Source organism: Sorex fumeus, unplaced genomic scaffold (genome assembly GCF_029834395.1).
Source record: "Sorex fumeus unplaced genomic scaffold, SorFum_2.1 ptg000051l, whole genome shotgun sequence".
Classification (NCBI taxonomy): domain Eukaryota; kingdom Metazoa; phylum Chordata; class Mammalia; order Eulipotyphla; family Soricidae; genus Sorex; species Sorex fumeus.
The window spans coordinates 15,754,642-15,876,537 of NW_026606108.1; the positions used below are offsets into that span (position 1 = coordinate 15,754,642).

At 43.5% G+C, this 121,896-nt stretch overlaps 2 protein-coding genes and 1 non-coding gene across 3 annotated transcripts; all 3 read left to right on the forward strand.

The window, feature by feature from the left end:
- Nucleotides 1–24,422: 24,422 nt before the first annotated feature.
- LVRN (laeverin) lies at nt 24,423–89,248 on the forward strand. Its single transcript, XM_056124713.1, has 21 exons — nt 24,423–25,111; nt 39,326–39,468; nt 40,457–40,596; nt 44,967–45,093; nt 56,262–56,416; nt 59,078–59,191; nt 60,329–60,472; nt 61,001–61,066; nt 61,156–61,221; nt 61,956–62,094; nt 63,070–63,103; nt 63,750–63,826; nt 65,287–65,426; nt 67,996–68,051; nt 73,263–73,416; nt 75,153–75,247; nt 77,133–77,240; nt 77,918–78,085; nt 78,476–78,613; nt 83,014–83,089; nt 89,108–89,248. The coding sequence occupies exons 1-21, from the start codon at nt 24,423–24,425 to the stop codon at nt 89,246–89,248; spliced, it is 2,970 nt and encodes a 989-aa protein (XP_055980688.1).
- LOC130033224 (small nucleolar RNA U3) lies at nt 64,899–65,105 on the forward strand. Its single transcript, XR_008793932.1, has one exon. It is a non-coding gene; the product is annotated as a small nucleolar RNA U3 (small nucleolar RNA).
- ARL14EPL (ADP ribosylation factor like GTPase 14 effector protein like) lies at nt 89,179–121,679 on the forward strand. The gene is made up of 4 exons (XM_056124714.1): nt 89,179–89,288; nt 112,039–112,144; nt 113,986–114,125; nt 121,457–121,679. Exons 1-4 carry the CDS (start codon nt 89,284–89,286, stop codon nt 121,677–121,679), a joined length of 474 nt encoding a protein of 157 aa, XP_055980689.1. The 5' UTR covers nt 89,179–89,283.
- Nucleotides 121,680–121,896: the final 217 nt, after the last annotated feature.

The following is a 121,896-nucleotide window of genomic DNA, read 5'->3' on the forward strand; positions in this document are numbered from 1 at the left end:
GCAAACGCCCCTACCTGCTGTACTATCACTCTAGCCCCAACAGGAATGTTTTTCAGTCTGGTTGTTGTAGTTCGGATCTCCTGCTTGCAGTAATATACTGCATACATACCTATACCATACATCTGCTCTACCAGTATGCTCCAGGGGCCTCGCCACTTTACCTCCAATTTCTTTTTTATGTTCTTTGGCAGTGTCGGGAACTAATGTTTATCTCCAACTTTCTTTTTTCTTTTTTTTTTTTTGGCTTTTTGGGTCACACCCGGTGATGCTCAGGGGTTACTCCTGGCTCTGCACTCAGGAATCACTCCTGGCGGTGCTCAGGGGACCATATGGGATGCTGGGACTCGAACCCGGGTTGCCCGTGTACAAGGCAAATGCCCTACCTGCTGTGCTATCACTCCAGCCCCCTCTATTTTTTCATAAGTGTGTGTGGTGGGGGTGTTGAATGGTGTAGTATTTTTATTTTTCTCACTAAAAATGAGAATAATAAGAATTTTCTAACCTGCTTAGCTGTTATTTGCTTTCTTATTTTTTTAGAGCAGCCCCAGGCTTTAAGAGGGTATTTAGGATATGTGCACTCTCTTATCACATGTTTTACCTTAGTAGATAAAAGACATGGAAGCTATGGAAGCAGAAAGTCTCTTTTATTGTTATATTTTTGGTTTTGAGGCCACATCCATCTGTGCTCAGGGCTGATTCCTGGCTCTGTGCTCAAGGATTGTTCCTGGCAGACTTGGAGGATCACATAGGGTACCAGGGATTGAACTCAGGTTAGATGCATGCAAGTCACGCACCTCTGGCTGTATACTGTCTCTCCAGCACTGTCTCCTGTGCTTTGTAAGAACTCTGTCAGCATCCTTTACCTTCTCCCAAAGTAAAGCAGCCGAGGCATGTCAAGTAGTGTGCCCATTGAACATGCTTTTTAGTTCTTCCTATAAGAATCTGGACCTTTCAGTGCCTGTTGCACCAGTGATCCCTGTCTTCACAGGAGTGGTGGCACCCGAAGCCGTGTCTGTGTGAGAAAGTCCCAGCACCCAGTCCTGGTACAATAAGGCAGCTTTGGTGGTGAGTGCTCAGAACGAGTACATAGGCCCCAGCTCCAAATACCATATTTTTTAATGTGGATACTAAAGTATCAGAGTTGCTCAGGAAGATTCCATTATGGGCAGATGGTGTAATAAGCACGGGTTTAACACTTTCACATGTCAGATGTTTTCTTCACTTCCCAGAGGAGAATATCAGTGACATGATATCCTGCTTAAAAATTAAGATGATTTGGGGCCAGAACAGTAGGTATAATGAGGCACTTGCCTTGCATGAAGCTGAGTTGGGTTCAATCCCCAGCATCTCATGTAGTCTCCTGAGCGCTTCCACGCACAATTCCTGAGTCCAGAGCCAGGAGTAACCCCTGAGGTGTGACCCCCTCGAAAAATTTAGGTTATTTAAAAATCAAATGTAAATAATGTCCTAGTATTTGTCAAAGTAGGAAGAAGTGGTTGCTACTGGGTTTTCCTCTTTTGTTCTTTCTTTAAAAAACACTTCACACATACACACACACACACACAAACACACACACACACACACACACACACACACCATGAGGGGCTTGCTTCTTTGGCTTTCTTTAATGATGTAGAAGGAGGAGGAGAAAGAAAAGGAGAAGGAGAAATGCTTACCATGGATATTTCATTTACTACTTTTCTAGTAGGAATAGTCAAGTAACTGGCAATTGAACATAATAGCCTGATTGACTAAGTGTCTGGAAAGCAGTCTTTTTTTCCCCCTTTTTGCCACACATGGTAGTGCTCAGGGCTTACTCCTGACTCTGTGCTCAGTGGTCATCCTTGGTGAACAGGGACGGGCTGGAGGGCAACATATGCAGAGCTGGGGAAAAGATTAACATAAAATAGATCTAAGAATATAAAAATTATCTAAATTTTAGTCAAATTTAAATAACACTTAAAATCTACTGAACATCTTAACTGTAGAAACAAAGAATATAGAAAAATAAGACAGATAAAATTAATGAGATAAATATTAAACTAAGAAAAGACAATAAAGTAAACTATAATTTTCCACAAAAACTTCAGAAATGAGTTAGACACACTTTTTTTCTAGTTCCTTTAATGGCAAGAAATTCATTTTTCCATAATAATGTTTTACTCTACTAATAATGTAGAAGGTCCTCTTGCATTTACCCAAAGGGAAATGTTATTTTTTATTTATTAATTTAGGGTGCACACCCAATGTTGCTCAGGCTTCCACCCCTGGCTCAGTGCTCAGGAGTGACACCTGGAGATGCTCAGGGGACCAGATATGATGCCAAGATGCAAACTACTGTCACAGCTGCAGCCACATGTGAATTAAGTATTTTAATTCCAGAACAATGAGAAGAAAGAAGGAACTATATTGTGAAATTAGACCTTCAACTCAAGCCATCCATCGACATATGACTTATAGATGGCTTTAGGTGAGATCGCACACTGTCAAAGCTTTTTGCAACTTCCCCTTTCTCTTTTCCGCCTACGTCCCCTGGCCAACAAGTACACCCTCTCTGGGTTTAAGAAAGCAAAGGCTCTCATAACCATGTTACCTAGAGTGCAGTAAAAGAAACAAAAGCTTAAACAGACTGAAAAGTATGACAGTCCCTCTACTGTTGCAGAGAAATCTCTTACTGTCTGTTCTAAAGATAAGTAGGGACCCAAGTTATCCATGTACTTCCAGAATGGGTTGAAATTCTTTCGCAAACATTAGTTTGACATGAAATTGTTGTAACCTATAGGAGGTAAAATTTTACTAAGAGGTTAAGAGAACAAGGATCAGGGGCCAGCCTTGTATGTGGCCTGCCCTGTTTCAATTCCTGATACCACATGGTCCTCCACATCACCACATGCAGCTGTTGTAGAGGTCACCAGGGAATGCAGGGGTGGCCCTGGAAATCCCTGGTACCACAGGTTCCAAGAAGTGCTCATGTGCTTGCACTGGACCCCCAGCCTGTTTAGCCAGAAATCACAAGACGATCCCCCAGGTCTTATGAGCACCTGAGCACCCGTTCGGAGCAAACACCCTCCGTGTCCTGTTATACTATCAGTTTGCCCCAAATTCTTAAATGCCTTCCCACATTCCCAACTCAGTATTTGGGGTCTTCCATTGTGAGTAAATGCTTTCATTTGTTTTCTAATATTTTAAATTACCTCCCTCCAACTCCCCCCTCCCCACATACACACAAAGAGGCAGGGGCCAGAGATGAGTAAATGTATGGTTACTAGAGGACCATGTCCTACATCATGTCCTCCCTAATCTGGAAGGAACCAGATTAGGGAGGACATGATGTAGGGTGTATTTAACGGTTTCCTATTCAAAGAGGCTGTGGGAGTTTCTTAGCCATAAGACTAAACCATATAGTCCCTTTTCAGCTTGTTTACAAATTGCTTTTGTATTTATTTCAGTATAATGGCATTATCCAAGTACAGTAAGATATATTAGTTACTATACAGATTCCTTCCCTTTTTGCTAGGATATAGTTCAATGCCAGAGTTGTTAAGGATTAACATTTTCCATTGATCCATGTCTAAAATAAAAAACAGTGGTATAAGAACTGGGTACATGATAGAGAAGGAACTGAAATCCCAACAGAGACAGAAGAGATGCTACTCTTGACAAGTAAACTGAGAAAAGCAGCAGAAGAGGACTAATAATGGAATAATTATGGACTGAATGTACCCTAACTGCTACAAAATCTCAGGACATGGGACCTGACTATCATTATTTTGGAAAGGGGTGATTCTACTGTGCAACTAGGGTCAAATTAGCTGCTTTAATCTAGCACATCAGACAGATGGTCTGCAGACTGCTTAGAGTTTAAGTCTCTGTTAATTCCAGTTCAGGTATAACATATTAAATATGGTTTCTTATGAGGTCAGTGCATTAATAACAATAAATTGGACCTGATTCAATATTCTATTTTGTGTAACATTCTTAGAATCCATTCCTTTATAAACCTCCTAGAGTTTTGTCAGTCCAAAATGGAATGACCCTAACTGTGTAGGCTCTCATCCTGTGTAGGTTCTCTTTCTTGAGCTTTTATTTTTACCTGCATATATATTTATTAACAAGTGATACAGGCTATAAATTGGGCTGGAGCAATAGCACAGCAGGTAGGGAGTTTGCGTTGCACATGGCTGACCCAGGTTCGATTTCTCTGTCCCTCTCGGAGAGCCAAGCAAGCTACCGAGAGTATCCCACCCTCATTGCAGAGCCTGGCAAGCTCCCCGTGGCATATTTGATATGTCAAAAAAAGTAACAACAAATCTCATAATGGAGACATTACTGGTGCCCACTAGAGCAAATAGAAGAACAACGGGAGGTCAGTGCTACAGGCTATAAATTATTATTACCATGCTAATATATTTGAATGCAAAAAGAATTTTTTATTCATTTAAATTTTTTTATTTTATAAAGTAATTCACAACATTTTATTACATTTAATATTTAAACGGACTAGAGCGATAGCACAGCGGGTAGGGCGTTCGCCTTACAAGCGGCCAACATGGCCGACCCGAGTTCGATTCCTCCGCCCCTCTCGGAGAGCCTGGCAAGCTACTGAGAGTATTTGATATGCCAGACACAGTAACAACAAAGTCTCCGATGGAGACGTTACTGGGCCCGCTCGAGCAAATCGACGATCAACGGGAGGGCCTTTACCTTTTAATATTTAAACACCATTCCACCACCATACACCTTCCCACCACTATATTTATTTCAGGTGTTTCCATCCCATACCCCAATCCCTGCTCCAAAGCAGAACTGAAATAATATAATATTTCCCTCTAAGGTTGTTTGCCTCCTACTTTGAAACCCATAAAAAGTGGTGTGGTACTCTTGGAGTACGGGTAAGGTGTGTCATATGAAGTATCTTTGCAGCTGTGCTGGCCAGGAAAAGGTTCACTCATGGGTAAGGCTTGGCCCGAGCCTGTGGAGAACAGCCATGAGCATGACAGTGGTTGAGTTCTGGAGTATTTTGGCTGCCTGGGCTGGGTCCCTTGGGGTGGGGGGTAGGGGGTCTCACCTGCCCCCTCTCTGGAGCGTCCTGAGTGGAACAGCCTGTCGTGGGGTCTGGCAGCATGGTTATGGCAAGCATGATGTTTTGCTCCCTTCTGGAAGAGCAAGACATGCGATCTGGATGGTGGCTGATGATGAGATTTTCTGGTGCCAACCAGAGGTAGCTTATGGGCGTGACTGCTGAGTTGACGAAGAGGCTGGGTGGGGGCTGGGTGGAGGGTGTCCGGGAAGGGGGATCTCTGTTCCTGGTCCCATTGAGTCCAGAGTTCTCAGTCACAAAGTCCTGCACACTTGAGTTTTCTGGGGGTTAACTTGTGGGTAAGGCTCAGCCGAGTGTGTGGAGTGACTGTGAGCAGGGTGGTAGTTGAGTTTTCAGCTGCCTTGGGGGTGGGGGAGGGGAGTCTCGAGCTTTTTTGACGTGGTTATTTTTGGAACTCATTATTAGTCCAAAGGCATTGAAAGAGACTGGGTAGGACCTGAGAATAAGTATTCCTATTTAAGGAAAGTGGTCCTGATTGGTCTGAAAAGACTTCTAGAAGGGCAAGTTGCTTCCTGAGACAGAATAGAAGATGATTTCAATTGGTAAATAAGGTTCTTGCTTTATACATGTCTATCCACATAGTGCCATCCTGGGTCCCAGCATCCTACCTCTCTAATAGATCCCTTCTCCTTAGCAATATGGACCAAGTGGAACTGCATATTCCGCTGACAATATAACTCTGGTTCTAAATCAAACTGAATTGGCCTTGCAACTGATGAAATAATGGACTGCTTTAAGGTAACCATAAAGGTGTTTCTGAATGTCTACTTAGACCTTAAGGTTGGAGTATAGGAGTCAGAGAGATAATAGCGAGGTTAAGGCACTTGCCTTGTGTATAGTTGACTGGTTCAGTCCCCCAACCACTGCAAAGAATGATCCCTGAGTGCAACCAGGTTACCCCTGCCACCCTCCAGTAGGATGACATTGCTTTGTCCTTCCTCCACAAGGAGTTTATGTTTATCTGGTTATACCCATCACAGTGCTCCTGAGGCATTTCTATTCCATTGTGTTTATCTGTAAACATTCTTCCCTATGCTCTCCTCCCCAACCAGTTAATCAGTTTTCCCCTAATCAGACTCTGTTAACTTGTATGGTTAGATTCCTCAGAAATCTATGATTTTATATGTATGAGTGAAATATTGCCTTTCTCCTCTCCTTATGCCTTATGAACAGTTTACTTTAAAGCAATGCCCTTTTTGTATGGATACAGGAAGACCATTAGCATTATGCTTTGTAATTTAAGATTTAATTGGCTTTGAATATTATTCACTCCCGGTCATCTGCTTTCTCGACTTAAGCCTCAGTTGCCCTTAGTTTCTAACACCCCAAAAGCAGGGTCCCGACAAGGGACTGAATGGACCCAGTGCAAGCGATGAGCTACCCTGGCATTGAAATGGGCCAGGCCAAAGTGCCACGATTCTTAACTATAAGAGTTTGATCAGAGACAAATGCTGTCATGATCCAAAAGTAACGACGAGACTAGGATCCTGCTAGGGGTGGGAAAGACTATCTGGCCTGAGCACTGTAGTCTGAGATCGAGGTGGCCCTAGGGGAACAATTCTATAAGTTTAAGATATTTCTTACTGTATCCATACAAAATGATTTCTATTATATATGCTTATATGCTTGTCAGACAAGGAGAGGAGAAACACACCCATGGGATTCTGCTCTAGGGTGCGTCGTCCTGCTGAGAGAGGATCTGTCCTAGGAGCGGCTTTCCCTGAGGGAAAGAATTCTACCCCTATTGATTGTGACCATTGATTGTGACCGCACCTATGTGTATTGGTTGCCTCAATTCCTCATCCAGAGAGATATAATGAGATTGTAGAATGGGCAAAAAGAGGCAGAGGCAGAGAAGAGAGACTGGTGTGAATGGAGAGAGGATTGGAATAAACTACGACTAAGACCAACAAGCCTGGCCCTCATTTCCTTCCTTTGCCTTCCCATCGCCATCGACCTCCCCACGGTTGGGAAAGAATGGTGAAACTACCAAACACAACAGCGGGAGAGATAGAATCGCCGCTGTGTGCTGTGCCCCTTTTTTGAGTTTACACACCCTCCCACACACACATACTCAAAAAATAGGTAGGAGTTTACAGTCACAATTTATCCTTCCCTTGTTTTACTTTCTCCAGATCAGTCAGAAGAACCTGTAACAAACCACAGTACACCTTTGTCACCACAATAAGCTAAATCCTATAACCAAGTTTGTCTCCTACTGCCATGTTTTCTACCTGTGTTCATCTTTGGTCCCCAGTGTTGGGAATTTTCATAAGCACTGTCCCTACAAGGAGGATATTTTTTGCTCTTCAATTATGTGACTTGCTTAATTTCATCTATAGTCATATTTTGAGAATTCCTTCTTTGGGCTAGTTCCTGAGAAAATTATCAGAAAGCAGATGGCATAACACATGGGTTGGTCTGGAAGAGTGATTTGTTCAATAAAGGGGCTTTGCCTAACAGTATGGGTGGGATTAAAGGAATCAATAAGGAATTATTAGACATCAAGGATGAGGAGACAATGAGAAACTATCCTCACACTTAGATGGCTCCTGGACAGAGCTGATACAGAAGAGAGACAATCCACAGGGGCTATGACCAGGGATAAGGTCAACCCTAGCCTGAATTGTACTGCAGGTATAGGAGGAGCTGAGAAGAAATTTCTCGACCTCTCTCTCTCTTTGTGCCTTTTGATCTGATGGTGCTTTCCATTGGTCAAATCCAACTGGAGTGAGAGGTCAGTCTTCCAGAGCAGAGAACTGGGCAACAGTCAACTTGGATGATGGAGAAATAGGGGGAGTTAGTCTCAGAGAGTAATCTCTATACCAAAAAGTTGCTACGAAGCAGAGTATATGTTTGTGAGATTATGAGATCTTCATTTGTTGTATCCTTTGCTACCTGTGAGTTCATCTTTGACAACTGATGGGATGCTCCCAAGGGATGGAGACTTAAAACATCATATTTTTCCTGATCTTATTTTGATATCATCAGTTCATGGGGAAGCTTCTTAGGGAGGTGGTGATCACAGCATCAAAGGTTCAACTCTAAGTTTGGTTTCATTCTCTACCTGAACTCCAGACCTTTTCCTCCTTTGCTTTTGTAGAGTGCTCCTTACCCACACAAATGCTGAGGTCTCCCTCGAGGCTGACTGTCATCTGGCCTCTGTGTGGACTTGAGAGGGCAGTGCTCAGTGAAATTGCACCTCTTCAAGGCATAGGACAATGTAGAGGATCACATTAGAGAGCATATGGAGAATGGAAAATGTCTTTGGCAGGACTGAACTCCATTTTTGAGTAATTTTTTATTTGCTTTCCTCCGACCCATAAGCTGTGTAACAAATGCTAGCCACTTTCTGTGCACCCTTAGATAAAAAGAATGTTTGACATTACACACTTTCTCTGAGGCTTAGCTTTATGGGAGCTTTATGGAAGCTTCCTCTATTGCAAGTATTTTATTTAAATCCTGAGCCAAAAATGACTGCACTAAACTATTTCTCTTTTTTTCCCCCTCAGGGTAACAAAAAATGCTAATTGTCTTCCAATGTCCGTTCATTCTTTCCTCTTTTAGTAACCGAAATCCCCCTACAGAATTTTAGAGCTGAGTCTAGTTTTCCATAGGACTAGATGTGGTTGTATGATTTCCTTACCATTGGAATATGAACAACAACGACATGTGCAGCACATCTGCTGCAGTTTCCTAAAAGAAAACACTTGCCTTCACTTTCCCTCTTTTCCCTTTATGAAGCCAGGTTGCAGATGTGGTCCTAGTGAGCCAGTGCTGAGTACTTGCAATGGGGACCATGCTCACAGGAGATGGGCGGGGTCATGGAACACTTACCTCTGTGTGATTGTGTGTGTGATTGTGTGTGTGTGTGTTTGTGTGTGTGTGTGTGTGTGTGTGTAAACCCCAAAAACACAAGTTCTGGGACTGGGGAGATGGATCAGAGGGCTGAATGTACTCTTTGCTTACAGGAGCCCCAGTTTGTTCGATCTCTGGTACCACAGAGCACCGCTGGAAGTGGCCCCGGAGCACCATGCCAAGAACAGCTCCCCTACCCCCACTTCAGTGTCACTGAGTAGGGCCCTGAAACAAAAATAAAAACAAGAAATGTCTATAGTTATTTTTTTTTGAGCTACTGCTATTTCGTTAGAGCAGCTTAACCTGACCCTAAATAAACACACCAGGACTCACTGGGAATTATAGATGACGACAACATTTTGTGAAAATTTATCTGAGAAGTTTTCCTAAATCCCAATTTTTTCATCTGAATAAATAGGAAACCAAACAAAATATTTCACTGAATATCTGTTTGGGGGGTGGGGTGTTGGGGGAACTCAACAGTGCCATGGGTCACCAGGGCCACACCTGGCAGTTCTTGGGAGATTGTACAGAGCAAAGAGTTTGTAGAATGCCAACAACAAAACTCATGGCTCTGTGCATGTTGGGTGTGTGTTCCAATTCTTTGAGCCAGCTCCTAAATTTCAAATTTGTTTTGTGTAATTAAGTGGAGAGCTGAAAAAAAGAAGTGAGCAGATATTTTAATATATATGTTTTTGAATTGTATTGTGTAGGGTTGTATTTTCTCCTTCATGTTTTTTTCCCTTCATATTTTATGACATTTTTTGTGCTTATGGCTCCCACATGAAATTGAGTGCAAGATACTACAGAGAAGAAAGCCCTCATGACTTCATCTTCCTCCTCTTTCCAGTTTGTTCCCAATTATTTCACGCAAACTGCCAAATTCAGGCAACTGTATTCTCTAATTTAGGAAAGAGGATTAATTTACACACAGTTGATCTTCATTTTATACATATTAACTAACTTCTGTAAGTGACGAAAATAGGATAGGCAGGATGACAAAGTATGAGAAATGAAACCGTGATGCCTACTCATTTGAACCTCAACTTTCATTCCAGCAACTTTTTTAAATGTAGAATTTTTATTTAAAGAGCTGTGTTTTTAAGTTATTAATAGTTAAGTCTTAGACATATCATGCTTCAGCACCAATCCCACTACCAGTGTCAACTTCCATCTACCAATATTCCCAGGTTCCCTCCTGACTTCCTAGTCTACCATCTGACAGGTACATTTTGGTGGTTTGTTGTTTGGATCTCATGTTTTAAGGTTGTTTGAATGTATAGCTATGACATATACACACACATCATATTACCAGTGTACCCTGGATCCCTGACCCCTGCTCCCCCTTTTCTTTCTTTTCTTATTTTTTCCCACCATTTATTTATTTATTTATTCATTCATTCATTTATTCCTTTACCTGTCCTCCTCCCGCACTATGATTTGGGGTTAAGATGTAGGAATCCCCTTTTTACTACATTACATTCCCTCATCCAATTATTCTAGATGCTACAGCTAAGTGAGATTATCCTATGTTTGTTCTTCTTCTTCTGCCTTATTTCATTCAACATCATATTTTCCCACTATATCCTAGTTGCATTGCAGCAGATTGCATGGTTTCTTCATTCCTTGTAGCTACATAGTATTCCATTGTGTATCACATCTTTATATTCCATCTGTCATTGGATTCCAGCAACTTTTCCTAAACATATTCTACTGTGAGAGCACTATTCTCAGTACTTCCTTCACAGGCGAGTCTTGGTTATTGTAACATAAGTCACCAGTATATAGAAGGAAAAATAAGAGCTTGCACGGGTTTTATGTAAGTATGTACATAATCTAAATCTCATCTCAGGACAGTTTCTGAGATGTCCTCTCCCCGCCCTACTTTCAGTCAGCCTCAAAAAAGGAGAAATATAGAAATCCATTTCTATATCCAAATATAGAAATATAAAAATATCCACCCAAACTGGGAGAAACAGTCAACTCGATAGAGTTTGGAAGTGATTTTATTTAGTGCCCGTTCTGTGTCATCAGACCTGGGTAAATCTGCCATTCTGAAAGTATGTAGTATATAATCGCCCTGCTCTTCTTCCCATCTACCTCTAGATGAGAACCAGGAGCACTTCTCCAACAGGATGCTGATAGGTGTCACTCACATGAGAAGGGTAGCTTCTGGTGCAGCTCTGTGCTGCTTCATACTTCTCTTCTTCCTTTCCCCACTCTTACTATGTCCAGTAAATAATTCTAGCTTTTATGAGGTAGAAGGTACCCTGCTTGATGTGGTGTGCCCCAGGAGTCTTTACCCTGCAAACAAAGCACTTTAACTAGGGCCTGAAGTTGAGAGGCAACTGAGCATCAGCATTTCCTTAACATCCATCTATTTGGCTTCAAGGAGCTGGACCTTGGGGCTAGTGGTAGCAGGAGTAGAGGGAGGATGCTTCCTTTCAGCCTCGTGGAACTGTAGTAGCTGATAGAATTGTGTTGGTGGTGGGTATAGTGGGATTCATAGAATCAGTTATCATGGAGTTTGTCTCCTACTTTTTTATATTGCATCTCACTCCTCTCACCATCCTCAACAATGTAGGATTCTTGATTTCACTCTTCTTGATCAGGTCTTCCTAAATAACATCCTGTCCATATTCCAATACTGACTAGACGTTTCCTTTTGTAAAACTCTACTGAGAGGAAATGCTTGATAGTTCCAAGAACTATTGAGAAAAATGACTTAAGATCAAAATAGAGAACACATATAATAGATAAATGACTAAAACTTCAACCTGAAAATTAGGAATGTTTCTGACAAAAGACCAAGAACAACTGGAACAGAAGAAACTAATTGAAAACATAAGTCTCTAAAACTTAACTGTAAATTTTTTTTAAAAAAAAACTGATTACAAATCTTGAAAGAGCTCATGATGTTCTAATAAAAAAATCAATCAAAGAGGTCTGCTCTTAAACAAATTCTAGCCACAATTTTTGAATTAGTGAGATAAAGAAAAATTCTTTGTGTATCCTGACAGAAAAGTAACAGAATTTTAAACAGAACTTTTACTAGTTTGTCTGAGCCTTACAAGAAGCAGACTCCAAGATGGGATTAGATGTGGAAAGGATTGATTGGAGGAAATGGCTTGGAAGGAAAGGGCAGGACGCCAGAGGGTGGGAGAACTTTTAAACTGTGGTGCTCTGCCGACCTCAGTGCAGGTGGGAGCACGGAGAGAAGAATCCAGATGGTGGGGCTGTGTAAGAAATTTTCTGGCTCAGTGACAGGAAACTCTTCAGCCAGCGCTGCCCCAGTTATGTCCTTCCTGTCCCTTCAGCATCACAGCAACACCAAGTCCTTCATCTGCTAAGAGCAGCACAGCAGCCTCCTGTGAACACAATGGAGAAGACTCTGCTGCCTGTGCTCTAAGGCTATGCCTTCTGGCAGCGGGTCTGTACGTGCACATGACCACACGAGCCCCCCAACCCTCTGGACAGCAGGTAACTCTGGTGAACTCCATGTTAGTTGTCAATGATATTCAGTTTATAAATGTCAGTGTGAACACGATTTAGTAAAAGACAGTAGAAGTTTTTATGTGCCTCTTCATAACATCCACCATTTTTCTTCTTTCTCATAAGACACTTCCTACCCATTTTCCATAATTACCACACTATGTTTGATGGAGTTCAGACAGTAGGTAGCAAATCGGAAAGAAATATATATAATATAATATATATAATATACTTTATATACCTTATATATAAGAAATATATATAAGAAATATATATAAGAAATATATATATATATATATATACACCTCTCAGAGTATATATATATACCTCTCAGAGAGCCGGGCAAGCTACCGAGAGTATCCCGCATGGGCAGAGCCTGGCAAGCTTCCCATGGCGTATTTGATATGCCAAAATCAGTAACTATAACAGGCCTCATTCCCCTGACCCTGAAAGAGCCTCCAATAGTTGGGAAAGACGAGTAAGGAGAGGCTGCTAAAAATCTCAGGGCTGGGACAAATAGAGACATTACTGGCGCCTGCTTGAATAAATTGATGAACAACGGGATGACAGTGACAGCGACAGATTATTTCACTAAGTTTGCTTTTAAGGTCCACCCATGCTGTAGTGTAGACCAAAACTTCAAAGCTTTTTTATGGTTAAGTAATATACCTTAGTATGAATATACCACGGTTTATGGTTTTTTAGTTTGTTTTTATGGGGTGGGGGAGAGTGTGTACACGGTGCACAGTCAGAATTTACTCCTGGCTCTGTGCTCAGGGATCAGTCCTGGTGGGACTTGGGGGATCATATGTGGTACCAAGGATCAGACCTGGGGCATGCAAGGCAGGGGCCTTACCCATTGTACTGTTGCTCCAGCTCCCAGTTTGCTTTTATCTGTTGATGAATATTTTGGTTTGTGTTCATCTTCTGGTTATTGTGAATAGTATTGCTCTGAACATCAGCATAAAACCCAGATCCCGGACGAGAACAGTGCAGTCTTTTGCCCCCGCGCCTGGGTGTCCCTCGTCGGGACCCCTTGGAGGGAAGCGGGTTGAGCTTTCCTCCCCGCCCCGACCGGGGCTCCGGCAGCCGAAGACCTCCAGGACCAGCCACCACCATGCTGAGACCACTCTCCGCACACATGAAGGTACTGGCAGAGGGACAAAGCCACGCGGGTTCCGGGGCCGAGACCTCCAAGCCTACTCAGATTGGAGTCAAGCATCTTCCATCCAGATCCTCCAAATTCCAGCAGGTGGGGGTCACACCCACCACCTGGCCCCCTGGCGCCGTGTAATCCCATCAGCGGCCAAGACTCAGAGACTATAAAATCCAGATCCCGGAACCGCGCGGCCGCATTTGCGGCCGTGCAACATCTTATCAGAACTTTTTTTTATGACATCTTATTATCTCATTCCTACTTTGGACAAACTTGCAGGCTATCGAATGTAGCCTGCCCACAGGGCAGAGTCTGGCAAACTCCCCGTGGCGTACCAAATATGCCAAATACCAGTAACAATTATGGGTCTCATTCTCCTAAAGAGCCGTGAATATAATCTCAGGGCTAGGATGAAAGAGACGTTACTGGGGCCTGCTCGAGGCAATCGACGATTAACAGGATGATGAAATGAAAAAATGAAAAATGAACATCAGCATACAGATCTCTTTTTGATTTCCTGAATATCCACTTCTTACTCTGTGTGTGTGTGTGTGTGTGTGTGTGTGTGTGTGTGTGTGTGTCTGTTTTGGGGAGGCCACACCAAGCAGTGCTTGGGGGTTGCTCCAGGGACCATAGTACAAGGAATCAAACCTGTGCCTCTCATGTGTAAAGCATGTGCCCAGCCCCGAATTCACTTATTTTAGATAAATATTTGAAGTGGAATTAAAAGTTTCATGTTTTGATTCAGCCGAAGAGAAGAACAACATGGAGGGCGGGATCCACAGATCCCGAAGGAAAAAAAAAAAACAGGTTCCAAAAAGAGCCGAGATCATCGGGAAGCCCCAGATGGGGTAGGTACCGCATCCCGCCTCCCCCAGATGGAACCCCGGTGACCAGAAGCCTCTACAACCACAGCTCGAGTATGTGGGAACTAGGACTTTTCCTCAAAACCTCTCTATATACAAAGTGATCCATGGGAAGTAAATGACCCAACGTTTCTCTCTGAAAATCATAGTTAAGTTTGGAGCACGGCCACAGCCCCAGAAACACAAGGACTTAATGCATAACCCAGCAGCTTGGAGCAGAAAAGTGAACGGGCTATGCGTTAATCCAGGCCATCATGACTGTCCGGAGGGGAAAGGGTGTTGCCCCATTCGCCCTCTCCTCTCTGGAAAGAAAGATGGCGGCCACATGGGAGCCTTGTGGACAGCAGGTATGAGCCGGGGGTGTGGGGGCAACTAAAACCTCATGGGAAGGGGGGCGTTCCGGTCCGTCCTTCACGCCCTACCGAGGTCACCAGTTGCCCCCCACTAGCGGCTCTCCAGCACGGCCACGGCCCCAGAAGCACAAGGACTTAATGCAGAACCCGGAAGCTTGGAGCAGAAAAGTGAACGGACCATGCGTTAATCCAGGCCATCAAGTCTGCCGGAGGAGAAAGGGTGTTGCCCCATTCGCCCTCTCTTCTCTGGAAAGAAGGATGGCGGCTGCATGGGAGCCTTGTGGACAGCAGGTATGAGCCGGGGGTGTGGGGGCGACTAAAACCTCATGGGAAGGGGGGCGTTCCGGTCCGTCCTTCACGCCCTACCGAGGTCACCAGTTGCCCCCCGCGAGCGGCTCTCCAGCACGGCCACGGCCCCAGAAGCACAAGGACTTAATGCAGAACCCGACAGCTTGGAGCAGAAAAGTGAACGGACTATGCGTTAATCCAGGCCATCAGGTCTGTCCGGAGGGGAAAGGGTGTTGCCCCAGTCGCCTTTTCCTCTCTGGAAAGAAAGATGGCGGCCACATGGGAGCCTTGTGGACAGCAGGTATGAGCCGGGGGACTGGGGGCGTTTCGGTCCGCCCCTCATGCCCTACTGAGGCCACCAGTTGCCCCCCACGAGCGGCTCTCCAGCACGGCCACGACTCCAGAGCACAGAAACCAATTTCTTAACTATCTGACTTTCAGTAGAAATACTTCCAGGGTCAATAAGTAAAATAGCAGAAATCCAAAACCAACAAATAATTCTTGAACCCAGCTGTAGAAAGCAAATCACTTCACAATGCTTTGTCAGCATGTCTGATTCGGGGGGGGGGGGGGTAAACTCTAAATAATAGTGGTGAATCTTTTATTGAAACAATGAATCTAATCAAAGCAGATAGAGTGTTAACTAGAATTCATCTGCCCCACAGGGACTGGGAGGGGTGGGGGGTGGGGTTTTATTGGGGTTCTTCATGGTAAAAAATAAGTTTTGGTAAAGGGAAATGTGCTTGATATTTGCATGACTGAGACCTAAACCTGAAAGCTTTGTAACCTTTCCCATGGTGATTCAATAAATAAATAATTAAATTTTAAAAAAAAGTTTCATGTTTAATCTTCTGAAAAGCTGCCAAACTGTTCTCTACAACTGCCTCATCACTAGCAATGCTTGTATGCATGTGACTCAGTATATCCTTATCAACACTTAATAACATTTGTTAGTTGCCTTTTTTATGCCAGTCACACTCAGGGCCTGGCTCTATCCATAGGGGTCACTCTTGGCAGTGCCTGGGGTCAGCTGAGGGATCATATGTGGTGCCAGGAAATGAACTGCAATTGGCCACAAACCAGGCAAGCACCTGAACCTTTGCCCTATATTTCTGGCTCCAATACTTGTTAGTTCTTTGTGGGGTTTTTTTTTTGGGGGGGGGGGGGAGTGTTGAGGATCCAAACCCATGATCGCAAACATAGGAGCACACATTCTACCACTTTGCTTGTTTTGGTTACTGTAGTTAACTTATTAGGTGCAAATGGTAACTCATGTTGGTTTTTTTCTAATGTATTTTTTCCATTAAGGTATTTCCTTAATGACTAATGATGTAAGGAATCTTTTTGTGTAGTCATTGGTCATTTGTGTATCTTTGGACAAATGTTTATTCAAGTTATTTCTTGTTTTTGAATTTTGTTGTTTATTCTTTTGTGTAAGGTAAAGGTAAAGGTAAAGGCCCTCCCGTTGATCGTCGATTTGCTCGAGCGGGCCCAGTAACGTCTCCATTGGAGACTTTGTTGTTACTGTGTCTGGCATATCGAATACTCTCGGTAGCTTGCCGGGCTCTCCAAGAGGGGCGGAGGAATCGAACTTGGGTTGGCCATGTTGGCTGCGTGCAAGGCAAACGCCCTACCGCTATGCTATAGCTCCGTGATGTATTCTTTTGTGTGTGTTGTTGAATTGCCTGGTGTGTTGGTGTGTCTTGTTACATTTCTGCATTATTCCCTATTCAGATAAAATGAAATATTCTGTCGTTCCATGATATCTTGTTGCTTTATTACAGCATCCTTTAGTGTATAAGAGTTTTTTTCAATGTTTATATATTTTATTTTCATAAAAGTAGTTCACAATAGGTCATTCCAGATAATATTCCAACATCAATCCCACCACTGAGCACCTTCCCTCCACAAAAGAGGGAAGTGTGTGAAGGTTGTCGTATTTCATTCTGGAAGCCATTTTAATAAAAGCGAATACAAGCAAGTATGTTAAAACCAAACAAATGTGTACAGTTCTTAATGTTTAAAAAAATTTATTGAGAATCTATGGTTTATAATACTATTAATAATGATTCCAACACCACACCCATTACCAGTGTACCCATCCCACTCCCTCAAGAACCCTGACACCTCTCAAATCCTTCCACCTTCAACTCAATTGTGTAGATTATTATGTTGTCTTTGTTGCTACCTTTCTATGTATATTTAAGTCCCACATATGAGAGATCATTCTTGTAGGATGACATTGCTTTGTACTTCCTCCACAAGGAGCTTAGGTTTATTTGGTTACACCCATTACAGTGCTCCTGAGGCACTTCCATTCCATTGTGTTTATCTGTAAACATTCTTCCCTATGCTCTCCTCCCCAACCAGTTAATCAGCTTTCCCCCTAATCAGACTCTGTTAATTTGTAAGGTTAGATTCCTCAGAAATCCATGATTTTATATGTATGAGTGAAATATTGCCTTTCTCCTCTCCTTATGCCTTATGAACAGTTTACTTTAAAGCAAAGCCCTTTTTGTATAGATACAGGAAGACCGTTAACATTATGTTTTGTAACTTAGGATTTGATTGGCTTTGAATATTATTCACTCCCGAGCATCTGCTTTCTTGACTTAAGCCTCAGTTGCCCTTAGTTCCTAACACCCCAAAAGCAGGGTCCCGACGCGGGACTGAATGGACCCAGGGCAAGTGGTGAGCTACCCTGGCATTGAAATGGGCCAGGCCAAAGTGCCACGATTCTTAACTATAAGAGTTTGATCAGAGACAAATGCTGTCATGATCCAAAAGTAACGACGAGACTAGGATCCTGCTAGGGGTGGGAAAGACTATCTGGCCTGAGCACTGTAGTCTGAGATTGAGATGGCCCTAGAAGAGCAATTCTATAAGTTTAAGGTATTTCTTACTGTATCCATACAAAATGATTTATATTATATATGCTTATATGCTTGTCAGACAAGGAGAGGAGAAACACACCCATGGGATTCTGCTCCAGGGTGGGTCGCCCTGCTGAGAGAGGATCTGTCCTAGGAGCAGCTTTCCCTGAGGGAAAGAATTCTACCCCTATTGATTGTGACCACACCTATGTGTAATCATTACCCCAATCCCTCATGCTTTGGGATTTAACTAGACTGTAAGAGTGGGCTGAGGATCAGAAGATCAGAAGGAAGAGAAAGAGGGATCAGAATCCAGACTCCAGAGAAGGAGGATGAAGGGGGATGGAGAAGGAGAATGAAGTAGCATGGGGGAGGAAGAAGCAGAGGCAGAGGCAGAGAAGAGAGACTGGTGTGGATGGAGAGAGTATTGGAATAAACTGTGACTAAGACTAACCAGTCTGGCCCTCATTCCTTCCTTTGCCTGCCCATCTCCATCGACCTCCCCGGGGTGGGGAAAGAAGGGTGAGACCACTGAACGCGGGTGGCGGGAGAGATAGAGCCACCGCCACTGTGTGCCATGCCCCCTTTTTGAGTTCACACACATTCTGATCTGTCCCTTGCTTTCTGACTTAATATTGTTTATAAAGTCCAACACCAGTGGTGCCGAAAGGGCCCATGGCCTCTCCTGGTGATGTTCCATTCTTGTCTTAGAGTATAATGGTTCAGTACTCAGGCCACTGGTACCACCAGGGCCATACCTAGCAGTGTTTGGGGAGACCACATGATGTCAGGGATAGCATTCAGGGTGTTGCAAACATTGGCATGTGCTCTATCCTTTGAGCTATCGCCTTGTCTCCAAAGTTCTTAATTTTGAAGGCCAACATTTTCATTTGTTGCTTGTATTTTTAATGCCATATCCCCAAAGTTATTGCAAAGTGCAATGTCATAAAAATCTCTGAAGTTTTTTTTCCAAGATTTTCAGTTTTAGTTCTATTTCTGACAGTTTCATTTTTGGTTTATTTTTAAGATAAGGATTCAGTACTATTATTTGGCACATAATATGCAGCTCAGAGACTTTTATGAACTCAATAATTAAAGTCTGCCTTTATTGTGGTGCCCACTGGTCTCTGCTCATGTAGCTTAGTGGTCAGCTAATGACCAGATAGAGAATTCCTTAAATAACTGCAACTAGTAAGTCTTTCAGATTTTGCGGAGGTGCTGTGCTTGTGTGATTCCTTCAGCAGCTGGTCAGGATACTGACAATTGGAGCCATTCAAGGTCTACAATGGCTAGCAAATCAAGGCTCTCTCAGGAACTTACTCTTTCAGCCCTTCTCCAACATTTTGATGTTAAGCAGTTGCTTCCGGTTGTTTTCTACCATTTCCCCTGGGGAAAAACCATTTGTAGGGGATGACCTGTTACGCAGATCAAATACATAAAGACTTGACACTCCACTTCCAGGGATACTTTAGCCATGGCTTTTCTCTCTGAGAACGCAACTTTAAAGGGACTTTAATGCTTTAATGATCTTCCCAGTGGCTAGAATACCAGGGTATTGATTTTCTTTTTTTTTTGGCTGTTAATTTTGGATCACGTTAGCTGTACTCAGGACTACTCCTGACTCTATGCTCCAGTATCACTCCTGGAGAGCTTGGGGGACCATATGGGATTCCAGGAATTGAACCCAGGTTTGCTGCATGCAAGGCAAATGCCTTACCCACAGGGCCTTGGCTATTGATTTTTAAGACTACTTCTGAGCTGAAAAGTGGAAAATGAGAAGAAAATTAAAATGCCATAAAGCTTAATATTTATTTGGTTTTTGTTTGAGATCTGGCCATTTTTAAAATCAAATATTCTGTGGGTTACTAGAAAGTTTTTGTTACTAAATTCTGAAATACTTATTCTTTTTCATTCGTTTTTATCTCAGGACCATATCCTTAGTGCTCAGAGACTGTTCCTAGCTTCATACACAGAGGTTGCTCCTAGTAGTGCTTGGGGGACCACGTGGGCTGGGTGTTGAACCCAGAGCCTCGTATATGCAAGTGCTCTACTATAGCCACATCGCTGGCCTCTGTTTTTTTTAACACATATCATGGTGTTCACATTGCCTTCCTGGAGGAAAGGAGTTTCAATGCTATCCCACTTTACTTCTTGATATCTGGTTGTTGTCTTGGTCAACTTATGTTGCACTGATAAAGGGCTTAAATTCTCTCTGAAGACCTGTAGGACTAGATGCTTTCCTGATGAGTTTGCAGCTGGACTTGTGTGCCTTGTAAATCTGACTTAACATTTAAAAGGTCCCTCTAAGAGTTTTTCCCAGGAGTTTTTTTGTAAACAAGATTCATCTCACAGATCTTGGGGTATAAGCTGGTGATATTGCATAGTCTGTTTATTGCTACTACAGGCCCTTGGGAGTTTACACATCTCTCTGACCACCAAAATGTACCTGGATCCTTTTTCTCTTGCTGCACTTTGTCCTTTGCCTTAAAGTAGAGGTCTTTGTGAAGATGCTTTATGGAGTCTGGAAAATCTTTCCAAAAACTAAACTTGCAGATCTAAGCTGCTACAGAATAAAATACAAAGGATACTATAGACCAGTATGGAAAGACATGCAGTTATGTCATCTGTAAGTGGAATTTGTTTTACCGCTTTCTTGAACTATTTATGTACATATGTATGTTTATCTAATAGCTCGTATAGTTACATGAAAATATAAAGTACATATTGTATAGTTAGTACACTATTTTTATGTAAGTAAAGCAAAAAATACTAGGTATATCATTGAATTTACCAGATTTGTATAGGATACACAGAAAAACTACCATTGTTAACTATGAAAATGGTATAAACGAGAGCCTTCACATCCTTCAACAGATATATTTTCATATTGTTTTATTTTTAAAGGTTATGAATAGGTTACCCATTCTCAAATTATAATATCAAAGTAAATAAATGAGAAGAGGGCCTGGAGAGAGAGTTCAAAGAGCTGGAATGCATGCTTTACCTATGGAAGCCTAAGCTTTGATCCCTGTCAACAGATGGTCCCCCCCATGCTGGGAGTGACTCCCACCTCCACTCATTTATATATGGGACCCCTCACCCTCAGAAAGTATTGCACTGTCACTGTAGCACTGACATCCCATTGTTCATCGATTTGCTTGAGCGGGCCCAGTAACTTCTCCGCTGTGAGACTTGTTGTTACTGTGTTTGGCATATCGAGTGCATCACAGGAAGCTTGCCAGGCTCTGCTGTGCGGGCGAGATACTCTTGGTAGCTTGCCGGGCTCTCCGAGAGGGGTGGAGGAATCGAACTCGGGTCAGTCATGTTGGCTGCGTGCAAGGCAAACGCCCTACCTGCTGTGCTATTGCTCCAGCCCACCCTCAGAAAAGTAAATAAACACCCTCAGAAAAGTAAATAAAAATTAAGCCACAGGCCCAAATTTTAAGTACTGATAAATGAAGGTGGAAAGATAATGAAAATACCAGAGTGAACATAAACAGAGGAAAACAGCACTGCAAAATACAAAGGTGAAGTCTTATATAATACATGGGTAGTGGGGTTGGGTTGATAGCATAGTGGGAAGGTCATTTGCTGGTTCTTGGCTCCCTGGTATTGCACGTGATCCTGCAAGCACCATCACTAGTGATCCCTGGGCACAGTGAGCCCCGAGCACTGCTAAGTATGGTCCAAAATAACAAAAACCCAATGATGTGGGGAGCATATAAAAGGCTTGGATTATTGCTATAGCTAAGGATTTCTAAACAACAATATTAAAGTACATAATAGGACTGTTCTTTGTTTAGTTTTTGTTTTTTTGCTTTGGAGAGATTTTTTTTTTTTTTTGGCCATACCTGTTGGTGCTTGGGCTGGAGCGCACTCAGCTAACCCGGGTTTGATTCCTCCGCCCATCTTGGAGAGCCCAGCAAGCTACCAAAAGTATCTCGCCCACCCAGCAAAGCCTGGCAAGCTACCTGTGACATATTCGATATGCCCAAAAGAGTAACAAGTCTCACAAGTTGTTGTGAAATGTTAGTGGTGCCCGCTCGAGCGAATCAGTGAACAATGGGAGGACAGTGACAGTGACCTGGTGGTGCCCAGGGTTTACTCCTGGCTCTATATTCAGGTACCACTCCTCTCAGGGATCTGGGGGCCATATGGAGTGCCAGGGATTAAACCAGGGGTTGCTGTGTGTAAGGCAAGTGCCTTACCTGCTATCAATTGCTCTGATGCCAGAGAGGATGGTTCTTTGTTGAAGGGTCTGTGGTGTCTAGTACCCTGGAGACCAGAAGCATCCTGACCCCAAAACAGTGACAACTAAAAACTTCTCCAAACAATACTAAATGGCCAGAAAATCATAACTTGAGAATCATAACTTTTAGCTGATTTGAGTTGTAAGAATTTTCTGAGCGGCTCTTTTTGGGTTGTTTATTTTTGGTTTAGGAACCGTTACACAGCAGTGTTCAGTGTTAAGTTCTGGCTCTGCACTCATGGATCACACCTGGAACTTGGAGGGATCTTAGGGGGTGCTGGAATCAAAGCTGAGTCAACCACGTTGACGGCAAGCAAGTGCCTAATCCACTAGGCTATTCTGCTGGTCTGAGCAGCTCATTAAAAAAAAAATGTTTTAAAATTTTTCTAGTGAATAGTTTCCTGGCAACTGATTATGCTCCAGAATTACTCTCCACTGACATGTGAAATACACCAGATAAGAGTATTTTTCAGGTTTTTGTTAAACTCTATACATGGCTCAGTCAGTCATGCAACTTCTTTTGAGTGACATTAATAATGACACTATCAGACATATGTTCCCTTTCATTAAGACATTTAAACTGATGTTAGACAGTTTAAACTGGAATCAAATACTCATGTCCCTGTATACACTGTTCAGGAGAAATTCTTTATCAAATCAAGGAGAGGGACACCTCTTAATATGCGTTGTAAGAAATGTTGCCCGCTTTAAAAACAAAACAAAAAAAGTTTTCCCTTGGGAGTCTGGAATCCCTTAAAAATTCAAGAAATTGTCGGGGTGGAAGTAAGGACAACAATCAGTCAACTGAGCATCAGTGTCAATCCTGTCTGCCAAAACCCAACCCAGAGTCCCCTGCTCACTCAGCAACTGCAATTCCAGCTGGGATGAGCTTCTCACTCAGCTCTACCCTATGTTCTGAGAGTCCTGCATGTGGTGATGATTAGTTTTAAATACGATTCTGTTTCCGAAATCAACTCAAACCTAGAAAATCAGAAAACCGGCCCACAGACGACAGCAGGAGCATCTGTGCCAGCTTGGAGTCTGGTTCCGGGGGCTGTTTTTTGAGTGTGTTTACGCTGGAGGCGCGCAGGATGATCCCGTCCCCAGGGGGGTTGCCCCGCTGTCTCCTCCCCTTTTAATTCTATTGGAAGGGAGGCAGTTCAAAGCGGGAAGATTGTTTTATAGCTATGATGGGGAAGTCTCTTCTTGCGAGGGAGGAGGGGCGGACCACAAAATCGAAGGGATCTAAAAACAGAATCCATCTGTATAATGTCCCACCGCTGCCCCTGAGTAGTCGCAACTCTTCCCCAATTCACCCAAGCCGGTGCTGTGGAGACTCGGCTCCCAGGGACCCGCGGGGCAACAGGACCGCACGGCCAGGGGAGACTGCCGCCTGCCCGACGGTTTCCAGGTGGAAAAGCTGTTCTTGGGGGAACCCCTGACCCTCTTGAATGACTTGGGAAGCAAGACTTACCCTTTCCCCGGGCAGGGAGCGACAGCAGCGCTCAAGAGATCCAGCAGTGAGAACCCAGTTCCCGCCGCTGAAACCGCTATTTCCCGCGCGCCGGGTCCCTCCTGCAGGAAGCAACCCCACCCCACTCTCAAGCGATCCCGCAGGGCAAGCCGAACTGCCAGGCTTTCATGCTCCCCCCACTCCAACTCCCTTCCGCCTCCAGCCCCACTTCCCAAGCTCCCCCAAGGCCCTGTGTCCATCCTTGCACTCACTGCTGACCACCACCCAGCTCCTCCTGGAAGGCGCTCAGCAGGTGCGTTGCGAACAGCTTTCTGCTGCAGCCAAGGGGCCAGGAGCGCTCTGAGGCCCACCCTCTCCGACTACACCAGAGAACACGCGGGTTGCACAGCCAAACTCCCAGGATTGCAAGGGTCCAGGAAGGCTAGGGCTAGGTCTCTTTCCCAACCCGACGGGGCGCGCGTTTGCGGGTCCGCCTCTTCCCGCGGGGGGGCGGGGGCGAGGACGGGGGGTGGGTGGGCTGGGGCCTGGCTCTGATTAGCTGCGAGGGGGAAGCCCTGGTCCCAACCACTGACTCCCAGGCTCCCGAGAAGGAATATAAGAGAAGGGCGTGAGGGGGTGGCCCATCCCTTAGCATTCGGACCTGGGTCTCCAGAGCTGCCGCTGCAGCTGCCGTCGGGCGGTGCTGGCCTCTCTCGCTCCGAGACTCCCCGCTATGGGTCCCCCTGCCCGCTCTGGCTTCTACGTGAGCCGCTCGGCCACCCTGCTCCTGGCCGTGCTGGCATCCGCGCTGGTGCTGGCGCTGGCCGTGCTCGCCTCCCTCTACGGGCACTGCGCGCGCGTCCAGCCGTGCGACCCGCACGCCGCGTCCCCGGCGCCCCCCGCGCGCCAACAGCAGGAGGAGCCGCCGTCGACCGTGCCGATCTCCACGACGGCTGAGCCCGAGGACGGCCAGGTCCCTCGCACCTCGCGACCCCCGGGGCCCTGGGACCAGATGCGCTTGCCCCCCTGGCTGGTGCCGCTGCATTACGAGCTGGAGCTGTGGCCGCAGCTGCTGCCCGACGACCTGTCGGAGGCGGCGCTGCGCTTCACCGGCCGCGTGAACATCACCGTCCGCTGCACCGAGGCCACGGCGCGGCTGCTGTTGCACAGCTTCTCCCTGGACTGCCAGGACGCCGAGGTGCGGGGTCCGCTGTCCCCCGGCAAGCGGGAAAGCGCCGGCGGCCGCGTGCAGGTGACCGAGTCATGGTTCGCGCCCGACATGCAGTACCTAGTGCTGGAGCTCGGCGAGGCCCTGCAGCCGGGGCGCCTCTACCGGGTGCACCTCAGCTTCTCGGGCGCAGTGAACGTCGACGCTCGGGAGGGACTCTTCCTCAACGTCTATACGGACCAGGGCGAGCGCAGGTAAGGGCGCAGGGCTCGTTTCCCGATCCTGTGCGTCTCGGTGAGGGGCCCAACGCTCCCCACCGCGCTTCCATCCAGCTCCCAACTACGTTTTCTTCCAGAGGCTGAAAGCGAGCGCCTGCGCCCTCCAGGACTGCCGGCGTCTCCTCTGGCCGTTTTTGGCCGCACTACTGCTTAGAATCCAGTTTATTTACCTTGTCCCCCCCTTTTAAAGTCGCTGCTACTTCCAGAACTTTTTTTTCGTATGGTGTCTGAAAGCCCCTTTCCCCTTCGAGCCCAGAGTGACAAGCTTCACGCATCCTCAGCGCACCTTGTGCTAGAAGCTCGCCAGTCCGGCCAGTCACCGCTGGGAGATGGCTTGCTCGTCCCACCCGCGATCCCGGGGATCCGATTAAGTTTGGGGACAGAAGCAAAAGGGGAAAGGTGCTTGTGGGGGTCAGGCTGGTCCTTCTCGTGCTCCGCTCCCGCGTCTGTCGCTTTTTCCTGGGCATCTCCTAACTGCTGCCTTTACCGTAGGCCCATGCTTTGGCTTTTTTTTTTCCCACCTAAAAACTATTTTAAAAAAAATTTTTTTTTATCATGCTTTTCAATTTTTGCTGAGGTTCTCCAGAAGTTCAGAATCTGCTCCCACCATCGGCCCGCCTGGCGTCTGGTGTAGCCGAGGATCCGCCGCACACCCTACCCGGGGGCGGGGTGTGGGGGGAGGCGCGCTTTGAAGAGCTCTGCTCTGTGTCAGCTCGCTTTAGGGTTTCCTCCCCTGGGGGCCCGGGAAATAAGGAAAGCGATGACAAGTCACCTCCCCTCTGCGCTTGCAGGCTCACCGAGCATACATGTGTTCCCTTTACCCTCGTTTGAGATAATGTTTCCCAGACGGTATGTTCCCGGCTCCAAAGTGGCCCATTTCCATGCTCTGCGACCACGGTACTGACCTCAGGAGAGCGCTGCGGAAATGGTTTGTGGGGCAGACCCTAAAGCGGCCTCCCCGACCCCACCCCCAAACTGCCCCTCCCCCTTCACTCCCGCACTGGTGGAGAGATTGCGGTTTACACAACTGCATCTACTTTACTCTTTATTATTAAAGAAAATGTTCTCAGATGTTCTCAGAGGGGGAAGAAACCCACTAAATTACCCTCTAAATCTCTCCTGCACTACTTTCAAAAACGTCAGGGGGTTTAAAGCGAGCTTAATAAACTGCCCTTGCGGATGTGTAATCTCTAGCTTTTGTTTTTAAGGAAAGCATGCGTGGGGTTTTTCCCCCCCCCCTTTTCAAAAATGAGTCAATGCTTGAAAAATAGTTTTGAGAAGTTTCTCATTAGGCTGAGTCCTGGACTTGTGAGCACTTGGAAACGTTTTGAAATGTTTTTGTTGAGGGTACAAGACTTGTCTGATGCTCACACAGATTGAGGAGGGGTTTATTGTCAGTCAGTAAATCTTGGGGTTTCTCCCATCTTTTCCTGTCTCACTGGGTCGAGGACCCAGAAAAACTGCCCTCCAAACACGGGAAAGAAACTCTTATTGGTTCCTCTATTTTGCTGCCAAATCTAGTGGTAACTGGAAACTGTATTTTGAGAACATTAAGATTCCAACAAGTAGCACTCTTTAGAAAGCCCTGCAGAGGTTCAGGTGGGAATCTGGAGGGTGACTGAGAGGGAACCTGAGCTCTGACTGGAGCCTCTTCACCTGAGTCTGTGCTTGTAGTGGAAGACACACAATTAGCCCCAACTTTCAGAGTGAAATTTAAAGGGGAAGAAAACATACTCCTTGCAGTGTAGCTGCCTGAGTTTCTCAGAGTTTCCTTCCCATTTGAATCACCTGGAGAGCTTTTAGAATTCCTGGTGCCTTTGGGGGGGATTTGAGAGTGCGGGGGAGGGTTGGGCTACACCCAGCCTTTGGGCTGCAGGTAATATTGGGAGTGTTGAGGACTGTGCCCTGTTACCCCGATTACAAGGCAAAGAGCTCACCCCTGAGCTCTCTTCTGCCCCCTGACATTTTTCTAATAGCCTACATAATGTTGGGGGCCAGACCACAACCAGGACCGTTATTTTAGAACCATCTTGGGGAGGGCCAGAGTTAGAGGAGAGTTGGTAGAGCAATTGCCCTGCATTCTGTCCACCCAGGTTCTATCTTTGGTACTATATAGGGTTCCCCAAGCCTACCAGGAGTGATCTCTGAGCACAGAGACAGGAGTAAGACCAGAGCACACTGCCAGGTGTGGTCCATAACAAACAAACCAAAGAACCATCTTGGGAAGCAAAGGGAGGGCCAGTTCCAGGCCTCAGGGTTTCTAAGTCTGTTCAGTGAGCCTAGTGGGAAGGTGAGTCTGAGAACCACAGGTAGCTACTAGTGTCAGCGAGGATTTCATTGGGAGGTGAAGCCTGTTGTTATCACACGGTGGGACTTGTCTTGCTCCTGGGAGGTAAGGGTGTGGGGAGATTTCCAGAAGGGAAGACACATCTCACTGACTTCTCATTTTTGGCTAGATGACTAATTCCAGAAGCAGTGTTTAGAAACAGGGTGACCTCGTGTTTTCCTCTTTTTTTGGTGACCATTTCCCCTCCAGCCCCCATCTGAACAGGTAACTTTGAAAATAACTTTATTCAGTATTAGGGGAACAGTGAAAGAAAACCCTCACAAGAACTACAAAGAACATCATGATTCCATACTTCTAAGGTGCTCACTCCCTGGGTTGCTGTGGATGTTGTTCATGGCTCCTGGTCCTTTCCCCCATCACAGGCATCCATCACGTTTCTACTGTAAAGGAGCCGTTTGCTGGGTGTGTGGGACACGGGCATCTGCATGTTGGTGTGTAGAGTGCTTCATGTGGAGTTCTGTGTAGAAAGTGAGAGCTAGATCTAAATGGCCACGTCCCTCCGAGCAGTATTACCAGAACTTCTTTTCTGCACAGAGGGTGGTAGAGCAGGGTAGTGGTGATCCCAAGCAGTCCTTTGGGAGCCCAAGGGACACATGGTGAAATTTGCCCAACCAGGTTTCAGTGCTCTGATACTGCAGTGGTAAGGGAACCTACAGTATCACATCTGGCCGTGCTGGCTGGGGAGCATGTGATGCCAGCATTGGAACTCTATTTCATTGCATGCAGAGCACTAACCACTGAGCCATCTCCCTGGCCCTTTCCCAAACTTCTTTCACTGATACCACTATTTCAAGTTTGCCAGGTTTACTTACTTCTGGGTATGTTATCTGCTTAACAAGTCACTTTATTTAAACAGAAGTATTAGGCAACTGTATAACATTATCACAAAAGGGAAACTACTTGGCAATTTATAGGAAGTAATAGTATGGTTATAGAATAAAAGTCGAATAATACTATCTTTTCTATCAGTTTTTGCCTGATAAAGATTAAACACGAGGGCTAGTCTCTTGGTTAAAAAGGGGGAAAAAAGAATTTAGTTATTTAAGTTGAATAACACTAAAACCAAAATGTTCTTTTGATCTAATCTAATTGAGTCACAAAGTTGAAAAAGGACACACTATATATTGTCAGTTATACAGAGATATGCCAAATATATTCCTTTTCCTCCTAGTCACTGCACTAGAAAAGTGACTCACAAACTTTACTGCAGGACTGGAGAGATAGTACAGCAGGTAGAACACTTACCTTGCTTGTGGCTGAACTGGGTTTGGTTTCCATATGGGAATATGGTCCTCTAAGCCTGACAGAAGTGATCCCAGAGTTAGGAGTAAACTCTGAGCGCTACTAAAGCCCAAAAACGAAAAGAAAGGAAATGACCATCTCTTTCAAAGTGACTGCCATTTGCCGTTTCCACCAGCCATGGATGAGAGTCCCACTGATCCGCAGCCCCATTAGGACTTGGTGTTATCCATGTTTCAGATTTCAGATGTTCTAATATCCATGGAATAAAATCTTGTTTCGGTTAGCATTTCTCAGATGACATAAGATGTGGAACATTTTTTTCATGTTTATGTACCGGCAAGGCTACATTTCCCCTATCTATCATCAGTAAGAATATGGGATCTAAAGGCTTAGTTAAAAGACCATTCACTTTATACATCTGAATTCTGTCCAGAACTAGATTATTTCTGATTTTGATAATCTCCTCCAGGAAAAATAGATATTCCGTATCATGCAAAAAGCTGGAGTTTATAAGATTCTAAATTATTTCTAATTTCAAAACAATTATTATCAAGAACTCCATTTTAAAAAAATGCACCACAAAGCTATCTTTTATACCAGTGGCTTCTAACTTTTGGAATCCATCTTGGGGAACCCTGCCAAAGTTCAGTTCTCAACTTCTCCAGGTTTGCTTAGTCATCTGATAGTAGCTGGAACTCGAAAGTTTAAAAAAAAAAATCTGTTTCTTTTCTTTCCCTAGGCTACAGAATTCTTAACAAATTGTCTTTGGGCCTTTTTAAGACAAGGCTAGGCCTTTTCTAGAATATCTCCTAAGGAGGGTTCCATTAGTTATCCTAGTTCTGAGAAGTAGCCTTGAGGCTTGACATCCATAGCATTAATCCCAGTGAATAAAATGAAGTCCTTGGAATATCTTTCCCTAGGGTGATAATAGTGCATGAGAAATTTCTTTTGATATCCTCCTTTTTATTTATCATTGCTGGACCTATGTAATATATAATGGGGATGAGAAACAAGGGTCCTATCTCCATGAAAAACTATTTAAAAACGCTCAAAGTCTTAGGGCCACCTTCGTTTCTCTTTTGGTGAAAGGTCTTAGAATGGGATCTTTTTTTAAGTTAACCATGAAGAAACTACCTTTCTTTCACTGAAAGAGTTTGAAGATCAGATCTGCCTTAGAAGTGATGTGGACCAATGGGCACTGCCACTTAGCCTCATCCATTTTCTAGAAGAATCTGTGCAGAAATTGGTGTCATTTCTTCCCTAGATGTTTGGTTATACATCACCCATGAGGGAGTTGGAGCAATAGTACAGCGGGTAGGGTGTTTGCCTTGCATGTGGGCTTAATCCTAGCACCCCAAATAGTCTCTTGAGCCCATCAGAATTGATCCCTGATCCGTAGAGCGAGGGGTCAGCCCTGAGTGCCAGCAGGTATGGGTCCAAAACAAAACCAACAGCAATAAAATCACCATGTAGTTATCTGGGTCTGGAATTTCTTTGTGGGAAGGTTTTTAAATACAAATGAAAAAGTTCTTAAATTTGCATCTCTAAGGATGGGGTTCCACAGCATTTCTTCTGCTTCTGATAGTCCATATTCCATATTTTTGATCATTCTGCCTGGAGAGTGACCTCCATTACTGGACTTTATTTCCCTTTTTGTTTTCCTCCTCCTCCTCCTCCTCCTCCTTTTTTTTTTTTTTTGGTTTATTTTGGGCGGACCATACCAGGTGATGCTCAGGGATCACTCCCGGTGGTGCTTGGGACCATATGTGGTGGCAGCTACATGCAAGCCAAGTGCCTTAACTGCTGTGTCTCTCTAGTCTGTTTATGTTTTCTGTCTTTTGTGTTTGTTTTAAAAGATGAGTGCAAAGACACCCGTTTAAGAACTTTTTTTCTTCACTGATACTGGCACTTAGTATTCTAAAACTTCCATTAACTACTGCTTTAGTAGTGTGCTACCAATGATGATACACTGAATTTGATTTTCATTTAAAATACTTTATAATTTCCCTTTTGATATCCTTGACTCATATTTTATTGCTTAACATTTTAAGTATCACTGCTGCATTTTCTTATATTACCTTAATGAATGCTGGCATTGGGAGGAGGCTGGTGGGCACCTGAGTTATTTGGGGATCCTGATGATTATCTGATCACCCAGAGCCTCTCTCTGAGTCACTTGGAGTGACTTGAGTGGTGCTTTTGCTCTAGTGCCAGACTTCTTAAACTTTTCCTTACCCTTGTGATCTCTTTTCATTGAAAAAATTTTATGCAACCCTGGGGTATATAGGTATACAGAAAAATCATTTACTGATCATAAACCATACAGACATTTATTTTTGAAAAAGGTTTCTAAAAGTTACAGTTTAAGCTGCCACACTTGATCCACATGAGTGCCTGATTGAGACATTAGTTTCTGCTCTCTGTTGGAAAATACTCTGTCCTGGAGATTTCTATACTCTGGCATGTGGAAAATTTTTTAAAATTAAATTGTATTTACAATAATAGTTTGAGTAACATGGTTATAATAATGAAAACATTTTTGTTTTGATGGACATGGCATGTGGAGAATTTGAACAGCTCCCCAGAGTTGATGAACCTGGGAATGGGTCAGCTTTCTCCTTCCATCGCAGTTCAGACAGATTTTCTTTGTCTGAGCTCACAAAGTACAGATTCATACTTGAGCAAAGGCTCAAGAGAGACTCTGTGTGGCTTTCTGGACATCTCTCTGCGTAATTGCCTCTTCCCCAGGTACTGCAGCTGACTGGCCCCTGAGCCCCAGACTCGGTCTCCTCCACTCAGCAAGACCCCTGAAGAACCCTTTCCATAACCCCCTCCCCATACCCCGTGCTTTTAGAAATGGTCCCCAGGTGGAAAGACAGGGTGATGGTAGAGTTCATCTTGCTTCTCCTGGGAATCACAGTTCTGTGCTCCGAGCCTTCCCCCGAACAGCTGTTTATGTTCTGTCAGGATTTGGGGTTGTTTTCAACAGAAGGCTAACTCTAGCCCCTAGTAGTAAACAGAAGTCTCATCAGCTTTAGATGTGGCAATCCTTGTCATTATAAAGTCAATCCTCACTCCTCCTTGCTGTATTTATCATCCCATGTTTTCTTCTAGTATTTGTTTTTTGGTCGTCGTGATTATACCAGGCACTTTAAAGTATAGTATAGGGAAGGAATCTGGAAGGGACCCAGGCTGGTTGCTGAGGCTGGGCTCAGTCTTTCCCCTTCCACTTACTAGTGGCCTGGCCACTGGCATCATTTCCCAGAGCCTCAGCGTTCATATGTGTCAAATAAGAGGGTGAATCTCATCAAGGTCTCTCAGATGTTGGAAATTGAAGCAACGATGGAATGTTTTAACTCCATTCTTGTTCAGAGCATCCTTTAGGACTACTTGCCTTTCTGGCCAGGCTGTTTTTTCTCATAAAAGAGAAAGAATTGGAAGGCAGTTCATTCATTGGAATAAAAATTGAAAAAAGGAAAGGGGAAGGAGTGGCGTGTGGAATGTGAAATGGCCGGAGAAGTTCATGTGGGAGACACTAAAGTTCACACGAATCCATGTGAGCAGGTGGCAGGAGGGGGAGCTGAGAAGTGAAGAAGACAGCCTGGCAGTCCCTGTTTGTGCTCAGAAATCTGGCACAGACGTCAGGGTGTGACACTTGGAAGAAATGTGAGTAATATTCGGAAATAATTGAGAAGTTCTCAAAACAAGGTCAGTGAACTTACATACTAACCACATGAAATTGCTGGCGGCGGCACAGTGACAAGAGACCATTTTGTTCCTCAGTTGAGGAGCTGACCCCAAGGGCAGTGCTCCTCAGACCTGGGTTCTGAGTCTTTGGAACTGAAGGTGCAGCTAGTGTAATTGGAACAGCACGTGTCGTAGTTAAATCAAAATCCTGTTTAATCCTGGGGATTACCTCTCCTTTTGAGCATGGTACTAGAGCAGACCATCACTGCCTGCTAATTCTTCCTTCTCAGGTGACATGGTGGATGACCACAAAGTCACTGTTCAGATGCATTAATTAGAACATCGAGTCCTGTGCGATGCTCCAGAGTTGGAACTTAATCTGTGGCTAAATCCCTCCTCTCTCTCCTCACTGCATTTCCCCAAGCTGGAGTTGGCTTCAGGCCAAAAGCCCACAAAGAGGTGCTGGCTTGTCATTATTCCCTTCTCTACCTCCTGCTTCTAGTTCCTCTTGAGTGCTGCTGGTATCCCCTATCACCCGAAGACCCAGTGGGATTGAGGGAGACAGTTCTGATTGATTATCTACTCAGATCTGGCTTACTGTGGTTGAGCAGGTGCTTTTACACACACACACACACACACACACACACACACACACACACACACCACGAATATGAGATATTTTGCTCTGTTTTCTTTTTCTCCTGCACCCTTCAGGATGCTCCTCTGAATTCTTTATTCTGTTGGCCACTTTCGATTCACTTTTCAGCCCAGGCACACTGAGTGGTGCATCTTTATTCCTCCAACCTCCAGGTGGCGCCAGGGGACAGTATCTATCTTGGCCCTGTTTGTATCTCGGTGCCCACATTTCTCTGAGACTGATATGGTACAAGGGCATCTCTGCTCTCTTGGTTACGCCTCCAGTTATTCTTTAGTTTTTTCACATTCCCACTTGGGAGAAGTGAAGAATGATGTGGGTTTCAGCGAGTTGGGCACTAGTATCCAAAGCTTCTATTCCCAGGAGACACCACTTTCCAATCTTCCTCCCACCCCCTACACCCCACTGCCTCCCAGTTCCCTGAGAGCATGAGAGTTAGCAAATAACACCCTTCCCAACATATTTTGATTTCTTGCTTTTGTTGTCTTGAGGTCCTCGTGTAGCTGAGAAGTAAAGAAAGTTCTCTATAGGTCCTTAGGACCATTGGCTCTGAAAATCTCGGCAGCACAGTCTGTTACTATCCCATGAAAATTATCCATCTATTCCTTTTCTTGGTGAAAACTTTAATTTTAAGTTCTTATTGCACAAGCAATAAACAAATATAATTCATGGGCCCATCCTTGGACCACAGTCCAGTGCTATAACATCTGTCTTCACTAAACATTTGATTTCTGAGTGTGTTGCTGTATTAAACAAAAAAAAAGAAAAAAAAGGAGGGGGAGGGGACAAGTCTCTGAAGTCTTTAGTCTTTTTTTATTATTAAAAATTTTTTTAATAGTGAGACATCATGAGGTACAGTTGCAGACTTACACATTTTTGTGCTTGGGTTTCAATTATATAATGATCAAATACCATCCATCCACCAGTGCCCACTTCCCACCACCATGCATCCCAGTATCCCTCCCCATCCCACCCTGGCCCTGTGGCAGGGCATTTCCCTCTGTTCTCTCTCTCCTTTTGGTAGTTGTGGTTTGCAAAAGAAACATTGAGTGGCAATCATGTTTGGTCTATAGTCTACTTTCAGCATGCTTCTCCCATTCTGGGAGGGTCCTCCCAACACCCTTTATTTGGTGTTCCCCTCTTTATCTGAGCTCCCTTTTCCCTAGTATGTGTGGTTGGCCTCCAAGTCATAGAGTAGAATTCCTGGTACTAATCTCGGCCATTCTTGGGTGTTAGTTTCCTATTTTGTTACTTTATGTTCCCCAGATGAATGCAATCTTTCTATGTCTATCCCTTTCTTTCTGAGTCATTTCGCTTAACATGATATTTTCCATGTAGTACCACTTGTATGTGAATTTCGTGACTTCGTCTTTTCTAACAGCTACATAGTACTCCATTGTGTAAATGTACCAAAGTTTCTTTAACCAGTCATCTGTTCTCGGGCACTCAGGTTTTTTCCAGATTCTGGCTATTGTAAAGAGTGCTGCAATAAACAGGCAATTGCAGATGTCACTTCGACTATACTATTTTGCCTCTCTGGGATATATTCCCAGGAGTGGTATTGCTGGATCAAATGGGAGCTCAATTTCTAATTTTTTGAGAATAAACCATACTGTTTTCCAAAAGGGCTGAACCAGTTGGCATTCCCACCAACAGTGAAGGAGTATCCCTTTCTCACCACATCCTCGCCAGCACCGGTTGCTTTTGTTCTTGTGGATATGGGCCAGTCTCTGTGGTGTGAAGTGATATCTCATTGTGGTTTTGATCTGCATCTCCCTGATGATTAATGATGTGGAACATTTTCTCATGTGCCTTTTAGCCATTCGGATTTCTTCTTTGTGAAAGTTTCTATTCATTTCATCTCCCCATTTTTTGATGGGGTTGAATGTTTTCTTTTTGTGGAGTTGAACCAGTACTTTGTATATCCTTGAAATTAACCCCTTATCAGATGTGTAGTTGGCGAATATCCTTTCCCATTCTGTAGACTGTCTTTGGTCACTGTTTCTTTTGAGGTGCAGAAGCTTCTTAGTTTAAGATAGTCCCATTTGTCTATCTCTGTTTTCACTTGCTTGGTCAGCGGTGTGACATCTTTGAAGACACCATTAGCTTCTATGTCATGAAGGGTTTTGCCAACATTTTCCTCAATGTATCTTATAGATTCTGGTCTGATGTTGAGGTCTTTAATCCACTTAGATCTTACTTTTGTACATGGAGTTAGGCAGAGATCTGAGCCCATTTTTTTTGCATGTAGCCATCCAGTTTTGCCAGCATAATTTGTGAAGTCTTTAGTCTTTAAGTCGATTATTTTCAGTTTGTTTTCTGATCCAGACCCAGCGGTGCTCTGGAGCTGCTCCCTGCTCAGTGCTCAGAGGTTGGTCCCAGCAGTGCTTAAGGGTCCATATGGTGCTGGCCCAAGAACTGCACTGCACTCCAGCTCCTGGAGCCAGCTCTGGGCCCCTTGCTTTGCTATTTAGCACCCTTTCACTAGAGCTGTAGGCAGCCAGGCATCATGACATTGTGTGGAATGAAGTATCTTCCAGAGTGATATCTCTTAACAGGGCACCTGGTTGTTCTTCAGGGTATCCTGTGCTCTTCTAGCTCAAGAGCGGGATGAGTCCAGTTTCTGGCAGTAAAGCTGGGCAGGAACATGACTTTGTAAAACCGAGAAGCCAATTCTCCCAAATTAACTCCCTCCCCAGCTGACTGATGTCAACACAGACTTTCCGGGCCCCATAATCACAGGCTTCAGGGAGGTTGGAGGGGAGGGGGTGGGGAGGGAACGGGTGTTCTCAGGGCCACTTGAGTCTCAATCAGAGAGTGAAAGGAAATAAATATTCAGCCTCAATCCTAGAGGTGGCCTGACCACACTGGGTTCACCGCTGGTTGGCCTCGAGCTTTGCCGTGAAGATGGAACTGAGTGTTGTAGGACCTTGCCCCCAACCCTCCATCCCCTGTTTGTTTGTTGATATGAAATCAGAGAGGGAAATAGTTGAGTCAAATTCAAGACCATTGCTTTCCTTTTCTTTCTCTGGAGTCCTGAATTAGAGAATGGGAGGGCACTTACCTGGGGTTTCACAAGTTAAGATAATGAATGTCTAGGTGGGGGTCTCTCGCCATCCTGATGGGCACAGACTGAAGGGTCTGAGGAAGATAATTTCCTGGAGGACACTGCTCTCCTTCTCCCTGCCTGGCAGCTCTGGGAAGCCTGGCATGGAGAAGCTGGCAAACTTTCCAAAGCAGTAGGCACATGCTGGCATTCCGTGTGTGCAACCGTGCACTCTATCATGGCTGTGCGTTCCTGCTGCCCTTCACACATCCATGCATCCACGCTGCTGTGTGTACAGGACGTTCTATCCCTGCACAGTGTGAAGAGATCTGCCAGGGATGAGGACTCCTGAAGAACTCTCCCACCCCAAATCACTCAGTCTGCCCTCTTTCTGTGTGTACCCCCAAGCCCCACCCACCACCACCATCCTGGCGAACATCTGTATCTCTGTCAGAATCAGATTTCTAGCTCTTCAGTGGACTTAAAGATCTTCTGCCACATCCCTGCCTTTCAGAGAAAGTCAGAAGAGTTCCAGCAACTTGCCCCAAATGATGCCTCTGTGTATACTATGTATAACCTGGGCAAGAACTCAGGCTGTTAAATTCACTGTCAGACATTCTTTTCATTATGCTATCAGCAGCTACTCAGATATTGGCTTCCTTCCCATCCCTTTTCGAGATAGTGACAGATACCACAAAGCAATTAAATGCCTGTGTCACAGACGGGGAGGGGGGAGTGCAAGGGGGGGGGGGGGGGACGACGGACAAATCTTCCTAGGGCTAGGGAGACAGCTCAGTGGGTTGGAGCACAAGCCTGGCCTGCTCTGAACTTGAAGGTATGCTCTCCCACCTGCCAGGTGTGGCTCTGAGGACCTCACTTTCACAGGGATGATCAGCACCTCACTGCATGGCCCTAGCACTGAGCTCTCAGGCCTACACTGCTGGGAGAGCACTGAGAAGTATTTTATAGTATGTCTGAGACTAAAAAACACTTATTCAAGTGCTATGAACCTATATTTTGCCAAGAGCTATTAATGATCAGAAGAGGGCACATAATCCCTAACTTCTGAAAATTTTACTTATTTATTTATTTTGTGGGGGACAGTGGAGCCATTGGATCATACCTACTGGTGATGCTTAGAGCTGACTTCTGGTTCTGAGCTCAGGAATCATGGTTGGTGGTTTTTGGGAGACCATCTGGGATACCAAGGAATTGAACTTGGGTAGGCTGCTTGCAAGAAAAAGGTTCTATTGGTTACACCATCTCACTGGCCTCACTTTTTGTAATTTTTTTTAAATATATGGGGGAGACAGGCATGTTTATTTAGCTTCTGGTCACTTGGGACCTCTGGAACCATCTTTATTTTTCTTAATTGAAAACTTTTTTGAGGATATGTTGGTTTGCAAGATTCTAAATTCACTATTTTCTGTTTGAGGAGTATAGTATTCCCACCATAAGCCCTTCAGAAAAGTCTTCTGGGACCTCTTTAAATGCATCTACAAGTAGTGTTACCCAAACCCTGCCCTTCCTCTGTAACTTTTACCTCCTTTAAGTCTTATTTTGTTCATATTTCTCAAGCATTTACTGGGAAAGTTATTTATGAACAATAGCAAAACTCACAAAGAAGTGAAAGATTGATCGTGTTACTGTTTTCCAGATGCGGGGGAGCTGGGACTCAGCAAACCTCCATGACTTGTCGAGGATTGTTCTGTTCCTCAGTTGGTGGTAGATGGGCAAAGTCTTGCAGCTGCTGGGGCTGAAGTCATGGGCCATAAGCTTCCTTTCTGTCCTTGAAAATGAGAGTGTAAAGCATAATATGGAAAAAAGTAAATAGAGCAAAATATACTTGCTGAATGCGACAGTTTTGGGACTGGACAGATAGTCCTTGCCTCACACAGCCAACTTGTCTTTGATTCCCAGCACCCCAGATGGTCCCTTGAGAATACCCAGGAGTGATCCCAGAGCTCAGGGCCAGGAGTAAGCCCTGAGCACTGATGGATATGACCTAAAAGAGAAAACCAAAATGACCCCATAAAAACAAACCCAAAAAATAAATTTTTATCACTATGCAGTCAGGAGACATTGAGTTCACTGATTATGCTGTGGGTTTTTTCTCCAGCTGTGTGGGCCCTCTGGGATGGAGAGAGCCACAAACCCGGGGCTAACTGGGCCAGGCTCAATCATGCTCTCTGTGTTTAATTCACTGTTTATTTGCCTAAACACTGCACCGGCATAAGCATAAATTTACCAAGAACATTAAATCTCAGGATTACCTTAAATAAAATAAATTTAGCACCCAAAATTGCTAACAAAATAAATAAATAAACCAAGTTTCCGGTTCCCCAGGTCTTAGAAAGTGGGGTAATGAGACAGCACGTTGATGGTGGCTAGATCTTGTCTTCTTATTTCTGACATTAGATTTGAGGACAGAGTTGTGTGCTAGAACCCAGGTTCTTGTCAGACCTGAGCCATTTGACAGATGGGGAGTGTGGCCATCGCTTAGTTAACTCAGTACAGTGCTCCCGCCACCTCCACCCCCGAATCTCTCTCCTATGACTGCTCGGGGCACAGTGGGATCCTGTCACCTTGTGTGTGTGTGTGTTTTTTTTGGGGGGGGGGGGGTTGGGCAAAGCGCAGCAGAGAGTTGACATATCTACCCACAGGTAAAAACAAGTCATTTCAAACATTTCACCTGTTCCCACATTGTAGTAGTCACCAAGATTGTGCAAAATAAAGCTTATAAGTTTTCAGCCAGGAAGAAGAGGGCACATGGGAGACCAAGATAAAATTGATGACAGTCTCTGGAAACGTGTGCTGGGGTGGAGGGTGAAAGTGCAGGCCATGCTCAGGTTGGGCACCAGAGTGTGAAAACCACGACATTCTCAAGCCTGCCACTGCTACTTGCTGCTTGCTTTCATTCATGTTTCATCGGAAAAGGTTTTTAAGGCAGATGGCATTATTTTGAAGTGAAAAATAATATATATCTCCTTTGGATTTGAGATTTGACAAGAATTTTAAGGTGTAGTGACAACTGGAGTCTGTGTGTGTTTGGAAAGGGCAGTGACGAGGATGAAGGAAAGATGTTCTCACTTCTTCTAGGATATGATGAATTATAAGCCACAATCCCCCTTTCTCTCTCTCTCTATGTTGTTTTACTTCCTACTTATTTAACCTTATTTAATAAGTAGATTTTCCCTCCAAAATGTGTTTCAGGGCTCTGCTAGCATCTCAAATGCAACCAACATTTGCCAGGACTGTTTTTCCTTGTTTTGATGAACCAGCCCTGAAGGCAACTTTTAATATTACAGTAATTCACCATCCACATTATAACGCCCTTTCCAACATGCCAAAGTGTGGTAAGTAATATTTTCTGTAATCTCAACCCTCACAGATATTTTTATATAATAATTACCTACACTTAGCTATGTAATATCTTTCCTAGGCAACGTGTCAGTAGTGCATTATGATTAGGAACAACAGCCCCATGGGGTAGGCTGAGGCATCTATGTGTGGGAGCCAGTAGATTTGGGTTCTCTTTCTATTCAAAGTAGGGCTACACTGACATTCTGGCTGCACATAAGTTGTGGCTTCAACTGTTGATCAACAGTGATAACAAGCTCGTGGACTTAGTCTGAATCTGGTGCACAGATGTGTTTTATTTGGCCCGCATGGCTTTTTTCCCTCACTTAATTCAATTTGCACCATGCTTTTTAAAATCCAGAGATTTCCCATAAAAATCAAGATGTTGGCTTCTCTGAACACTCACAGAGACCTGATGACGCCAGACCTATAGGTCCTTCCTGAGATGGTTGGTGGTGGCTGTGCAGAGGCTGCCCCTGACCTCTGTGGCCCTAGCCCTAGAACCCTAGCACTGTGTGCTAGTATTCGTGGTCCATTTCCTAGCAAGCTCCTAGCCCTTAGGATGGGTGATTTCAGCTTTAAATGCCCTTACTCTGCCTCTTCTGAAGACCTTGCTGAATCTGAGGAGGGCAGGACTGTCTTTGTCCATTGCCTGGGAAGTTGGGAGTTCAGTGAATTCATGAGACATGGGTCAGACTTGTAACTAGTAGAAGGGGGTGACTTGTGGGCCTCATCTTATAGCACAAGTGGATTTGGCCTTCAGTCAAGAATTTATTACTCAAGATACTAATTTAGGAGCCAGATGCTGTCTTTCCATCTCCTTAGGATGGTTTTGCTAACTTTGAAAGAGAGAAATCCAAAATACTTGGCTTTGGGAAGGAGCTGGGAAGAAGTGGCTGGATGCCAGTCAACTTGATGGATTCCTTCGAAAGATGGTATGATGCTTAGATCTATAGTGATTCGGATCCAAATTCTTCTCTCTAGGTCAGTCCGAAAAGGAAGATGTGAATGGAAGCAAGTGGACTGTTACCACATTTGACACCACACCCCGCATGCCAACGTACTTAGTTGCCCTCGCTATATGTGACTTTGACCATATTAGTAGAACAGAAAGGGGCAAAGAGGTGAGTGTGAAAGGCTCTACAGGTAAGGGCTCACTCACGTGGGCTACAGATATTATATTCTCTTCTCCTGAACCCTGGGCTTATGCCTACACCTTCCACGGCATCACCTGTTTCTCTGAGTGCTGCAGAATGAAACCCAACCACCTGCTGTGGCATTGTGGGAGGGGTTTCCATGGGAAGATTACCCAGCTTGGCAGGTTCTTGGGCTCACCTCTAACCAACCATCCAGGTACTGTGTCTCAGAGGAGAGTAGAGAACAAGTTGCTACTAGGGCACCTAGAAGCTCAGGCTGATCTGTGTTTTGCCTGGTCTGCAGGGTTAATGCAGGCTGGCCTCTGGGCTAATTCTCAGAATGGGGCAGAGAGCAATTGCCCAAGTCCCTCAATGTCCCAAATTGCCCAGTTTTCACCCAGATATGCCCTCATTGCATAGTTACTCTTTAAGGAATTATCAAGGTGAGTGGTAATTCAGGCTTCCTCCCTAGAAGAGAGGGAGAGAAGAGAGAGAGTGGGGTAAGGCAGCCTTCAGTCCTTCCTACAATCAGAGCAGCCTCACTGGGCTTAGGAAAGACCAGACCATACAGCTCAGAGCACCCTCTTGGCCTAGAGATTTTCCATGGTCAGACCACTGACAACAGGGACAGGAAGGCTGTGGTGAACCAATCCTATGACCAGAAGAAGAATACCTCAAAGCTGCTCTTCCTGCTTCCCTCCAAACCTCATGACAGACGCCGTGTTGGGTGCAAACAGCAGCTTATCGATGATCTTCCTCAGCTCTTGGCTCCAACCTGATTTTCTTTCTTGAATCATCATGGAATGGTCCTTGAGATTCAGAGGGACAACACAGGCTAGACCATACATTCTTGGTCTATGCTGATAAGATTGTCCAGGCAGGCCTTGGACGTCAGTGCTCTCACTCCAGCATTGAAGGAGGAACCAGTGAGTTAGCCTTGGGTGGCCATCAGCACCCACATATTCAGGGGCCTGTTGCTCTTCATGAACAAAAGTCTTACCAAAAGGACTGAGCCCATATCTGCATGAAAGTTCACAGCAAAAGATCACCCTGAAAGGGAAACCAGCAGTCCTGGGGGCAGGGAAGAAATGGAGCGAGCCTGAGAAAGGAATGATCTTAGCCAGAAAATGGACATTCGGGAGGAGTGTATCAGCAGGATGTTGTGTTTGGCTAGGGCACAGCTCTGGAAGTGCGGAAGTCCACCATATAGTCTACAGGGGCACTAGAGAGTGCCCTTGGGCCGGTGTCCAGCCTGTATTGACTTTCCTCATTAAGTCAGAGATAAAACGAAATCCAGCATGGGGTTCGTGTGTGGCACGAAGCTAAGCAGAGGGAGCGTATGGTTGTTGCATGAGGCAAGTGTCCCACACAGGGCCACATGGAAAGAGGGACCCCTTGATCTGGTAGCTCACATGGTGAAGTCACCTGTGTCTTGGGAACCACTGGAGCACACAGGTGGATTCAATGTGATTTTCTAGGCTTGATCTCTCAAATATTCCTGCTGACTTTGGTTTTTCACTGCTGTGTTAGGAATCAAAGGCCTTTCCCACCCTGCTCCATATTTAACCTCATGTTGGGGGGTTCATAGTGGTTTGGGAGGAAAAGCCTTATCAACTGAGGTTGTAGTGATAGTGATTGCCATGGCTGTTTTTCCTTTGTTACCCAAAAGGCAGCAGTTCCAAAGCACACGTGTCTTGAGAGTGGGGAGAGCTATTATTTCTTCTCAGTAGGATGGGCTTGGGTTGAGCAGTTCTCCTAACTGTTGCCTCAGATCTAGATCTAGAGGAGGATGGGTGTGTTTATTGGGGCAGGACCAAGTGCTAGGCCCTTCTTTTTCAGAATGGTGATGCTCTGGGGGGTGGGGAGTGCTGAAAGGAATGAGGAAATCCAGGCAGGAGACTTGAAAAACAGGTGGTTGCGCTTTGTGAAAGGGGAACATTCCTGAAGACTTCACGTAATCCAGCATTCACATAATGCAAGACAAATTTTTTCCAGCAGAAATAAGAGCAAAGGAAAGGGAAATGTGCATTAGGAGCAGAAAAATCTGCAACTACTGTGATGCTTTTTCATTTTCATAGTATTTTCGACAACGTTTTGCAGAGTTTGTGCTTCATTAGATCAATTGTATTAATTACCTCACCTCTAACTTTTGTGCCAAAGCTGCTGATGCTCTTTAACACCAACATTTTTGCATCAACATTAATGACTCTATTGGAAAGTGCTTCCATGGAAGAGAGGGTATGATGTGGCTTCATAGTAAAATATCAGGGAGAGCCGGGAGGTAGCTCAATGGGCTCTAAGTCATGATTTGTATCCTGGAGGTTCAGCTTTGGTCCCAGGGTCCCCCAAGCACTGCCTGGAGTGAGTCCCCAAGCATCTAGGTGGGAGTAGTCCCTGAGCGTAGCCAGATGTGTATACCACATTATATATATATATATATATATATATATATATATATATATATATATAATGGGCTGGAGCGATAGCACAGTGGTAGGGCGTTTGCCTTGCACGCAACCAGCATGGCTGATTGAAGTTCGATTCCTCCGCCCCTCTCGGAGAGCCCGGCAAGCTACCGAGAGTATCTCGCCCGCACAGGCAGAGGCTGGCAAGCTCCCCGTGTTGTATTCGATATGCCAAACACAGTAACAACAAAGTCTCCAATGGAGACGTTACTGGGCCCGCTCGAGCAAATCGATGATCAATGGGAGGGCCTTTACTTTATTAAATGGGCTGGAGCGATAGCACAGCGGTAGGGCGTTTGCCTTGCACGCAGCCAACATGGCCAACCCGAGTTCGATTCCTCCGCCCCTCTCGGAGAGCCCGGCAAGCTACGGAGAGTATGTCCCCCGCACGGCAGAGCCTGGCAAGCTCCCCATGATGTATTCGATATATTCGATATGCCAGACACAGTAATAACAAAGTCTCCAATGGAGATGCTACTGGCCCCGCTCGAGCAAATCGATGATCAACAGGAGGTCCTTTACTTTTACTTTACTTTTATATATTAAATATATAATTCCAAAACTACACAAATTCCTTAATATCCAAATAATGGCATAGTTGCTTTAAGTCTGGTAAAACCTGCCAGATTTCCTTTGCTATGAAGATGGATGGAGTTTTCATCAACAGAACATGTAAATTACTTGCTTCCATACCTTTTGTAAAATCAGAAGACTTTTGATGTTTTTTTAGACTTTTGAAAATCAGACTTTTGATGTTGTTTTTGAAGATTTTTGTTTTTTTTTAATTAAAAAATTATGTTTTTAGGTCACACCCAGTGCTCAGAGGTTACTGCTGGCTCTGCACTCAGGAATTACTCCTGGCAGTGCTCTGGGGATCATATGGGATGCTGGGGATCAAACCCAGGTCAGCTGGGTGCAAGGCAAATGCCCTACCCATTGTACTATCTCTCCAGTCCCTGTTTTGTTTTTCTAAATTAGGTAAATGGAGGGCCGGAGATGTAGCACAGTAGGCAAGGCTCTTACTTTGCACGTAGCCAACCTGGATTTGATCCCTGCTACCTCTTAGCTGAGCCTTGCCAGGAGTGATCCCTGAGCATAGAATCAGTGGTCATTTAGCATCACTGGGTGTGCCCTCTTCCCTCACCCCCAGTTAGAAAAAACAAAAAATGGGGCTGGAGAGAGAGAGAACAGAGACAGAGACAGAGAGAGACAGAGACAGAGAGACAGAGAATGTACAGCAGGGAAAGTGCTTGTCTTGTAAGTGGCTGGCCTGAGTTTGATCCCAGCAATCCATATGGTCCCCCAAGCACTGCCAGGAGTAACCCCAGAATGCAGAGCCAGGAGTAATCCTTGAGCACCTCTGGGTGCCCTCACCCCCACACAATTAAATAAATTTCATGGAATAAAATGTTTTCAAACTTTAAGAATAAGAGGGGGACTGCTGTTGTTTTCATTAGAGACATTTTAATTGGCGTGAGTCGGGCTTGTTTAACACGAACCAGACTGTGTGACCCCACCAACAGCCCAGTCCTGTTTCCCGTCACTCAAATCTGTGCTGAAAAGAGAAACAACATTCGAGGACCCCTTATCCCCTAACATGGACTACATTTTCTGGGCCACTCAGGAGGGGAGGAGGTGCACATCATTTCTAGAACTGTCTTTGAAGCACCAAGTTTTCACATACCATCACAGAGGATCGAAGTAACCATTCTTCACACTTTAGTGACTGACCAGCTGGGGTTCTCTACATGCATGTCTGCATTGATACCCTTGATTATTCAGCTACTAAAAGACTCAGACTTTGGCCCCAGAACATCAGGAAAATGAGCCTGTGGCCCTTTCCAAAGGTCTAACCACTGCTGCTAATCACTGCTCAATTGTTTTGATTTTTAGATCCGCATCTGGGCCCGGAAAGATGCCATCACTCATGGAGACGCAGACTTTGCTTTAAATATCACAGGTCCTGTCTTCTCATTCCTGGAGGATTTATTTAATATTAGTTACCTTCTCCCAAAGACAGGTGAGAAACAAAACAATTGGTGAGGTGCCTTTCCTTTCCATACTGTTGCTCAACTGTTGACCACCATGGGACCCTGGTCTGAGATCAGCGATATTCAGCCCACTGTTCGCATTTCACAGCAGTTGGGAGTCAGCCCTGCTGGCCTCCTAGCCCATGTGCTGTCCTCCAGGAGGGCCGTGCACTCCCCAAACTCAGGTATCTCCCCAGGCCTCCTGTGCTGCCTTGCATCCTCCAGTTCTGTCCTTTGCTCTCAGAACCCAAGTGTGCAGGGGCAAATTCTGGGTTCTCTTAGCAGGCCTGTGTGAGTTATTCCAGTTCCCTTTAGCAAGTGTTTTGGTGAGTTGTTTTGTTTCTTTGACTGTTCTTTAGCAATGAGTCACGAGATTAGGACTTGGGGGTCCCATCCGTGAGTTTTTGTTGTATAAAATTGGAATCACGTATGAACATAGTATGATCCTTGTGGAAATATGTAAACATTTTACCTCTCCTAGATTTGTTTGGTGTAGTTTAAAAATTGTGCTCTGAAAACTGTATAGAGTGTTTCTAAGTAGAAGGAGTCCTGGGCATGGATTTTGTTTCTGCTGCTTCATCAGCTAAATTTGGGGAATGGATGCTCTCCTTATACTGGCAGGTGATGGGGAGAGGTTGTGGAGTGTACATCTTGGGACTTAGACCTCCAAACGGGCAGGGATCCAGGAGCCTTCACCTTGGGCCATTTGGCTGAGGACAAGGAAAAGAAGAAATGGGAACCAAGCTGGGCCCATTCTGGAACCCAGAGGCACTTCCTGTGACTTAGGAATTTGGAGGCAGCCTGTGGTTGTAGACCTCACTTCTTTGTCTAGAAGATGCCAAGCTGGCTCTTGTCTGGACAAAAGAAATTCCACACAGGGAGAAGTCCAGAATGATCCCAGATATCCTTTCCTATCCACTGAGCAACATGTCTTCTCTGTCCAACTGTATCTTCCCATGCCCTCGCTCCTCTTGTCTGTCTCCTGACCACACTCCCATCCTGGGCCTCATCATTCTGCTCTACTGTTCCTCTGATTCATTTTCAACCCAAAGAATCTTTCCGAAGCAACGCCTGATTGGGCCATACTTCCATGACTTCCTGCTGCTCTGAGGATAATATCCAGATTCCATACCCTGTTTTAGCACCGTGTGTCTCTTGCCTGCCTCTCTTGGGATTCTGAAGAGTTCCTCCGAGTGCTTTAGTGTATTTGTTTCCACTCACATCTTTCTCTCCTCTCCAGGCTTGCATGCAGTTTGCACATCTGGGAATGCCTTCAACTATCTCTCTCTCTCTCTGTCTCTCTCTCTCTTTCTCTCTCTCTGTCTGTCTCTCTCTCCCTCCCATCTCCCTCTCACTTTCTTTCCTTTCTTTTCTCTTTCCTTTTTATTCTCCACTCCTCCTGCCCCCTCTCCCCCGCCCTCCTTCCCTCTCTTCTTTCCTTCCTTTCTTCTCCTCTTCCTTCTTTTCCCCCTCCCTCTCCTCTTCTTTCCTCCCCCTCCCTCCTTCCCTCTCCCTTCCACTCTCTTCCCTCTCCTCTTCTTTCTTTCACTCTTCCTTTCCTTTCTTCTTTTCTTTCTTTCCTTCCATTCTCTTTTTTCTTCCTCCCTCCTTCCCTCCCTCTCTCCCTCCCTCTCTTTCTCCCTTCTTCCCTTTCTCCCCTTCCTTCCTTTCTTCCTTCCTTCTTTCCTTCCTCTCTCCCTCTCTCCCTCACTCCCTCCCCCTCTCCTCTCTCATGGCTTTGTGCTCATGGGTGATGCTTAGGTGCTAAGGGGGCTATATGTGGTACTAGGGATCAAACTAAAAATATTATCTGGTATATACTCCAAATTTTTTTTCCAATTTATAATTTGCACATGATGTTCTAATGACCTAATTTTTTTTAAATGTAGGAGTACTGCTATTTATTCAGCCACTGATTAGGCTGATTGAATTGTGCATGAACTCCACCTTACTTTTTAAAATTTTTTATAATTTTATTTATTGAATCACCATGAGCAGTTACAAAGCTTTCAGGTTTAAGTCTCGGTCATACAGTGAAACACCCATACCTTCACCAGTGCCCATTCTCCACCACCAAAATCCCCATTATACCCCCATCCCACACCCTCCCCCTACCTGTGGGGCAGATGATTTCCAAATTACTCTCTCTATACTTTGATTACATTAAACATTTTGACACCAAACTCACCATTATTATTTGGGATTTTACCCCAACACTCAGATCTGCCAAAAAGGCAACAGTAGACAATTTGTTTTCTATTGCTGGTTATGAATAATGTATGATGTTGCATGGCTGCAGTAGTGGCCGTGCAATTTTGAAATTCTGAAATTTTAACACTTAAATCTGGAGGGATTTCTTGCCAAAACCTGCTGTGTTCCTAGATTTGTTCCTGAGTCTCTGGGATCATGGCCATTAAGCAGCTTGATCAGGAGCCAGAGAGGCCATTCATGGGTGTCGACTCGGGGTCTTGTTGGGACAGGGAGGAAAGGGCCGGCTCCACCCCCATCCCATGAGGCCCCATGTGTCTTGTCACTGCAGGCCCAAACCTGACTGTCCAGTGGCCTCTGGAGGATGACGGCCACCTGGCCACAAGGGGAAACAGCCCAAGGCACAAAACCAATTCCCACCTGGGGTGGCCCAGCACCAGTAGCCTACTGCAGGGTCTGGATGCATTTCTGCCAAAAGCCATTGGGTTTCAAGATTTGTTTCTGAGTCTCTGGGATCATGGCCTTTAAGCAGTTCAATCAGGAACCAGAGAGGCCATGCCTCCAATTATATAGCTGAGCCCAAGTTGGTTTGTGGGTGTGTCTCCCACATACCTAACATTTGGCCGTTTACTTTTTTGGTAAAGTTTGCCTCAAGTTTTTCGGGTCTGTCCAAAGACACAGCAGCAATTTTGGGATATCTGGAAGTCTGAAGGAACCATGAGGCTGCTGATGCACTTGCCTCACAGGTACAGATTGACCTGCTGGTGGCACCATACCCCCAGAAAATTTTGAATTTTAAATAGACATACTTTGGGGAAGGGGCCTCCTAAGTAGTGCTCAGAGGTTCTGAGCCCTCCTAGTGATACTCCCAACTGGGCTGGAGGTTTTGCGTCCAGGCTCACGGATGCAGTGCTGATTGAGGCCTGCAGTGCTGGGGGGCCCCAGGGCCACCCCACTCGTGCTTGGGAGGGTATATGGTGCTGGGGTTCAAAACAGGGTTGGGCTGAATCCCTGTATCATTTACTTAGCCCCAGACTTAATTTTTTCAGAGCAACTTTAGGTTCACGGGAAAAATGACACTAAATCAAGAGTTCCCACATAGCTCTTCTTGAACCCTCCACCTTTCTTCTCCTATTAACATTTTGCATTTGTGTGTTATGTTTGTTACACTAATGAATGAACCAATACTAATATATTAGTATTCCTAAAGCTGTAAGATGCATTTGGGTTTCCTCTGTGGTATCATACAGAATTTCATGGCCATAACGCGTCCCCTCTTCCTTCTCCCCTCCCCCCGGGATCCATCTATTCACATCCTTTCTCTCCAAAGTCCCTCACAGGCACTGTTCTTTTCACTGTCTCTGTGGTTGGCTCTTTTGTGGGAATTACACAATGGAAAACTCTTTTGTGGGAATTACACAATGGAAAACTTTCACAGATTGGTTTCTTTTGGTTTCCTTTTCTTTTTCTTTTTGGGTCACACCCGATGATGCTCAGGGGTTACTCCTGGCTCTGCACTCAGGAATTACTCCTGGCAGTGCTTGGGGGATCCATATGGGATTCTGGGGATTGAACCAAGGTCTGATGCATGCAAGGCAAACGCCTATCCACCATGCTATTGCTCCAGCCCCAGATTGGCTTTTTTTTTTTTTAGTGAAACACCATGAGGTACAGTTGTAGACTTACAAACTTTCATACTTGGGTTTCAGTTATACAATGATCGAGTACCCATCCCTCCACCAGTACCCATTCTCCACCACCAATGATCCCAGTAGCCCTCCCACCCCCAAACCCCATCCCCCTACCCCACTCTGACTCTGTGGCAGGGCATTCCCTTTTGCTCACTCTTTCCTTTAAGATGTTGTAGTTTGCAATAGAGGTTTTGAGTGACTTTTGTGTTCAGTCTGTAGTCTACTTTCAGCATGCATCTCACATCCCGAGCGAGTCCTCCAAACATCCTTTATTTCGTGTTTCCTTCTCTAGCTGAGCTGCCTTTCCCCCTAGCATGTGAGGCTGGCTTCCAAGCCCTGGAGCAGACCTCCTGGTACTTCTCTCAATTATTCTTGGGTGTTCAACTCCCATTCTGTTACTTTATATTCCCCAGATGAGTGCAGTCTTTCTGTCTGTCCCTCTCTTTCTGACTCATTTCACATAGCATGATACTCTCCACGTAGAACCAATTGTATGTAAATTTCATGACTTCATCTTTTCTAACAACTGCATAGTATTCGATTGTGTAGATGTACCAGAGTTTCTTTAACCAGTCATCTGTTCTCAGGCCCTTGGGTTTTTTCCAAATTTTGGCCACTATGAACAGTGCAGCAATAAACATAGACGTGCAGATGTCATTTTGAATGTACTTTTTTGCCTCTCCGGGATATATTCCTAAGAGTGGTATTGCTGGGTCAAATGGGAGCTCAATTTCTAATTTTTTGACAACCTTCCATACTGTTTTCCAAAAGGGTTGAACCAATTGGCATTCCCACCAGAAGTGAAGGAAGGTCCCTTTCTCGCCACATCCACGCCAACACCAGTTGCTTTTGTTCTTTTGGATGTGGGCCAGTCTTTGTGGTGTGAGATGATATCTCATTGTTTTGATCTGCATCTCCATGATGATTAGTAATGTAGAGCATTTTTTTCATGTGCATTTTTGCCATTCGGATTTCTTCTTTGAGAAACTTTCTGTTCATTTCATCGCCCTATTTTTTGATGGGGTTAGATGTTTTCTTCTTGTGGAGTTCAACCAGTAATTTGTATATCCTTGATATCAAACCCTTGTCAGATGGGTATTGGGCAAATATCCTTTCCCATTCTGTAGGCTGTCTTTGTATTTTGTTTATTGTTTCTTTTGAGGTGCAGAAGCTTCTTATTTTAAGATAGTTCCATTTGTCTATCTCTGTTTTCACTTGCTTGGCCAGTGGCATTTCATCTTTGAAGATACCATTAGCTTCAAAATCGTGGAGGGTTTTGCCAACCTTGTCTTCAACGTACCTTATGGATTCTGGTCTGATGTTGAGGTCTTTAATCCATTTTGATCTTACTTTGTACATGGTGTTAGGTAGAGATCTGAGCTCATTTTTTTTTTGCATGTAGCTATCCAGTTTTGCCAGTGCAATTTGTTAAAGAGGCTTTCCTTGCTCCACTTCACATTTCTTGCTCCCTTGTCAAAGATTAGATGATCATATGCTTGGGGGGAGATGTCAGTATATTCAACCCTGTTCCATTGGTCTGCAGCTCTGCCTTTGTTCCAATACCCTGCTGTTTTAATTATTACTGCTTTGCAGTAGAGTTTGAAGTTAGGGAGGTTGATTTCTCCCATTTTCTTTTTCCCAAGAATTGCTTCGCTATATGTGGGGGCTTATTGTTCCATATGAATTTCAGGAGTGTTTGCTCCATTTCTTTGAAGAATGTCATAGGTAACATTATAGGGATCACATTGATTAGGGATCACATTGATTTTGTACAGTACTTTGGGGAGTCTTGCCATTTTGACAATGTTAGTTCTCCTGATCCATGAGCAGGGGATATCTTTCCGATTTCTCGTGTCCTCTTTTATTTCCTGAAGTAGTGTTTTTTAGTTGTCTTTATACAGGTATTTTACTTCATTAGTTAAGCTGATTCCTCGGTACTTGATTTTCTGCAGCACAATTGTGAACAGGATTGTATTTTTATGTCACTTTTTCTCTCTCATTATTTGCATATAGGAAAGCCATGAACTTTTGGTATTGATTTTTTAGCCCGCAACTTTACAATATAAGTCTATTGTTTCTAGGAGTTTCTTGGTAGAGGTTTTAGGGTTCTCTAAGTATAATATCATATCATCTGCGAATAGTGAGAGCTTGATTTTTTTCTTCCTATCTGAATGCCCTTAATATCTTTTTCTTGCCTAACCACTATTGCAAGTACTTCCAGTACTATGTTGAACAGCAGTGAGAGGGTGAGCATCCTTGTCTCATCCCAGATCTTAGAGGGAAGGCTCTCAGTTTTTCCCCATAAAGGATGATGCTTGATGTGGGCTTGTGGTAGATGTCTTTAACTATATTGAGGATATTCCCCTCTATATTCATTTTGGCAAGGGTTTTCATCAGAATGGGTACTGGATCTTCCCAGATGCTTTTTCTGCATCTATTGATCTGATCATATGGTTTTTTATCTTTTGGTGATATGATGGATTTTGTTGATTGATTTCAAAACGTTAAATGATCCTTGCATCCCTGGGATGAATCCCACTTGGTTATGATGTATGATGTTTTTGATGAGTTGTTGAATTCTATTTGCTACTATTTTGTTGAGAATCTTCGCATCTGTGTTCATCAGGGATATTGACTTGTAGTTTTCTTTTCTTGTGGTGCCTTTGTTTCCTTTTTGTATTAGAGAGCTATGAGCTTCACAGAAACTGTTTGGGAGAGTTTCTGTTTCTTCAATGTCCTGAAAAAGCTTGAGAAGAACTGATACTAAGTTCTCTTTAAATGTTTGGAAAAATTTGCTAGTGAATTCATCTAGACCTGGGCTTTTCTTTTTGGGAAGATTTTTGATTACAGTTTCAATTTCCTTGATCTTAATAAGACTATTCAGGTACTTTAGATCTTTTTGATTCAGTCTTGGGAGATTACCGGAATCCAGGAATTTATTCATTTCTCTAGGTTCTCTTGTTTTGTGGCATACAGATTTTCAAAGTAGTCCCTGATGATCTTTTGAATTTCTTTGGTTTCTGTTATGATATTCCCCTTCTCATTTCTGATATGGTTTATTAGGGTTTTCTCTCTCTCTTTCTTTGTGAGTCTTACTAGTGGTTTATCTATTTTGTTTATTTTCTCGAAGAAACAGTTCTTGGTTTTATTGATTTTTCGAATTGTTTTTTGGGTTTCCATGTCATTAATTTCTGCTCTAAGTTGTATGATCTCTTTCCTTCTGCCTAGTTTGGGCTCCTTTTGTTGGTCTTTTTCTAAGATCTTGAGTTGTAAAGTCAAGTTGTTTATGTGGGCCTTTCCTTCCTGAGAAATGCTTGCAGAGCTATAAATTTTCCACTTAACATGGCTTTAGCTGCATCCCATAGGTTCTCTTGTCTTCATTCTCATTTGTTTCCAGGTGTCTTTTGATTTCATCCTTGACTTCCTTCCTGACCCACTCTTTGTTCAACATTGAGTGCTTTAATTTCCAGGTGTTTGATTTGGTTCTCCATGTCTGTGTGTGATTCAATTCTATTCTTAGTGCATTGTGGTCTGAAAAGATTGATGATACTATTTATATCTTCCTGATTCTATTAAGGTATGTTTTGTGGCCTAGCACATGGTCTATTTTGGAAAATGTTCCGTGTCTACAGGAGAAGAATGTGTATTCTTTCTTTTTGGGGTATAAAACCCTTTATAGGTCTATTAGCTCTCTCTCTTCTATTTCTTCCTTGAAAGCCAATGGTTCCTTGCTGAGTTTTGTTCTTGTTGATCTATCCAGAGGTGATAAAGCGATGTTGAATTCTCTGGCTACTATTGTGTTGCTAGTAATGTCCTCCTTAAAAATCTGTTAGCAGTGGTTTTAAATATTTAGCTGTACCCTCATTAGGTGCATATACATTTAAGAATATGATTTCTTCCTGTTGCACGTATCCCTTGATGAATAGAAAATGGCCTTCAGTGTCTCTCTAATCTTTTTCAACCTGAAATGGATGTTGTCGGATACTAGTATGGCCACCCCAGCTTTTTTGAGGGAGCTGTTTGCTTGCAGGATTGTTTTCCATCCTTTAACTTTGAGTCTGTGTTTGCTCTGACTGTTCAGATGAGTTACTTGTAGGCAGCAGAATGTTGGATTCTGTCTCTGAATTCATTTTTCCACTCTGTGTCTCTTAATTGGTGAATTTAGACCATTGACGTTGAGAGAGATTCTTGTTATGGGGTTTTGTGTCATCTTTCTGTAAGGGTTTGTTGTGCTTGTAGAGTTTGTTTTGTCTTATAATAGCCCCTTTAGCCCTTCTTTTAGATTTGGTTTTGAGTCTATGAAGTTCCTGAACTGCTATTTATCCAAAAAATAGTGTACCATTCCTTGGAGTTTGAATGAGAGTTTAGCCCAATAGAGTATTCTTGGTGAAGCGTTTATTTCAGTGAGTTTTTTCATTATATCTCACCGTTACTTTTGGGCTTGGAGGGTTTCCTCTGATAGATCTGCTGTGAATCTAAGGGTTGCTCCTTTGTATGTGATTTCCTTCTTTGACCTTGTTGCTTGCAGTATTGTGTCTCTATCTGCAGCATCCATTATTCTAACTATGATATGTCTTGGAGTGTTTTTGTTAGGATCTTTTTAGCTGATACCCTTTGGACTCCTTGAATCTGAATGGCTGTATTGTCCAACTCTGGAACTTTTTCATCAATGATTTGTTTAACCATGGCTTTTTTTATTGGGATTGTTTCCCTGAGCTTCTGGTACTCCAATGATTCTAATGTTGTTCCTCTTGGAATCATCTCCTAGGACTCTGATTAACTATAGAGCTATTTTGAGATCTCTCACCATTGTTTGTTGTTGCCTGTAGGCTTCGTGCAGCTGATCTTCCAGCTCACTGATTCTGTCTTCAGGGAACAGACTGAGTTTTTTATTTCATCTACTGAATCTTTTATTCGTGACATTTCTGTGCATAGCTTTCCAATTTCTGCTCTCATTTCTCCTGTATTTTCTCGATTGTTTCTCTCATGTCCTTTAATTTACTGGATATCTGTCTCACTGTTTCATTGAGTTCATTGAACATCTTCATTATGTCATATATGAATTCTTTCTCAGAGAGGTCCCTTAGGTGAGTAGCCCCTGCTGAGGCTTCTGGACTCTTTTCATTGTCCTCACCTTGTGGTGGGGATTTGTGTTGTTTCTTCGTGTTGGTGTGGAGGTATGGAGATGAGATGTTACACAAGATTGCTGGGTATGAGTAAATTACCTGCGGCTGTGTGACCGCCCACCCACCCAAATTAGACCACGCCCACTTCTACAGAGGCCACACCCACTTCTGAAGAAGCCACGCCCCTATGGGTACCTGGTGTGTGTGGGAGGGTACTACCTGGAGGAAGAAGAAAACTGGGCACAGCATTGGGGACGAACAGAAAGAGGCTCTGGCATGGTGAGTATCCCAGGGTCCTAGAGGATGCCTGGGGCGTGTACATGGGGAAAGCCGAGGTCCTGGGTTTGAATCATGACTGAACTGGGGGAAGAAGAAGACCGGGCACAACGTTGTGGGCAAACAGGAAGAGGCTCAGGGATGGTGAGTGTTCCAGGATCCTAGAGGATGCCTGGGGCCTGAACGAGGGCATAGCCAAGTCCCAGGTTTGAATAATGACTTTCCTGGGGGCAGATTGGCTTCTTTTAAAAAAATTTTTATTTTTTCCCCACTTTATTTAAACACTGTGGTTTACAAAGTTGCTCGTGATGACTTGTTACAGGCATTCAGTATTCCAACACCTATCCCACCACCACTGTCGCCTTTCCTCCACCATGGTCTCTGTTTTTCCAGCTTCCCCTCAAGCCTGCCCCTGTAGCAAGCTCACAATAATTTGCTTTATATTGCTTATCAGCAATGTAGCACTATCTGTAGCACTGTCCTCCCGTTGTTCATCTATTTGCTTGAGTGGGCACCAGTAACGTCTCCATTGTGAGACTTGTTACTGTTTTTGGCATATTGAATATGCCATTGGGAGCTTGTCAGGCTCTGCCATGTGGGCGGGATACTCTTGATAGCCTGCTGGGCTCTCTGAGATGGAAATCGAACCCGGGTTGGCCATGTGCAAGGCAAACGCCCTATCCACTGTGCTATCGCTCCAGCCCATTACCACTAAATGATCAGAAAGCAATTCAGTAAAAAAAATTTTTTGTGAAAATTGTTGTATCTCATCATGGGAATATTAAGTACTTGTCTGAGGGTTTACTAAACTGTTGTCGAAAGTTAAGCCTTCTGTGTTCATGTTTTTGTTAGTCAAGTTTAGTTGGCTTCTATGTTACATTCCCATCTGAAGATTGACTTCTTTTACCTAGTCACATGCATTTAAGCTTTCTTTAGGTTCTTTTGTAGTCTGAGCTCATTTCTTTTAGTCATTGAAAATAATCTGAATGTACCGGTTTGTCCATTCAACCTATTAATGGACATCATGGTTGCTTCCAAGTTTTGTCCAATTGTGAATAAAGATGCTATAAATATTTGTGTGCAGCTTTTGCATTGGCTTGCATTTTCAACTCTTTTGCACAATACCTAGTTCAATGGCTACAGTAATTGGTAGGTCTATGACAAACTGTCTTCCAAACAGTCATACCATTTTGTGTTTCTTCCAGCAATGAATGAGAATTCCTATTGCCACATTTCTTTTCCAGCATTTTGGTGGTGTTTTGGATATGGTCATCCTAATAGGCAGTGTATCATTGTTGTTTTAATTTTCATTTTCCTAATGATGTATGTTGACCATCTCATTGCTTATTTTTCCATTTGCATATGTTCTTTTGTCAAGTAACTTTATTTTTACCTGCTTTGTAAACAAGTTGTTTCTTTCCTGATTGTTGATTTTGGAGAATTCTTTGACCTGTTAGTGTACAGGTCCTTTTCTAAGTATTTGATTTTTACATAGCCAGAACAATGTATCTCATGACCTCTGTCTTTATCATTCCCCAAATGCCTTCTCTCACCAGAGATTATAAATTTTCACTTGTATTTTCTTTCAATAATTTAAAAAAAATTATATCTGAGGAACTGAAGTGATAGTACAGCAAGTAGGGCATTTGCCTTGCATGCGGCCGACCTGGGTTTGATTCCCAGCATCCCATATTGCCCCCTGAGCACCGCCAGGAGTAATTCCTGAGTGCAAAAGCCCAGAGTAACCCCTGTGCATCGCTGGGTGTGACCCAAAAACAAAAGCAAATATTTATATCTGAAAATATCTATTTCAAGGGATGAAATAATGTGTTTTCCCCCTTATTTTCCAATCCACAGATCTGATTGCTTTGCCCATTTTTGACAGTCGTGCAATGGAAAATTGGGGTCTTTTGGTATTTGATGAGACAGTATTGCTGCTGACGCCAAGTGATCAACTAACAGAAAAAAAAACTATCATTTCCTACATTACCTCCCACGAAATTGTACATCAGGCATGTGGTAAAATATTCTTTCTTATTTCATGTATTCTTTAGATTCACTACCAAAAATATGCATACAAAACCCTTCTTGGTCACAGTTTTTTTTCCCCATGAGGGATGGTTGGGTATCCCAAGTAATGCTCAGGAGAACCAGGCTCCCTCACAGTGAAACTAGCCAACCAGGCCAGGCGAGTGGTTCAGCATTAAACCTAAGAACGTGGGACTCACTGGAAGCCTGCCTCATGTGCTGGGGGAGAAGACAGCTGGGATAGAGAAGAGATTGTAAGTCAGTGATGGTTGGAGGGATCTCTCAGGAGGGGAGATGAGTGATGAAAGTAGACAAAGGACCAAACATGACGGCCTCTCGGTATCTGTATTGAAAACCATAATGCCCCAAAGTAGAGAGAGAGTAAGAAGGAAAGTGCCTGCCACAGAGGCACAGGATGGGGTGGGGGTGGCTGGAGGGATACTGGGAACATTGGTGGTGGAAAATGTACACTGTGGAGTCATGGGTGTTTGATCATTGTATGACTAAAACTCAATCATGAAATCTATGTTAAAAGTAGCTCATGGTAATTCAGGAAAGGAAGGAAGGAACGAATGAATGAATGAACAAATGAACAAACATGGGGCTGCCACGAACCTGTGGTCATGGGGATCATGTGGGCCATCTTGGCCATGCTCAAGTCCTCCCAGGTTGTACCCTGCATACAAGACCATATGATGCCCGGGATCAAACCAGGGTCTGCTTCATGCAAGGCCTGTGTCTTAACCACTGTGCATGCACGCACTCTCTTCAGCCACATTAATCCCAATTTAAAAAATTTATTCAAAAAATAGGACAGTGAGAAAAAAAATAAATAAACAAGAAGCTTTGCCATTACAGCCTGAGTAAATTTATTTATTTATTTGTCTTTTTTGGGTAACCCAGCGATGCTCAGGGGTTACTCCCAGCTCTGCACTCAGGCATTACTCCTGGAGGTGTTCGGAGGACCATAAATGGATGCTGGAGATTGAACCAGGGTCAGCCACATGCAAGGCAAATCCCATCGCACTATCACTCTGGCCTCAGAGCCTGAGTAAATTTAAATTATTAGTATTGGGACTGGAGAGAGAATGCACCTGGTTGACCGTATTCTTTGCATGCTGGAGGTCCACGTTCAGTTGCTGGTACCTCAAGGTCCTCCCCACCCCCAGCCATGATCCAAGAGTAGTATCCAAGTGCTTCCGGGAGTGACCCCAAACCAAAATAAGTTAATTAAATGAAAGTAAAAATAATTAAAACTATATAAGTTAATGGTGATGGATCAGAGTGATGGGATTTTATAGTTCATTTGAGGGTTAGGTGTTTACATCCAAGATTAACAAAGCTCTTATTCAGGTAAAGTTAACCACACACAGCTATGGTTGCTTGCTTTTCATTCCTTCTTAAAATGTGGGTTATTTTTAAAGGTGCCTGAGAAAGAGAGCTGTATTTCTTCATTAGATTGCTATAAACTTGTTTACCCTCGGAAAGAGGTTAAAGGAATGAGTTACTGTGAGTCAGTGAAGTGAGCCGTGACTTTCCCCAAAGGTGGAATAAAAGGGAATTTTCATTAGATTTCTGTACTTTTATGTTGTGATTTCAAAAGTTTTGAACGATTTGAATTGATAGAAACTCTTACATTTGCGTCTTAAGCTCTATTAAATGTCTGCCAATAGAAAAATCTAAACTATGAAATCCCCTTGTATGTGGAAACAAAAGAAGAATTGGGGGAGAAGAGATAGTACAGCAGGTAGGGTGCTTCCCTTGCACACCACCAACCTGAGATCCATCCCTAGCACTGCAGATAATTCCCTGAGCACCACCAGGGGTGATCCCTGGGCAGAGAGAAAACCCTGAGCACGACTGGGTATGTATGACCTTCCACTAACCCCAGCCCTGCAACAGTGATTTTTCAGGCTAGAAGAGCACATATTACAGAGACAACATACACTAATACAAGTTTTGATTAGTCACTCAGAGTGTCATTTTTTTATACAGCTCAAGTGTCACATTGTTTTGGGATACAGGCTGCTAACTATTATTACATCACAGCTGGTAGAAGAAATTGCTTAAATACCGGGGTGTGGATTTGTTGGTTTTGGAAATTATTGTGGTTTTCTTTCCTGAGTCTATTCATCATCCTTTTGACACTTTCTGTTAAGCGCTAATAGAAAATAATTATATCTGTACCACATGGCAGAACCTATTAGATTAGTTGAGTGATTTATATACATGGTGCAGATCAAGTCATGCTCTTAAAACATAGTAACTGCTAACAGCAAACTCCACTATGGTCTGTTAAGAGTACAAAATGCTGGGTTTATTGGGGTTAAATGAACTTTTAGAACTATTTTGCTTCACATTTCACATCCGTTTCAGAAATTACATTATTTTGGTACATCACTGTTTTAAACCAAATTGTTTTCAGTGATTTCACTTCAAATAATCATCACTTCAAAGAAATGTATGACAAAATAGCAACGTGTTTTTAATGACTTCTGACTTCTTTTTTAAAATTTTATTATTAGTAGTAATTAAAGTTTAACTATGTCTTGGACCTTACATTTATCTGACATGCAATAAATTATGGTAATTATTATTTACTGTAAATTAAGAAAGCTCTTTTTTTTCCCTCCCGTCTCTAAAAGTGGTTTGGAAACTTGGTTACCATGAATTGGTGGAACAATATCTGGCTCAATGAGGGTTTTGCAACTTATTTTGAGTATGGAATAATTAACTACTTAAATCCTAAACTCACAAAAGTAAGTATATCTGTTAGATTTGTAAATTTTCTAAGCCTAAACTTTTAGTTTAGTTATAAAAATATTTCTGTTTAAAACTATTAAATATAGAAAATAGGAATATTAAATTATCTAATTATTTAGTATTAGAGACCAGCCAAATCCTTTACATCTGTTTTCTTTTTCCAGACTTTTACTCAGTATATATTAACAAAAATTGAGAATTACACAAGAATGTTTAATGTCTTTTCTACCTCAAATCATATTTTGTGTTTCTTACAAATCATTTAGTTTTAAAAAGCTAATGACTATTATTTTTTAATGTTATAATTGTTTTTATAACTTTAAAAATAAAAGCTACCTAAAATGTAGTCATAGGGATTAATACATATAATATGCTTATAATGCATCTATTGTTAGATCTTAGGTGATTTTTACTTATTTCAAGCTAGATCAAATTTTAAAGCAGTTGTAATCAAGTCTATGACTTTAATGATATGTAATTCTCTATATATGCCTCATAACCAATTTATATATGATATAACAACATTATATAAATATTAATAAATGATTACATTCTAGCTGAAAACGTTTTTCTGTTTTGGGTGAATATTACTATTCAAACCAGACTCACAGAGGGGCAAACTTAATTATTTCAACTCTAAGTTGAAGCTTTAGCAGCAAGACTGAATTTATTTCTAATTACAAGTTATTGAGTCAGCATCCTTGTGAATTTGTAAATCTGGCCGTTTTGGGTTTGGATAGGACAAGTAAGGAGAGGGTCGATTTTAAGAAGTTAATTGTAAAATGACAAAATCCTAACGGATTAAGAGCACCTGGAGAATCTTTTCCCTGATGGGGCCTGTTGTGCCGCCAGTCTCCTCAAGACCATGTGAGAGGCTTATGGAAATTGTGTTAGCCTTTGCAGTTAGATTTTTTAAAAATTGAAGGGACGAAGAATATCAAATGGGAAGGAAGGGGCCCCAGTTATGATTCACAGTATACCAGTTTACTTGACAAATGGTGGTTCGCAGGGCACTTCTCAATTACTGTTTGCTCTTCGCATCCAAGTCAAGTTTGGAAAGTATTCTAAAAATAGTGGATCTGGCATTTATGTGATGTTTCAGAAGTTAATGTGGCTCAATCTTTTCCTTTTAGAACGAGGTATTTTTCTCTAATATTTTACTTAGTATCCTCAGAGAAGATCACGCCCTGGAGTCTAGAACTGTGTCCTTGAAGGTGGAAAATTTCACAGAGACAAGTGAAATAAATGAGCTTTTTGATTTGTTTACTTATTACAAGGTAAAATCCACAGCATGTTTCCCTTTCTTTTGTACTCCTGCAAAAAGCTACATAAAATAGATTATTTGTTTTAAGTCAATGTGTTATCATGTGACTATTGATATAAATAATCTTAATTGTTCTGAATAAGTGGATATGAGGAAATGTGTTTAAATTAGTTTTCATCTAGCAGATAAGAATATAGTCAGATCTGTATTAGATCTTCAGTAACTTGTATCACTGAATTATTTGTTTTTAATTAAAAAAAAGCAATTGCTACTCTTAAGACTGAATTTCCATCTGATAGGATGGACATGTTAGCTGTCTACACTGTAAAAGATTGTGTACCCCAGACCCTTTCCCTAGAGGACATTGGTCTCCTTTTATAATCTGCTACTTTATTAGCATAGTTTTAAAGTGAATTGAATTCAACTTAGTGCCCAGTGTAGTCAGGAGCCCAACCCAGAGATGAAGGTAAAGGTTTTATCAAGATGAAATACATCAGATACAGAGTTTTGTTCTAATAGTGGACAACTTCTTATGCCTTAGGGAGCTTGTATGGCCCGGATGCTTTCAAGTTTCCTGAATGAAAATTTATTTATCGGTGCACTTAAGGTGAGTTTATAGAATTATTGCTATCTGGAAGGTGGTCTGCCTAAATTGCTTTGGCATATTCTTCATTTTAATATTTTCTAATTTTGCAGTCATATTTGAGGACATTTTCTTACTCAAATGCTGAGCAAGATGACCTGTGGAGGCATTTTCAAATGGTAATTATCTGACTTGCTGACACTTTCTTTGCACTATGGTTTAGAATGTACAGCACCTTCCAGGTCTGGGAGGACATATAGTGCTGCAGGAAAAATACTATGGTTTTGTTTGTCAAATTCCCTTAGGACAGGGATGTTTAGTTCTTTGAGCAGAGGTTGGAAACCACACCCAGCTGTGCTCAGTAGTCACTCCTGGCAGTATACAATGCTGGGAATGGAACCAAGGTTGACCCCATGCAAGGCAAGAGCCTTAACTCTTGCACTATCTCTGTCTGCCCAAGGTTCGTTTCTTTAGACTTCAACAGTGTATCCCAGTGCTCAGAGCAGAGCCTGGCACATAAATATATGTATAAGGACATGATTCATATATTCAGTGAATGAATGCATGCATGCATGTCTTAAATAACCATTCATACAGAGATGAGCAGAGCTCAGTTTTGCCCAGAAGATCATCCAGTGCGAATTACTGTATAAATGAGAAACAGAACATCTGTGTCATTTCTGCTAAGAAGTTGTTATCTCAAAAGATTTTGGTGATAAACAGCTGCTTCTAGGATGATTTTTGTTGTTTTACAGCACACCCAGCAGTGCTTAGTGCTTATTCCTGACTTGTGCTCAGGGATCATTCCTGGCTCTCTGCTCAGGGACTATATGGGGTGCCCGGGATTGAGCCTGGGTTGCCCTGCCCACTCTCCTATCTCTTCTGCCCCCATAATGATTTATTTTTTAAACAGGCCATAGATGACCAGAGTAAAATTGTCTTGCCAGCCACAGTCAAAGACATCATGGACAGTTGGACTCACCAGGGTGGCTTTCCAGTTGTCACCTTAAATGTCTCCACAGGCATCATGAAACAAGAGCCATTTTATCTTGGAAAGGCTCCTCCAGCCCACAAGTAGGTAGACTTGCCCTTTTGTCTTCTGCTGATGTGGGGTTGAGCTCTGAGCAAATGGAAACCATCCCTGTTGAGTACAAACCTCTCAGGGGGCTGATGTGGATGTTGGATATCAGGGTGTGAGACTGCGACTGAGCCCTTTGTGAGGAGCAGGGTCAGAGACCTGCATTGAGGACTGAAGGCAGTGCCCCTCCCCCATCTCCCTCAGAGTTTGCAGCCACACCAGCCACCACCGTAGCTTTGATGTGGTCATACCTCTTTGTCCTTTTAGACAGAAGTGATAAAGGGTTGGGGTGCAGGCAGTGGCTCTTCTTATCATGTAAATTAAGAGAAAAGGGTTGCAAGGCTGTTGCCATTCTGTCTTTACTTCCCAGTAACAAATTGAATGGCAAATATACCCTTGAGGAATATACCCTTGCGGGTGTATGTATTTGTAAACATGTATGTCATGTGAGAATCATGGCCTGGGTTCCAGTATTGGCTTTACCTGAATTCAAACCTTAGGTAAGTTCTATTTAAAGTCTCTGGGTTCAAGTGACCTATGCATGAAGTGAATGGAAAATCATGTACCTGAAGGACTGGTGCAAAAGTGAAATGAAATGAGTGTCGAATAGTTTAGTATGGATCATCATCTACTTCTTCTTTTTTTTTCTTTTTGGATGACACCTGGCAATGCTCAGGGGTTACTTCTGGCGGTGCTCAGGGGACCATATGGAATGCTGGGAATTGAACCTGGGTCGGCTGTGTGCAAGGCAAACGCCCTACCCTCTGTGCTATTGCTCCAGCCCCCACCATCTACTTCTTGTTAGATAATTTTCAACTATTTTTGATAAAGTTGTGGTACTCACAGCGCATTTTAGTCAATGGCAGCCCAAACGAGTGGTTCATTTTCTAGCTCCAACCTCCCCTACCCACATGCTCAGCTCTTCCTCTCTTTGTAACTCCAGGAGAGAAAAACAGAGGCCTGAAGGCCCTTCTCACTCTAAAGTTCTGTGACTTTGGCTAAGCAGATAAACACCCACAGTGCAAGGTTTTTTGAAAAACCAGACTTGTGGGCACTTGAGTCAGATGGGAAACACTGTCCAAAACTCCAAATTGTGTGTCTCCTCTGGTGACTAATGTCCTCATAGTCAGCTACTTCATCCAAGGCACGTCCACCGATGTGGGAAGAATGTCGGCATTCAGTAAACTTGAATGACCTGGCTGAGTCCTGCCCAACACTTTTGAGATGGGGAGAGAGCTTGAGGTGGAAAAGTATTTCCAATGTTTGTCAAGCTCTCTCTTCTTAAATTGCTCTTCACCTCTCTTGGCACGGATGAATTTGGGTCTGTCTGCAGCATTTGAATGACCTTTGAGTGAGGCCAGGTGGCTGAAATTTCATATAAATGGGCTTTGAACATATCAGGTATAAGACTGCCTCGGTGGCTAAGTTAGAAAAGAAGTAAATCTTTACGACACAAGAGTAAATTCACCGGCCAAGCAAAAGTGGTTTGTGAAAACAACAGCAAGTAAACCTGAGAATAAAGTCCTGCAGAGCCAGGAAAACACGTAGCTGTTGTGCTATTACCTCATTGAATATAGTTTGCATCGCTTTGGTGTAAAAACTAACTGGATTTTTTTTTCTCCAAATAAGTAAGACATGGATTGTCCCAGTTCTTTGGATGAGAAATGGAATTGCACAGTCTTTAGTCTGGCTAGATGAAAGCAGCAGTAAGTAACAGATTTTTTACATATCTTCACATATAAACAGTGAATATATGACCTATATACAGAGATGAAAACTGGGCGATGTCTAGCTTTGGGAACACTCTCTTGGCATGTGTTGTTGGTGGAGTTGCAGTAGCTTTGGACACCAAACACATACATACAAACACTGTTGCATACATGTTGCCTGAACAATCATTGTATATTTAAAAATAGAAAAATAAAACTAAACATTATCCTGGGGAATAAAGAACTTTATTTAGTTCTATGTGTTTTGTTGTTTGGGGGGAGCACTCCTGGCCATGCTCAAGACTTACTCCTACTCTTCACTCAGAGATCACTCTTGACAGGCTCCAGGGGCCATTCCTGGTGCCAGGGATCAAACCTGGGTCAGCCACATGCAAGGCAGGCACCCTACCTTCTGTTAGTCTCTTTGACCCCAGTGATACGTGTTTCTTTTATTGGGGGGAAGGGGTCCACACCTGGTGGTGCTCAGGGTTCACTCCTGGCAGTGCTCAGGGAACATTTGTGGTGCTGGGGATCAAACCCCAGCTGGCTGCATGCAGAGCAAGTGCTCTACCTGCTGTACTACCACTCTGGCTCTGTTTTGTTCTATTTTTCTATCTTTTTTGGTTTTAAGGAAGGTGGGCCTGCCTGGTAGTGCTAGTGAGATATATCCATAGGTGATTTGCATGTGGGAGACCCCTTGAGCTATCTCTCTGACCCCAAACAAAGAGATTAAAAATTTCAAATCAAAAACCATTATGTGTGGAGAGAACAGGTTGGTAGTTCAGTGGGGGTAGAGCTTATGCCTTGCATGGTTATGTGAGTCCCTGAGTTTGTTCCCTGGCACCATCCAACCCCTAATCAATGCCCACATAGCTCTGGTAGCCCCCGAGAACCAGTAGATGTAGCCCCAGTGATCCCTGAGCACAGCAGGGCTGACAGCTGGATATGGCCCTTGTAGATAGTGAGCACTCTGCCTGGAGCACCATAGGCCTCACAGGCTGAGTTCTGTTGGAAATGGCCACAAGCCCTTAAGCGCCACCAGGTGTGGCCCCCATTGGAAGAGAGTCTTTATATTATCCTTTGGGGGAGCATGTCTGTAGTCATTACTAGAGAAGTCTCTGATCATGTAGAGTGCCTAAAACCGTGAGAAGCTAGAGCATCCTCTCTGGAGCGTGATGCTGGTTCAGGTATGACTTTTGTGACTGACTTTTACCATTGATGATCATTCTTCTCTTCCCTTGGAAGGGTGAGAGGGACAGGATGCAGGCTGAGTGGTTTCATGGGGGGGAAATGTCATTATATATGGAAAATATATAATCACTCAGATATATATTTCAGTACTCCTTTACTATGTGTATTTGGAGAGCTTGTTATTTAGAATAAGAATCGAGTGTAAACTTGTACTGAACTCCTTTCAAAAACCTGCGATCTCAGACTCATCACATATTTCATTGCAGAAATATTTCCGGAAATGCAAATTTCAGATTCTGATCATGACTGGGTGATCTTAAATTTGAATACAACTGGGTATTATAGAGTGAAGTATGATGAACTTGGTTGGAAGAAAATTAAGGAACAGCTAGAGAAAGATCCTAAGGTAAGGATTTTTTTGGACACTTCTTACTAAATGTCAGAAACATAACACTCCCTAACCTTGTCAGAGGTGCAGTTTTTATAATCCCGTTTGCAGGGAGGAAACTCTAATGCTCCAGGCACTCTGGATTTTCCCCTTGTTCTTGCCTTGTAGACAGCACCCCTGAGCTTGATCCCCAGCACTATGCCTGATGCCCCAAGCTTTGCCAGGAGTGATCCCTGAGCACTGCCAGCTGTAGCCCACCTCCATTCCCCAAATTGAGCTTTGTAGGTGATGGTAGAGGCTGGCTTGGGAGTATATAGAGTTGAATCTGGTATAACTTACTATGAACAGCTCTGTTGCAAAACTTGGTGTTGAGGGTTTGAGAGCTAGGTTAAAGGGCCTGCTTGCAGATGGCAACCTCGGTTTAATTCTTGGCACCAGAGGGTCCCACTGAGCGGCACCATGGACCTTCACACTGATCTGGCTTCCTGAGCACCCTTTGAGAGAACCCCTCACACCAAAAAATTCAAAACTAGGCTGTTAAGCTAAAGGGCCACTGGGGTATAAGACAAAATTTTCCAGAGTTCTCTGAGACCTTCAGCAACCTCTCTATCAGTAATGGCACATGGGAACCAGAGCTTGGGTTTGGGACGGGCAGACTTGTGCTTAGTTCTGTTCCTCATTTACCAGATGCACGACTGTGGGCCTCCTCCATGATTTTGACGATTGTACGTAGTTCCATATCTGTATAATAATGACTGCCTTGTCTTACCTTAAAGTATCGTGACACTTACATAAAGGGATGTCTGCATTATGTTTGACAGAGGCAAGCCACAATCAAGGCTTTGTTTTTAAGACTCAAAATTATTCGTATTTATTCCTAAAGGTATGAGTACTCTTCACCATAGTCGTGTTGGGTCATGCCACTGTAACAGGGCTTTCTTGAGACCGTTATAGATTTCCTGAATGCACAGCAGAGGTTCGTTATTCCTGAGACATGACTGATGAGCAAAGAAAACAGCATTTCCATTATTAATATTAATTTAGAAAATGTTATTTTCCAGAAAGGAAATGGGACTGCTGCCAAGGAAAGACTTAAATGTGATTTGTTCAGATGCTGAAAGAGACGTGGTGGAGAGAACTTTTCTAGCCCTAGATCCTCAGCCATGTGGGGAGGTAGTGAGGGAAGATGCAGGAGGCTTTGAACCCTCTCTGGGTGCTGGCCTGACACAGATGTGTGTCCCACAGTGCTGGGGCTCCTATGAGAGGTTGCCAGATCGCCCTTACTTTTCCCTGAGCCAGGGGCTCTATGGGTGATTTTATATCAAATCAGTGAAATCTCGAGAAGACAGTGTTTCAGGGAGGAGGTCACCCAAATGATGCTCAGGAGCCCGTGGGGGGGTGGCGGTGGTGCCCTCCTGGCATTTTTCAGCCAACTCATTGTGGTTCAGGCAGGTGGAGAGGGGGTGGGGGATTTCTGGGATTACCCAGACCATCCTGATAGCTGCACTTGGCAGTGCTCAGAGGCACTTTGTGGTGTTGGGGATCAAGTCGTGGTCAGCCACTCAAGACATTTGGGTCAGATTTTTTTTTGTTTGTTGGTTTGGTTTTGGTTTGAGGGGACATACCTGGTGTAGTGCTTAGGACTTACTTACTCTAGGCTCTCTGTGCAGGGATCAAACCTGGTAAGTGAGTGTACTACCCACTGTATTGTCTCCCTGGTCCAAGGCATGGGTCTTAATTTCTGTGTTAACTTCTCCAGCCCCATCCATAAGATTTTATTTTTAATATTAAATAATTTTAGGGTGCTGGAGGAATATTACAATGGGTAGGGCACTTGCCTTTCACGTGACAGACCTGGGTTCAATCTCTGGCATCCAATGTGGTGCCCAGAGCATTGTCAGGAGTAGTTTCTGAGCACAGAGCCAAGAGTAATCCCTGAGCATCACTGGGTGTGGCCCAAAGCTAAAAAAACTATATTAAAAAATTGTTTTGGCTTTGTTTTTTGAGCCACACCTGGAGGTGTTCAGGGCTTGTTTTTGTCTCTGCTTAGGGATCACTTCTGGCTATGCTCCGATGATCGTATACAGTGCTAGGAATTGAACCCCGGGTCACGCTTAACTGCCCTCCTCCTTCTGGTGCTATCTCTCTGGCCCTGCAATTGATTATTTCCAAAAAGTGCCTCAATTTTACCAGAATACTGCTATGTCATAAGTTTGTGTGGCCTCCTCTGCCAAATTTTTTTTTATGAAAATTACTTGACTTTTGTAATTCAATTAAATATATATTTTCTATCTTTTCAACTTGGCTTTCTATTTTACTTTTTGACATGCTGCTTTTTGGAAAGTATTTTGGCATAACTCTGCCTTGTTTGATCCTTATGATGAATGTCCAAAGGGATTATTTATTAAAAACAGATGTACAAAAAACTTATGGGGAATATCCTTAGTAATTGTCATTTCTGCGCACATGAGATAATTCATGAGGACATGCCCTGTAAGCAGCAATGCTCTTCAAATGTTATTTTGATTTTTTAAAACTAAACAGTGTTCTCATATTTTCTTGCACATATTTTGGATCTAATTTGCAGGCAATTCCTGTTATTCATAGACTCCAATTGATTGATGATGCCTTTTCCTTGTCTAAGTGAGTATATTTTTTTGTTTCGTGGTTTTAGACTGACCTTGATAACTTTTAAAAAATAATAGCCTCAAACAACTATGAAGTTAAACTCAGGATACAGGTCCTAAATATTGATAATGATCTAATTCCATGGATTTTAGAAGGCAAGTTGGATAGGCAATGATATGGATGAGTACATGGTTCTAAATGAAATAAGGCATTTGCAAAAGACACATACTGTATGAGTTTACTTTAGGTGATGCTTAAAAATCAAGATAGCCAAAATCATAGAGAAAATAAAAGGGTGGTTGCCAGCTTCTGGGAGGAGAAAGGAATAAGGGAGTTACTGATTCAGTCTAACAAGACGGAGAGTTATTGAGCTGGATGGTGGTGATTTTTGCACAGCATTAGGAATGCATTTAGTATCACTGAGTTGAACACTTTAAATGATTAAGGTGTTAAGTTTCATGTGATATGTTTTTTATCATAAAGAATAACTTAGAAAAAGGCAATATTTAAAATTAATTTTTTAATTGAATTACAGTGAGATACACAGTTACAAAGTTGTTCATGATTGGGTTTAAGTAACATAATTTTCCAACACCAGTCCCTTCACCATTGTACATTTGCCGACCAACAATTTCCTCAGTTTCCCTACCACCTCACCCAGCCTCTATGGCAGTCAATTCTCTCTGTCTCTCTGTCTCTCTCTCTCTCCCTCTCTCCCCCCAGCCCCTTTTGGGCATTATGGTTTGCATTATAGATACTGAAAGGTTATCAGGTATATCCCTTTACATACTTTCAGCACCCAATTTCTGTCCAAAGTAATCATTTTCAACTATTTTTGTTGGAAGAGACCAGTATAACAATAAAAATGACAACTTTTCAAAACATTTATCATGAAAAAGGAAATATTGCTGTTAGAAATAAACTCAGTAGAAAACTGTTTTTTATAATTTGAAAGGAAGGGTATTTTTTTTCTCAAGGCAAAGTTTAATGAAAAATTATATCACAATTCTATATTTTTAAATTAAATTAACCTTGGTGTAATAAAATTTAAACTGATTATAGAGAAATTTTTACAAAGTCTTAGAAGGAAAGCAAAGATGATTCAGTGTTTTATTTTAGTTTTTAAAATTAAAAAAAAATTTTTTATTAGTGAGACACCATGAGGTACAGTTGTAGACTTACAAACTTTGGTGTTTCGGTTTTAGTTATACAATGACCAAGTACCCATCCCTCTACTAGTGCCCATTCTCCACCACCAATGATCCCAGTAGCCCTCCCAACCCCATTCCCCGTACCCCGCTCCACCTATATGGCAGGGCATTCCCTTTTGCTTTCTCTTTCCTTTAGGGTGTTGTGGTTTGCAGTAGAGGTATTGAGTGGCCATCGTGTTTAGTCCATAATCTACTTTCAGCACGCATCTCGCATCCTGAGCAAATCCTTCGAACACCCTTTACTTGGTGTTCCCTTCTCTATATGAGCTGTGTTTTCCCCCAACATGTGCTGCTGGTTTCCAAGCTATGGAGCAGACCTCCTGGTACTTATCTCAACCATTCTTGGGTGTTCATCTCCCATTCTGTTACTTTATATTCCCCAGATGAGTGCATTATTTCTATGTTTGTCCCTCTCTTTCTGGCTCATTTCACTTAGCATGATACTTTCCATGTAGAATCACTTGTTTGCAAATTCCATGACTTCATCCTCTCTAACTGCTGCATAATATTCAATTGTGTAGATGTACCAAAGTTTCTTTAACCAGTCATCTGTTCTCAGGAACTTGGGTTTTTTCCAGATTCTGGCTATTGTGAACAGTGCAGCAATGAACATACAAGTGCAGATGTCATTTCGACTGTACTTTTTTGCCTCTCTGGGATATATTCCCATGAGTGGTATTGCTGGGTCAAATGGGAGCTCAATTTTTAATTTTTTGAGAATCGTCCATACTGTTTTCCAAAAGGGCTGAACCAGTCGGCATTCCCACAAGCAGTGAAAGAATTTCTTGCCACATCTGCGCCAACACCGGTTGCTTTTGTTCTTTTAGATGTGGGCCATGATTCAGTGTTTTAAAAGGGAAGTTCTCAATGGAAAAGTTTAGAAGAATGCAGTAGAGAAACTAGAAATAGAATAAATGAGCAGTATTTAAATATGCATAGAATGATTATCAAAAGTAGTCACTGTCACTGTCCTCCCTTTGTTCATTGATTTGCTCGAGCGGGCCCAGTAACATCTCCATTGTGACAATTGTTACTGTGTTAGTCATATCAGATATGTCACGGAGAGCTTGCCAGGCTTTGCCATGCAGGCGAGATACTCTCAGTAGCTTGCGGGGCTGTCAAAGAGGGGCGGAGGAATCGAACTTGGGTTGGTCATATTGGCCGTTTGCAAGGCAAATGCCCTACCCGCTGTGCTATGGCTCCAGCCCAAAACACTGCCCTCTCGTTCTTCATCTCGAGTGGGCCCAGTCACGTCTCCATTTTGAGACTTATTGTTACTGTGTTTGGCATATTGAATACATCACAGGTAGCTTGCCAGGCTTTGCCGTGCAGGCGAGATACTCTCGGTAGCTTGCCGGGCTCTCCAAGAGAGGTGGAGGAATCAAACCCAGCACGGCCGGGCTGGCTCTGTGCAAGGCAAACGCCTTATCTCTGTGCTATCGCTCCAGCCCTATCAAAAGTAGTAAAAATAAATATTTAAAAAGTCTCAATTAAGAATAAAACTTACAAGGGTTGGAGAGAGAGCCCAGGGGCTATGATTACTTTGCGTGTGGCCAATCCTGCTCTGAGCCCCCAGAACCACATGGTCCCTTGAATACCACAGGAACCGTTGCAGAGGTCAAGCATTGTTGTGTCTTTGACCTGTTGGCTGAGAGTTGCTAAGAGGAGCCTCTGCACCTCCTGAGTATGGCCTTTGAAGTCTTTCTCCTCTACAAAATGAATAAAAATTGGGGCTTTGGAGATAAGTCAAGTAGTAGAGACATGCTAGGTATATACAAGATTGGGTGTAGTCCCTTACTAAAAAGTGAATAAATGAAACTTTGGTGAAATACAAATGAGTCTGGCTTACATTGGTAAAGACTGTTAAATATTAAGATGGTAAATCTGTGAAGACTATTGGATATTTGTCCATGTTTTAATGTGATCTTGTAGGTTAAGGAAATAAAGTAGCTGGCATATCAAAAAGAAATAGTTGCTGAAAAACATAGTCTATCATTTGAAACTTTTGTTCACCACCAGGGCTGGAGCAGTAGCACAGTGGTAGGGCGTTTGCCTCGCACGCAGCCAACATGGCTGACCCGACGAGTTCGATTCCTCCACCCCCTCTCGGAGAGCCCGGCAAGCTACCGAGAGTATCTCGCCCTCACGGCAGAGCCTGACAAGCTATCCGTGACGTATTCGATATGCCAAACACAGTAACAACAAAGTCTCCAATGGAGATGTTACTGGGCCCACTCGAGCAAATCGATGAACAACAGTGACAGTTCACCACCAAGGGTGATGGCTATAGGGATCATTTTAATGAGATATGGCCCATGTTTTTATGTATTCAAGAATTACTAATTGTATTTATAGTAGACATATGTAGTATATTCTATGCTGATAAATGTTATTCAGGCACCTTAATATCTGTTTGGAATTAAAAATTTTAGACTGTACAACTAGGGAGCTTGAATGAGAAATTATTCAGTCTGTTCTGCCTTTCTTTGTTGTCACGTTTCTTGAGCAAAAGTTTGCATATTTTCTCCTTAATTTCTCCGCCTCCCCCTCTGTGACTTGTTTCACTTTTTCTTTACTGCTTTGCTGAAACACCTCCTAAAATTAGCATGACTTTGATAGTTGACTACATCCTGCTGTATTTTGCTTTCCAAGACTTTATTTTGCTTTCCAAAACTCCAGTAGGCAGGCCTGTTTCTCCTCACATATCTGACTTTTCTTCCTGTTGACCATCCTCAAGATTAGTCATGGTGATGTTAATTTCTTCTCTTTTTCCTTTAGATAACTTAGACATACTCAATACCATCTCAGTGATTATTCTATTATATACACATAGTGTGACCTCAGCAAATGTTTGTGGAAGGCTATCTTGATGATATCTAAATATCTCTCTCTCTCTCCTTCTCTCCTGTCTTCTCTTTGTCCTGAACAGTCAACTTGATTTCTATCTCTAAATTGCTCCTGCAGTTAATTTCTTAGTGTGCACCCTTCTTTCAATTGATCTTGAAGAATTGAAGATCTCTCCGGCTGTCATTGAAATGCCATGTCTCATCTAGTCTTAGGAATGTCATCTGGACCCTCACCTTCTTACCTTTGCAATTTTTTGTCATCTCTCACCTGGCCTGTTGCATTAGTGTCCAGCTATTAGTTGTTTTGAATCCCATTCTGTTTTGTTTAGCACAGTTGCAAACAAATTTTTAGATATTTCATGATGATACTTGGGTGTTTTAACAAATTTCCACCAAATGGAAACTTTTTCTCTTGTTCTTCAAAACTCATGGTTTTGGCTCATCTTACCAATTCACAGTACCTCTCACGGTAACACAGAAGAAACTCTACCTCTGTCATCTTGGCTTGCTCATCACTGATTCCTTGTCTACCTTCTCCATACTAAATTTACTTCCTCCTTATTTTTCACCCATTTCAGTCCTACCCGTTTTTTACCTTTCTCAACTTCACCCTGTAGAAGGCTTTCCCTGACTTTTTAAAAATCATATACCTGTGTTTTTCTTCTTTTTCTATTGTACTCGTTGTCTTTTCTAAGATCTTTCATTAATCACTTCTAAGTCTCAGCTCCTCACTGGATTAATAGTTTCTGAATAACAGGCAAAAAAAAATGTCATCTGTGTTTGTGTTTTCACAGTAGCTGGCAATGCATTCAACAGAGAATGTCCCAAAAACTTGCTAAGTAGAAATTACACTCCCAGAAATATGCATGCTTAATGCACAGATATTAATTATCCAGTAATTAATCCAACACTGGGCTTGGATTTTTTTTTAATCTCCAGACATTTGGGTATTTGAATGAACCAACTTGAAATGGATAGTTGGTCAACATTACTTGAGTTCCATCTTACCAAGAAAATGGGACCTTTCTTTACCCTCTAGTTTTTGTTTTTTTTATTTGACAGTCTTACTGAAGGCAGGCATTGAAGCATGGAACAAGCATGGAAAGTGTGCAAATTCATTTAGCGACTGAAGGTTTTTTTTGAGTGTGTGTGTTTTTTAAACCAAACAGAAACAATTATATTGAGATTGAAACAGCACTTGATTTAACCAAGTACCTTGCTGAAGAAGATGAAATTATAGTATGGTATGCAGTCTTGATGAACCTGGTAACCAGGGATCTTATTTCTGAGGTGAACAACTATGATTTATACCCATTATTAAAGGTAATTTCATTCTTTGTCATGTGGTTTTAAGAAAAATATTCTCTTTCTCTTTATACATTCTCTCCAGCATCTGTGAAATGTGTCTTTCTCAAATTAATCTCTGATATATATCTCTATATATATCTATATATATGAGTATACATGTATCACATTAAAATACCTTATTAGGTCTGATCTACGAGATGAATGTGAGAGAAGTTTGAAAAGTTGTGTAATTCTTGGGGGAAATAATAATAGTTCTAGGAAGCACAGAAATGGCCTGCCTCTTTTTTCAGTAAAGGATAGTATTTTTTAGCGACTATTTAGCTAAAATTGTTCCTAGTAACAAAGTGATTTCTAACAAGGCTATATTTGTAATTAAAATATTCTAATTTATACTAGGACCAGAACTTAAAACTAGAGAAATAGATCCAGGAAGATAGCTCAGTAAGCTAAAGAACATGCTTTGCATATGAGAATCCTAGGTTTGATCCCTAATATTATGAGGTCTTCTGAGCACTGCTTGAGTGATCAGATCACTGAGCCCTATTCCGCAAACACTTCCAGGTGTGGTCCAATACTCAAAACAAAGAAGCAAACTACCAAAAAGATATATCACAGGGGGAAAATAAACATTTTAGCATCAGCTTTTGGTGTTGAACTCTTTCATGTGCACTCATTCACAGAAAGAATGAGGGAGGAATTTAAATGAATGAATGATGAAGTGATATGTCCCAGGTCATTATACAAAGGAGAAACGTTTCTATATAAAAGTACAAAAGGGGGAAAGTTCCATTATGAGATCTTAAAAATCATCATAAGAAATAGGGCACAGGTGAGAAAGAAATTGGGGACAATCTTTCTGAGAACTTAGGAACAGAAACGAATCAGCAGTTGTGGTAGGTAGTGATTTCAAGTGAGTTTTGGGAGCATTATCAGGATAGGATCACTCAAAATCTCAGATTTGTTGTTGTAGTCCTGGGACCACACCCACCTGTGCTCACTCCTGGTTCTATGCTAAGGGATCACTCCTTGGGGACCATGTGAGGTTCGACCATATTGAACTCGAGTCAGCCACATGCAAGGCCAGTGCCCTGCCCACTGTACTTTCGCTCTGGTCACAAAGCTCCAGATTTTCTTTTCTTTAGTATCCAAAAATGCTGACAGGAACGTGCTTAGCTCTGGGAATCCTGATCAATAGAGGCAGGCACACAAATGTTTGTGGGATTTAGGTGACTGGTTGTATGTGATGACTGGTTCTGCATATAGCACTAAAAACATACTTGGTTTTGAGGAATTTCAAGGAATAGCATTTAATTTTTTCTTAAGAATGATTGGTAAATGTACAGCTTCTATAATATTATTATTTACCAGCTTATATTTCAGAAAGATTCCAGACTAAGGTCATAGATTTTTCTAAGGCATAAATCATATGATAAAGTTTAATGGTTTTATTTTCTTTATTTTGAAGGTAGCGGACAATATTTGGGGTGATATTAATAATTGTTCATATCTATTGAATTCTTACTATGTGTCACATGATGTACCTACCTAAGTTATGTTATTTATTGCTTGTGAAGAAGAAAATTGAGCCTAGATAAGTGAAAAAAATAATCAGTTACACATTTAGCAATTCACAGAGATTATTTTTAAAGAAATATGTCACATTTCTCTGAATGCTTCTTCACAAAAAAGGAATAAAATATAAATTCAGTGTTTTGAACCATGAGGTATGTTTATGTTTTCATTGTTTATAGAAATACCTATTAACAAGACTTACTTCAGTATGGAATGTTTATTCAACCACAATTCGTGAAAATGCAGCAGCTCTGGAGGATGACTATTTAGCTCTGTAAGTATGTTTTGGAGCAATTTAATAAGGTAGTTCATATTAATAGCTAAGTTCTGATATATAAAATAAGATCCCAATAACTATTATTTCTTGAGAGATTTTATATGCTACTGCCAAACAATAGCCTTGGTGTTGGTGAACTACTTGCATCCTAACAGGAATGAATAGTTTAGGATCATAACTTACTTGCAAAGTAAATAGAGGAAAAAATCAGAACCTAGAGTTCTGTATTCTCAAATGTTTAGGTACTGGTTGAAGTTGTAAGTGTGTCTTACTACTGGTGAAGTGTTGTGCAAATTAGAACTATTCTACATTATTGAATTGAAGGGCATGGAAAGACCACAGGAAACAATGTTCCTTCTGAATATTATTGATAACAAATTTTACTATAATCCAAATCTTATGTGGGAGGCTGACAGTGAAATATATGTCATTTATGTGTGATCCTGAGTAAGAATTGTGAATGATTTTCATTATTAACAGTCCTTTTTTTGAGGACTGTAGCCTGCAGTTGTGATACTCTGGCACAAGCGTGACAGACAAAGCAGGGCTGAGGTGCCAGCACCTCCCTTTGACCCAAGGTTTGTATGTGTGTAGGATGGACATCGAGATATAAGGAGAGAACCATGACCACCTCTAAACAACATTAAGATGAAGTCAAACCAAAAGAGAAACACAAAATAGACAAAAATGTTACTCTGTTTTCTGGAGTTTCTTTGAGGGAGAGAGGTTTTAGTGGAAGGACATGTGACAGAAAGGACAGTGAGTTGGATAGAAAGACTGTGGGAGAGGGTAAGAATAGCTGCAAAGTGGATAGGAAGTTATGTGCAGAATGAGAAGTCAGAGGTGTGCTTGGTCAACCAGTATATATGTTAACCTGCCACATTCACCATCGTAGTGACCAGTGGTTGTGGCATCCCAGGACCAATCCTCTTTTGCATGGCCATGGACAGTTAGAGACAACATCCAGAGAACTACATGTGGCTGTAGTCAACTTTTAAGGGTAGAAAGAGAGTGATGATATGTGAATGCTAGAACTCCCTCTCTCTCTCTCTCTCTCTCTTTCTCTCTCTCTCTCAACCTCTCTCAATCTCTCTCTTTACCTCTCCTTGGACATCCCATTATTGCTTATCAGAAAGTCAGAGCAATGTAGAGGTTGGCTCTTGAATTTTATGGAGCCTTCTGGCCAGTTTGAATTCCTTTACTCTGGTGTAAACTCAGACTACAGTGCCCTGAAGGCACTGCCAATTGGGATTTATTATTGTCTTTTATTGTATTTCTTCAAATTAATTTTGTTTTGAACCATAAGGTATATAGCTTCTTAGCTTTATGAGAAAAATAACAGCAACAAAAAGGCCTCTCTTCTTTTGCTGGACATAATTGATAAGCCTGGAGGAGTAGAGGAAGAAATAGGGAAGGAAAGGTGCATTGTGAAGGGGGGAAAAGAATTGGTTTTCTCTTGTTTCCAAGTATAGAGAAAGAAGTACTTTTAAAAGTGTATGATATCAGATACTCTGAATTCACTTGTTTAATCCATGAAGCAATTATTGTAAAGGGGAAGAAAAATAAATTGATAACAGATGTGGAGTGTGTGCACGCCGTGTGTGTTTCAGGAAGATGAAGAATGGCATTAATTTATTTCTAACTTCAAAAAACACCAGCTTTCGGAGTTTATGTGGTGCCTGAGAACCTCTCTGTATATCTCTCTCTGCATCTTAAGTACATTTGCCATCCACAAAAGCTATTTTTTACACAGTCCGTATGTTATTGGAAGTATGCTTTTAAATACCTATTCTTTCTCATGAAACACTTATTCTTTGAAGGCAGAAAAAATAAATGTAGTCATGCAAGATAAAAAATGTTTTTCTTTGCATTTTTCTTCGAGAATATCACTGGAAAAACTGTTTTTAACTGCATGTTGGTTGGGCCTCGAAGACTGTCTTCAAATGTCAAGAGAACTCTTCAGAAAATGGATGAAACATCCAGAAAATGAGTAAGAAGGATGCTGTAACTACACTTTCTTATGCCCTATTTCAGCACCCATTTCTCTACCTTTTCAGTGATCTCATTCTGGGAGCAATTTCTTTGTTTTCACTTGGTAATGTCTCCATAATATATTCCCTTTTTTTCCCTTCCAAATACTTTGTAGTACGGGACTGTGCACATCAGTGAAGTTATAATATATACCATGAATTGCCTCCCAGGTCTCACATTCCCTAAGAAGCTCTTATGCCTAGATGGACTCTTTTGTATATTGTCATATTTGATAACTATGATAAAATATATTACTTCTCCAAAGATATTCCTTCCTCATGAAGTTAAATCCTCCCGAGAGCTGAGCCTTAGACCCTCTAATTTTGGTTTTATTTTATTACCTCTAAAAAAGCACCTAGAATGGACTCTTAGGAAGTGTGACAACTATGAGAGCAAATTGAATTATCTATGTATATAGTTTGTACTACTCTAATTTACACCTCCCTTAAAACATCATTTCTAAACTAATTTAATGATTTTTTTCATGCTAGAGATTTCTGCAATTGCTTTTCTAGATTCCTGCTTTTGACCTTTATTTCTTAGAACTCCAACTATATCTTCCCTATGTGTATAGCAATGTAGAAAACATGTTTACCAACTTTTATGAGAAATGTCATTGCATGTTATGACTTACAGAATACCTGACCCAATTAAAAGTGTGATTTTATGTTATGGCATTGCCTTGGGAAATGATAAAGAATGGGACTTCTTGTTAAATGTCTACAAAAGCAAAACAAAGGAAGACGAAAAAATGCAATATGCTTATGCCATGGGCTGCAGTAGAGATCCACGGATACTTAAAAGGTAATTATTGAAACTTGCCTTGAAAGATCCTGGTGTTTGAGACTGGAGAGAGAGAGTAGATCAGGCAGGGTACCTACCTTGCACCCAGCCAACCAGGGCTCAATCCCCGGCACTGCATCCCCCTTAGTCCCTCCAACAGTGATTCCCTGAGTGCAGAGCCAGGAATAAGCCCTGAGTACTGCTTGGTATGGTCCCAAAACAAAATCAAGTATAATATACATGAATAAAAGAAGAAGAAAAATGTTCCTGGTGGAGGAACCTGGAGGTAGTGATAAGGCTTCAATTTCCAACTAAGTTAGGACCCTGTGGAGATTATAATTCCATTTATTTAAATGAACTCTGTTGAATCCTTTTTGACATATTTGTGGTTTTGCAAATATACCTTTGCAGGTACATGCAGTATGCCATCATTACGTCGCCATTCACTTTTAATGAAACAAATGTAATGGAAGTTGTGGCAGCATCTGAAGTTGGCCGGTACATTGTAAAGGACTTTTTAGTCGACAATTGGCAAGCTGTGAGTGAAAGGTAAGAAGGAAACATGAGACCTTTCTTGCATTTAGGTCCTCAAAGTCCTCTGCATCAACTAGAAAAATAGTGATTTTTTTTCCTGCATTTAGTCTCACCACCAACTGACTGAATTATAAAAGAGATCACCTATCCTTGGTTTTGGCTTTCTGTATAAAAATGGATTTACATAGGATGCTTAACCAACCTCGGTATCCCTATTGTGCTCATTATAAATCTATTCAGACATCCAGATTCAAACAGATTTGTATTACAGTAAGAGTGCACCTCATTCATTTATTTTGTGGGATGTATCAATATATCTTTTTTAAAAATGCTCATTGTTACATCAGCCTGGATGTGGCACAAATGTCTTTTGTTTACTGAATTCCTTTCATATATCTAATTTCCATGTTCTTGAACCCACTGTATTTCTTTTTAAGATCAAATATGCAAACCAGAGAGATAATACAGGGGCTAAGGTGCTTGCCTTGGATAGAGCTGACCCTGGTTTGATTTCTGGCACCATCTTGTCCCTGAGATGCACTGAGAGCAACCCCTAAGCACAGAGCCAGGAGTAGCCTCCAAACACCACTAGGTGACCCAACCTTGCTCTTCCTTCCCCAAATATCATACATGCTTGCTTCCCAGTTCCTCTGCTGGGTAAAATACACACTGACAGGCAAAACCCAAGCAATACACACTGAACCACCAAAACTTACCTGCTGTCTGGGGTCATTGCTTCAGAGCACCTTATGAGTTCCTTAAGTTTCCTGGGATCCTGAAGACCTTGGGAATAAAGGTGTCTTCCCTTTTTTGCTTGTTATTAAAGATTATCTGCACCTTCACAGACCCTACTTCCCATTGGGAATTAGGGGTTCCCAAAGGGGTTGAGATATAAATCAGAATTAATCATAAGGGTCCTTCTGCTCCATGAAGTTTCAGAGATTCCAGGCTGAAAGGGTTTGTCAGTTTTTGTTGTCTTTCCTTGGAGTTTGTATCATATTCTATCTCCTAGAACCCTTGTCTGACCTACTGACTCTTCTGGCTTTGTTTTATTTGGGGGCCACACAGAGTGGTGCTCAGGGCTTACTCCTGGCTCTGTGCTCAGGGATCACTCCTGGTTGGGTTCTGGGGACCCTATATGGTGCCAAGGAATAAACTCAGGTCAGATACATGCAAGGAAATTGCCCTGACCATTTTACTATTGCTCCAGTCCCTGACCTACTAGCTTTGCCTGGTCTGCAAAGCCATCTGTCCTCTTGCTGTTGTGGTCATTTTGTGCAAAGTCATTCACTTCAACTACAGTCCATGACTGTTTTCTTTCAGACCTTCCTGTTAAATCATCTAGTTGAATTAAAATCTTGAGAGAGCAGCTCCTTTAATAAATATGTCATGATATATTTGAGAGTCCAACTTATAACTAATACAGGCAGACCCATTTTCTTTTCCTTCTGAGGCTCTGCTGGGCCCTGAGGAAGATAGACTCTTAGTTCTCAGGCTTAGTATTAATCATACCTGACACTTAGTATATGTGTGCTAACACTGTTGTGGTTTAGGTGATCTGGTTTCTGTCAGCCCTGGATTGTGTCCACACTTCAGTGAACCCGAGCTGTTTCCCTTAGGTTCAGCTCAGCACCTGTCTGGTGGAGCAGAGCTTTGGAATCACCAAGATGGTTATTATACTGAGAAGTTCACGAATTCACTTTTTCCTTTAAAATCAGAACCTGCACACATAGGGCAGGAAATTGGTGCCCTTCACTGGTCCCTCAGATGGCTCAGGAAGAGTTAAATATAGAACCAATTGAGGATTAAGACTTTTGTCAACCAGTGACTGAGTATATACTTTGCATGCAATAGGTTTGGGTTTGATTCCTAGCACCACATGGTCTCCTGAGCACCCCATGGAACCAGTGAAGCCCCAACACTAACAAATTCATTATCATTGATGCTCATTATAATATAATGCATTGCTCAATATAATAGCCCCTGATGTGGATGTTTAAATTTGATAAAATGTCCAATTTAGTTCCTCAGTTGCACCAGCTTTGGTCTAAGTGTAGAGTGTGGCTGGTGGCTCCCTCACTCAGCAACTCAGAATCAGAACATCCACATGCTTGCTAAGTCTCCCTTGAACCTCAGCTCCCCCTTACTGGTGGCTTTTAGCCTCCTGGCCTCAGGTCCAGTCTACCTATCTCACACTACTCGCAGTACCAGTGGCAGTTCAGCCCCAGTGATAGTGAGCCCGGTGTCTGATAGGTGACCAATCACATGATCTTATCTTAGCAATGATGCTTCTGTGTATGGGCTCCCCAGTTTTACAACTTACAAATTGCCAACCCTGCCTTAATTTTGAGGTAAACTCTCTCCTCAATCTAGAAGAAATTCACACATTTACCAATGTAGTTACCCAGTTTTCTGGGCTGTTTAAAGGTTAGAACCTGGTTTCTTTGAAAATTTTTAGAAAATTTCTTGAGTAATATTACAGACTGTGACAATACATGTGCAATGTAAATGAAGAATTTTTTTCCATTCCCCCTATAGAAATGGATTTGCTCATCTGAATTATATGTAGTCTGTGAATAGAATTAATACTTTTAGTTGGGAACTTAAAAAACAAAAGTACTATTTTTACTCAACTCTGTATATATTATGCTACCCTCAATTTGTCTATTTTTTAATTGCAAGTAAATTGAAGTAAATCTAGTGTGTGTTTTCACTATCAAGGGAATTCAGCTATTTCTTCTTTATTCTATTGTATTAACTTTATTTTCTTTCTTCTTTTAATGCTTCCAAAGTCTATATATTTTTTAACTACAGATATTTTGGGGGCAGGTATGTATCTGCTCGTTGTCCATAGATATGCTGTATGGCTCTATTTTCTTTTTTAGTGTCTATTTAGTACCCCTGATTTACAATAGTATTCCATAACAATGTTTCAGAAAGAATATGGATACACCATACCCATTTACAAAAGTGCCCAAACCCCTTCATCAGTATGTCTAGGTCCCAGGTCCCTTCTTACCCCATCCTAAACCTCCATCTTAACGAACTCAATTCTATAGGCTGACTCTTGGGTCTGTTTGCATTGGCCATTGTTTATTCCCTTAATATGTTTCTTGACACTGTACATATATGCAAGATCCTCCAATATTTGTCCTTCTCCCTCTGACTCACTTCACTCAGCAGAATGCCCTCTAGTTCAATACAAGTCGCAGTGAACTGCAGGATTTCGTCTTTTCTCATAGCTAAGGGGTAGTCCAACATGTATAGACAGCACTCGTGCTTTATCCATCCATCTGGTGTTGGGCCCTCAGGATGTTTCCAGATTTTGTTTGTTGCGAATAAATTCAGGGATTTGTTTCAGGTGATTCTTCTTGGGTATTTCACTCCAACTAGAGATGTTTCTTACCATGTCTGTTTGTGGGAATTTAGAAGAATCAGGGCAGCTGTATTTAAGGGGCAAAACTTGCACATTTAACCTACTCCCTTATATATTTTTCCTTACCTGCCCTTTGTAATTGCCGAAATGACTGGCTTGATTGTGATGCTCACACAGTTGCTTGTGATGCTCACCAGGGTCCTGAAATCTTGCAAAGGCTTGATTATGGTGTGCCAGGGATCACACACTTTGTGATGTTGGCCATTGCCAGTAACACTGCTTCCTGGATCACCCTTAGTCTTTGAGACAGCACCAAAGATACGACTCCAGGCCTCATGCCCGGGTGGCTGTTGCCTTGCTGGCCTCCATCCCTGGGCCTTTGATTTCAATTTTGTGACATCTATTCTAAGCATCTATTTGAAAAAGATTTGAGCAGTTGTTTTTGAAAAGAATGCTTCACATTTAAATAATTTTTTTAAGTAGATGTCACACGAATCAGTAACAGTATTTCTTTAGGGCTACCGGACTTTTTACTTTCTATTGAATCTGGGTTGACTTGTGCATTCAAGCCCATGTTCTCCCTTAAACACACATCCCTCTCTTTCTTTCTTTTTAAGCTCATATTCTCTCTTAACTGTATTCTCTCTTTCTCCCCATCACATCTTTCTCAATAAATTCTGTTCAATAAAAATTATCTTGTTTCAAAAATAATAAGTTTAAGCTAGGGTTTCTGAGATAACTCCAAAACAGAGCACAGGCCTGGCTTGTGCAAGTTTTTGGTGGTCCCAAGCATCATTAGTCCCAGTACTACAAAGCTGAGCTCTGCCATGAGTGGCCCCTGGAAATTTTTTGAAAACAAAAAATAATAATAATAATGTAAAAAAGGTAAATGTAGCTGGACTAATTCAAACTAGTGTTTTCTCATATCTTTGGGAGATAGAAATTAGCAGTGGTTAAACCTGAGCTTTTTTTCTGTGGTATAAAATATCCTTTTATCTGGGCAAACATTCCCCACCTTGATTAGTGTCTTGTTTTGCAGGTATGGACCACAGTCATTGATTACCCTAATGTATAGCCTTGGGCGAACCCTAACCACAGAGCCACAGATCACCGAGGTAAGTGTAGCTTATGACTAATGATGATTTTTAGGAGGTCACTATTCACATACTTTGAAATTATTCAAAAGAAAAGCAATAAGCTTATTGAATCCTAACACGCTGGGCACCCATGCATGCTGTTTTCAGGGCACCTGATGTTGTACCCCAAACTGGTTCCTGAAATCTATGGCTTTCTACTGTGGGGGGCACTCCCACATCCCCAAAAATCTGGAACTAAGTTTTTTGTTGTTTTTGTAGAAAAAAAATGTAAAAGCTTTTCATTAGCTCATGAAGGCCCTCAGAGGGTTCCCCTGCCTTCCCCTCTAGCTACTTGGCCCATCTCACGGCTGAGTGTCAGAGGCCACAGACACCTCAGTCGCTTTCCCTCAAGTGACACTTTTCTTTACATTTATTGTTCCACACTTTATGACACTCAGGAATGCTCCATCTGCAATGTGTGTGGGGTTACCCTCCCCATTCTTATCTTTTGCTGAATAATTCCCACTTACCCCCAGTGCTCCTGCTACAGCCCCCAAGTCTAGAAATTTTTGGGTAAACTGATTTACAGTCCCTTCCTTCTTCATGAACTCACTGTGAAGATCTCCATTGCATCACTTTATTAAACAGAAAAGTATGTGTCGTGTCTTCTCACTTCTGGAGCTGATGTTTTTGGTTGTTTTTGTTTGTTTGTTATTTTTTGTTTTTGGCCACACCTGGCAATACTCAGGGCTTACTCCTGGCTCTGCACTCAGGAATGACTCCTGGTGGTGCTCAGGGGACCATATGTGGTATGAAGAATCAAGCTCAGGTCAGCCACATGCAAGACAAGTGCCCTGCCCATTTTTTACTATCACTCTGGCTCCTGAGCCATATGTTAATGACAGTGATAGTCTAGGGCCTCCAGTGGGGCTTGTCATTTCAGGTCCTGTGTTGCCCTGGGATGAATTTCTACTAGACAAGCATTCTCCACATGGAGGCGTCTTAGAAAAAGGAACTCTTGGGGCCAAAGCGATAGTTCAGTGGGTAAGACGTTTGTCTTGCATGCGGCTGACCAGTTCAATCCTCAGCATCCCATATGGTTCCCCAGGTACCACCAGGAATAATTCCTGAGTGCAGAGCCAGGAGTAACCCTTGAGCATCGCTGGGTATGACCCAAATAGCAAAAGAAAAAAGGGGGGAAAAGAAGCAAGGAAAAGGAACCACTATTTCTCACTCCACTCATCAAGTCCTGGAAGGGTGTTGGTTGACCCTGGTCACATGCACCAAGTCACAGGTGCTGCAGAAAGAGAAAAGGGAATATTAACCATACAACTACATATACATACTCAAGAGTAAATATAATAGCTGGGGAAATGGTATGTGGGTTAGGATGACCGACCTGGGTTAGTCCCTGACACTGCATGATCTGTGCATCAATGTATCCTGGCGGTCCCTAGCACTGCCCAGTTGGCACTGGTGTTCATGGCACAGCAGGGCCCAAGCAGTACCATATTCTTAATCCTGTGCATTAAGTCTTTGGCTTGGTTGGAATATCATGAGAAATGGCCCTGGCTATCTGAGCGCAACTTTTGAGTTTCCCACTTCCACCAAAACAAAAAACATAAATGTGTAAATGCATCCTCTCCACATGGAGTGACATGGTTCAAACTAGAGAAATTGACAATACCCAATGTTGACATAGATGTGAAGCAACTAGTGTTCTCCCATTTTGCTGGTGTGAATACAACAAAGCAATAACTGCTTTGGAAAACATCTGCTTTTTTGAGGTGGATTTTTTTTGTTGTTGTTATTTTTTGCTGTTTATTTAATTTTTTATTTAATTTTTTGCTCTTTGGGTCACACTCGGCAATGCCCCAGGCTACTCTCCTGCTCTGCACTCAGGAATTATCCCTTGAAGTGCTTAGGGGACCATTTGGGATGCCAGAGATCGAACCTGGGTCAGTTACCTGCAAAGCAAATGCCCTACCCACTGTACTATTACTCTGGTCCCTGTTCTTTGTTTTTAAGGAGAGAAAAGTTCTTAGAGGCCACCAATATATCTGGCTCTGCTCAGGGAACTTGGTCATCTTCTAAAATGTTAGACACAAGACTTAACAATTCAACTGTTAGGTTTTTACTCGAGAAATTAAAACTTAGGTCCACACAAAAACTTGTAGGTGACTTTCATAGTTTTTTTATTCCCATTGCTCCAAGCTAGAAACCATCAGATGTATACAGGTGAGGAAAATGTAATCCAGCCACACAGTGGAATACTTATTTGTAGTAAAAAAGAAACAAATTTATGGAACCACATGGGTAGATTTTTTTAAATTTTGGAGTCACTTTCAGCGATGCTTAGGAGTTACTCCTGATTCTGTGTCTAGGAATTACTCCTCACAATGATTGAGAAACAGTTATAGGATGCCAAGGACTAAATCTTGTCAGCTGCAAGCAAGGCAAGAACCCTATCACTCCAGCTCCTGGATTTTTAAAAAAATTGGTAAAGGGGTTTACAGCAGTTTTCATATCTGTATTTGAAACTTGCAATGCTGGGACTGGAGAAATAGAATAGTAGTGAGTTGGGCACTTACCTTGCAAACAGCTCACCTGAGTTTTATCCCCAACAGCACATGTGGTTCCAAGCCTGATAAGGAGTCAGGAATAAGCCTTGAGCATACCTTTACTGAGGTGTGGTCCAAGCCTCCCCCCAATAAAAATCCACTACCACTGTCCCAAGATCCTCCCACTTCTGTAAATCCATTTTTTTTCTTTTTTGGGTCACACCAAGCAATGGACAGGGGATACTCCTGGCTTTGCACTCAGGAATTACTCCTGGTGATGCTCAGGCGACCATATGGGATGCTGGGAATCAAACCCGGGTCAGCCGGGTGCAAGGCAAACGCTCTACCTTCTGTGCTATCACTCCAGCCCCAATCCATGTCCTTTTGCCCAATCTCAGAGCTTGTTTCCATAGAGAACATCTTACTCCAACTTTGTTTCATTTATATCCCACCTGTGAAGTCAGATCATTTGGTGATTGTCTTTTCGCTTTCTGACTCACTTTATCATGATGATTTATCATGATCCCCACTCCACTCCAACAACATGAATAAATACAACCCCCATCCCTTTTCCTATTGTTTCTGGGCCACACGTATCCGTACTCAGGGTTTATTCCTTACTATGTGCTCAGGGATCACACCTGGAAGTTTTACAGGAGCATATAAACGGGATCCGTTTAAAGCAAGCACCTTAAAGCCTGTGCTATTTCTCTGGTCCAATACAGATGAATGTTTAGATAATTGTGCTGAGTGAAAGCAAGCAGAAACTTTCCAGTAAATAGAATTGATGTGTAGAGATACAGTGGTTCCCCAGAGATGAACTGCCTTGGAGCAGGAAGAGACTTTCACAGGCTGTGGAATTATACTGAATCTGGGTTGTGGCTCTGGTTTCACATGTCTGTGAAAGTTGTGAGGTTTAAAGTCCTCAGCTCATGTTTACAGTTTATTGTGCATCAATTCTATAAAGTTTATTTTAAAATTTAAAAAGTATGGGAGGTAGTTTAGTAGTAGAATCCATGATTAGTGTATCCGAAACCCTGGTGTGATTCAGGTTTGATCCCTGGCACCACAAAAAATAATATTTATTTTTAAAAATAAACACATGAATCCAAATTAAATGCCAGAGCCTGAAACTATAAGCTCAGAAAGAGTATGTTTAAAAAATTGCAAGCCAGAGATTGCTTCATGGGCTGGTGTACAGGTTTTTGCATGCAGGAGACCCTTTAGTTTTGATCCCTAGCACAATGCAGTTCCTCAAGAGTAGCCCCTGAGCATTGTTGGGTATTTCTCCTTACACCAAATTGAAAAAAAAAAAAAGAAGAAAATAAAAAAAACTCAATTACCTTGTGTCAGAAAACAAAGTAGGTGGTAAGACCTGAAATTGGATCCTAAACAATGGAAAGCAATCAGTTATCTGGTTGTGACTGAGACCAAAACCTGCTGTTCCTGCCTGAAGCCATTCTTGTGTTAGAGGTTGAGCCTGAGGCTGAACTCTCAGGTCAAGCTTTCTCAGGAATTCTGTGATAGAAGTGAAGATAGAACATGATACCCCTAGAAACCAGGTCCACCTGGACTTGATATGTTCCAAAGAGCATGAGTTTATTTTTTGTCTCCAACCCAATAGCATTTTGTTGTTGCTTTGGGAATGAAGTTTGTATAAATTGTATAAAATCCTCAAATTTCCAAAACTGTTATATCACAGAAGTTTAGAAAGAAAAAAAAAGGCACCAATAGATAGAGCCTGGGTTAAACTACTACACTTTTGGAAACAATATACTTTAGTCTGTCTTTATGAAAACTTCACTGGGTGGCAGAAGAAGTAGGTAGTACAGAGAGTCAGTAAGGTGTTTTGCGTTCAGTCGATCTGAATTCAATCCCTGGCACCTTGTATGGTCTGAGCCCCTGTAAGAGTATTCCCTGAGCACTGTTGGGTGTAGCCCCAAAACAACAAGAGTATTCGGGTTAGACTGCCTTACTTTGTCAGTTCACATGATAGCATAGAAACTGATTTAACAAAAGAGAAAAATGAAGTCACGCGAGGCCTTGAGTCCTCCCTCCTCTCTGGTAGATTCCATAGACTATGTAGCTCTTGCTCTGTATTTAGTTCCTTCCTGCTGGAGTCTGGACCTGGTCATTCTCTTTAGCAGCTAGGAAGTCTCGCCAACCATCCCCCCAGCTGCAGCCCTTTCCGTCCACCACAGGCTCATGATCTTGGGCATAGGACCATGGTATGGAGCCTTGGGAAGGTTGGGCAATGGAAGGTCAAGCAGAGTTTTTGTTTTTAGGTTAAAAACAAAATAGGCTAATCTATTTTCTCCAAGATCCTTTGCTTTCTTTACACTGCAATTGAACTGTATAATCGTATCTCTGCTTCATTTCAAGTGTACTAGAAATTTTTGTTTTATTTGGGGGTTACACATAGCAGTGCTCAAATGCTAATCCTGATTGGCTAAATACAAGTATCATCTCTCCAGCCCACCAAATGCATTAGGATTTAAATGACTTTTCACAAAGTAAAAGTGTACCATCTTCTCACCATCGTATGTGTTCTGAATTCTAGTTCACTGATGCAGAAAGGGACTTTTGAAAAAAAAAATCTTAGTTCAGGTCTGGCTTCCACACAATATTGCAGCAAATGTTCCTGTACACAAATGGTTGATCTGACTCGGTGAAGGGATTTAGTCAGTGAACTAATATTTCAAAATACTCATTCTACACATAATTAAAAAAAATAAATTTGTACTTAAGTTAGATCAGTTTACAGCATAATTTGGAGGTATACAGCTTTGCAATTCTGTGTAACACTATATTGCTGGTTTTTGTTTGGGGCAGTTTTGGGGGTTGAACGCAGCCCTGCAAAGATACAAGCTTTACCACTGAACTACATTCCCTGCCCCCATTACAAAAATAGCCTTAAATAAAAGATAACAAATGCTAGTTTGTGCTAGCTCTGAGCCTTCAAAGTTTCTTTTTAAAATCTTCTATTTATTTGTGTTTTTAAATTGAATCACAGGGAGAACAAGACTGTTCAGTCATATAATCTACTAACACTCATCCCTTTCACTAGTGTACATTTTTCACCACCAATGTCTCCAGTTTTCCTCCAGCCCACTTCCCCCTCCACACCCCCCCATGGAAGGCACTTTTATTCTTTGCAAAGTTTCTTTTGAGATAAGTAAAGGTCTCATTTTATCTCTACCCAAAAATCAGGAATATTCCCCAAATGCTTCAATAACTCTTTATAGAGCAACTGTGATGTGCCAAGGAGTCTAGCAGAGCTCACACTGCAGGATAACTGTGGCCTTGGTTACATCTCATTGGTCACAATTCTCTCTGGGACACACAATGTAGGGTACATACTTTTTCTCATTCCAAATGTCATCACCCATTTATGACAGTCCGTGGCTCCTCATGTGGCTGAATGGCCTGAACTTTGTCTTCTTTTGTCTAAATGAAAATTAGGTTTCACTGTCCAATGGTCTTTTTGTTCTTTCAGCTGCAGCGATTTTTTAGCCATATGTTGGAGGAGCACCAGAGACTCACAGCTCAGGCCAAATTACAGGCCATCAAGAATGAAAATCTGAAGTACAGAAAGCACCACGCCAGGATAGCTGCGTGGCTACGGAGACACACGTGACCTGTGGCCACAGTTAGCTCGCTTCCAGGCATAGGATGAGGTGGGGGACTCACAGTTTTGTCTGCCAATGCTTCATGAGTCTGGAAAACCACACATGTAATTCCTTGAATTTCAGTTCCCTGTGTTCCTCCGAGTCTTGTTCTTCCCCAGTTGCAGTGTTGGCCCTGAGATCCAATGAGTGCTGAGATTTCTGGGGAAGATTCAATTCATGTCAGGCTATAAGACCCACAAAATTGACTTTAAATGCCTTGTAAAAGCAAATTTACCTTCTAATATCCTGCTTATTCTAATAGAGAAGGCCAGTGGAATATTAAACTGCTGGCTAAGCAAGCACATTATTTTCTGAAGGAAATACAGATTTGCAATACTCCAGGGTCTACTTAGTTCAATATTTAAAAAGAATAATGAGCAAATAACACCACAGGATGAAGAAATGGAGAGCAGGAAAGTCATATTCACTTGGGGACAGAAAAGTCAAATTTGAAGTACAGACCGTTTAAAAAACTATGTTACATGGCCTCGAAGCAAGAGATGGATCTTCTTGTCCCATTTCTCTACGGAATCTACTGTGTACCACGCCACACTTGACTGCTGCTGAACTCAATGGGGTCAAAAAAAACACAGGGTCTTTTCTGTGGGGTCCTGAGGTGCTCAGAAGATGACTTTTGTGGAGGCCAGAGGGAGAGAAGGGCTCTTCCCTGAAGTCTTGTATCTTTACCTGTGGGACTCTTTTTTTTTTTTTTCGCTTTTTTTGGGGGGGTCACACCTGGCGCACAGGGGTTACTCCTGGCTCTGCACTCAGGAATTACCCCTGGCAGTGCTCAGGGGACCATATGGGATGCTGGGAATCAAACTCGGGTTGGCCGCGTTCAAGGCAGATGCCCTACCCGCTGTGCTATTGCTCCAGCCCCCTATGGAACTTTTTTAACCAAACTTCATGAGCAAAAAATAAAAGCATCAAAAGGCAGGGTGATTATGAGTTCATCTTCAACATAAAGGGAAATCATTAAGTAAAGAGAACTTGAACTCAGGCGAACCAGAGCACAACCGTTACAGCTTTGCACTCAGGGGATTATTATATTTGAAATGTAGTTTCATTTGGCCAAATTGAACCCACCTGTAATCCAGTACTTTAAACATTTTCCTCAGAATCAGCATATGGGATTCACTTCCTTTGGTTGCATCTAAGTCATGGCAGTTGAAGCAAATCACTGCACTCTAGATTGTGCGTAGGATGAAGCCCTGTGCTTTAATTTTGATATTGTCTTTGTTAGAATGGACATGTGGGGAACTCTAGCTATCTTATCTACCTCATAATGATATTGTAAAGATGAAGGAATATGTCAAATAAAAGCTTTACTTACATATGTCTATGTATATGTTATTGTGTATGTATATATAATCAAGGTAATGTTTCCTGTTTCTTGTATAAGTTAATGCAGCCCAAATTAAAATGCATTATAAAAGTTAGCTTTCCTAGTCACTTTACAGGAAAGATGCCCTAAGCATGAGAGGGAGGCTATGCATCCAGGCCATGTGGAGCAACCAGAGGTCTGTCCATATAGACTTAAGATTTTACATTTAGAAGTTAGTTTTTTTTAACTTTTTTTTGCGATTTTTATACATTGTATTTTCATAAAGTATATCACAGCAGTTTATTAGAGATAATATTCAAACACCCACCGAACCAGCGAGCATCTTCCCACCACAATAAGAGGGAAATATGTGAAGGTTTTTGTATTTCATTCTGGGGCCATTTAAGCTTGTTGATAAGAGAATACAAGTAAGTATGTTAAAACCAAACACATGTGTGCTAGGTACATTAGTGTGCTAGAGTATAAGAGGCCACGTTGCCATAAATGTGGCCACGTGCTCCAGAAAATACTGCGTCACTTTCTTCTGGGAGCTTTATTTTATAGTTTCTGGATCTTGGCCATTGATGAGATTACATGGCGTCGGGGGCAGTTTGTGGACGTGACTCCCAAGATACTAGAAAAACAGGGAGCTGGGTGGAAGAGGCCCACGCCCCAGTGAAGACAGCCTGGTGTCAGGGCAAGAGATTCTGCCTCACCCCTAGAAGTTAAATTTTAAACCATAAAGTTCCACATCTTCTGATCCTTGTCATGTGGGAGAGTGCTTCCTTTGTTTTCTTCACCATTCATGCATCTCCTCTGATCTCATCTTTTCATAACTGTGTGGCAGGCCCACAGGGAAGTTCCTGACCCATATTATTGGATGAAACCAGCACTGACCCCAGGGGCACTTGGGCAGGGTCTCCAGACTATGTGTGAACAATTCAGGAGTTCTTAGGGCCTAGCTTCTGTAGGAATTAAAAAGCACCAAGAGCATGTAGTCAAATTCTAATGCCTGAATATTGGGTTACTGTTCCTTCAGCTAAATAGGAAAAATATTTTTTTTCATTTTTTATAATTTTATTTATTGAATCACCATGAGAGCAGTTACAAAGCTTTTGGGTCTAAGTCTCAGTCATACAATGAAACACCCGTACCTTCACCAGTACCCATTCTCCACCACCAAAAACCCCAGTAAACCCCCATCCCACACCCTCCCCCTACCTGTGGGGCAGATGATTTCCACATTACTCTCTACTTTGAACACATTCAATATTTTGACACCAGACCCACCATTATTATTTGAGATTTTACCCCAACACTAGGATCTGCTGAAAAGGCAACAGTAGACAATTTGTGTTCTATTGCTTGTTATGAATAACATATGATGTCGCGTGGCTGCAGTAGGGCCATGTGATTTTGAAATTCCGAAATTTTAACACTTAAATCTGGAGGGATTTCTGCCAAAAGCCACTGGGTTTCAAGATTTGCTCCTGAGTCTCTGGGATCAGGCTGTTGAGCAGCTTGATCAGGAGCCAGAGGCCGTTCGTGGGCGATGACTTGGGGTCTCGTTGGGGTGGGGAGGACAGGCCCGGCTCCACCCCCATCCCGTGAGGCCCAACAAGTTTCATCACTGCAGGCCCAAGCCTGAATGTCCAGTGGCCTCTGGAAGATGACGGCCACCGAGCCGCCAGGGGGAGCAGGTGGAGGGACAGCACCCTTTCCCCCCTGGGGTGGCCCGGCAACAGTAACCTACTGTGTGGTCCGGAGGCATTTCTGCCAAAAACCGCTAGGTTTCGAGATTTGTTTCTGAGTCTCTGGGATCATGGCCATTAAGCAGCTTGATCAGGGGCCAGAGAGGCCATTCGTGGGCGATGACGTGGGGTCTTGTTGGGGTGGGGAGGACAGGCCCGGCTCCCCCCCCCCTTCCATCCCGTGAGGCCCAACAAGTTTCATCACTGCGGGCCCAAGCCTGACTGTCCAATGGCCTCTGGAGGATGATGGCCACTGAGCCACCAAGGGGGAGCAGGCAGAGTGACAACACCCTTTCCCCTGGGATGGCCCAGCGACAGTAACGTACTGTGGGGTCTGAACGCATTTCTACCAAAAGCCACTGGGTTTCGAGATTTGTTTCTGAGTCTCTGGGATCATGGCCGTTAAACAGCTTGATCAGGAGCCAGAGAGGCCATTCGTGGGCGATGACTTGGGGTCTCATCGTGGTGGGGAGGACAGGACCAGCTCCACCCCCATCCTGTGAGGCCCTGCGTGTCTCATCACCGGGGGCCCAAACTTGACTGTCCAGTGGCCTTTGAAGAATGGCGGCCACTGGGCTGCCAGGGGGAACAGGCCAAGGCACAAAACCTATTGCCACCTGGGTTGGCCCAGCACTGGTGACCTACTGTAGGGACCAGACGCATTTCTGTCAAAAGCTGTTGGGTTTCAAGATTTGTTACTGAGTCTCTGGGATCATGGCCGTTAAGCAGTTCAATCAGGAACCAGAGAGGCCATGCCTCCAAGTATATAGCTGAGCCGGAGGTGGTTTGTGGTTGTGTTTCCCACATACCTAACTTTTGGCCGTTTACTTTCTTGGTAAACTTTGCCCCAAGTTTTTGGGGTCTGGTCAAAGGCACAGCAGCAATTTTGGGGTATCTGGAAGTCTGAAGGCGCCATCAGGGTGCTGATGCACTCGCCTCATAGGTACAGATAGACCTGCTGGCGGCACCATACCCCCAGGAAAAATAATTTTGAATAATGTATATATATAAAGGCCCTCCCGTTGATCGTCGATTTGCTCGAGCGGGCCCAGTAACGTCTCCGTTGGAGACTTTGTTGTTACTGTGTTTGGCATATCGAATACGTCACGGGGAGCTTGCCAGGCTCTGCCGTGCGGGCGAGATACTCTCGGTAGCTTGCCGGGCTCTCCGAGAGGGGCGGAGGAATCGAACTCGGGTCGGCCATGTTGGCCGCTTGTAAGGCGAACGCCCTACCGTGTGTGGTTGAACTTCTTCATCAATGAATGGTTTGATGCTCTTCATGTTCCTGGAGCAAGCAGACACCATTGGGCGACACTAGCATACAATAGGGACGAATGGAGACGTTACTGGCTCCTGCTCGAGCAAATCGATGAGCAACAGGATGACAAGTGACAAGTGGCAATGTGGATGCAGTCAGTTACTCTAGATAAGCATTACATTTTTAAAATTTTTTTAAAAAATTTTTAATAGATCATCATGTGATAGTTACAGACTTACAAACTTTTGTGATTGTATTTCAGTCATACAATGATTGACTACCCATTCCTCCATCAGTGCCCATTCTCCACTATCAATGTTCCCAGTATCCCTCCCACTTCTGTGGCAGGCACATTCCCTTTTACTCTCTCTCTCTCTCTCTCTCTCTCTCTCTCTCTCTCTCTCTCTCCTTTTTGGGTGTTATGGTTTGCAATACAGGTACGAAGTGGCCATCATGTTTGATCCATAGTCTACTTTCAGCATGCATCTCCCATTGTAAACAAGTGGAGAGAGGGACAGACATAGAATGACAGTACTCATTTGTGGAATATAAAGCATAGCATTTTATTACAGGATATCTAATGATATTTTGTATCCAAAGGAAAAACTGATTGATTACTCTGGTAGTATTTAGGTGGTGGGTGATACAGAAACACATTTGTCTTACTGGTAAAAAGGTAAGGTAAAGGCCCTCCCGTTGATCGTCGATTTGCTCGAGCGGGCCCAGTAACGTCTCCATTGGAGACTTTGTTGTTACTGTGTCTGGCATATCGAATACTCTCGGTAGCTTGCCGGGCTCTCCGAGAGGGGCGGAGGAATCGAACTTGGGTCGGCCATGTTGGTCGCTTGTAAGGCGAATGCCCTACCCGCTGTGCTATCGCTCCAGTCTTACTGGTAGGCACACTTTATTCATGGAAACCAGTTTATAAGCATCCTGATTATATTTCTCCAATTTGACTTTTTTGTTCATCCTTTATAAAGTTAGTAAGATTTACAATGCATTTATGATGTTTTTAAAAAACTGGTAATCAGAAATTAGGTTTTCCTCAAAGTGTTTTGCTGCATTCCTATTCAAACACTTTCATTCCGTGTCTTTCCACTGTTGATGCAATTAGAGCTCCTCTGTAATTTAGAGCTCTGGGACCAATCTGTATAGCAAATTATTCTGAGGAATGAAGAATAAAAATGAATGAGATTTTAAAGATCTCTGTATTATCTGTCATGTTTCCTTTTACAAATGCTATTTCTTTTCCTTGTAAATGTTATCTGAATGACTATGTCCAAAACAATGCCTTACGGGGACACTTAGAAATAAAAGTAACTGCATTCTTCCATTCAAAGAATTACATAACTGAAGCAGCATATTGTAAATGACACACATATAGCCTTAAGCTTACTCTTATAAGTTAGCAAAGTAATTTTTTACTACATACATATTTAGCAATGATCTGCACTCTTCCTTTCCTCATCTTTCTCCTTTTCACAGTTAAGTCCGATTGGCCACCAAAAGGTAACCCCTAGTGAAACTACCAACAGGATTTATCTGGGGGATCCGGGGAGGGAAACCCAATAGAAATCAACATAGTTTTTTCATAGCATTCTCAACTTCTCCCTGAGGACCCCTGACCTAGGTGTCTTCTGATGTACCACCCCATAAGTTCCACAGGTAAACATACAGTGAGAGCATGCAAGGTTTGGAGGGATTTCTAGTTTTCTGAGCTGCATGCACATGGAACTCGCTTTGAGAGCTACCTCATTGACACGGTTCTGAACACTAATGCTGATCATCCTAAAGGTGAGGCAGCACAGGTAAGCATCTACAATCATATAGCCAAGGCAGAACTTTGATGCCCCCTCACCTGGAATGGAGACATTGCAACACTCAAGGTGAAGGAGTCCACAGAGCAGGGAGCAGCATAGCACATGGAAGGTGATTAAGGTGACACCATCCCATGGAGGAAGCGTAGTAAGGACTCTGAGAATTCATGAGTGGGTATTAGAGAAAAGGGATGCTAATTAGGCATGGTGTTTGTGGGAGTTTCTTCTAGCCTCAATGCAGGGAGCATCTTAACGTATCTTACTTGGGGTCAACAGATTCTATTGGTCCCATCAATTCCAATGTACTAGAACTTCGTGATGCCTTGGTTAGAAGTTAGTCCCAAGGATGCCCCATCACAGAGAATAGTTATGGTTTCGTTCTGAAAGCTGCCTCGGAGGTTATCGGTCTTAAGCAGAAGTCTCCCCAGTGTTCGTGAGTGCCTCTGAAAATTGGGCAGGTGGGAATACTTAAAATTTCAAGAGGTTGGAGTAAACACAATGAAAAAGCCTGGACTCAGGGGGCTGGAGCAATAGCACAGCGGGTAGGGTATTTGCCTTGCACGCCGCCGACCTGGGTTTGATTCCCAGCATCCCATATGGTCCTCTGAACACCACCAGGGGTAATTCCTGAGTGCAGAGCCAGGAGTAACCCCTGTGCATTGCCAGGTGTGACCCAAAAAGCCAAAAAAAAAAAAAAAAAGGCCGGACTCAGAATCAAGACTTACCACTCCCCCCCCCCTTTTTTTTTTTATTTTGGGCTACACCTGGCAGTGCTCAGAGACCACTCCTGGTGGGATCCCGAGGATAGAATGTATTCAGGGATAGAAGCGGGTGGTGGTCTGGGTGCAAGACAATGTCTTACGCCCTCTACTATTCAACTTGCGTTGTAATAATGCCACCTGTGGAGTGTATGACTTAAATTCTTGCAGAGGTGACCTCCGGCGACCTGAGCGACACGCCAGCGCCCTGTCAAACACGACGCTCCTCCCTCTCCCCCGTCCGTGCTTAAACATGGCGCCCACCAGGTTCCCCCCCCCCCCACGAAGGCTTCCTCCTCAGGAGTGATGTTGCCGGAAAGCAGCCGCGAGTCCCAGAACCCCTGCTGGCGCGAGCTGGTCAAAACTGCATCGGGGACAAGATGGAGGCCGGTCTTTTTCCTGAGAGGATTTCTCCTTCCCCGCCGGTCCACCGGCCTCGGAGTCCAGTCCTGGAGAGCCCAGCGGCCCCGGGTGTGTCTGGCCCGCCAGCCCTGCCCGGGGAGCCGGAGGCCAGGTAGGAAGCCCGGGACACAGGCCTGGCTCTCCTGAGGTGGGGCCCACCCTGAGGCCGGGGGTGCTGCTAACGCACCTCAGGCCCGTGGCACTGCTTCAGACAGAGCGGACCCCAGGTCTGGCTCTAGCCGTGGGCTGGGGCGTTTCTGAGGAGACAATACAGGGCCGAGCGTGTAAGAAGCAGGGCTGGTTGGCGCGAGGGGACGGCGGCGAGGAGAAAGAAACATCGTTGGGGATGGGGGTGGGGAGGAGTGGGCGGAAACCGGAAGTGGAGACCGGAAGAGCCGTCCCTCCTCGCCCCGCCTCGTGACCCTCAGCGCCCCCTGTGGCCGGGAAGCGTGCCCTGCGGGATTCACGCCTCCTTCGCCCTGAGGAGAAGCATCTGGAACCCAGAGGCCGTGGCTTCACCCCGCATGCTGGTCGGTGCCCTTGTTTTGGTTTGAACTTGCAGGCGACAAGAGAGTGAGACTTAGGAGCCCCGCGCCAGAGTTTAGTCCCCGTTTGCCCAGAGCTGAGCGCGCATCCCCCTGGATGCCCTGGTCGGTCCCCGCCCGTAACCACCCGTTCCTGCCGGCCGCGTTCCCTCAGGCTGGGGAGGAGAGGCCCCCCCCACCCCCCACCCCCCCAGAGGCGACTGGCTCGTGGGCACCGCCGCCGGTGAAGACGGGTGCTTGGGAACACGAGGACGTTTTCTGGCGGGAAAGCAGTGTCGAGGAGAGAGATTCCGGAAAGGCGTTGTTTTGGAAGCGGTGCTGCATAGCAGCCCGCGGCCACCCTTGCTAGGGAAAGGTTTTCGTGGAAGAATCGCCAGGGTTCTAAAATAACTCGATTCCTGCAGGCCAGGCAGCGCCACCCGGGTGCCCGGTGGCGCTGGCCGAAAGCCAGAGGCGGGCACGCAGGACGACGCCCTGCGCCACCCTGGGAGCTCTCGTCGGTGCAAGTGCGGCTTCGCCGGAGCGGGACCTTTAGGTCAGTGAGAAAGTTGAGTCTGGTCTAAATGCTCGGGATTGCCTTCGACGTGGTGGGAAGCGTTCATGTTGAATGTGTTCAAGCCTTTTGAATGGCCGAGTGGATTTTTTTCCCCCTAACCTTTGCAAAGTAATTTATAGGGCCCGAGCCATAGTACAACGGGTAGGGCCTTTTTGCCTTGCACGTGGGTTATGTGGGTTCGATCCCTGGCACCCCATCTGGGGTCCCCTCCGAAACTATCAGGAGTGATCCCCTGAGCACAGAACTGGGAGTAAACCCTGAATGCCACGAGGATGTGACCCAAAACAAAAAACAAGAACAACAATAAAGAAAGCAATTCATGGTTCATTTTTCCTGATGTAGGAGGAAGTTTTTTTTGTTGTTTGTTTGTTTTTTGTTTTCCCTGTTTCAAACTGGAAACTTTTGTTTTGATCTCAGTTGCAAAGGGAATTGAATATCTGGCCTGTTTTTTAGAGCTCCTAGGAAGTTTTTGTTCTTGTTTTCGGGTCCCATCCGGTGGTGGCCAAGGTTTACTCGTGGCTCTTGTGCAGGGATCGCTGTTAGCCTGTACACTCTCCCCCGCCATGGACCATCCTAGGGATTTCATGCATTTTGATGATGTGGCCGTTGAAGTGAGATTGGTGGTTGGGAGGTGGAGGGGGGGAGCACAAGAATGCCCCACGTGGTTCTTAATCCAATCCTCCGCTTCCGCCAGTATATTTAGTTAAATTTATAAAAATATGTTTGATACTGATATATGGTGGCCAAATGTAACTTCCACTTATGGACATTAAGTCAACATCTGACTTGATCTGTTGTTCAGAAATCCACATAAATTGTTATGCTCTACAGGTTCCCCGTACCTACTGTCAGACGCCCAATTGAGAAGGTCAAATTATACTTTTTTGGATTTGTTTGGAACACACCTAGAGGTGTTTAGGGCTTCTTCCTGGCTCTCTGTTCAGAGATCACTCCTGGTAGACTTGAGGAATCCTATGTAAGGCAAGTGCCTTAACCCCAGTAGTATTTCTCTGATCCCAAACAAATTTTACTTAAGGAACTTGAATTTCTGGAGTCATTGTCCCTCTTGACTGGTCCCAGGTCTTGAAGAAACAGTTCCCTATTGCATCTTGAAGCAAAAGTTTCATAATTTTGTTTTAATTCTCGATTAGGGTTTTGCGCCACCTGTTGGGCATCCTTATTTTGCAGATATTATGAACACATAGTCTTTAGATCTTAGCCATTTCTTTGGAATATTTAACATTGACACCTGCGCTGTAATTTGTGTTAAACAACATTCAGATATCTTATGTGACAGTGTTAACCTGTTAATGCTATGCCTGTGAAATACCTCAATGGCTGAAGCACATGCTTTGTACAACAGAAGGCTGGGTTTGATCCCTGGTACCATGTGGTCCTCCTGATCACTGAGCTGGCAGCAGCCCCTGAGCTGCTAATGACCTCCTAAACACAAAATTAAATAAAATATTCAGTACCTAATACTATCAAATGTATGTATAATAAGGAATTTATAAGTATGGGGGGAAAGGATGAGACAAACATCTATAGATAACCTATTAGTAATACCTACTGATAATTCTTTATATACACATAAGGTCTCAGAGGTGTTATTGCTAAACAGACCTCCATAACATGTACACCTGGAAATATGGATTATTTCAAGCTAAGAGCAGTTGAGGTGTGTGGACTTCAGGAGAAACATTACCATTATTTTAACTGTGTGGAAGAATGAAGATAGTGGGCATTATCCGGATCTAGGTTCTCTCCTGTCATCTGAAAAAAAATCACAGGAACAAATTAATAGAAAAGAGGAACTTTATTGGTATGAAAACAGGTTAAATTGGGAAGGATATTCACCAATATAGACTGGAGAACATTTTCAAAGAGAGGAAGTCGGGTTTTATGACTAGCAGAGGTAGTGAATAACAACTTTAATACAGTTTGGTTGTTTTTTAAGAGGGTTCATGCATTTTCATGAGAGAGAACAGGGAGCATGTACAGTTGAGGAATATTAAAATGACATTGAATGTCAGGAAAATGTTGTAGGGGGTGTTTTTTTAGTATGGTAATGAAGAGGGAGATGATGAAAGCGGAGAAGGGTGCAGTCTTCACTGGCCATTACTGTCCAGCCAGAGGCCTGGAAGTGTTCTTAAGGTTCTGTTTTGTCCTAATGGAGCCAACAGAATGTAAGACACAACTTCTCACAGAGAGCAGTTGTCACACCCTCCAAACAACAGAATTTACACCAATCTTTTAGCTTTTCATAATCCCAGAGAGTGTGTCTAAGTTTTTTTTGCGGGGGGGAGAGAATAGACAAATCTTGCAAAATTTTTAGTCCCCCCCCCCGCCCCATCCCAAATCACAGGTTTTCCTATCTGCGTGGTAGGGCGAATATTGAGTTGCAGACAACTTGGTTTTTATCATGTGAGTTTCCTTATGTGAGTCCTGCTCTTTAGTTCTCAAAAGCCTAGGTAATTAATACCCTATCCCTTAGCTCCAAATAAAAACCTTCCCTGTTTCTGTTAATTTGAGAATAAGAGCTAGATAGATTCTTCATACTTCATACTCATGCAATTGCATTTCTTTTTTTCCCCATCTACTAATCTGCATGGTGTTAATTTTATTGCTTGACTAGCCCCAAAAGAACCTAGAAAGGTGGAGAAATTTCCTTCCCATCCCTACAGTGAAACTCCATTAACCTGTCGATTACCCAAGAACAATACCCATAACCTGTCAATTACTCAAGGACAATACCCAATATTGGTCAAGAAAGACCAAGAAAATACCAAGAAAGGTATTTTTGTAAGATATCACTGATTCATGATAGGATAGTTTTACCGCAACTTCTGGTGGGCTTGGGGAACCATATGGGGTGTACAGGTTGACTGCACGCAAGGATAGCACCCTACCTGTTGTACTATCACTGGCCCCAATGGCAAATTTTCAGTCTGCAAACTTGACTGAGTAATGGTGAAAAGACAACAGTTGCTTAATAGATGTCAAGTTCAGGTCACATCACAATCCTGGCTCCTGGCAGGACCTTAACATCTCACAGGGTCCCAGATGGATTGCCTGGCTCTGAGATTATATTTCCTTCTCTTTTTCTTTGTAGCAGAAAAAAAAAATAAAAAGGAAACCAAAGCAGTGGTTTTTACTTTGTAATTCACAAATAAAGTTGGTGGGATTTAACCTGCCAAAGAAGTAGTTTTAATGACTCACAACACAAGCTGAGTCCCAGTGGTAGAGGACAATGGTTCGAGGGTTGCAATTTAGAAATTAATGTCTTGGATTCTGCCTATAAACATAGTTTAGTTTCTCTTGGGACAACACAGTTTTGGTGTTTGGGACATCTGGTGTTACATTAGTTGGAGAGTTGAGCCCAAACTCTGAAATTGAGCAGTTGAGTGAAAAGTACAAGTTTACTTGGGCTGGAGATAATAGTCTAGTGGGTAAGGTAGCTGACCCAGCTTCATTCCCGAACAATGCATATGGCCTTCTGAGCAACATCAGGAGTGATGCCTGAGTGCAGAGTCAGGAATCAACCCTGAGTACTGTAGGGTGTGGTTCCTCACCCTACTCACTGCCTCAAAAAATAAAGTGAAAAATAAAATAAAAGCTAGGACCTAGGAGCTGGCTCAGAGGGCAGGAGCACATATCTGGTATGCATGAGGCCTAGAGTTTGATCCTGAGCACCCTATGACCGTGAGCACAGCTAGATGTAGCCTGCTGGGCCTGAGCATTGAACCAGCCTAGCCAAGTATAACAGGAAATGGTTCCTGGGTCCCCTCAACATTGCTGGGGAGGCCCTTCAAAAAGTTTAGTTTATAGGCTAGAGAGAGATAGCTTAGGGGTGAAGGAACTTGCCTTGCATGCAGCTGACCCCAGTTTCAATTTCTGGTACTATGTTGTCCCTGAGCACAAAGCCAGAAGTATCCCCCAACTCCCAGAATTGCTGGGTGTGGGCCAGAAATCCAAATAAATTGGAACACAAAAAATTTAAAATTCTCAAAAAACAAATTTAAATTCTCTATGCACTGGTTATTGCACATAAAGGAGGAACAAGGACTGACATTGCCTACTTGCATGGGATTTTAGAAGAAACTCGTGTGCCAGTGAGAGCAAAAGACTGGATCTCATGTTTGCAGGGGGAGTCCTGGGTTTGATTCCTGGCACTTCACAGTCCCCCAAGCTCTATCAGGGAGAGACTTTCAAGTAGCACACAGATGCCTGAACGCTGCCAAGCAAGATCCCCAGATCTAAATAACTTTTAAAAAAATAACTGAAACTGCTGGTGATGGAAGAGAGTTAATGATCCCATCGCCCCTTCCCCTGAGTTTCTGCCTTGCCTCCTCCCAACTGCTTCTCTACAGGCAGAGAGAGAGGCACCCCTTGGAGGCCTAGGCCTTCCCTAGAGGGCTTTGTGGTTTCTCAGCAAAACAAAGAACACAAGGCAGTACAGTTTCTTTTTTTCCAGTATTCTTTCTTCACTCTCCATCCAACCTAAAGGTATGTGGTCTTCTCTCTACCACCTCCCACTTCCCCAGACTGGCTCTCTTCGGGGGAGATGCAAGTGAGCCCGGTGACGCTTTTCCATGGCACATGCCACTCCTAGTCCCTTTGAGGCTGGTAGCGGGAAAGAAGCAAAAATGAACCAGGGGATGGGCTGCCTCTGACTGTGTATTTTCCTATGACTGGGTGGAAGTTCAGAGTTGAAGGACTTTGACTTGTTGCTCTGTGAACTGAAATAAAAGGCTCAGTCCCTCAAAGGGACTTTAGGGATCCGGGCAGAAGACGGTCCTCGTGTGAAATGTGGGCTGAGGTTTGGGGAGGTTTACTTGGGAGAGTAATGCTGAAAGTGATTTTTAGGATCGTGCTGAAGATGCGAAGGTCTTCTGGGGTGCATATAATGGTTTTCTTCCCTCTCAGCTTTCCACTGACAGGGTAAACAGACAAGTTTCTTGTATTTTGTCATTCTTGACAGTGCAGGGAAGGATTTCAATGGCCATGACAAGAGATACTGATTAGCCATAAGGCGTGAGTGTGGAGTCCCTGGTGGATTTGAGTTGACATTGACCCAGATAGCCCTTTGAAGGGCTTTGGTTTCAGGGTGAGACTAGATCTCAGGGTTTTCAGTCTTGGGTCCCCTCTCCCTCCCTGAGCCTTGGCAACAAATCTGTAGGTATCAGATTCTCTCATGTGCGATTGCAGATTCTTGTAAAATATACTGTATTCTTGTAAAAAATACATGCTTGTCTATGAGCCACAGAAGGGTATGTGTATGTATGAATGACAGGAAAATGCAGCAATGAAAGTATCTTTTATATTGAGCCAAGAAGGGGGTGCTTGAGAGGAAAATGCTGCAATGAAATATTTTTCTATTTCATTGCAATATTGGAATCTTTTATCTTTTGATCAAAATCACATTTATTTGATTAATAGATTTTAAAAAATTGAATCACTGTGAGATAGACCCTTACAAAGCTGTTCATGATTAGGTTTCAGTCAGTCATATAGTGTTCTAATACCCATCCTCCCCCCAGTGTATATTTCCGAGCCCTAGTGTCCCCAGTTTCCCTCCCATAGTCCCCCCCCCCAGCCTGTCTCTGTGGCAGGCACCTCTCTCTCTCTCTCTCTCTCTCTCTCTCTCTCTCTCTCTCTCTCTCTCTCTCTCCTTTTAGGCATTGTGGTTCGCAATACAGATATTTAAAGGTTATCATGTATATCCCTTTTCCTACTTTTAACATTCAGTTCTTGTCCAACGTGATCATTTCCAACTATTATTGTCATACTGGTCCCCTCTCTATGTTACCTTCCCTCCATCCCCCCCCACGCCCGCACCCCCCACATACACTTGTGGTAGATTTACCAGTCCTCCTTGCCCTTGTTTTCCCTGGCCTTGGATATTAGTTTACTGCTATTTTTTTATATACCACAGATGAAAGCCGTCAGTCTATGCCTGTCCCTCTCCTTCTGATTCATTTCACTCATCAGGATACTCTCCATGTCCATCAAACTTTTAATTTGGGGGGCCAGGAAATGGTTCAAAGGTCTGGAGCACATGCTTGGCTTGTGGAAGGCCTAGATTTGATCCCCAGCACCACATGCTGTGAGTGCCCCTCAAAATCACCTTTTTAAAAAATGCCTAGTTGGGGGTACTCCCTTTGGTGCTGAGTGAGCCCAGGAGATACGCCCAGCAGTTCTTGGTTAACTGGGCTGAACAGTTCAATGCTAGAACATGAGGATGTTGCAGTGATGCTAGGGCCTTGCAGGACAACTCAGACCACCTCAGCAGCTCTCATGGGTCTTTAGGACCATACTCAGCAGTGGTGCTCTGGGAACTATGTGGTGCCAAGGATCAAACCATGGTTGGCACCACCCAAGGCATGACCCTTAACTCATATTATCTTCCCTGGCATCCTCTTGTCCCCCAAATTGCTTCTCATTTCTACAGACAATTGCAATGGAGACTTTGGTAAAAGTCGGTTGAACAGTATTGAGGCTTTCAAATAGCTGAATCAGCTGGGAGAAGCCAGGGAATGACTTCATGGTTACCTGTACTGTAGTTGGTTCTCTTTGCCAAATTTCTCCCTACTCAAATGCCCTGGAGAGTTGACTCACATGTCAGCTGTGCCAGCTGGGAGTCATTTTCGGCAAGTGTGTGTGTGTGTGTGTGTGTGTGTGTGTGTGTGGGAGAGAGAGAGAGAGAGAGAGAGAGAGAGAGAGAGAGAGAGAGAGAGAGAGAGAGAGAGAGAAGGAGGGGAGTGGGGCAGGGAGGGAGGGAGAGCATAACATACCTTATCTTTCTACTGTGTCTGCTTTTGATGAAAACCTTCTGATTAAGCCTCTGCTAAATCACCTCTTGAATGTTGTCCATGTGTGCGTCTCTGTGCCTTTCATTACTATTTTCTAAGGGCTCTTGTAGATAGCATTCTTGAAAACTATTCTGCTTTGAATAAGAAAAGAACTTTTGGATTAGAATTTAGACTGCCTTTCTTGCTTTAATAATTTAAGAGTTTCTTTAGAGTAGAGGTGAAATTAGAAATACTATTCTACACAATCACCTTAAGTAAAGTCAACTCTGAGGCCAGAGCAATAGTACAGTGTCTAGGATGCTTGCCTTGCTCATGGCTGACCTGGTTTTGATCCCTGGTACCCCATGTGGTCCCCAAGACATGCCAGGAGTGATCTTCGAGTGAAGGGCCAGGAGTAAGTTCTGAGCACCACCAGACATGCTGCCCCCTCTCCCTCAAAATAAAATCGACTTTTCTCGGTGGGAGTGTCCTGGTGAGCCATGTAAGTGATTGATATGATGACACTAATGCATTCCATTGGAGGCTCACACTTGGATATAACTTAATTCACACAGATTTCTGAACCTCTACTTGTATTCCTCTTTGTGACCCCATGTCCTAGAGTGAACAAAAGGTGGGCTTGGAGCTTGCTGCCTGAGATCCTCATAAGGAGAGAATAAGCAAAGAGGAGATTTTAAGGTTTAATAGAAACCCTGTTTGGGTCCCAGAAATGGCACAGGAATCAGGACTAATGCTCCGCTTGGCTGGGACCCTGGTTCTGTTGTAAGCACTGCATGACACTGCTCCCCACAACATCTCTGGGATTGTCTTCATGGCTCCTGAGTTCTGCAGACTGAGCAGCACCGCATCACTGGGCCTGAGCATTAAACCTGCCAAATCAGGTTGAATGGGGGCTAGACGTGGTCCCAAGCACCCCTGAGCACTGCTTGGGAATCCCCACTTCATAAGTCTGTAAGCCTTTCTGATGGCTCCTATGTGAAGCCTTCATGCTCTGCTCACATTAAAAACCAAGGATCTGATCCAGTTCTTGAGAAATGCCTGGCTGTATGGGGCTGCTTCCAGGCAGTGTTTTCAGAAGGGAATTTCTAGGGCAATTTTCTCTTAGTGACTTTTCTCTTTTGTTGTTTTGTTTGGAAGGAGTTTTCAGGTAGTACACAGAGACCCTGGGGCCACTTCCAGCAGTCCTTTGCCAACTGGGCCAGTGGTTCATGGTGCAGTCCTGAGGATGCAGTGCTTCTTGGGTCCTGCAGTGCTGAGGACCACTAGGGTCACTTCGGTGGTGCTCAGGTGCCTCCAGGGTTGCACCTGGTAGTGCTTCAGGGACGCTGTGATGCCGGAGTCCCACTGCTAAACCATCCCCCCCCCCCCCCACCCATTGATGGTCCTCTGTTCTGCTGATGTCTGAATCCAGTCTGAGGCTCTCTGTGGCTGTGTGTCCGAGATGGAGGAGGCTGACTTAGCATGCTCTGAAGTGCCTTCTCTCTTATTCCTATTTCAGGCTTTGAAAATGCTTGGTGTGGTAGGCACTGATCACATCTCTCCCTCAGTAAATACCTCTCCCTCAGTCATCCTTAAAACTTAAATCTTGAAAATTATGTGTGAAGGCACCTTAGCCACCTGAAAGAAGGTTAGACCAGTCAGGGTTTTCAACTGTCGCAACATTTTGCTAACAACCAGTCCTGAAGAATCTTCTGGGCTTCCATTTCCTCCTCTTTATTTAAAGTACAGCAATATATCATCAACTTCCATAATTCAGAAAAATGATGGAACTGTGGTTTCAGCCAAATGCGTGGCACGTGGTAGATGCCTAATAATTGGCATCATTAGCATATAATTCATGAAATATTTATTCAGTATAAGCAGTATACTAAGTACTGTGTGTTGACTTAGTTTAAGCATGAACTAAGCATGCCAGAGGGCAAAACGTAGGACTGTGTACTGAGCTAAAGACCTAGTAGAAACAAGACCTTGGTGGCCACCAAGGTCTATCCCAGGTACGCCTGTGGTCCCCTCAGCCCCGCCAGGAGTTAGCCCTGAGCACTGCCAGCTGTGACAATCCCTCTCAGTTTTTTGTTTTGTTTCCTTAACCTCTGGAGGTAGGTGAGTGGTACAGCCATCAGCCTTCTCCAGCACTGCTCCAGGTTCATGGCAAATCAAGAGGTTTGTGCTGAGGCTCAAGCCCTGGTCTGTCACTGTCGCCGAGGAGGAAGATTTCAGCTCCAGCCCAGTGCCCTGTGGGAGGTGTTGCTGGTCACGATGGCTGCAGCCTGCTGAACAGGCACCCATTCCGGGTAACAGAGTTTTCAAGTTTCACTGATTCAGACATTTCATGTTCTGTGAAAGGCAGTGTTCACCGTGCTTTCAGTGCTCTGCTTTAAAAATTTTAATCCTCGCTTTGCTGGGGTGGGTGGGGGAGGGGGGGGTGGGTGGGGGGCATCACACTCAATGGTTCTCAGGGATTCCTCTTGGTTCTCTGCTCAGAAATCACTCCTGGAGGTTCTTGGGGGGAACATATCCTTGGGGGTAACATATGCAGTGCTGGGAATCAGACTGGGTCCTGCTGCCTGCAGGGGAAGTGACTTAACCCCTGTATTATCCTTCTTAACCCTATTATAGACCCTGCCCTCTACACAAAGGGTAGCAGTTTCCATGGACAGAAGCTGTTGTGTCTCCATGCCCTGGGCATTAGAGGTGGTGGTGTGACTTCTTCTGGCCTTTGTGTATGGTTCTTGGTCTTTTTATTTTTCTCCCATGTGGGAACTGTTTCAGAATGAGGTTTTTAACCTTGTGAAAAAAAAATGTGCAAGGAAAAAAAAATGAAAGATAATTTGCGAGATGGGGCTGGAATGACAGTACAGTGGGTAGGGCGTTTGCCTTGCACGCGGCTGGTCCAGGTTCAATTCCTGGCATCCCATCACACTTGATCACTTGACTTCCCTTTAATCATCGATTTGCTCTAGCAGGTGCCAGTAACGTCTCCATTTGTCCCTGTCGAGTGCTAGTGTAGCCCAATGGCGTCTGTTCGTTCTAGGAACATGAAGAGCCCAAACCAATCGTTCAGGGTCTTGATGAAGAAGTCTGACCATCTGGGCAGCCACGCGGTCTTTTGATGTCCTGTGGAATCCAGTCGGTAATCGCTCTAGTCCAGCGGTCGTCTCCAAATCTCATTATGTGTCCAGCCCATCTGATTTTTGATGCTTTGGCAAACAGAACAGTGTTCCTGATTCTTGATCATTGATGGAGGTCGGAACTCAGGATTCTTTCTCTCATTTGAGCGAAACATGACACTCCAAGCATAGCTCTTTCGATTCCTCTTTGGGAGACCCGAATAGTGTTCTCATCCTGTTTGCGTAGGGCCCTGAGGCATATGTTCATGCAGGAAGAACAGTGGAATGGAAGAGATGTGCCCGGAGCTGGAGGTTCTTCATCCTCTTAGCTATTTCTTCAATGCTCTTGAAGGCGTTCCAAGCCACTCTCTTCCTCCTGCGCAACTCAGGTGCCAGGTCATATGGTCTCCCAAGCACTGCCAAGAGTAATTCCGGAGTACAGAGCAAGGAGTAACCCCTGAGCATTGCTGGGTGTGACCCAAAAAGCAAAAAAAAAAAAAAAAGGAAAATTTGCAAGATGACAAAAGTAATCAATTTGAAATACACTTTATTATAACATTAAAAACAATTTGTGACAGGCGAGGGATGTCACTCTGTGTTAGAGCTCATACTTTGCATGCATGAGAATCAGTATTTGACCCATGGCATTAAAAGATATCTCTACCTCCCCAGCAGTTTGTGAGTAAAGTACTAAATAATAACTAACAGGGAGCCTGAGAACAACCATCATTGTTTGGAGGAAATAATGAATGTAAGTAACACTTTTGGGGGATGTTTGTTTTTTTGGGGGGCCATACCTGGTATATTCAGGGCTTAGTCCAGACTCCTTGTGGGACTCAGGACCACAAGGGTTTCCGGGGATGAAACCTGGTTCAGTTGCATTCAAGGTAAGCACCTTCTCTGTAGTGCTCTCTCTCTGGCTCCAAAGAATGATTTTTAAAACTTTTATTGATTTTGGTATATTGATTTATAATACTGTTAATGATGGTTTCATGTGTACATAATTCTAATATCACACCCATCACCAGTGATCTCTCCCATGAGGTCCCCAAAGCTCCTCCTTTTCAACCCTTGGTTGAACATTTTGGCCAATCTACATAATCTTTCATAAGTCATCGATACTTCTTATTCTTAACACTATGTGTTTGTGGATTGCTTTATAATAAAAGGAAATGTCAGAATCTTCCGTTTTAGATTAGTGGAAATAACTGTTCTTTACTCATTCGTGTTCAAGGATCTCTGCATCTATTCTCTGCCTAAGAATCCCTACTTTGGGAGCCAGAGAGACAGGGCTCTGGGCAAGATGGCTGTCTTGCTCCTGGTTGACTGTGGTTCAATCCTGGACATTACATATAATCCCCCAAGCACAGCCAGGAGTGACTCTGAGTACCAAGCCAGGAATAACTGGGTGAGGCCAAAAGAAAATGAACCCCTGTTTTAGGATTATCACTCAGAGAAAATGAGTTTTAAACCTTTTTATTACTTTTCATGGGACAATTATTTCAGACTGGTAATGGCATGTAATTAGGATTTCAGTCCTTGGTGAAATGCATTGCCGTTTTTTTTCTCTTTATTTGGAATACAAAGGCTGAGTTTTCCCTCTTCCCACAAGTCTGTGGAGTTTACCTTTTGACCTAGAATTGACACAGAGGCTTCTGTGGCAGAAGATTTGCATAAAACAGTCACTTCTTCCAACACAGTTTTATAAGATTTCCTTTCAGGAAATGTTCTTGCAAGCAAAATAAAAATCATTATTTTTTGATTATCTGTTCCCATGAGGAGAAAATGTTGTTATATGGAGAAGCTAGAGGGTTTAAAGTCTCTTTGAAGGGCAGGGGATGGGGAATGGGGGTTCATAGCCCTGCCATCTTTTCCTTACCCAGTAGAGTGATCAGGAACTGCTTGTTGCAGTAGACAGACCTGGCTTCAGAGGGACAGGACAGAGCTTGGTGAGACAAGGGAGGTTTGTCAGTGGGAATGCTGAGGTGAGTTAGCACCCAAATCAAGGCTAGGGGCAGGGTTTGGGAGGAGTGTGAGCTTAGACCTGGAGGATGGAGTCTTTATGACAAACTGTTCCTGAGAGGCAAGGGCTATGGGATCTTCCTTTCAGAAGAGTCTCTGGGGTATCTCTTAAACAGGCATGAAATAAAGAGTTTCTGATTTAAGAATATTAAACATGCTTGTGATGTTCAAATTGGGAGGGGAAGATTGGATGATGGAGTGGGAAGGAAACAGTGGCAAAAGTTTTAGGAACTGTGGCAAGACAGCTGGTGAGCATGCAGCCTGCTTGTTCTATCCAGGCATTTCCTGTAAGGGCCTAAAGCCGGCATTTATCTGGGGAGTTTAGTTTGTGGTGGTAGGTGGGGGTTGAACCTAAACTCCTCGTGGAAGGCAGATGCTCTGCCCTGAGCCACTTTCCCAGCTGGAGGGTTTATTCACAATACAGTTCACACAAGGTTCTCTGCAGCTACTAGTAACTCCAGTAGGCCTGGAATGTGACCGTGAATCTATCATTTTCCAAACTGCTCCAGGCAATTTTTATCTTCAGACAATTTGGGAAGCATTCCCCAGGAAAGGGTTTGGCTGAACTAATGAGACCTCTGGGGAGAGGGGAGCCAAGCAAGGCTGGCCCTGGATACAGTTACACAAATGGAGAAGGCCTTGAAGGGGAAGCCAGGACTCAGTTTCAGCTCAACTTTGCTGAAATCCAAGAAGAGAGGAAAATCCCAGAACACCTCAGGGGCGGGAGCGGGAGGCGGGGTAGTTGATCAGTGGGATGTGGAGTAGGTGCCTGGAGTGATTCCTGAGGTTGCAAATGTTTGTTCTCAGCACCTGTTTATTCTTAATTGGCACCCACCAATTAGCAAGTATGTTTGAACCCTCCCATGGAGACTGGCAAAGGGGCTGATCTCTCTGACTGATTGCACTTCAAGGAGATGCCTTCTAATCCCAGAAAAGACCTGGTGTGTCAATCTGGTAGGAGCTCTAGGGAAGATCTGCCTCTCTATGGGACAGGAAAAGAGGTTCAGGTGACACATGTCTGAAAAAAAAAGGGAGGTCAGGAGAGTCAGGGGAGAAGCCTTTCTTGAGTTTATGGAAGCCATAGTGGTCAAGGGGAATAGTTCTCCTCTTCTCCCTCTCCCTCCTCCTCCCTCTTCTCCCGTCATCTTCTGGGTGGACTCTGTGTAACAGACAATGGGAACAAAGAACCAATGCCAGTAATGTTAGGAAAGAGAAACCAAGGTCCCTTGCTCACCTTATTTGGAAATTGGAGGTGGTGGTGGGCAGTTTCCCTCCCAGTTTCTTCCCCACAACTCCTGTCCTCCTACATACTCTGCCTCTATGGTGGGCATTCTCTCTCTCTCTCTCTCTCTCTCTCTCTCTTTCTCTCACTCGTTCTCTTTCTCTTTCCTTTTGGGCTTTATGGTTTGCAGTACAGATACTGGAGGTTATCAGGTATACCCCTTTACCTACTTTCAACCTGTCCTTTCTGGTGATTACAAGCATTTGAATTATTTCATTAAAATTGTTTGGGTGGGGGGAGGGCTAACCCAGCCATGCTCTGGGTTCCGCTGGGACCATGTTCTGGGATTATATCTGGGGTTACTGCATGTAAAGAACATGTTCCAGTCCATTGAGCTATATCCCTGGCCAAATTATGGGCACTTTAGCAGTGAAGTTTTGTGGATCATCGATGACTTCTAAGCGTAGCTTGTATTATACTTTTGTTAGAAAATGTGAGTGACAGGATCTGGACTTTTGGAAGCAGTGGGGGTGGGGGCAGATCTCTGATCATAGATCACAGGTTTTCACAGTGTGACTGGGGCAGTGAACCCTGCATATGTCTCAGGGGAGGTATTTAGTGGGGAGAGTTCCTGTTCCCCCTAAGCAGCCCGGTCCCAGGGTATTGGCTCCAGCTCAGATTACAATACTAAGAGATGTAAAAGGTTTAGGGACTGAAGAGATGGTATAGCAGATAGTGCACTTAACCTTGCACACGGCAGGCTCAGTTACATCCCTGGCATCCCATATAGCCCCCTGAACACTGCCAGGAGTGATCCTTGAGCATAGAGCTAAAAGTAAGCCCTGAACACTGCTGTATGGCCCAGTCCACCCCTTCCTATTGTAAATGGTGTACACATCAGTTCATGGAGCACTCATCTCATGTGGAAGGGAAGTGTAGCAGGAAAGGGTCTGGTGAACCAGGGACAGGAGTTAGGTGCAAGGGGCCATGTGTTGCGGGCATTGAACCCAGGCCTCCTTTATGCAGAGCGTGTGTGCTCCAAGCCCCTTTAGCTCTCTCTCTCCAGCCTCAGGAAATTTTACTTGGAAATCAGGTGAGATGTGGGGAGAAAGCAGGAGAGCCTAGGCTTGCTTCACTGGAGATAGATGTTATTATAGTCTGACTTTTCTTTTCTTTTTTCACTAGGGATCAAAAAATGAGTGAACCAGCAGAAAAACACAATTCACTTCAAGAGAACCAAACTGATCAAAGTTCTCCTGAAAAAAGCTATCAAATTGGACAAAAGCAGTTGGTATGGCATATGATTATTTGTTGTTTTGGGGACACACCTGGTGGTGGTTGGGGTTTATTCCTGGCTCTGTGCTTAGGATCACTCCTGGTGGACTAAGGGGATTAAAGGGGGTGCCAGGATCAAACCTGGGTTGACTGCATGCAAGAAAAATGCCCTACCTGTTGTATCATTGTTCCAGACCTCAGCATATGAATATTTTGATGCCATGAAATTTAGGGAGTTGTCAACTTGGGCATTTATGAGATGCTAAGTCTGTACCCCACAGAAAGGAGCTGTGCTTCTCCATGTCGAGGTTGAGGGAGTGAAGAAAACCGCAGAAAAACCCGATTTAATTTTGTTGTTTGTTTTTGGGCCACACCCGGCAATGCTCAGGGATTACCCCTGGCTTTATGCTCAGGAATTACTCCTGGTGGTCCTGGGGTGGGCGTAGGCATATGGATGCCTGGAATTGAACCCAGGTTGGACATATGCAAGGCAAACACCCTATTCACTGTACTATGAACTGTTGCTCTGACTGCTTTATTATTATTGTTGTTATTGTTGAAGCCACACCTGGTGGTGCGCAGGACTGCTGCAGGCAAAGCAAACTTGTAACATCTGTACTGTATCTCCCAACCCAGAAAAACCTGCCTTTTGTCAGCCAATCAAACTACAGGAAAGTTACTAATTGGTTACAATGAAAGTTTTTTCTCCTCTCCTACAGAGAAAACCATCAACAACAACAATAAAAACAAAATATTTCTTAGTCAATAGGCCCCTTGTTCACCTGTTGGATTCTCTTTATATCTGGAAAGTCTGTTTTTATTTTTTTCTAGTAATAAAAATATGGAATGCTGGGCTAGAGAGGCGTTTGCCTTGCCTGTGACTGACCTTGGTTCAATCCTTGGTTCTACAAGTTCTCCCCCAAACTGTCCTTAGCACTGCTAGATGTGACATCAGATCTTCAAAAATACATACATTAAATGTTGAAGCGGAGCTTCCTTTATGACTTCTGCACATGTTGAGCGCCACACAGATTATTTCCCTCTACAGTTTTTTAAAGGAGACTTTTCTGCCCTCACCTCACCAAACTTTTCTTTTTGCTACACACTCAAAAAAAGTTTTAGTGTTCACTGAGATCTCTTTTTTGTTTGGTTTCCCAATTGGATTCCCTATCACTTCAAATTATAAATGCCTCCAAGTAGAGAGTTTTGGGAAATGTTCCACTAACTTTTAGAAAGAAAGGCATTTTACGGATATTCACTGAGAGTGAATCCCTCCTGGGTATATTCATTCCTCAGAGCTGAGGGATTCACACATCAGGGTCCTGAGTTCAGACGTGACCCTTTGCTCTGAAAGGAAGTGTTTGGACTGGAGAACCTACATCACAGTTTACCTGGCTTTGCTTTTATTTTTGATTTTGGCTCACACCCAGCTTTGGGGAACTATTCCCAGCTCTGTGCTCCAGGGTCACTCCTGGTGGTGGTCTAGGGAATCTGGAATCATTTCTGAGCCTCCTGCACACAAAGCCTAGATTCAGCCCACTAAGCTATCTCTCAGTGTCCTTACCTGCTTCTTTAGCTAACAACTATATATTACCTTGTCTTTGTCCTTTCACAGCTTTATACAGATATATATCCTACCTGATTGTTTTTCGTATTATATATTTCTTAATTCAGAAATAAGGCCTACTTTTTTATTTCAATTATCTTTGAAACTTAATCAGATTGAACTATTTCCCTGGGTAAAACATCTATGTTTTCTTGTCATGAAGGTAAAAGTGATAGAAAATTTTTTTGATGCAGTATAACTTAAAAGAAAAATCTTATTTTTACTATGAATACGTTTTATTTGTTTCATAGCAACAAATCGAGCGGCAGTTAAGATGTCTGGCATTTCAAAATCCTGGACCACAGGTGGCTGACTTTAATCCTGAAACAAGACAGCAGATAAAGAAAGCACGGATGTCAAAGATGAATGAATATTTTTCTGTGAAATACAAGTAAGATTATGATTTATTATATTTGATTTGTGGGTTTACATAACATGTTTGAGTTCTTGAGGAAGCAATTCAAGGTCACTTCTTTTGTGATTAAAAAAAAAATATGTTCTCAAAAGCACAATACCACCCCAGGCATCTGGAATTTAGCAAGTTTGAAAGATAGTCTGTAATCTTGTGACAGTGGATTTGACTTAGAGTTCTTGTGAACTATGTGTAAGATTAGTAGATGTACCTCCAGATGTCCTCATTGTTACAGTTTTTAATTTTTATTTTAAAATTTGGGGGCTTGAGGTTCACAAAGTCTTGGCATTGTGCTTTGAGTTTGCTCTGGTGATACACAGGGAACCATTGGGTGTCAGGGATTAAATCGGAGTTGCCTGTTTGTGAGGCAAGAGCTTTAACTCCTAAACTATCTCTCCAGCCCCATAGCACTTTATCTTATAGCTCATACAGGTACATCTCTGCTGGCGACTCTAGTGAATTCAGCAGCAGCAGCAGCAGCAGCAGCAGCAGCAGCAGCAGCAGCAGCAGCCTCTGGTCTGAGAGAGCGACCCTAGCTGCTCTATCTCTCTTCTTTTTTTTTTTTTTTTTCTATTTTTTTTTTTTATTTATTTATTGAATCACTGTGGGAAAGGTTACAAAGCTTTCAGGTTTATGTCTCAGTCATGCAAATATCAAACACATTTCCCTTTACCAATACTTATTTTTTCCCATGAAGAACCCCAATAAAACCCCACCCCCCACCCCTCCCCGTCCCTGTGAGGCAGATGAATTCTAGTTAACACTCTATCCGCTTTGATTAGATTGTTTCAATAAAAGATTCACCACTATTATTTAGAGTTTACCCCCCCCCCCAAATCAGACATGCTGAAAAAGCATTGTGAAGTGATTTGCTTTCTACAGCTGGGTTCAAGAATTAAATGTTGGTTTTGGATTTCTGCTATTTTACCTATTGACCCTGGAAGTATTTCTACTGAAAGTCAGATAGTTAAGAAATTGGTTTCTGTGTTCTGGAGTCGTGGCCGTGCTGGAGAGCCGCTCGTGGGGGGCAACTGGTGGCCTCGGTAGGGCGTGAAGGGCGGAGCGAAACGCCCCCCTTCCCATGAGGTTTTAGTCGCCCCCACACTCCCGGCTCATACCTGCTGTCCACAAGGCTCCCATGTGGCCGCCATCTTTCTTTCCAGAGAGGAGAGGGCGAATGGGGCAACACCCTTTCCCCTCCGGCAGACTTGATGGGCTTGATCAACGCATAGTCCGTTCACTTTTCTGCTCCAAGCCGCTGGGTTCTGCATTAAGTCCTTGTGCTTCTGGGGCCATGGCCGTGCTGGAGAGCCGCTCGCGGGGGGCGACTTGTGACCTCGGTAGGGCGTGAAGGACGGACCGGAACGCCCCCCGACCCATGAGGTTTTAGTCGCCCCCACTCCCCCGGCTCATACCTGCTGTCCACAAGGCTCCCATGTGGCCGCCATCTTTCTTTCCAGAGAGGAGAGGGCGAATGGGGCAACACCCTTTCCCCTCCGGCAGACTTGATGGCCTGGATCAATGCATAGTCCGTTCACTTTTCTGCTCCAAGCTGCTGGGTTCTGCATTAAGTCCTTGTGCTTCTGGGGCCGTGGCTGTGCTGGAGAGCCGCTCGTGGGGGGCAACTGGTGACCTCGGTAGGGCGTGAAGGACGGACCGGAACGCCCCCCTTCCCATGAGGTTTTAGTCGCCCCCACACCCCCGGCTCATACCTGCTGTCCACAAGGCTCCCATGTGGCCGCCATCTTTCTTTCCAGAGGGAGGAGGGCGGAAGGGAGCAACACCCTTTCCCCTCTGGGCAGAAATGATTGCCTGGATTAACGCATAGTCCTTTCACTTTTCTGCTCCAAGCTGCTGGGTTCTGCATTAAGCCCTGTGCTTCTGGGGCTGTGGCCGTGCTGGAGAGCCACTCGTGGGGGGCAACTGGTGACCTCGGTAGGGCGTGAAGGACGGACCGGAACGCCCCCCTTCCCATGAGGTTTTAGTCGCCCCCACACCCCCGGCTCATACCTGCTGTCCACAAGGCTCCCATGCGGCCGCCATCCTTCTTTCCAGAGAAGAGAGGGCGAATGGGGCAACACCCTTTCCCCTCCGGCAGACTTGATGGCCTGGATTAACGCATAGTCCTTTCACTTTTCTGCTCTAAGCTGCTGGGTTCTGCATTAAGTCCTTGTGTTTCTGGGGCTGTGGCCGTGCTCCAAATTTAACTCTGACTTTCAGGGAGAAAGATTGGGTGGTTTACTTCTCATTGATCACTTTGTATATAGAGAGATGTCGCGCGGCCGCATAAGCGGCCGCGCGGTTTTGAGAAAAAGTCCTCGTTCCCGCATACTCGATTCCGGAAGTCACGCCCACAGCCCGCCCCCCAGCGCCATCTTTGAAGCCTTAAGCATAAGAGAAAGAACACATGGAGGGTGCGGGATCCCGGAGGAAAAAAAAAAAGAAAAAACAGGTTCCAAAAAGAGCCGAGTTCACCCGCAAGTTCCAGATGGAGTAGGTGCCGCATCCCGCCTCCCCCAGATGGAACCCCGGTGACCAGAAGCCTCTACAAACACAGCTCGAGTATGCGGGAACGAGGACTTTTTCTCAAATCTGCCGGACTACACCTCCCAGGTAACCTCTGATTCCGGAAGTCACGCCCACAGCCCGCCCCCCAGCGCCATCTTTGAAGCCTTAAGCATAAGAGAAAGAACACATGGAGGGTGCGGGATCCCGGAGGAAAAAAAAAAAGAAAAAACAGGTTCCAAAAAGAGCCGAGTTCTATCTCTCTTCTTGTCTCACTTCTTCCACTCCTCTTCATACTTCTCTCCTATGCAATGACCTGGGTTTATATAGGTTTCATATTACCGCCCACACCCCCCTCCCGTGCTGTTTCTGCTATCTGATTGGTTACATACTAAGCACGTCATATGTAGCCCATGACCAGTCAGATCACATATGCATATGATGGACCATGGATTTTCCTATTGTCATACCTCCTGCACAGTGAACTGATTTGCCTGTATGCTATGAGGGTTTGTATGATAGGTCAGTTGCATTATATCTGTATCCTTTCTCATTTCCTCCTTATCTGGCCCCTCCTTACATCCTTGCATAGTAATCTCAGACCAAAACCATTTAAAAATAAAACAGCTTCAGAAATCTCTCGAGTAGGATAATGAATAGTGGTGTTAGTATTAACTGTGGTTAAAATTAAAAAGGATATATCATCTGGAGGAGAAATCATGACTATGATAATGGATTTAGGTATGAAACCATCACAGACATTATTACCTTTGTTGATTTTGGTTCATCTGAAGCATAAACTAAGCAAACCACAAAAGAAAGGTGGATAAACTAGAATGTACTACAATTAAGAATTTATGCCCTACTGCAGTCTGATGAGAAAGGGGTTGGTACCGGCTCGTCCTTCATGCCCTACCGAGGTCAGGAGTTGCCCCCCACTAGCGGCTCTCCGGCACAGACATGGCTCCAGAGGCAAAAGGACTTAATCCAGAGCCTGGCAGCTTGCGGCAGAAAAGTGAATGAACCATGCGTTAAACTACGGTGCCATGCCTCCCCAGAGGGAAGGGCTGTTGCTTCGTTCTGCCTTTCTCCCCCGGCAACAAGGTGGCCGCCTCCTCAGACCTACCGAGGTCCTGAGTTACCCCCCACAAGCGGTTCTCCAGCACAACCATAACACCAGACGCACAGAAACCAATCTCTAAATTATCTGGCTCTTTGAAGAAATCTAAAATTGCGTAGCCACAATAGCAGCCGCACAACATTATATGATTCTCATAACCAGCTATAGAAAACAAAGTATTTCACAATGCCCTTTCGGCAGTTCTGCTTGTTGGGGGGGAAATTCTAAACAATAATGGTACATCTTTTGTCGAAATGATGAATGTAACCAATGTAGAGAAGAGTTAAGTAGAAATCATCTACCTCACAGGCACTGGGTAGGGTGGGGGGTATATTGGGGTTCTTGGTGGTAAAATGTGAGTACTGGTGAAGGGACAGGTATTTGATCATTGTATGACCAAGACTTAAACCTGAAAGCTTAGTAACTTTTCCCACAGTGATTCAATGAATAAATATAAGATGAAAAATAAATAAATAAAACTGTGGAAAAAAAAAGTAAGGTGGAGTTCATGCTCAGTTCAATCAGCTAATCAGTGGCTGAATAAACGGCAATACTCCTACATAAAAAAAAAAGAATTTATGCCCTGTGTGCAATACAAAAAAGTGAGAGACATGGGGCGGGAGAGATACTACAGTGGGAAGGGCCTTTGTCTTGCACACAGCCAACCCAGGCTCGATCCCTGGCATATTCCATATTGTCCCCTGAGCACCATCAGGAGTAATTCCTGAGCATTGCTGCTGTGACCCAAAAAGCCAAAAAAAAAAAAAACCCAAAAAACAAAAAAACAAAAACCAGAGACAAATCACAAAGTGAAAGAAGTTCTTTATGTTAAAATTTAATCATCACCAATCTCTAGAATCCTTAAGAAACAGCCAAGCTATTAGGAGAATGAACCAAACAATGAATGTCATTTCACAGTGAGATGGCTAATGAGCTTTCAGCATTCTGTACCACCTCGGCATAGTAGAGCAAGGTGTCTTGCTGCCCAGACAGGCAAAGGTTTCAAGTCTGATGTTGAGTTGATGTGAGGAAGCTGCAGGACCTGCGTGGAATGTGAAATATACAACTATTTTTGTTTGTTTGGGTTTGGACCATACCCAGAGATGCTCAGGGGTTACTCCTGGCTTTACACTCAGTAATAATTCCTGATTGGTGCTCAGGGGACCTTATAGGATTCTGGGAATTGTACCCGGATTGGCCACATGCACAAGTGCCTTACCCACTGTTCTGTTGGCTTTGTCTCCCCAAAATGTACAATGGTTTGAAAGCAGTTTAGCTTTCCTAGTGTGCCTTACGCCCTACCCTGCTCCTGTGTGTTTGTCCTGGAAACACTTTTACACAAGACAGAGGGGAGGTGCCCATCACTGTGAAAGCAAAGAAAATGAAGTCATATTAATCCGAGTGCCTATCTGGAGTGGAAAGATAGATAATTTATATGTTTACACTGTGGAAAAACAAGGAGAGATGAACATTCTTTCTTTTCCGGGCTAGCTTGTCTGAGATTTATACATTAGGCCAGTGTTTCTCAACCTTTTTCCAATCATAATCCTCTGCTCAATTCTTTTCTTCCTGTGCCCCCCCACATCTATCTCACTGGTTGCCCATCTGGTCTCCCACTATCCCTTCATTGATGGAATTTTATATGTGGACCCTTGGGAGTATCCTGTATCCACAAGAGGCCATATGCCCCCAGATTAATAAACACAGCTTTATACAATTTCTGACAAATATGTACTCAGTGAAAAATGTTTGTGAAAATCTGTGTTTGCTAAAGGGCAGCTGGCTTGTCATGCTTTCATATTATAATATTTTATAAAATATTGTATTAAAACATTTTTTATTGCGTTTTTTTTGGGGGGAGGGCACACCTGCAGTGCTCAGGGGTTACTTCTGCCTCTGAGATAATCCCTGGTGGTGCTTAGGGGATGATGTGCGGTGCCGGGGTTGAATGTAGCTTGATTGCATGTAAGGCAAGCACCGTAACTAGTATTTCTATTTCTATTTCTATTTCTGTTTCTCTGGCTCCTAAAAGATTTTTTTCCAGTACTGGAGATCCATCCCAGGACAAGTGCTCTACCACTGAGCTACATCCCCAGACTGGAAGGACATGATTTTTGTGGGAGTGAGGACAGTGGTTGGGACCACACCTGGTGGTTTCCCCAGGGACTACTACCAGCTAGGTACTTGGGTATCACTCCTGGCAGTGCTTGGGGGGACCATGTAGTGCTGGGGATTGAATTGGGATTGGCCTCATGAGGGTTTTGCCTCCAGCCTAGAACATGTTTTTAATTGATTGTTATACTGACCATCAGTTAGAAAGAAATTCATATGATACAAAGAAAATAAAAGAAAAGAACACCTGTCCAAGGAAGAAGAATGTGATCTTTACTCCTTATGATTTTTTAAAGCTAATTTTGTTTTTTTATCTCTTCTAATTGCTTGTTTCCCTATATTCCACCTATGAGTGTGTATTTTTCCAATTTATTTCACTATTTTTCCAATTTATTTAAGCATAATAATGTTTAGGTTCATCCATATTGCTGAAAAGGAGAGGGTTTTGTCTTATTTTTATAGCTAAGTAGCGTTCACTTGTACGTACATAGTACATCTTATTTATCCATTCATTAGTTGATAGACACATAGATTGTCTCTAGCTCTTGGCTATTCTGAATAATGTGGCATTGAACTGGGGGTGCACAAAGCTTTTTGATCAGTGTTTTTGTATTATTCAGGTGAGTGCCCAGAAGGGGAATGACTAAGTCATAGGGAAGAGCTTCATATACCCCCAAGGATGATCTTAAGTTCTAAGGTAGAAAGAAAATCAAATTGCAGAAGGAGAATATGCTTGAGGGTACAAACACATGTGCCATTGCTAAAATCAGGAGACGGTTTTGTTTGTTGGTTGGTATTTTGATTTGGGGGGGGGGTATCCTCTGTGGTGCTCAGGGTTTACTTCTAACTCTGTGCCTAGGGATCACTTCTGGTGAGCTTGGGGACCATATGGGGCACAGTGGACAGAATCCAGGTCAGCTGTGTGCATGGCAAGTGCCCTGCCTGCTGTACTATCTCTCTGGCCCCCTTCTTCTTCTTCTTTTTTTTAAAGAAAAACTGCGTATTTTATTATGGAATATTCCAGCAATATTTTATGGAGAGCAGGGCCCTCCCAAACAATGCTCAGGAATTCCAGCTGTTCACCACCAGACTGGTGGTTTAATATTTGAACCCAAAGATAAGTTGCTTTTTGGGCCCAACAGTGTCGGGGATTGGTGGGCCATACTGGTCAGTACTTGGGGAGTTTCTGAACCACACCCGATGATGCTTGGGGACCGAGCAGACCAGGATCCAGTTAGGGTCTGCCACATGCAAGGCACTGCCTGCCACGTCCCCAGATTTCTGTTGGGCCCATTTTAAGTACAGTCTGAGGCATTTATTTGTAGGAAAGAACTTTGATCAGCTACTCTAATTAACCTCTGTGACTATACATTGCCCCTCTGGCTGGAGTACATGTTGTCCCTCTTGATGACTGGGAACAAGTCTGGGAAGTGTGGCTGCCCTGGGAAGTTCCCCTTGGTTGGATTTCCCTCCTGAAAATTCTTTGCAACTATTTTTGTCAGCTCTGGGGTGTGGTGTCTCTGCAGTGGCCAAGGCCCACCCATCATTCACATATCCTTCTTTCTCTCCGCAGAGTCATGAGGAAGTATGACAAGAGTGGCAAGCTGATCTGCAATGATGCAGACCTCTGTGACTGCCTGGAGAAGAACTGTCTGGGCTGCTTCTACCCCTGTCCCAAGTGCAACTCCAACAAGTGCGGGCCCGAGTGCCGCTGCAACCGGCGCTGGGTGTATGATGCCATCGTTACGGAGACCGGGGACATCATCAGCACCCTGCCCTTCACCGTCCCAGACTAGGGCTGCTCCCCCACACCCGGAGCTCCCCACTCCCAAACACTCAAGTGCCTGATTCTTCCTCTTGGCCAAGTTCTGGGGAGGGGGCAGTGCCGATGTGTTTTCCAAAGCTGTGCAATCTGGGAGGCTTCTTCTTGTGACTTCTTGGATCTCTTCCCTTGTGACCTGAGTGTCACAACAAAAGGGTATCGACCTCTCTTTCCTACACACCCCTTGTGGA

Excerpts from the sequence above, each read along its gene's own strand:
- ARL14EPL (XM_056124714.1), top strand. Across the intron at positions 112,145-113,985 it reads AAATTGGACAAAAGCAGTTG|CAACAAATCGAGCGGCAGTT; the intron begins GTATGGCATATG and ends TTTGTTTCATAG. Across the intron at positions 114,126-121,456 it reads TATTTTTCTGTGAAATACAA|AGTCATGAGGAAGTATGACA; the intron begins GTAAGATTATGA and ends TTCTCTCCGCAG.
- LVRN (XM_056124713.1), top strand. The coding sequence starts at position 24,423 with ATGGGTCCCCCTGCCCGCTCTGGCTTCTACGTGAGCCGCTCGGCCACC. Across the intron at positions 39,469-40,456 it reads TTCCAACATGCCAAAGTGTG|GTCAGTCCGAAAAGGAAGAT; the intron begins GTAAGTAATATT and ends TCTTCTCTCTAG. Across the intron at positions 59,192-60,328 it reads TAAATCCTAAACTCACAAAA|AACGAGGTATTTTTCTCTAA; the intron begins GTAAGTATATCT and ends TTTTCCTTTTAG.